We start from the raw sequence: 121,076 nt of genomic DNA, 5'->3' as shown, positions 1-121,076 counted from the left end.
ATGAAATTAAAAACCTACCGCAATGGTGAAAAGTGAGATACATTCCCTCTGTGTCAGGAGCAAGAAAAGGATTCCTGCTATCATCATTCCCACATTGTGTTAGAGACCTAACCAAAGCAATAAGGCAAGATAAAGAAATAAGTATCAGAAAGGGTGAAATAATAGCAAGATCAATATATAAAAATTTACTAGGTTCTATGAATAAAAAAAAATGCTGGGTTCCTATACTCCAGAAGCAATTAGAAAATGTAAGTAAAAATTGGGAGATTTGGGGGGCACCTGGGTGGCTCAGTCAGTTAAGCTTCCCACTCTTGATTTCAGCTCAGGTCTTGATCTCACGGTCATGAGTTCAAGCCCTATGGTGGGCTCCATGCTGGGCATGGAGCCTACGTAAGAAAAAAAAATCAAGTTCAAAATAAAAAATTGGGAAATTTCGGGATCCGTGCTGGCTCAGTTGGTGGAGCATGCAACTCTTGATCTTGGGGTTGTAAGTTTGAGCCCAACGTTGGGTGTAGAGATAACTTAAAAATAGAATCTTTTAAAAAATGGGAGATTTCATATAAAAATCTGGGTTCTGACTTACGTTGAAAATAAGGATGTTGGGCATAGGGAGATAGCAGCCAGGTGGAGCTGAGCTAGCCAGCCCCTTTCAATGGGCACATGCATTCCAGATGCCATGGTTCCTGTTCTTTAAGATCTCCCTGACATTGAAGCTGAATGCCAGTTTCTACTTACTATACTTGCGTTGATTAGTCTTAGCGAAATATTTCTAATTTCCCATGTCTTTCAAGAGTAGGAAAACCAGATGGCCAGAGAGGGTCACATGATTTTTTATGTTCCTCGCCTACTCAACCATCTTTCTGTCTGGACCTGAGGTATATGACTTGAGGAACTCTGTAAATAGTGCTTTCTTTTCTCCCTCCCACTGCCAGTCCTCTGTTTGCCTCTGAACTAGCTGGCCTCAGTTTCTCTATCAGTAAATGTGGGGAGTTGAGTCGTAGCTAACTTTACTGTCTATTAAGTGCCAAACCCTGTGTTCTGTGTCTTATTTACGTGTCACTGAGTCCTCAAAACACCCTTGGAAGCAAGCTGTCTTATCACACCCAGTTTGTAAATGGGGAAACCAAGGCTCAGACAGGTGTAGCAACCTGCCCAAAGACTCTCAGCCAGAATGCGGAGCTGGGCTTCAAACCCAGGACTGACCCCAAAGTTCCTTTCTTGTCTTAGGATCACTAAAGCTCTCACCAGCTCTGTTGGCCAAGGTTTTGGGTTTTTGTTGTTGTTGTTGTTGTTGTTTTAAGCACTTCTCCAGGGCTCCAACCACTTTTCATCTCCTCAGCCATCACTGCCCTGTCCAGGCTGCCAGCCTCTCTTGCATGGATGATTGCATCAGCCTTCTCTTTGGTTTCCTTGCTTTCTCTCTCTCTCCACCATGATCCATTCTCTTGACAGCATCCCAAGGGATCTTTCTAGAGCCTCAATCAGATTATGCCACTTTCCTGTTTAAAAGCCTCTAGTGGATTCCAATCTCTCCCAGAATGAAATCTAAAGTTTTCCTGGTAGATTTCAAGGTTCTACATGATATGGCCCTCTTCTTTTATTCTCTCATTCTACTCCAGCCATACCTGCCCTCTTGCTGCTCCTCCATTATGTAAGCTGGTTCCTGCCTCAGGGCCTTTGCATTTGCTGTTCCCTCTGTCTAGAATGTCTAGAATGCTCTTCCCCCAGATTTTCATATGTCTGGCTCCCTCCCTCTATTTACCTTTGTCCAAAAGTTATTTCCTTGGGAATTCCCTGGCCAATTTGTCTAAAATAGCCCCACCTCACCCTCATCACACTCTAGTCCCTTACTCTTCATTTTTATTCATCATCCTTGTGACATTATATTAGACATTTCTTTATTGTCCATACCCCTCATTAAAAACAAACAGTCCACAAGGACAAAGATTTTCTCTGTTTTGTTCTCTGATATATCTACAGTGCCTAGAACTGCTCAGGAATTGCTCGATCAATATTTGTTGAATGAACCAACAGCAGCACTTTGAGAGAACAAGACCCACTCTACCCATCCCCTTTTCCCATTAAATGGAGGCCAAGGGTAAGTTTCCCTTAGGAAGAATCTGTCATGTAGGCTGAGAAATGACTAACCCAGGGCCCTGTAAAGCTCTGTTTTCCTTGTTTTAAGAAGCTGAGAATATCTGGGACAAATGACAGAAGCCATGGCTTGGAAATCTCAGTTGACACAGCAGGTATTGGTGCGGCCCAGGAGAACCGGTTGGACCAGTTTTGTCTCCCTTGGGGAGGCTGGAGTGGAGGTGGCAGCTGCAAGTGCTCCCAACCCCCAAGGCAGCCAGCAAATGATACCATGGATTCTCAGGTCCTGTAGGTTGGTGGAACAGACTCCACCTCAGGGTTGGGGGTGAACCCCTGCTCACCAAGGGTGGCTTGTGTATGGTCAGGCATGGAATCCCGAGGCCAGGGTCTGAAGCCCAACTTCAGGGCCTTGGGCCCTTTGTAGAATCACAGGGAATAAAACGAGGTCCAGAGAGGGAAAGGGTCTTGTCCAAGTTCCATCATAATATGACTAAATCCAAACCCAGTTATCCTGCCCCCCAAGTCGATGCTACAGCAGCCCATTCGTTTATCCATTTGACAAATATTTATCAAGTGCCTACTATATGCTGGGCATAGTTCTAGGCATTGATGATACATTGTGAACTAGACAATAATGATCTGTGGAAACCCTCTGTGGAAGAAGCAGAAGATAAACAACAAATAAGCAAGTTATATAGTATGTTAGAAGGTGATGAGTACTGTAGAAACAAAAAATGGAGGAGAGTAGTGTGAGTGTGTGGGGGGTGCAGGTTGCAACATGATATGGGGTGGCCTGAAAAGCCTTACATTTGACCCTTCAGGGCACAGTGCCTGTTGCATCGCCTACGCGTGCTCAGATGAATAGGTATGGAATAGGCAGGCGCTATAACCCACCATAGGCTCAAGTGCAGGGACCTCTCCAGCACACAGTCTCCCCCCACTCCCCACTTGCCTCTCGCAGCTTCTGCTGGGTCTCTCCTACCCCTACTACTAACTTTGCCCTGTTCCCCAGGGAGGTCATACCTGCTCCCAGGCTCATCACACTTCATTTATTTGTGTTTATTTGTGCATATCTCTCTATCCATACATTCATTTGGATAAAGGCCATGTAGCATAGAGGTTAAGAAGTTTGTCTTTAGGGGCGCCTGGGTGGCACAGGGGTTAGGCGTCTGCCTTCGGCTCAAGGGCGTGATCCCGGGGTTCTGGGATCGAGCCCCACATCAGGCTCCTCCGATATGAGCCTGCTTCTTCCTCTCCCACTCCCCCTGCTTGTGTTCCCTCTCTCGCTGGCTGTCTCTATCTCTGTCGAATAAATAAATAAAATCTTAAAAAAAAAAAAAGAAGTTTGTTTTTATAGTAAGAATCTCAACTTTGCCCCTACAAGCCGTGTGACCTTGGGCAAGCTGTTCAACTTCTCTGTTTCTCTAGTACCTAATAAATAAAAGGGCGACAGGGACGCCTGGGCGGCTCAGGCAGTTAAGAGTCAGCCTTTGGCTCAGGTCATGATCCAGGGGTCCTGGGATTGAGCCCGGCATCCAGCTCCCTGCTCAGCAGGGAGTCTGCTTCTTCCTCTCCCTCTGCTCCTCCCCCTACTCATGCATGCTTGTGCAGGCTCTCTCTCTCAAATAAATAAAATCTTAAAAAAAAACCTCTTGCTTAATCAAAGGTCATGAAGATTTATACCTACATTTCCTCCTAAGAGTTTTATAGTTTTAGCTCTTACATTTAATTTTTTTTTAATTTTATTTATTTATTTATTTGAGAGAGAGAGAGCAGAAGCAGGGGGAGCAGCAGAGGGAGAGGGAGAAGCAGACTCCCCGCTGAGCAGGGAGCCAAATGCGGGGCTTGATCCCAGGACCCTGGGACCGTGACCCAAGCTGAAGGTAAATGCTCAACCGACTAAGTCACCCAGCACCCCTAGCTCTTACATTTAGATCTTTGATCCACTTTGAGTCAATTTTTGTATATGATGTAAGGGAGGGGTAGATATCCATTCTTTTGCATTTAAATAATCAGTTATCCAAGCACCATTTGTTGAAAAGGCTATTCTTTCCCCACTGACTGGTCTTGGCATCCTCATCAAAAATCAACTCACCATAGATATACGGTTTATTCCTGGACTTTCAATTCTATTCCATTGATCTATATGTCTGTTCTTACGCCAGTGCCACACTGTTTTGATTACTGTTGCTTTATAGTAAGTTTTGAAATTGGAAAGTGTGAGTCCTCCAATTTTGTTTTGGCTATCCAGGACCCTTTGCAGTTCCATGTGAATTTTAGAATCAGCTCGTCCATTTTCTGCAAAAAAGCAGCTCAGATTTTGATAGGGATTATATTGAATCTAGATCAATTTGGAGAGTGTTGCCACCTTGATGATAGTAAGTCTTCTAATCCATGAACATGGGATGTGTTTCCATTTATTTAGGTATTCTTTCATTTCTTTCAACAAAGTATTGTACTTTTCGGTGTACAAGACTTGCATTTCCTTGGTTAAATTTATTTCTAGTATTTTATTCTTCTTGATGTTATTGTAAATGGAATTGGTTTTTTAAATCTCATTTTCAGATTATTCTCTGCTAATGTATAGAAATACAACAGATTTTTTAAAAAGATTTATTTATTTATTTGAGAGAGAGCATGGGGGGAGGCAGAGAGAGAGGGAGAGAGAAACTTTTGCAGACTTCTGGAGCCCGATGCAGGGCTCAATCCCAGCACCCTGAGATCAGGACCTCAGCCAAAACCAAGACTCCTATGCTTAACTGAGTGCACCATCCAGGTGCCCCCCCTTTCTTTGAGAGAGAGAGAGAGAGAGAGAGAGAACACGCAGGCACGAGTGCTCGTGGGAGGAGGGGGAGGAGCAGAGAGAGAGGGAGAGAGAGAATCCTAAGAGGGAGCAAGAGAATCCACACTAAGTGTGGAGCCTGACCAAGCCCAACGTGGGGCTTGATTTCACAACCCTGAGATCATGACCTGAGCTGGAATCAAGAGTTGGATGCCTAACCAACTGAGTCACCTGGTGCCCCAAATATACAATTGATTTTTGTGTGTTGATCTTGTGTCCCACAACTTTGCCACATTAGTTTTTAACTCTATCTATAGTTTTCGGTGGATTCTTTTAAGTTTTCTATATAGAAGAGCATGTCATCTGCAAATAGAAATAGTTTTACTTCTTTTTTGATCTAGATGCCTTTTATTTCCTTTTCCACTTAATTGCCCTGGCTAGAATCTCCAGTACAATGTCAAATAGTAGTGAGAGCAACCGTCCTTGTTTGTTCCTGATTTTAGAGGGAAAGCTCAGTCCTTCACCATTAAGTGTGACGTTAGCTATGGTTTTTTCATAGATGTTCTGTATCAGATTGAGCAGTTCTTTTCTATTCCGAGTTTGTTGAGTGTTTTTATCAGGAAGGGGTATTGGATGTACTTTGCCTGTTTTTTACAGTTAAAAATTGGCAAATCCTCTGTTTGATTTGGTATAATTACATGAGACCAAGTTTCATAAGAATTTTTATTATTCATAATTTGAAACCTTTATAAGTTTTATTAACTCAGCTTTTCTTGACTTGACATTTTTTTTTAAGACTTTATTTATTTATTTGACAGAGAGAGAGACAGCCAGTGAGAGAGGGAACACAAGCAGGGGGAGTGGGAGAGGAAGAAGCAGGCTCATAGCAGAGGAGCCTGATGTGGGGCTTGATCCCATAACATCGGGATCATGCCCTGAGCTGAAGGCAGATGCTTAACCGCTGTGCCACCCAGGCGCCCCTTGACTTGACATTTTTAAGGAAGCTAACAAATACGTGGCTGAGTGTCTTTAACCACGTGACCGTGGGCAATTTCTATTCACTGGGCCTCAGTTTCTTCAACAGTAAGATAAGATGGTATAGTAATGCTTATTTCTTAGGGCTTTGGTAGTTGGAGATAAGATGAGATTTTGTATGAGAAAGTACTTTGCAAACAAATAAAAACTGTATGCTTCTGTTGCTGTTTTTACCAGAGAAGTTTTAAAAATTGCAATATAACATGTATTTAGTAAAGTCCATAAAGTATATAAAGGGCAGTGATCTTAATTATGAGGACAGGTAAATTTGTATACACCCTCATGAATACCACTAGATCTTGATATAGAACCTGTCTGGCATCCCATAAAGATCATTCTGCTTGGTCTATACCACCCCTGAAGATAACCACTATTTTTTTTAATGTTTATTTATTTAAGTACTCTCTACACCCAAGGTGGGGCTTGAACTCACAACCCCAAGACCAAGAGTCACATGTTCTTCTGACTGAGCCAGCCAGGCGCCCTGGTAACCACTATTCTAACACCTATCACCATAGATTATTTTTCCTGTTTTCGAACTCTGTATAAATGGAATTATACAGGCTTGTGTCTGATTTCTTTCACTCAGCATGATATCTGCAAATCTTCCAAGTTGTTGCATGTAATGATAGGTCATTCTTTTCACATAATTTTTAATGCTAGTCAGTCATGGCCTGAAAAGGCTGTGCATTTGCCCAAGAGACCAAAAAATGAAGTCCAGGGAAACCCAGGGCTCTCCTGTGTTGAATCAGCCCACCATATGAATTTTTACCAAGGCAGTTGAATTCTCAGCCCAGATCACAGGTATCTTGACCTTAGATCTCCACTTCCTATCCCACACTCCAGACAGACATCACAAATAGATCTCAGCACATTTTTCAGGGAGTCCTGAGGCAGCCTCAAAATTCTTCTCAATCCAGTAATCTGAGTAGCCTACACCAATTAATTGGGGTGGGTACTCAATATTAAATCTAAATGTTCTGTTATCAGATCCCTAAGATGTTTTTTCTGGGCTCCCAGTGTTATGACATGAGGGGTTCTGCTATCATCCTCAGTTTATCCCACAGCAATACAAGACTGGTGGTGGTAAAGGCCTATAGTGTCTCCAGTTCATATATTCTTTGGGTCAGGGCTCAAACCCAGCAAATCTTTTGCTTCCTGTGAGTCTGATTACAGCATGACTTAAGTAAGAGGGGAATGGGTGGATTGCTTAGATGTGGAGGAGTTGCTGTACCCACGAGGTGGCTTGATTGAAGCCTCCTTATTTATATTTTTTATTTTGATAAAAACATTGCAATACCTCAATTACAAAACAAGCACAAGTGTGACTTATGTTTCACAATTTATGCTGTTGTGAATCTTGACAGTTCTGCATGTCTCTCACATTTGAAAAATTTCTTCCAACCTGGAAATCTGGGTGAAATAAACTCTCCCATCCTCTGGGAATGGTTCCCTGTATATGCAGGCTGGGATTGTCATTGATTACAATAAGAACAACAACATCTAAGGCATGTTTTAATCTACCTGTAGATCATAGTCTGAGAAGGAGATAAGACTTGTATGTGATATAATTTTAAAAAGTCAGTGAAGCTCTCATTTATTTGAAACTGTTCCCAAGCAACTTCACATATTTGGAAGGTCCAGGAAGGAATAAAAAAGAATTTCGAGAAGCTATGTTTTTCTTCATCGAAGAGCACTTCAGACCGTCACTCAGAACTGGTTTACTTTTTGCTTTCATACAAATCTAAGTGACAACAAGGCTTCCAAATAAAATATTGGAAGCAGCAAATTAGAATGGTGGGCTTGGGCCAAGTATTGGTTACTAGACGCCGCCTCACTGTTAATGGATGGAGAAGTGATTCTTGACAGCAAAGGACAAGGGAAAACAATAAAATGTGGCCACACAACTACAACGGTCTGTAAAATGCAGGGGCAAAAAACTCTTTAATGCTTCTACTACTTTGTAAGTTTTGGGTCTCCTCCTAGTTTAATTATTATTGTGTATAATGAGGACCAAGAATAAGGAATAAATTTTTGAGCACCTACAGTGCTAGGCCATGCTCAGTAAGTACTTTACATTACCTGTCTCACATAAGCCTGGAGGTGGTCTTGTTATTATCATCTCCAGGGAGGCACACAGAGTAGGGGAAGCAACTTGGCCAAGTAAATCATCAAGGTGCGTTTTGAACCCTTGCAGTCTAACTCCAGTGCCAAGGCTGTTAGCTTCTACTAGGTTTCGAAGAACCTGTTAGGCGAATAAAGAGTCGAAAGGCATTCTAGGTAGAGGGTACAAAATATGCAAAGACAGGGCTAGTCAATTAGTCACTCAGTTTCTCTGTGTCTTGGTTACTCACCTACAAAATAGGAACAGTATTATAGGTTTATAGGTTCATAGGCTTGTGAGAATTAAATGGGATAATGCGTGTAAAGCACTTTGTACAGTACCTGGATCATAGAATGTGCATAACGCTAATTAATGTTTTAAAAAATACTGTTCTTTCTCCGCCTGTCCTTCTACCCCTACGGAACGGGTTCCAAGGAGACTACATTTCCCAGCATACCACCTCGCCCTTTGACTCTAACTAGACCAAAAAGACGCGCCGACGAGCGCCTCAAGCCGGAAGACTATAGTCTCCCGGCGTGCAGTGCGCCTCCTTCCATTAGATTTGAGGCACGGCCGGCGCGTTGCCCACCGGGAGTTGTAGTTAGCTGCGTATCGCTCTGACGCCGGCCGGGCCGGGCGTGGGGGCCTGTGGGAGGTGGCGCGGCCGGGCCCAGCTGCGGGGCGGAGGCGGCGGAGAGGCCTGTGGCGGCTGAGAGCGGCAGGGTCGGGAGCGGGCGCTGGAGCCGAGCCGAGCCGGAGCGGGCGGCGCAGGCCGGCGCGGCGAACAGCCACCATGTCGGTGTTCGGGAAACTGTTCGGGGCAGGAGGGGGTAAGGCCGGCAAGGGCGGCCCGACCCCTCAGGATGCCATCCAGCGGCTTCGGGACACGGAGGAGATGCTAAGTAAGAAGCAGGAATTCCTGGAGACTAAGATCGAGCAGGAGCTGACCGCCGCCAAGAAGCACGGCACCAAAAACAAGCGCGGTGAGTCGGCCGGGTCCCCTCAGACTCTCCTCAGGCTCCCCTCGGGCTCTCCGGGCCCGGACTCCACCTTCATCAGACACGCCCCAGGGTCTGCCCCAACCCTAGAACTCTCCCCGGTCTAGAACTCTAGGCCTTTCCGGACACCTCTCCGTCTGGCTCCCTTGAGTGTCTCTTGGGGCCTTGGACTCCTCCACCATCAGACTCTCATTCCTGCCTTTTCCTCTCAGGCTCTCCCCTCTCCGCCAGGCCCCTTCAGACCCTGGTTTCACTGCACTTCCCTCGGTCTGCCCTGTAGTCCGTTCTCTTCCGCCTTCTTTCTCGGGCCTGCCCTCACCCACCTTCGGGAAACTGCCGTCGTTTTCTTATTGGCTCATTTCTGCCCCCCATCCTAACTCTTGTGTCCTTCCTTGTCCTACCCCTGCCTTCCTCTGACCCCTTCTCCCTGACTGTGGAGTCCGTGAGCTGCCCCTGCCCTCTCCCCATCCCCGTGACTCAGAATGCTCCTTGAGAAGCCTCCTTAATGGAGAGGAAAGGGGACTGGGGGAGAGGAGACCCCTGGTTCCGTCTCTGTTTACTTGCTGAGCGAACTTGAACAAGTTGCTTTCCCTCTGAGGCCTCCTTTTCCCTGTCCATCAGCGAGTGCCTTCCAGATCCGTGATTCACTGCTTGTTGCCTCATAGCCAGGTCTTATCAGAGTTTCTGGTAGCATAAGCCTTCATGGGTGACTCAGGGCTTCCCCATCCCTCTGAACCAGAAATAGGGATTCCATTCCGCCATTGGCAGTGACTCCTTCCCAGTCCCCACTCCTGGGGGTTAGGGTGGGGATAGTGAACCTTGAGGCAGGCTTAATATACTTCCTGTTGCTGTAGGGCTTTCTGGGCAAGTGCTTTGTATTCTTCTTAAGGTGAATGTGACAATGCTTTAATAACTGTAAAGCAGTTTAGAAATATTTGATCTTTTTGGTGTTATGGCAATTTGAGAGTGAACCGTAGAGTGACAGGGCCTCCCCCCACAGAGGGAGGCAAAGGTGAGAGGGGTTGAGGAGCTGCACAAACAAGTATTTAATTTAGAAGTCTGCTAGTCATTAGCCACGTGACCTTGAGCTGGTTATTTTACCTCTTTAAAAGGAAGATCATGCATTTACAGTGCCCAGCACCAAGTAGAGGCTAAGTAGATGTCTTCTTCATTCTAACAGAAGAACAGAATAGCCCATCCTGAGGATACTTCTTTGCTGATAGTCAACAAATACTCTGGGATTTTTTTTATTTTTTTTATTTTTTTAGTGCTTGCTGCATATTGACAGGGTGAACAAAGCATAGCTTCCACTTTTATGAGAGAGAAGATAGAAACAGGAAAATAAATGGAGAAAATATTGTCTAGTGATGGTGGGTGCTTAAAAAAAGATGATCTGGTGGGGAGTGATGGAGTGGGCAAAGGGGTGACACTTTAGATAGAGTGGTCAGGAAATGCCTCTTTTAAAAAGTCAAGTTTGAACTGATCCTTGAGAAGGAACCAGCTCTGTAAAAAGCTAGAGGAGGAGCCTTCCATGCAAGGGAAAACAGTATAGGAAAAGGCCGGGAGGTTGGCCTGTTTTAAGAAGCAGAAGACCTCTGTATCTGGAATGTAGCAATTGAAGGGGAAAATGGTATGAAATAGGAGGGTAGGGAGTGGACCTTGGACTTCCCGGTAGAGTTTGGATTTTATTTCAGGTGGGTAGAAAGATGTTGGAGGGTGTTATCCAGGAGTGTGTCCTTATCATTGATGGAGTTTTAAAAACACCATCTGGCTCCTCTTTGGAAGGTAGACAGGTGTGGGATGAGAGTGGCAGCAAGGCGACGTGAAGTAGTTGGTGTCATCCATTTGTGGCCTGGACTCCAGTTATAGATAGCCCTGGAGATAGAGAGTGGGGTTAGATTTTGCTGCCTCTATCTTTTCTTCTCTGATGACTCTCCCTCTGTCAGGATCCTCTATTGTTCAATAGAGTCATTTTTTTTACCAGTCTGCATTTTGGAATGCTTTGCCCATTGCAGGGTGGTGGGGGAGGGAGGTGTCACTTTACCTCATCTCCCATCTGAGAGGGCAATTCTTCTGAGGTCATTTGGTCTGGAGCTGGTTTAGTTTTTGCAGTTTTAGAGGTGATTGGATTTGCTTTCAGGAGGCTTGGAGAGAGGGGGTACCAGCAGACTGTGGAGGAACAATCTTAGTTGTAATGATTTTGCTGAAAGCAGTCCGTCTTCTTGAGTTGCCTGAGAGGACAGGAGCTACTATAAGCTTGTCCTTTTTAGCATCTTTAGGTCTTATCTGCTTATTGGGATAGAGCTGTGAGGTATTAACACAACCACATACCATTCATTTAGTCACTTATTGACTTGCTACTGTGGCGGGATCTGGAGAATCGGATGAAAATACACTGTGCCTGCCTTCCAGGAACTCAGGATTGGTAGTGGGTGTGTTTTTGTTGTAGTTTTTGTGTGTATGTGTGTGAAAGAGAGAGTGAGAGAGAGAAGAAGGAAAAGGAGTAGGAGGAGGAAGGGGGGAGGGGAACATACCAGTCAGTGCTGAAATGTGTGTACATGTCTGAGGAGGTTCCTGTCTGGAAGGGAAAGAGTCAGGGAGGCTTTTCAGAGGAGGGCGGTATGAGATGGGTCAGCAGAGAGTTTCGGGAGCAGTGAGAGCTTTTGTGGGGCGAGACAGCGGAGAAATAATACCGCAGTGTCCTGTAGCCTCAGGCCTCAACCTGGAGATGCTGAGGAGCCACTGGTTGTCTTAAAGCAGAAGAGACGGACCAACTTGGATTTCCAAAGAGCACACCAGAAACAGCATAAAAATAAGGAGTGTAGATCAATCTGAAAGGGGCTGGAGGCAGGAATCCATTAAGACATAAGGATAGAATCTCATAGACATGATTTGAGCCATAGATTTATCACTTACTAGCTGGTGTCTTGGGCTGGTTACTGCGCCTCATATTCCTCCTCCACGAATAGGGGTACTAGTATTTACCTGATTGGGTTAAATTGTGTTATGTATGCAGAGCTCTTAGCATAGTGCCTGCCATATGGTAAGTGATCAATAAATGCTTGCCGTTATCATTATTATAAGGAGACTTGTAATTATTCAGGTGGGAACAAAGGGCCTAGAGTAGAAGCATGGAAAACTAGATGAGAAGTAATACATGTCAGACTTTTCTGAAGGAGAATCAAAAGAAGCTTGGTGATTTATGGGAATTGTGGGTAGGATGAAAGAGGGAGGAGTTGAGGACAGTTCCCAAGTTGGACAACTGGGTGGATGGTGATGTCATTAACCAAGTTAAGAAACATAGAGGAGGAGCAGTGCTTCATAACTGTGTACTCCTTTGAGGTTTGTAAAACTTTTTTTATGAATCTCACAGCATCCACTGAAACTGTGAACTCCTCCAGGCAGGATGTGATGGTTATGTTCATCACTGTGTCCTCTAACATAGTGCCTGGCATATGGTTAAGGTTCAGTAAGTATTTATTAAATGAATGGGAACCATCTTTTGGCTATATTTTGTTATTCCCATTGTACAGAGAAAAAAATGAGGCTCAAGAGAGGATGTAACTTGACTCAGAGACCAGTTTTTCTGGTGGCTGTGGGCATCTTGTGTTCTATGTACTCCCGTGACGGCTGAAGTCATCATCATTACCTTTGTCATCACCCAGCTCATTAAACACCCACTTGTGCAAGGTGTGGTGCTGAATGGGTGGGGGGATAAGTGAGATAGGACCACGCCCTGCCCTTTTGCCCTGCCACGCCATGTCGTTGTGGTGTATACATCTAAATTGTCCTTTAAAACCAATCTCTGAAGCTCAAAGTAGATTATTTGCTGTGTGCAAGTGTGTTCCAGGAAGTGGTTTTAGTTAGGGTCCTGGAGCAAAATTTGAATTGCATATTTTTTCCAAATTCCTTTTCCTTTCCTTTAGTCATGTGTTCATTCTTAAGCATGTAGCAGGCTCTTGAACTGTCCCAGGCCCCATGCTCAGTGCTGGAAATATATAGAAACCAAACATGGTCAATCAAGGGACTTAAATACCATCACTTTCCTTTTCTATAAAGTAGAAGTAATATTTATCTCACATTACTGTGGTGAGGATTAGTTAAGAGAATATATGAAAGAGTGTGACACATTGTGGATATGAAAGTATATTGTTCTTTCCTTTTCTTTCTTTTTTTTTTTTTTAAAGATTTTATTTATTTATTTGACAGATATAGAGACAGCCAGCGAGAGAGGGAACACAAGCAGGGGGAGTGGGAGAGGAAGAAGCAGGCTCATAGCGGAGGAGCCTGATGTGGGGCTCGATCCCATAACGCCGGGATCACGCCCTGAGCCGAAGGCAGACGCTTAACCACTGTGCCACCCAGGCGCCCCTGTTCTTTCCTTTTCTGATAAAGTTATTGCTGCTCAGAATTCTTTGGTTTGATTGTCAAAATGGAAAAGTTCTTTCACTGAGAACTGGATGGAAACCAGTCTAGGTGAATTGACAAAAATCACTCAAACTTAGGTCTTTTTTGGTACCTTTCTACAGTGCCCTGTTAGTTTTCTCCCTAAGACAAATGGTCAAATATCAAAGATTTTTTTCTTCTTGAGGTGTTGTAATGAGTTATGAAATATCTACCCTAAATGGTTCAGATTTCCCTTTTTTCCTGTTTTAATAAAGATGAAAACAATTTGTGGAAAGGGTCATATTTTAGTTTAACAAGAGAACTGTATGAGATTAGAAAATGGGTATGAGACACCTCATCTCAAACATCCTATACCGATACACTTCTATTGGATATGAATGCAAATCAGTTCATTTACAGGTTCATTTAGGTTCAGCAGAAAATGTCTGATGGATGCAGAGAGGCTATGCGCTCACAGGAAATACATCTTCGTTAAATCCTATTCGTTGCTGGAGCCAGGGTGGCTCTCTCATGTTTAATAAAATTGCTTCGAAATGTTATAATGGGGGAAGACATCTTAATAAGTTACATTTATAGTGAGTGTGGCCTTGAGTCTAGAGAACTCAAGGTATCAGGTGAAAAGTACAGCATCTTGGGGCACCTGGGTGGCTCAGTTGGTTAAGCGTTTGCCTTTGAGCTCAGGTCCTGATCCCGGGATCCTGGGATGGAACCCTCACTGCATCAGGCTCCCTGCTCAGCGGGGAGTCTGCTCCTCTCTCTGCTCATGCTCGCTCTCTCAAATAAATAAATAAAATCTTGAAAGAAAAGAAAAAAAAAAGTACATTTTAATGGTGCATGTGTCAGCAGAATCTCCTCTTCCAGAAGCCCTGGGATGGAAAACCCAAAACCCACCCAGGGAACTGAGCAGTGGGAATTTCCCTTGGTGATGCTTAAGTTTCTTGTTTGAAGAAATGGTTGGCCAGATTCGTTTGGTTTAAGACAGATGGAGTGTCAGAGAGGTCTCATGTGTTGGCTGTCCAAACACGCTGGTGCCTTTGATTCAAATGACAGAATCTTTTTTGCCCCATTTGGCAGGGAGATTAAATATTTTTAAGTGCCTGCCAGTAGGTTTATAATGTGGTTTGAAATTCAAGATAGATTTTGTTTGGAAGTTGAGCTAAATGTGAGGACCTCTGAGCCTGGACTATTTTGCTCAGGGAAATTTCGTGTTGTCCCTGATTGGGTTTGTGTGCAAAGAGCACGAGCTTGAAAAACAGCCTGTGAAGATGTGTGAGAGCCCTATATCCCTGAGGCAGAAAGCCAGGACCTGATTTGTTTTCAGTGGTCCAGAGCCCTGAGGTGGAGCCAGGGCCGGCTGGGAGAAAGGAAGCTCTTGGGGTCTTGAGGAATTCCTTTGGGTAGGAAGGGTTTATGAAAACTTGGTTCTCTTGCCCAGAATTGTTTTGTGCTGTGCCGTTGTCTTTAAAAGAGTGAGAGAGAGGATATTCAAAAACAACAAAAACTTTAGATTGGTCATTTTGAGGATAGATGGTTATATTTAGAAGCAAAATTTGAACTTAGCAACAGGAAATAAGAACAGACCTAGTTGGATATAATACTGGCCTGTTTTTAAGGTGTTTGGCTCCAGCCAGCAGATGGTTTTTGAGTTCATTCTAGGAGGAAAGCAGCGTGATGGTTTAGGCAAAAGATTTCTCAGTTTGAATGCTGACTTCACCACTCACCAGCAGTACCTTGGCAGTTACATATCCTCTCTGAGTCTCAGTGTGCCCATCTATAAAAAGGGGAAAATAATACTTCTTAGGGTTCTTGTGAGGTGTGGAATAAGTTGATGTATGTAAAGTGCCTAGCAGAGTGCCTGGAACATAGGAGAGATGTAAATATGTCCTTCGTTTTCCAGGTATGGTCTTAGGCACAATAAGGGATATAAAGGTGGATGAGACAGTACTTTCTTCCTACAAGGGCTCACAATTCAGTGAGGAAGACTCATACATGTACAAGTAACTGATAGAAGGCAAACCATGGTAAATGTACAAATGAAGTATTAGAGGAAAATACAGCAGGAATAGATTAATTCATCTCTGAGGGTTGGCAGCTTCATTTCACCCAGCCACCCATCCAATGCCCAAATTCCCTTTGCAGTATTCCTGCCAAGCGATTAACCTCTGATTGAACCTCTTTGCTGACAGGATTTGTATTAGGTCTTCTATCCTCCCATACTACAGCATCGTCTGTCTTTGGATAGCTCTGACTATAAAATCACCTTTTTTCTTTGGAAATGGAGATCTTTCTTCTTGTGCCTACTTCCAGCAGGTTGAGGTGGTAGCTCCAGGGAAGCAGTTTGGGCTAGTGGAAGGAGTATGTAATCTGGAGTTAGAAGGCTTGGGGGCAGATCCTGGCTCTGACAGTAGAGGATTTTGAACAGTGTTTCTTCCATCAGAAAACCTGACTGCCAATGCTGTCTTTTGGGGCCAGAGAGAACAGGTCTACTCCTCCTCCAACAAGACATATCAGGGAAGATGGTGCTTTATGTTTCAAGCCTGCACTTCTCCAGGACAGATCTCTGTTCCATTGACTGTTGCAGGCATTTCTTTTCTTTCCTTGTAACCCTCCTCTGAATGTGCTCCTTTTTTTTATCAGTGTTGCCTTTAAGTTGTGGAGTGGACAAAGCTGAATCTCTGAATATTCCAGCCAAGGTCTGAGCAGCATAGCCCAGAATATGCAGGGCTAGCCATTTGTCTAGCAATTAATTTGATTCTATGTACTGAACGGCCCTGATAATTCCCATATCACTGAAACTGTTTGTGGTTTTTTTGTTTTGTTTTGTTTTTTTAAGCAGATTTTGCTTTCCAGTGGCCTTTCGTTAATAAAGGAATGAGCATTTAGTAACTAGTAAAGTTTGGCCCTTAAGGAGCCTTGGCTGGAGGATTGAATGATTTAAGTTCTTAACAAAAGCATCTGGCTGGCTTGATTCTCCCATAGCTCATATTTCCAGTTCTTCCTCCTCCCTCTTCCATACAGGGCAAAGCTGGCTGGAGGGCTTATTTGAGGAATGCAGGAAAACTATACATCTTTGTGGTCATAGCTGTGTAGGTCAAAAGGTTAATTGTATGGTATATTGGAAAAGGTGATGGGCTTAGGATCAGAAGACCTGCACTCATATTCCACCTCTGCTACTTGCTAGCTTTGTGATCTGCAGCAAGTCTCCTCGTATCTCTGAGCATCAGCTGCTTCAGCTGCAAAAACAGTACATAGTATTTACTTTACAACTTTGCTACTCTGAGTGCATTCTATGGAAACATTTGGGAAAGTGTTAGAAATACAGATTATCAGGCCCTACCAGCCCCACAGAAGTAGAACCTGCATATTTATGAGATCCTTAGGCAGTTTGTATGTACATGAAAGTTTGAGAGACACCTCTCTGTAGTTATTGTGGAGATTAAATGAGAATAGTGGGCATTTTCATATGCCCATGCCAATCAATATTCATTCCTCACAAGGAGACACTCAGGGATGCTGTGTCCTTGGTCAGTTTGCTCACTTCTTTGGCTGCTCAGAGATTGAACTCTTATCCTGCCCAGTCTGTTTTCAGGTACCTTCAGCTACCTCCAGACCCAGTGAGGTTACAGAATGCGATGGCTCAGTAGAATCTGCCCCACCCCTTTGAAAAACTTGAAGCACTTGTCCTAGCTGATGGGGTAATGGCCTTCCTCATGAAAGAAGTCAGTCATCTGGGCCAGTTCCCATCCTTAGTAAGCACTACTGCCTGGTTGGGGGACCAGTTGGTAAAGAAGGGATTTCTACCCAGTGAGGCTTGTGTAGAGTGCCATAAGAAACCCAGATGAAGAGGGATTAACTCCAGCTGGGGGCTGAGGGGTGGCTAGGAAATGAATTTTTTGAAGTCTTTTTTTTTCCCTAAATAATTGTTCAGTGAGTTCTGTTTTCTTGGTTTAGTGGCTTTGTGGTTGTTTTCTGTTCTGTTTATATGGCACTGGTATTGTTCTAATCCACCAGTTTTTTGCATCAGGAGGGACAGATGTTCTCTGAGAGCCTGTTCTGTGTTAAGAGCCATCTGAGATACTATGTGGATTTCCAGGCAGTGAAAAAGACACCTGGCCCAGTGGATCCTATAGTTAAACAGATCTGAGGCTCTTTCAGAGAAAAAGTTATCACAACTACATAGCCCATACATTTTTTTCATTAGAGTCTTACAACCATCCTAAGTGTTCCTTTTAGGAACTTATGGATAAAGTAAAAAAGTTCAAGGAGCTTCTCAGCTAGGAGAAGGGGAGTTATATGGGATGATGAAGTATAGATGATGGCAGAGGATCAGTGCAGGGAATTCCATCATCAACTTGCCCTGTTTGATTCCATAAAATGACATTTTTCTGGATTTGGGGTGATAGTGAATCAAGCACCACGTTTCTCGGGGTGGTAGACCTGGGACTTGGCACAACCTGCTGAGTAAAGTTTCCTCCCATTGAACAATCACAGCAGTTGAGTTTGCTCAGAGCTGAAGACTCTACAAGTCCCAAAGTAGAAGTTCAGACATTCACCCAATCAGTGTTTCCTGCCCAAGTGTGGGGCCTGTCAAATGATCCTGCTCTCAGAAGGCCCATACTCTTGGTAGGGGGGTAAACCTAGGACAAGAATAATTAAAGTGCAGAATTGGCTGTACGTACCACCCACAGGAGCACCCTAAATGGAGCATGGTGGAGAAGAAGGGAGCAGTTTAGAGTTGAGATGACAGTGTGATCTTCTGTGTTAGTCCTTAAAGGAGTAGGCAGCTACAGAATGGAGTGGGGTGGGTAGAGTGGAGTGGGTGTTGGACATAGACACTTGTGTTTGATATATCACACCACCTCAGATCTAGAGTTACAACTGGAAGCTGCAGAAGAACCTCTCTTTCATCTAGCTGTGTTGAGTATAGATTAGTATATTTGAGAAAAGGACACTAAGGCTTTTGAAATGGATTTGGATATTGTACTGTTTAGGGACCTTGATGTTGAGATCCCAAACCTTTTTGGTTGTAGTGCTGCATAGGTAAACATTTGCATTTCACTTTAGATGGTCCATTTTATCTTCTTCTTCTAATTTTTTTAGAGAGAGAGGAGGGGGGGCTGGAGTACTGGCAGAAGGAGAGGAGAGAGAGAATCCCAAGCAGGCTCTATGCCCAGATGGTCCATTTTAAAAGAAGGTAGCTACTGGGGGGATGGGGTAGCTGGGTGATGGACATTGGGACATGGGGCAGTGTGTATTGTGTAAGAAACTGATGAATCACAGACATGTACCCCTGAAAGAAATAATACATTATATGTTAATAACACAAATAAATAACTAAATAAAGAAGGTAACTAGAAGTAATCCAAATTGGAAAGGAAGAGGTACAACTATCACTATTTGCAGATGACATGATACTATATATAGAAAACATTAAAGACTCCCAAAAAACTCTCAGAGCTAATAAATGAATTCAGTAAAGTTATGGGATACAAAATGAGCATACAAAAATCTGTTGCATTTCTGTTCGTTAATAAGGAACAATCAGAAAGAGAAAACAAGAAAGCAGTCCCACTTACAGTTGCATCAAAAAGAATAAAATAGCCCCAGTCATTGAGCCACCACTGAGGACTCAGCAGCCTCCCCCTTGAGCTGGCCTGCCCCCTCCTGCCCCCCGGCTTTTCCCACTCCTTCTCCTGCAGGACTTTTCCACCGAAGAAAAGGAATCATATCAAATTTCCACTATTTCAGAACCTCCACTCTTGTGACTCCTTTGCTGATGCAAGTAAGAGTGATGTTCTGCTTCCTGCTGGCACTGAGGATTATATATATAAGAATTCAACAGAGAGGGGCGCCTGGGTGGCTCAGTCGGTTAAGCATCTGCCTTCAGCTCAGGTCGTGATCTCAGGTCCTGGGATTGAGCCCTGCATCAGGCTCCTGCTCAGCAGAAAGTCTCCTTTTCCCTCTCCCTCTGCCCCTCCCCACTGCTCCTGCGTGCGCACGCTCTCTCTCTCTCAAATAAATAAATAAAATCTTAAAAAAAAAAAAAAGAATTCAACAGAGAAATGGCAGGAAGACCCTTACTCCTGTCCAAGGGATTGTTGATGGTTAAAATAAAAACTAGTGAAGGTGTTTAAGAAGAGAATTGCCTGCAATGGTGCTGTAGTTGAACATCCAGAATATGAAAAAGTAATTCACCTACAAGGTGATTAGTGCAAGAATATATACCAGTTCCTTCCTTGTAGAGATTGTACTGGCTAAACTGACCAGCTGAAGGTTCATGAGCTTTAAGTGCTTTTGGCTCACTGAAACTTAAGTGAGGATTTCTGTGCAATGAGTAGAATTTCTTTTCGGTCCCTTATCACAAGTTTAAAAACCTTATAGCTTGTATAAAAAGTAACTATTTGGGGTCTGCTTTTAACGTGGACTAATGAACTCTTTTGTGCAATAAACTGAAAAGAGCCAGGGGCACCTGGGTGGCTCAGTTGGTTGTGTCTGACTCTTGGTTTCATCTCAGGTTATAATCTTGGGGTCCTGAAATCAAGCCCCACGTTGGGTTCTGCACTCAGTGCTCAGTGAGGAGTCTGCTTGAGATTTTCTCCCTCTCCCTCTGCCCTCTCCTGCTTGTGCTCCCCCTCCCTTTAAAATAAGTAAATAAATCTTAAAAAGAAGAAGAAAATACCTCGGAATAAATTTAACTAAGAACGTGAAAGACCTGTACACTGAAAACTAGAAGACATTGATGAAAGATGTTGAAGAAGATAACAAATAAATAGGAAGGTACTCCTGCACATGGAATGAAAGAATTAATATTTTGTAAATGTCCGTACACACAAAACAATCTATACATTCTGTGAAATGGGATTTTTCACAGAACTAAAACAAATATAGAATTATTTGGAACCACAGAAGACTTGAATAACCAGAGCAATCTTGAGAAAGAACAAAGCCAGAGGCATCACGCTTCCTGATTTCAAACTACGCTACAAAGCTATCGTGATGAAAACAGTGTGGTATTGGCATAAAAACAGACACATAGATCAGTGGAATAGAACAGAGAGCCCAGAAAAAACCCACACATATATGGTCAATTAATTTATGACAAAAGAGGCAAGAATATACAATGGAGAAGGGACAGTGTCTTCACTAAATAGTGTTGGGAAAACTGGACAACTACATGCAGAAGAAAGAAATTGCACCATTATTTACACCATATAAAAAATTAACTCAAGGAATTAAGGACTTGAATGTGAGAGCTGAAACCATAAAACTCCTGGAAGAGAACATAGGTGGTAAGCTCCTTGAGATAGTCTTAGTGATGTTTTTTTGGATCTGACTCCAAAGGCAAGGACGACAAAAGCAAAAATAAACAAATGAGACTACATCAAACTAAAACACTTTTTTTTTTTTTAAGATTTTATTTATTTATTTGACAGAGATAGAGACAGTCAGCGAGAGAGGGAACACAAGCAGGGGGAGTGGGAGAGGAAGAAGCAGGCTCATAGTGGAGGAGCCTGATGTGGGGCTCGATCCCATAACGCCGGGATCACGCCCTGAGCCGAAGGCAGACGCTTAACCGCTATGCCACCCAGGCGCCCCTAAACTAAAACACTTCTTTACAGTGAAGGAGGCCATCAACAAAACAAAAAAACAACCTACTGAATGGGAGAAGATATTTGCAAATCATGTATCTGTTAAGGAGCTAATATTCAAAATATGTAAAGAATGCACACAACTCATTAACAATTAAAAAACCTGTCTGATTAAACGATGGGCAGAGGATCTGAATAGACATTTTTTCCAAAGAAAATATCTAGGCAGCAATAGGTACATGAAAAGATGCTCAGCATCATTGATAATCAGGGAAATGCAAGTCAAAACCACAGTGTGATATTACCTCACACCTGTCATAATGGCTGTTATCAAAAAGGCAAGAAATAACAATTGTTGGTAAGGATGTGAAGAAAAGGGAGCCCTCATGCACTATTGGTGGGAATGTGAGTTGGTAAAAAACACTTTTGGAAAACTGTGGAAATTCCTCAAAAAATTAAATATAGAGGGGGCATCTGGGTGGCTCAGTTGGTTAAGCATCTGCCATTGGCTCAGGTCATAATCCCAGGGTTCTGGGATCAAGCCCCACATTGGGCTCCCTGCTCAGTGGGGAACCTACTTCTCCCTCTCCCTCTGCCTGCCACCCCCCCTGCTTGTTCTCTCTCTGTAAAATAAGTAATTAAAATCTTTTTTTAAAATTAAATATAGAACTGCCACATCCAGGGCGCCTGGGTGGCTCAGTCGTTAAAACGTCTGCCTTCGGCTCAGGGCGTGATCCCGGCATTATGGGATCAAGCCCCGCATCAAGCTCCTCCCCCATCAAGCTCCTCCCCTGGGAGCCTGCTTCTTCCTCTCCCACTCCCCCTGCTTGTGTTCCCTCTCTCGCTGGCTGTCTCTCTCTCTGTCAAATAAATAAATAAAATCTTAAAAAAAAAAAAAAAAAAAAAGAACTGCCACATCCAGCAATACCACTTCTGGGTATCTATCTGATGAAAACAAAAACACTAATTTGGAAAGATATATGCCACCCCCATGTTAATGCAGTATTATTTACAATAGCCAAGATGTGGAAACAACCGAACTATCCATCGATAGATGAATGGATTAAAGACAATGTGGGTGTGTATTTGTGTGTGTGTGTGTGTGTGTGCGTGCGTGCATACACGCGCATGTGCAGAATACTACTCAGCCATAAAAAAGAATGAAATCTTGCCATTCATAACAACATGGATGAGCATTGAGGGTATTGTGCTAAGTGAAATAAGTCAAACAGAGAAAGACATACTTCATGATTTTACTTATAAGTGGAATGCAAACCCCCGTCCCCAAAATAGAGACTCAGAGATACAGAGAACAGAATGGTGATTGCCAGAGGAAGGGGCAGTGGAATGGGTTAGGGGATCAAGAGGTACAAACTTTCAGTTGTAAAATAAGTCATGGGGATATAATGTACAGCGTAGGGAATACAGTCAGTAATACTGCATTAACTTATGACACATAGAAGCTAGACTTATTATGGTGATCAGTTTCCAATGTATGTAAATGTCACAGTGTATACAAATGTTAAATCACTATGGTGTACACATGAAACTAATATTGTTTGGTTATACTTTAAAAGATGAAAGTAGCTAGAAACTTTTGCTTCATTTACAAACCCATTTGATAAGTATATATTAACTTGAGCTGTGTGCCAGATACTGTCCCAGTTTATTGGGTAAATGCAGATGAAGACAGGTCATTGCCTCTGAATGCTTATAATCTAGCTAGAGTGACAAACAAGTAATCAAATATAATCAGGGTACAGTGTGATCTGTTCTGGAAGCATATTCAGAGTACAAGATATGCAGTGGAGGGAACTGAAACAGTCTCTGTGTGTGTGTTGATTGAATCTATATTTTATTAAATAGTTATTTTGGAGAATAATAGATTGTTAGGAAGGGACGCAAAATGTAAAAGTGCTTGAAACTTTGAATTAATAGAAAAAGTTTTTGAGAAAGAAAACCCAGGAACATGGAAATATATGCAATGCTTTTGAAAAGCACTTTGTTTGGATTGGGATCCCTTGTGGGGACATAAGAATGGATACATGTTTAAGTTAGTTTAGTCATAAAAGAATTAGTTTTAGAATACTTAATTTAAAGTACAGCTTATTCTGATAATTATTACAAATTTGTTTTACAGTTGTCTTACTTCCTATAAAAGGAAATAGGAATAAACTTGAGGAATGATTCACTGTTTGCATAATCGAGAACTATAAGTTTCTTGTTTGTAATCTTTAAAAGACCTGATAGTTGTAAAAGCAAAAATTATACTTGTACATGTGTGTAGCCTGGCTGCTGTTCTCTGCAGAGGTTTGAAGAGGAGTTGGTACTCAATGAGGCCATCTGAAAGACTCCCCATTAGGGTGAGGAGTTTGATCAGCTCCGTGCCCCCAGAGTTCATTAGACTTTGAAACGTTGACTGACAAGGGTGACATTTAAAACTAAAATAATTACTAGTTTCTTAATTCTCCATCAAATGGATCAGTTGCTTTCACCTCTCCAGAGCATTTTTTTCCTTTAGAATCTTGTGCAAGGTCAGTGAATGGTTGCAGATTGCTTAGCAAGTCTGGAGTTAGAAGATTTGGGTGTTGAGTTGTAATGGGCTCTGATAGCCTTCTGTGGCCATGTCCAAGGAGGGAGCTAGTATCAGCCTGGCATTCAGCTTGTTGCTTTTAGCAGACAGCAGTAGGACTGGTGGCTGCAGACAGCCCTTCTCATGTTTAGATTTTAGAGGTAATTTTGGAGGTGTAAAGGTCAGAGCAGTATAGAAATACCTTTTCTTAAATTATTTTCGTCATCCTAAAAAAATTGTATTTCAAAGTAATATATTTTTTTTTCAGGAGAAAAATCCTCAGAAAATGAAAATATTCCCCCTATCTTTGGGAAATGCCATACACTTTATAAATGGATTTTTTTTTTCAACAGCCCTTGCATTAAGTGGTATTATACCCCACACCTCCATTAAAGATGAGAAAGCTGACATTCAGATTACGTGAGTCACTGGTCCAATCCAGAAGTCTTGGGGGATCCCAAGGTGGACTGCATCACAGTGGGTTTGGATATTTTTGGTGTTCCATGGGGCCAGGACTCCATAGTCGTCAGTGCTCGTAACTTATCAGTGGACAAAATCCTGTTATTGGAAATAATTTTTTTGTTGTTTTTTTTTACTGTTCTTTACACTGTATAAGTACAGTGCAAGTTATTCTGCAGGGAAATATTTCGCATTTGTGTAGGATTTTTGGCTTCCAAAGTACTTTCACACACGCAATCTTGTTTTGAAAGTCAGAGAAGCTTTATAAGATAGGTAGAGCAGGTTGTGATTTTAACCCCATTTTGCAGAGGAGAAATCTAGGGCTCAGAGCAATTAGGTGGTTTCCCTAGGGACTGAGTCAAGGCTAGAACCCAAGTCTAGTGCTTTTCTGCTACACCATGCACTGTTCTGGCTCCGTGATATTAATGTTCAATTTCAGATTCCCTTGCCAGTGTCAACAATGGGTGTGGGTCAAGTTGAGGAGGAGGACCAGGTTGGGGGTCCTCAGAGTGACTGGATTATGTTATGGCACAGTGGGACTAGTGCCAGCGAGAAAACTAAGAGGAGACTGTTGATATGTGTCTGGAATGGTTTGAGAGCCTTTGTTCACTGTATTCATTTATTCACAGTCTGCTACAGCATTACCATTGTGCGTTTCCCAGTCTGGTTTCCATTTCTTTTACCACAATAAACTCAGTTTCTCAGTGGTCTTTAAAGCAGTGTTTCTCAACCTTGGGGCTATTGACATTTTGGACCAGAGAATTCTTTGTTTGAGGGGGGCTGTCCTGTGCACTGCAGGATACTTAATAGCATCTTTGACTTCTACTTGCTAGATGTCCACAGCATTCCCCCTCCAGTTGTGACAACCAAAAATGTCTCCAAACACCGCTAAATGTCCTCTGGGGGACAGAAGCTCCTAGGGTTGATAACTACTGCTCTAGGGCTGGTCACGCTGCACAGGTACAGCTCTAGCGCTCCAGAGACTGGCCTGAGGGTCAGTTGTTTTAAAGAATAGAGCTGAGAGGACCCATTAGAGTACTTTTAATCCTACCCTTATGTTGTTCTGCTTAGGACACCAAGGTCTAGAGATAGCTCAGGGCCTTCTGGCTCTGCGTTCTGGGAGTGTGGCTTGGACTGGGACCTAGATCTGAATCCCTCCTACTCAGGACTCTTTCACCAACGTAGAGTTTTTCAATCTTCAGGTTGGAGGATGGTTTTCTGGACTCATTCACCAACCCAGAGGTTTTCACTCTTCAGGCAGGAGGATGCTTTTCTAATTCCAGAAAAAAATCAGAAATGGTCATGTGATAATACATAGTTGTACTTTAGTACCCATTAATTAAGAAGATACATAATTATCTTCAATCGGTATTTATTGAATACCCACTGTGCCTCCATCCTAGGATTATCTCACATGAATGGTAGTAGGTAGTCACGTGGCAGTTGCTTTTGGGATTGTGTGATATAGTCACCATTTAGTGCACAGGCAGTGCTGGGTGGGCACATTCCACAGAGCAGTGTAGTGGTAACCATGAACCCCTATGAGCTCACAACCCATAGGTTGGAAACCAGTTGATGCATTATACCCTGGGATTTGGGAGAACAGCAGGCCTGAAACTCGGGGCTTTTCTTGAAACCATGAACTCTCTTTACACTCAAGATAGAAATCTCCACAGTCTGTGGAAATAAAAAGCCAATAGGCTACCCAGAGTCCTCAGTACAGCTCTCTCAACAGCTATACACTAGGGTATTTGTGATAAAAGAAGCGGCATTTGGCTGGAAACAAGCTTTAAGTTCTTAGCATTAGTTGGTAAATGGTGCATGGGTCTAAGGGGATTTGTCTCCTAAGCAGCTTTGGAAAAATCACACAACTTTAGAGTTCTTCTTGCCCGTACAGAGGGAAATCCCAGGCCCAGAAAGGTTAAGTGACCTGTTAAAAGTGACACAGCTCATGAAGACAAATCTGGGACTAGCACCCATGGCTCTTTTCTCTTCATTCCATTAAGTTCTGCTTCACTGCTTCTCAACAGACTCTGGGGTGGTATGTTCCCAGAATGGTTTTGAAAATAAAATTAAAGTCGCCATGCAGAAAATAAAATTAAAGTTGCCATGCAGAAAGCCAGCTGACAGAAGAGATGGAGCAAACAGTTGTTATTTTAGAGCGTTGTTTTCTTTTGAGTTATAACTGGCAGATGGTTTGGCAGGATGGCACAGCCTGGATGGAGGATCGTAAACCTCAGGGTCCTGTTGTTGCTACCTTCCCGACTCTGTGTAACCAGGCTGTCTTTCCCTGCCTTCCAGGGGGGATGTCTCCTATGCAAGGGATCAGAATAATTCCTACTTTTAACCCCTTTTATAGGACCCTGGAAGGATTAGGAAGTCTATAAAGAGACTTAAGAAAAAGTTGGCAATTTTTGGTGCTGCTTAATTTTTTTTTATTGAGGTGTATTTTATTTATAGTAAAGCTGACAAGTCTTAAGTGTACAGCTCAGTGTTTCTTTTACAAATGTATATACCCATGTAATCATCACCCTGATCAAGACATAGAATATTTCTAGCGCTGATTTTTATAGTGGCTAAAGACTTGAGAAGAAAACAGTATTTGTTTACTCTGGCCCCCTTAAGAATCTCAGAGGCATTATATTATCCTTCTGTTACTCATTCAACATGTGTTTCCCAAACACCTAGTAAAATAGGGTGCTATGCTAGGTATTGCTGGGAGTTCAGAAATGAGTAATTGTTGACCCCTGTCTTGGGCTAACCACCCATAAGGGATTACAGTTAGGACCCCAGGGAGAAAGTGAGAAGGGCTGTAAGAAGCAGCTTGGAGGAAGGAGGCGGCCTCTGGCTGGGAGAGGCAAGTATGTGTATTTACAGCCACAGAGTTTTCCCCAGTCCTATCATTATTCATAAATGCAGGAAGGGAACCAGGTTATGGACTTTTAGTCCTTTCACAGCTAGTTCTTTGCATTTTTAGACCATGTTGGGTACTTTGGAGAGGTACAGGCCCAGCTGAAAGTCTGCGTCTCTGGTGTTTGCTCTGCCTTGCTTTTTCTGCTAGAGAGAACTTAGACAATATGGAAGAGAGCAAAAACAAGGCTCTCCCCCTCTTTGGCTACCAGGCTCTAAGGAGCTGACTTCCCTTCTCTCTTGGGTCTTAAGACTTTTATAAGACCACACATCTTTTTGAGTTAATTTTGGCCTGAATTTCTCTGCCCTCTTTGGTCAAATAGTCTAAACATAAAATTTTCTGTCTCTTAAGTGAAAACAGACTCAAGAATGACTTTTCTGATCTGTTTTCATGTGTGAAAAACAGGTTTTTGTTTTAATTGCTAATAAAGGTATATGGCTCTGTGATTGGTAGGAGGGAAGAAGGCCATGTCTAAGTAGATGCAAGGTAATCCCTTTCTTTAAAGAAAGGTTCTCCCAAGGTAGTGAAGACCAGTGCCTAAGACAGGGTTAGCATGAAGAGATACTAGATTGGGACATCTGAACATGGCAGAGCTTTACCTTGGTATATGTGTAGATAGGAAAGAAAGAAGGGCAAATGGCTTAGCTTGGCTGAACCTTGTTCAGGTTCTGATGAATTACTGTGTCTTGGAATCGTAAGAGAATTTAGATCATTTGGGTCCATTCCCCATCTCCATTTCACAGATGAGGAAACCAAGACTTTGATTTGATAAGGGCTGGAACCAGAACCAGGTCTTATGTCTAGTGGAGTACGAAGATGTTCTGTTAGAGTGCTCAGCAGAATTTCGAAGGAGGCATGGCTGGGAGAGGGTGGTGGTAGGTGTGGAGGGTGAACAGAGTGACAGGAGCACTGGGTGGTTCCCCCTAACAGTGAAACTGGGAAAACCAAAATGCTGGAGGTGGGAGGAGTAAGAGTGTGGAGGCCGGGAAGACTCTGAGGCTGTCGATCATCTGATGGGGGTGCCCTGGGACCCCCATAGCAAGGGGATATGTAGGCTACTGTGGCCAGGATTAAGGACTTTAACTGGCTAGAGAATCTGTGGCACTTAACCTTCTTATATTTTTGTTTTCTATTTGACTACTTGGGGACCCTTGAGGTATTGCTTTCCTTGGTAGGAAACCTACCTCCTTCTTCCCTTATTATTATTATTTTTTAAGATTTATTTATTTATTTGAGAGAAAGAGAGAGAGAGCATGTGAGCGAGCAGGAGCAGGCAGAGGGAGAAGAGAAATAATCCTCAAACTGGAGCCACTGTGGGGCTGGATGCAGGGCTCGATTCCAGGACCCGATCCCAGGGCCCTGAGATTGTGACCTGAGCCGAAATCAAGAGCCAGTTGCTTAACCAACTGAGTCATCTGGGTGGCCCAGGAAGTCTGCCTTCTGACATTCCTTTCTTTACATTCTTTTCTAAATGTGTGTGTGTGTGTGTGTGTGTGTGTGTGTGTGTGTATAACATAAAATTTACCATTTTAACCTTTTTTTTAAAATGTAGGCTCCATGCCAGGCGTGGAACACAGGGCTTGAACTCAGAACCCTGAGATCAAGACCTGAGCTGAGATCAAGAGTCAGATACTTAACCGACTGAGCCACCCAGGCACCACATTTTAACCATTTTTAAATGTATAGTTTTGTGGCATTAAGTACATTCACATTGTTGTGCCCAATCTGTTCTTACTCTTTGGGGATTTTTGGCCAAGATTTTTTTTTTAAGATTTTATTTATTTATTTGACAGAGAGAGCACAAGTAGGGGGAGCAGGAGAGGGAGAAGCAGGCTCCCCACTCAGCAGGAAACCTGATGCGGGGCTCGATCCCAGGACCCCAGGATTGTGACCTGAGCCGGAGGCAGATGCTTAACGGACTAAGCCACCCAGGCGCCCCTGGCCGAGATTAATCATGAGCAGAACGGTGCTTAAATTTGACGTCTGCCATCAAGATTAACTATTTGGTCTCATCTGTAAAACAGGCGTAATAATCATAATAAGACCTGGAGTCAAACAAACTGGATTTGCATTCAGCCTCTATCACTTACTAACTGCAATTTGGGGAAGTTTACTTAGCTTTCTAAGTTTCCATTTACATTCTTTTGCTATTGAAGGAGAAGAGAATGAAGATTTATTGAGCATCTATGATCAGGTATTGTACTATGCAAGTTGCCTTGCATGTGCTGCCTTGTTTCCTCACAGTGTCCAGTGAGATACAGATATTATTATCTTTATTTTATATATTTGGACACTGAATCTCAGAATGGTTAAGTGACTTGCCCATGATCACCAATTAATAAATCTAGGGAAGAGCCTTTTGGGAATGACTATTACTGTTTATTCTGAAATGGGATTTTTTTTTTCATATGGATTCTGGTTCAGTTAATGTTTGCTGAACCTTTTTTGGGGTGATAGGCATTATAGTTCATACCAGAATTATTTTATTGTCTTATCACCATATTATAAATGAGGAAATTAAAGCTCAAGGCTCACCTAAGATTGCCTAGATTGTAGATGATAGAGACAGGATATAGACCCAGGTCTGCTTGACTCCTACCTCATGGTACCTCAGGATTACCTGACTGTGGCCCAGTTGTTTCTAGCAGTTGTTGATAAAAATGAATTTCATTCCAGCATTAGAATTTGGCTAGCCCCAGGAAATTAATTACAATGAGATTTGACCTGAATCACAAAATAATGAAAGATGTTAAGGTAGAGTGATAAGGAAGGGGTCTTCCCAGCCATTATTAGCATGTCTGCTCAAAAGTTTTGCAAAGAGGGGCACCTGGGTGGCTCAGTCATTAAGCATCTATCTTCGGCTCAGGGCGTGATCCCAGGGTCCTGGGATCAAGCCCCGTGTCGGGCTCCCTGCCCTGCTGGGAGCCTGCTTCTTCCTCTCCCACTCCCCCTACTTGTGTTCCCTCTCTCGCTGGCTGTCTCTCTCTCTCTCTCTCTCTCTCTGTCAAATAAATAAATAAAGTCTTTAAAAAAAAGTTTTGCAAAGAACAGAAACAGAGAACTGCCGTCACTATTATATTCCCAGGAGGTTAGAGCCAGGAACAGATTCATTATTTGTTCTCTCATTGACCCTGGGAGGTAGACCAGTGGGTGTTTTGTGATTTCATAAACAGTGAGGACTGGCAAGGGTAAAAGTCTTGTTAGAACTCTCCCAAAGTTATGAGGATCTCAGGCTGTTGTTGGAGTTTCTAGTCCATCGAGACAGTTTAAGAACTTTTTTAGTAGTCAGACTTGGTTCAAATAAACGCTTATGTGGAGAAGCAATGATGGCAGGTCCTTTTTAAGTGACTTACTAGACCATAGACATTGCTTTTTTTCTCATTCATTCAAATGACACATGGGTTTGAACACCTCATCTATGCCAGACACTGTCCTCAGAAGGTTCATTGCACTGTCTAAGGGGATGTCAGTTACACTATAGTGTTAGTGCTTTGAGGCAGCCTTCAGCAGGGAGAGGTTCAAGAGCATGCAGGAGAAGTGTCCTCGCCTGGCCTGGGGAGAGTGGGGTGATTGAGAAGCTGCTGTCTGGATAGTCCTGGAAGACCAGTGGGAGCTAGCCAGATGAAGGGTGAGAAGAGCATTTGAAGAGAACTGGAAGGCTGAGGAGGCTACAGAGAATGAAAGCAAGTACAGAGTTTTTTAGGCAGGGGAGTGGAATGTTAAAGTCTGTGTTTAGAAAGACCACTGGTGACAAGTAGAGAGGGGACAACTCCCACCCCCATCCACACATATACTCTTCCCACTCCCTTCCTCAGCTCACAGAGTTCAACCTTATGAGCAAGTATGCAACATAATCCCTTTGCCTCCAAGAAACACACTCAACATAGGGCCCTACTCTGGACATAGTCTTCTTGCTCTTGGGTCCTGGTTGCTCTGGTTGTAGGGAGGGCCTTTCCCTTGGTGTGCTTAAGGGTTAGGGCTTAGGCTGAAGATATGTGGGCACGGAGGCTTTTTGAGCCTCTAAGGAAGAAGAGGCTAAAGCTGCTTTTCATGTTTCAGCCTTGATCCAGGTCCGCCAGAATTGGGAGGGGTGGTAAATGCTGTAGGAGGGGAGGTAGAATTGTTAATTATCTAGCTCCTCAGTCAGGGAGGTTGAGTGTAGACGTAAGAGGTAAGTTCCCCCAGAGGTGAGGAAGTGCGTGTATGTGTTTAAACATGACTTTAGCCAAACTCCCACCTAATCCTCCGACCCAGGTGGACTGGCAGGGTGCATGTAGAGGAAGAAATGGCCCTGTCCTCGTGAGATACCCTTGTGCTCCTCTTTTTTTTGCCCTGAGATCCACAGAACCTCTGCTATGTGTATCTCTCCACCAAGGGGCAGGATCTGTGACTGGGAAGAAAAAGGAAGAGGGAGGTTCTTATCTAATTCCTGGGGGTAGGGTGACTGTATATAGATCATCCAAACCAGGACACTTATGAGAGTGAAAGGGATGCCATTAATAACTTCTCTGGTCAGCAGGTATCAACTGGGACTATCTCAGGAAAACCAGGATGTATGCTTATCCTATTGAGAACTTGAGGTAAACAACCCAGCACAAAAGTTGCGGAGAGTAGAGAGTAACAAGAAGAAATTTTAGTTCTATTATTTCCTAGAGGCAGGAATATCTGTGCAGAGGCTGTTGCACCAGTAAAGGCAGGCATGAAGAAAGTGGGGGCAGCAGAGCTAGGAGATGGGAATAGTAAGGAAGTAGATGTCTAAATTTGGTCGACCAATCGAGAACTCCTGATGGAACCTCATCAGGAGACACTGCTTTGGGAATGTCAGTCTCCTTTTTCTCAAGCTCCCTCATTTTTAGTTCTTTGGGGGATCACAGACCCTTTTCAAAATCCAATAAGTACAGTGATCTCCCGAAACTACACGTACAATGTATGTGAAGTTTTGCAGGTCGTGGTAGGGATCCTGGACCGCAAGTTGAGAATCCTGCTCCAGCTTCTCTGCTTTTTTCTCTACTGCTTCGTTTCTTGAATTGGTCAGTTTGGTTTTAGTTGCAGGTGACAAAATGCCAACTCACACTGGCTTACTCTGCGGAAGGAGGACTTACTGACACATGACTATGGGAAAGGGCAGGGTGGAGCTGGTCTCCGTTTGGGCATGTTGACTCATTCTTACTTCCTCATGAGTCTGGGCCAGGGCTGCAGGCTGCTTTGGCTTATAACTTTGGATCCCGGCAGGCAAAGTATCACTACTTCCCTCCACTCTCCTCTGGAATCTCCTAGCAAATTCCAGAGGAGGAATCTGATTGGCTGCTTGGGTCGGTACTCGTGACTAGACCAATCACAGCATTGGGTGGGAGGGGGAGCTGTTCTGTGGCGCAGCTTCTATCACAAGCCTACTCCACCCCAAGGCCAGGAGGCAAGGTTTGTTTGTAGAGGCTTAGGGTTTGAGGAGATTGTTCCTCAGGAAACACTTGCACCTGCGCTTTTCTCCTCCTCCCTGGTAGAGCTCACTGCTCCTGTTCATCCATTCTTCTCCAGCCCTAGCAGGGTTTGTAGGGAAGAACTTAAGACCTGGGTTCTGGTCCTCAGACCATCCTCTACCAGGGGTTTACTGAATGTATACTCTGCTTGTGCCTCCCTGGGTCTTAGTTTCCTCCTCTGTACAAACAAAGTTGGATTTACTCTCTGGAAGTGTGTTTGTCCAGCCAGCCATCCCTCACCAAACACCTCAGTACTATGTACCGAGAATCCTGAGATGGAAAGACAAATCCCTTCCTCCCAGAGTTCACATTCTTACAGTGTGAAAATAGAGATATGCATTAGGGTTCCAGGATGCTGAGGTTCTGTGCCTCCGTTTTTTGTGGACCAGGGAAGACTCTTCTTTCCCAGAAAGGCACCAGCTTACTGTGGCTCCTCTTGCCCTCCATTCCTTAGAAGCTGCCATTCAGGCAAGGAGGGTGATTTGTCTCTACCCACCTCATCATGTCTGTCTGATTCTAAAAATAGAAAACACTGGTTCATTTTTCCCTCTTGCTTTGGAAAAACATTTCCTAATGTTTTTCTGCTGGCATTCCCCTCTCCCCACTTCCCCACAAATGACTTCAGCCCCCAGACCTCTGTTGTCATCTCAGTTGCCAGGGTGCTTTCGTGCTTGTTCAGGCAGAGGGGGCTTTTGTTGGCACGAATTCAGCTGGAAGCAGGGGAAGAAAAGCCAGTTGGAAAAGAAACATTTCATCCTAGCCTGGGAACGGAAACCAAGAGCAGGCTCTGCTTTTTCTCTGTCCCAGCCAAGAACCTGATCACCCCAAGTAAGCCGGGCTAAGAGCATACAGGGGATCTGGTGGGTGGGTGAAGGAGTGCAATCAGTGCCTTTACTCCGCTGGTGGGACCAGACCACATTTCCAGTGCTGGGCATAGTTAAGTTGTTCTTAATAAATGTTTCCTCTTTTTCTTTTTTAAAATATTTTATTTATTTATTTGACAGAAAGAGAGAGTGTTGGGGGTGGGGGAGAGGGAGAAGCAAAAGCAGACTCCCCGCTGAGCATGGATCCTAAAGCAGGGCTGATCCCAGGACCCTGGGATCATGACCTGGGCTGAAGACAGACGCTTAACCAACTGAGCCACCCAGGCGCCCCAAATGTTTACTCTTTAAAATATAATTGCCTTTTCATGTCTGGGGATGGGGCAGAAATTGGCTGTTTTATTTAAGTTACTTTTTTGTTTGTTCTGATTAGATCGACTTGTAAATGGTACATAATTTTTAGAAGTGCGTTCTCTGCCCCAGGCACTCTTTGCCCCTCCCAGAGGCAACCAATTACAAGGCTCACAGTCTCTGCAAATTGCAAGCATATACCTATATCTCCTTCTGACACACGCATGCATAAATGGTAGCAATTAAGTTACCTTTGAATCCTTTACTCTTTACAAGAGCATGTAAGAAATTATTTAGATTTGACCCAGTCAGAAGTCACTAAACTTCCCTATCTTCATTATAGGGATTTAGAGAATGTTCATTTAAATTTCAGTACTAATTTGAGTTTTGAAGTACACAGCCCCACAGAAAGACCTTGTGAGAATGGTTTCACCCTACCTGTCCCATCTTCTCTCCCCTGAGTCACTAGACTCTGAGAAATAGCATCTCAACCACCTGGTTGCCCCAGCCGGAACTTGGGGGTTGTTCCTGACCCTGCATTTCCTTCCCCTACACATTCAAACAGGTGATACAGGCCCACGGAGTCTTCCTTCTTGATATCTCTCAAGTTCATCCTCATCCCTCTTCCGTGGCCTTGGTTCAGGCCCTTGAAATCCAAACTCTGGATTATTGCAGTGGTCACCAGTCCTTTCTGCCCACAGCAGCCAGAGAGATCTTTCTGAAATGCAAATCTGATCACATGCCTGCCCTACTTAGAATCCTTCAGTGGCTTCCCTCTAACCCTGGGATAAAGTCTAGCAGCTCCTTAATAGGACTTGCAAACTTGTTCTTAAGTTTCTCTCTTGGGCTTTTATCTTTCCTTGCTGCCTCCCCTATTCTCTCATGCCTTTCTGTTCCTCCTGCCTGGGATGTGTCTCTCTTGCCTATCTCTTAATCATCCTTTGAAGTGTGTGATAACTCCAAAGGTTAGGTTAGGTTAGGTTAAGTTCCCCTCCTAGTGCCCTGTGCTTACCTCTGTCATTATATCACATTGCCCATCTCTTTGCTGGTTTGTGAACTCCTTTCACCTTGGTAATTGATAATTTTCTTTTCCTGATCATTCTGGCTAGAAGTTCTGTTTTATTGATCAAAGAGCCAGGTTTTTATTTCTTTTTTTTTTTTTTTTTTATTATTTATTTGACAGAGATAGAGACAGCCAGTGAGAGAGGGAACACAAGCAGGGGGAGTGGGAGAGGGAGAAGCAGGCTCATAGCGGAGGAGCCTGATGTGGGGCTCGATCCCATAACGCCGGGATCACGCCCTGAGCCGAAGGCAGACGCTTAACCGCTGTGCCACCCAGGCGCCCCCAGGTTTTTATTTCATTGATTTCTATTTCTGTTTTCTCTTTAATTTATTTTTTATTTTTATTGAGATATAATTGACATATTAGTTTCAAGTATACAATGTATAGATTTGATAATAGATATATTGTAAAATGATCACCACAATAAGTCTTGTTAACATCCATCTATATTCTATTTTATTGATTTTTTTAAAAGATTTTATTTATTTATTTGACAGAGAGAGACAATGAGAGAGGGGACACAAGCAAGGGGAGTGGGAGAGGGGGAAGCAGGCTTCCCACCAAGCAGGGAGCCCTGTGTGGGGCTCGATCCCAGGACCCTGGGATCATGACCTGAGCCGAAGGCAGACGCTTAACGGCTGAGCCACCCAGGCGCCCCTGTTTTATTGATCTTCACTTTGATCCTCATTTCCTTTCTTCTGCTTACTTTGGGTTTTACTCTTTTTCTAGTTTCTTTACTTTTTTTTTTTTTTTTAAGAGAGAGAGAGCACGTGTGCTCAGGGGGAGGGGGGACAGAGGGAGAAGGGAGAGACAATCCTAAGCACGCTCCATGCTCAGTGTGGACCTGTACGTAGGGCTCGATCTCATGACCCTGATCATGACCTGAGCCGAAACCAAGAGTCAGATGCCTATGGGCATCTGGGTGGCTCAGTTGGTTAAGCATCTGCTTATGGCTCAGGTCATGATCCCAGGGTCCTAGAATCAAGCCCTGCATTGGGGAGCCTGCTTCTCTCCCTGCTCGCTTGCTCTCTCTCTCTCTCAAATAAATAAAAATAAAATCTTAAAAAAAAAAAAGTCAGATGCTTAGCCAGCTAGTCATTCAGGCACCCCTCTTTTTCTGGTTCCTTAAGGTGGAAGCTGAGGTCACTGATTGGAGGTCTTTCTTCTTTTCTAATATAAACATTTAGTGTTGTAAAATTTCCCCTAAGTACTGCTTTAGTGGTGTCCCACAAATCTTGATATGTTTTCATTTTCATTCAGTTAAAAATACTTTCTAATTGGGGTGCCTGGATGGCTCAGTTGGTTAAGGATCTGACTCTTGGTTTCAGCTCCAGTCACAGTCTCAAGGTTGTGAGATCCCGCCGCGGGGCAGGCTCTGTGCTGAGCGTGGGGCCTGCTTAAGATCCTCTCCCTCTCCCTTTGCCATCCCCCAGCTCACACGCTTGCTCACTCTCTCTCTCTCTCAAAAAAAACCAAACTACTAATTTCTCATTTTATTTCTTTTTGACCCTATGGGTTACTTAGCAGTATGTTAGTTTCCAGATATTTGGGTAGTTTTCCAGAGATCTTCTGTTCATGATTTCTAATTTTATCGTGGTTAGAGAGCATATTTTGTATGACTTGAGTCCTTTTAAATTTATCGAGGTTTGTATTATGGCCTAGAGTGTGGTCTATGTTGGTAACTGTTCTATGTACACATGAACAGAATGAGTATTCTGCTGGTGGTAGTGAAGTCTTCTACAGGTAACAGGTCAAGTTTATTAATTTTGAGCTATTCAAGACTTCCGTATCCTTTTTTTTATTTTTAATTTTTATTTTATTATTATATTTTTTATTTAAATTCAAGTTAGTTAACATATAGTATAGTATTGGTTTCAGGAGTAGAATTTAGTGATTCATCATTTACGTAGAACAGCCAGTGGTCATCCCAACAAGTGCCCTCCTTAATGCCCATCACCCATTTAGCGCATCCCGTATCCTCCCCCGCCTCCAGCCACCCTCAGTTTGTTCTCTGTAGTTAAGAGTCTCTTATGGGGGGGCACTTGGGTGGCTCAGTCAGTTAAGTGTCTGCCTTCAGCTTGGGTCATGGTCCCAGGGTCCTGGGATCGAGTCCCACGTTGGGCTCTCTGCTCAGTGGGGAGTCTACTTCTCTCTCTCCCTCTCCCTCTGTGTTCTCTCACATAAATAAATAAAATCTTTTTTAAAAAAAGAGTCTCTTATGGTTTGTCTCCCTTTCTGTTTTTATCTTATTTTTCCTTCCCTTCCTCTATGTTCATCTGTTTTGTTTCTTAAATTCCACATGTGCATGAAATCATATGATGTTTGTCTTTCTCTGACTGACTTACTTCACTTAGCATACATAATACACTCTAATTCCATCCATGTTGTTTCAAATGGCAAGATTTTATTCTTTTTGATGGCTGAGTAATATTCCATTGTGTATATATGCACCACGTCTTCTTTATCCATTCAGCAGTCAATGCACAAGAAGACTTCTGTATCCTTACTGATTTTCTGTATCCTCTCTCAGTTGTCAAAGAAGGGTATTGAAATCTGACTATGATTGTGGATTTACCTGTTTCTCCTTGCAATTCTATCCATTTTTGCTTTGTGTATTTTAAAATTCTATTATTAGGCCTATACATGTTTCTAATTGTTATATCCTCCTGATATATTGAACTTGTTATGATTATGAGATGATCTTTGTCTCTGGTAATTCTTTGCTCTGAAATCTATTTTGTTATATTAATTAATATAGCCATTCCAGCTTTCTTTTGAGTAATGTAACCTTGGTATATCTTTTTCCCATCCTTTTACTTTTAACCTATATGTCTTTATGTTTGAAGTATGTTTTTTGTAGGCAGCATATAGTTGGATTTTTAGTCCAATCAGTTAACTTCTGTCTTTTATTATTTTTAGTTTTTTAGAAGATTGATGGATTGATTGATTTGGGAGAGAGAGAGGGAGAGAACATGAGCAGGGGGAGGGGCAGAGGGAGAGGGAGAAAGAATCCTTAAGCAGAATCCCTGCTGAGCATGGAACCCTTGTGGGGCTCAATCCCAGGACCCTGAGATCATGACCTGAGCCAAAATCAAGAGTCAGACGCTTAACGGACTGAGCCACCTAGGTGCCCCAATAACTTCTGCCTTCTTTTTTTTTTTTTAAGATTTTATTTATTTATTTGTCAGAGAGGGAGAGAGAGAGAGAGCACAAGCAGGGGGAGCAGTAGGCAGAGGGAGAAGCAGGCTCCCGCTGAGCAAGGAGCCCGATGCAGGACTTGATCCCAGGACTCAGGGATCATGACCTGAGTTGAAGGCAGATGCTTAACCGACTGAGCTGCCCAGGTGTCCCCTCTGCCTTTTAATTGAGGCATTGAGAAAGTTAGATTTTATGTGATTATTGATAAGGCTAAATATAAATCTGTCATCTTGCTTTTTAAAAATTTTTGTCTCATCTGTTCTTTGCTCCCATTTTTTCTCTTTTTCTGCCTTATTTTGGATTGAATGTGTTTATGATTCTGTTTATCTCTTTTGTTGGGTTATTAGCTGTAATTCTTTGTTATTTTTAGTACTTTAGAGTTTATAATATATATCTTTAACTTACTGTATTATACTTTCAAGTGATATTGTCACCTCACATAAAGTATCTGAACCTTACAGTAGCACATTCTCACTTCTCCCCTGGCTTATGGCTGTTGTCATGTTTTACTTTTGCATATGTTATAAACCCCACATACATTATTATTTTTTTGTTTAAAGAGATTTAAATCATTAAAAGGCCTTACATGTATATCCATGTATTTATCCTTTTTGGTGCTTCTCATACCTCTGTACAGAGCTATATTTTCATCTGGTATTATTTTTCTTCTGCCTGATTTGATCATTGTTATATGGAAATTTTACCTTATTGGGTATTAGATGTTTCTCTATTTCTATATATTTTTTTAAAAATTTTATTTATTTATTTGACAGAGAGAGACAGCCAGCGAGAAAGGGAACACAAGCAGGGGGAGTGGGAGAGGAAGAAGCAGGCTCCCAGCGGAGGAGCCTGATGTGGAGCTTGATCCCAGAACACTTGCATCACTGCCCTGAGCCGAAGGCAGACGCCTAACAACTGCGCCACCCAGGCGCCCCTGTATTCCTATACTCTTTTTTTTTTTTTTTAAAGATTTTATTTATTTATTCGACAGAGATAGAGACAGCCAGCGAGAGAGGGAATACAAGCAGGGGGAGTGGGAGAGGAAGAAGCAGGCTCATAGCGGAGGAGCCTGATGTGGGGCTCGATCCCATAACGCCAGGATCACGCCCTGAGCCGAAGGCAGACGCCCAACCGCTATGCCACCCAGGCGCCCCCCCCTTTTTTAAAAGATTTTATTTATTTATTTATTTGACAGAGATAGAGACAGCCAGCGAGAGAGGGAACACAAGCAGGGGGAGTGGGAGAGGAAGAAGCAGGCTCACAGCGGAGGAGCCTGATGTGGGGCTCGATCCCATAACGCCGGGATCACTCCCTGAGCCGAAGGCAGACGCCCAACCGCTGTGCCACCCAGGCGCCCCTGTATTCCTATACTCTTAAGCTTTGTTTGGGCATAGTTAATTTTGTTGGTAACAATTTGTGTTTTTGGGTCCTGCTTTTAAAATTTGTTAGGTGGTCAGGATGCCTGGGTAGCTCAGTTGGTTAAGCAACTGCCTTTGGCTCAGGTCATGATCTCTCTCCTGCTCCCCTTGCTTGTGCTCTGTCAAATGAATGAATAAAATCTTTAATAAAATAAAATAAAATTTGTTAGGTGGGCCCAAAGCAGGGCTATTTATTCCATATTATCGAGACAAGACCCTTCTGAATACTCTACCCAAAGCCCCATGAATTAATGAGATTTTTCAGTATGGCTAAGGAGCAGGTACTATAACCAGCCCCATATGAGCATCTGGTACTATTCTCTCTAATCCTTTTGAGTGGTCTTTCCTTGGCCTCAGGTAGTTTCTTCACGCTTGTACTAATCAGTATTTTGCTGGATACTTGAGGGGACTGCAGATCTCCAAGAGTTTGTGTTATGTGTTCTCTTTCTCTATCCCTCCCCACTGCCTTCTCCAGCTTTGTCCTCTCTGGTCCTCTGTCTCCTGTGAACGCTAACCACTTTGGTCTCTCTAGACTGTCAGCTATATCTTGTCAACTAGGGAAGCCTGCCAGGCTCTGCCTGGGTTTCTCTCCCTGCACTGAGGCCTAGGAAACTCTGAAAGCAATGAACTAGGGCAGTTGTCACCTAGTTTATTTCCCATTTCTCAGGGGTCACTGACCTTTTTTTACCTAATGTCTAGTGTCTTGCAAATCAGTTTCATTTTTCTTAGGTAGGAGGGTAAGTTCAGTTCCTACCATTTTATCTTGACTAGAAGTAGGAGGAATATGGATTTGGATCCTGACTCTGCCTGTTATTCACAAGCTTTGAGAGGTTAGCAAGTTACATAATCTCTCCAGCCTCAAATCTCCTCATCTATAAATGGACTAATAAGACTAATTCCTTATTGTAAGGATTAAATGAAGGAATAAAATACAAGACTTTGAACAGGTGTGTTAGCTCAGGTTAGTATGTGTGAAAAGAACTCAGGATCAAAGTTTGAGCTCCATCCAACCACTTGGAATTGAGAAGATCTAGAAAAACCCCAGAAGAAATGATTATGGGAGCCAGGGAGCCAGATTTTAGGGTATCTTCTAAGACTAACAGGAGAGAGGTATTTCAGAGAGAGGAGGTCAGCAGTGCCAGAACTTACAGGGAAATGGAGAGTGGGGCATCTGTGTTTACATTCTAATTGTAATTACCTCTTCTCCCTGAATGACATATATGAATGACATCTGTGGCTAGTATTGGGCGCGAGTGCTAACTTCCTCTGCCCAGCTGGAGCAGCTGAGTGCAGAGGCTAGAAGGAGTCTGTGATTTCTCTAACAGTTTGTGAAACCAGTTAAAAGAGATACTGCTAATTTTATTGGACAGGAAAAACTTGATTATGTGAAATACTCAGGAAATGGAGTATATTGATGTTAATTACATTTTCAAGATCACATAGGGTCAATCAGAAAAAGCCTTTTGTGTTTGTTTTAATCAGTTACCAGAAATTTCAGAACTCTACAGGTTCATATATTATTAGACCTGGAGGAACACCTTAGGGGGAGCATCTAATCCACCCTTCCTATGTCCTTGATGAGCCCTTCTAAGAGGGACTTGCTCAATGTCATAATTTGATCATGATAGATTTAGATCAAGAAGCTAGATCCAGGATCATAGGACCCACGTTTCAGGTTCTGTCTAGACACAAGTCTCCCCAAGAGTAGTGGAAAGAGCACTGTCCCAAGGGACAGGGCACCTGGCTTGGATTCTTCCTTGACCATTACCTCTAACTTTGTGACCTTGAGCAAGTTGTTGAACTTTTGGTTGCTTGTCTTTGTTTTTTTTTTTTTTAAAGATTTTATTTATTTATTTGACAGAGATAGAGACAGCCAGTGAGAGAGGGAACACAAGCAGGGGGAGCGGGAGAGGAAGAAGCAGGCTCATAGCTAAAGAGCCTGATGTGGGGCTCGATCCCAGAACGCCGGGATCACGCCCTGAGCCAAAGGCAGGCGCTTAACCGCTGTGCCACCCAGGCGCCCCGGTTGCTTGTCTTTGAATTGGGAATAACCTTAACTGCGTGAAAGCAGGGGATTGTCCCAGATAATTCATAACAGTTTCCTCCAGATCTAAGATTAATGTTTAGTGTTGTGGAGTGGTCAGGACATGTAAATGAGTAACATGGCTGTGTATATGAGAGTGGGCAGTGATGGGCACTGAGGTGAACTAGACAGTATGTACCCTTTCTAAAAGGATGGCTGCTACTTAGTTCCATTGGATTGTTGCCAGAAAATTTGTGTTATCGAAAGGAAGCCAAAAATCTGGATTTTTTTTTGTGGGAAATATGTGACATTCAAATTTATGAATTAAGACATGGAACAACTAAGACATATCTTTGGGTTTCATGGGTGCTCAGTTTTAGTTTCTGATAGCTATTTAAATGAAATTCTTTTTTTTTTTTTTTTTTTTTTAAGATTTTATTTATTTGACAGAGAGACAGCCAGCGAGAGAGGGAACACAGCAGGGGGAGTGGGAGAGGAAGAAGCAGGCTCCCAGCAGAGGAGCCTGACGGGGGCTCGATCCCAGAACGCCGGGATCACGCCCTGAGCCGAAGGCAGACACTTAACGACTGAGCCACCCAGGCGCCCCTAAATGAAATTCTTCTGAACCTTGACCTTGGATCCCAAAGCACAGGCTGTCTGACTGTGGCCCTCAATAACTAAAGCCAGATCACCTTCCTTCCTGGGATCCTAGTTGCCCCATCTGGCCCTGAGTTATCCTTGTCACAAGAGCTCCTCCCTGGCTGCCTGCTCTATCTGGGAAATGAAACACCTCTTCTTCCTGCCCAAACTGAAGCCAGCTGCAGCAGAGTCCTGAAAAGCCATCAGCTGCCCTTTTAGGAACAAGAGGAGGCAGCCACACAGGCCTTTGCACTACACCCCTGGCTGGGCCTGACTTCCCTCGGCCATTTTCTGTTCTTTATGGCCTGGGCCCCTCCCACTAGCCCAGTCGGAACAATTTGCTGCTTACTCTGGGTCTCTGCTACTTCCTCTCAGACGTAGTCACAAGGGGAAGTCCTAGGCTCACTAGCACTTAAACAAGCCCCTGGACTCTGGTTTTAAAGTTCTAGGCATCATGGGGCACCTGGCTAGCTCAGTCGATAAAGCATGTGACTCTTGCTCTTGGGTTGTGAGCCCCATGTTGGGTGTAGAGATTACTTTAAAAAAAAAAAAAAAAGAGTTCTAGGCATCCCGACTGGAGTTAATACAGAAAAAAAAAAAAAGGTAGGCAAGTGACAGAAGTTTAAGAAACTTTACCAAGTTCTTGTAGCTGTAGTCCCTGGGTCTTCTAGAATACAGAGGGGAGGTTATTTTAGGTCTTGGGAAAAGATCTAGAGGGCATTATAGGGTGAGAGGACAGAGGGCAGAGCCCACTGGCCTCAGAAGAAATGACAGGGCAAAGTTGGGCATTATGGAATACACCCTCTCTTTTCATTGTGTCAGTGCTATTAGGGGCACAGAGATGTAGGTTCCATTCTTGAGGAGCTTATGACCTAGGGAAGATACAGGGCAGGCATGAGGGAAGAAGATAGTCTTTAAAATAGGAAACAGGGGTGCCTGGGTGGCACAGCGGTTAAGCGTCTGCCTTCGGCTCAGGGTGTTATCCCGGCGTTCTGGGATCGAGCCCCACATCAGGCTCCTCCGCTGGGAGCCTGCTTCTTCCTCTCCCACTCCCCCTGCTTGTGTTCCCTCTCTCGCTGGCTGTCTCTGTCAAATAAATAAATAAAATCTTAAAAAAAAATAAAATAAAATAAAATAGGAAACAACTCATTACAGTCTCCCCAGCTTTGTAGAATTGTCAACCTAAATGCAGAGGAGCTGTTGTTGGATTTTATCACATATACTTTTAACTAATTAAAATCCACTGGAAAAAAAAATTTGTTTTTTCAGCCAAAGGCTTTTACTACCTACCCTCATGGATTAACAATTAGTCAAGTGTTTCTGGGCAGGCTGAGCTGCCTCTGGATGCCCTTGGTGCCAGACTGCTAGCTTGTGGAATCTTTTGGGTGGGAAAGGCATGGGAGGCTCTCAGATCCCCAGGCTCAGGCAAAAGCAGGCCAGCTGTCTGCTCAGTGCAGGGTAGATGTTCCTCTATGGAGCAAGAATACACCCTTTGCAGATAGGCAGCTCGGCATCGATCCCAGGCTTCCTACTGTCTAACCATATGACTTGGGCAAGCGATAAACTCTTTGAGCCTCAATTTTCCTATCTGTCAACGGGGGCAATAACAGTACCTACTTTGCAGGGTTATTGGGAGGATCCAGTGAACATGTAAAGCACCACATGGTGCCTGCTACCCAAGAAACTCCTTTTTTTTTTTTTTTTTAAAGATTTTATTTATTTGACAGAGATAGAGACAGCCAGCGAGAGAGGGAACACAAGCAGGGGGAGTGGGAGAGGAAGAAGCAGGCTCATAGCAGAGGAGCCCGATGTGGGGCTCGATCCCATAATGCCGGGATCACGCCCTGAGCCGAAGGCAGACGCCCAACCGCTGTGCCACCCAGGCGCCCCCAAGAAACTCCTTATAAGTGTTAGCTGCTGTCCTATAATACATTTTTCTCCACTGTGCCACGGCTATATACTGTTTCTTGGAGAGACACATTGGGCTAGGGGGAGGAACAGCACAGGGAAAAGAAGATATAGAGATCCCCAGAGAGAATATTAGACACAGGCAAGGAGAGAGAGGCAGAAGGTTAAAGAAGTGGGCAAGATGGAGAGAAAACTCAGCTTTATTGAGTATTTTCAGGGAGATTATCTTTCTCATTCGTCTTTGAGGTAGCGCTATCACTCCCATTTTTCCATTCGATGAAGAGGTGAAATGACTTACCCCAGGCCAGTGTCAGAGCCAGGATTCTGACACCAAGCTCCATGTTTTCTCTGTGTTCCAGTGCTGGTATGCATCAGCCAGGACAAAGGATGATGAAGCTTATGTTGGCTAACTAATCAAGGTGATTTTAAATTGTTTTGTGGGCGAGGGCATGGTGGTGGTAATGGTAGTGGTTCTCTTTCTGTTAAAACAGGTTCTGAGGGGCACCTGGGTGGCTCAGTCGTTAGCGTCTGCCTTCGGCTCAGGGCGTGATCCTGGCATTATGGGATCGAGCCCCGAATCAGGCTCCTCCACTGGGAGCCTGCCTCTTCCTCTCCCACTCCCCCTGCTTGTGTTCCCTCTCTCTCTGGCTGTCCCTCTCTCTGTCAAATAAATAAATAAAATCTTAAAAAAAAAAACAAAACAGGCTCTGAGAAGTCCTGCAGTTAATAATAAGAGCAGTGACCAACATTTACTGAGCACTTGGCCTTTCTGGCCCTGTGCCAGCTGCTTCACATATATTTCATTTTAATCCTCAAAACAACTCTATGAGATGAGTATTATTATCTGAGAATTAGTGAGGTTCGGTAATTTCTCAGGGTTTACTTTGATAGTGGAAATGAAGCTCAGAGTTGAATGCCTGGACTCCCTAAATGACCATGTTAACTTGGCATGACCCAGCATTTCCTAAGCTTGTTTGAAGGTGTCTTATCATGCCTTTATCTGACCTTTGCAGAACATACTTTCTGTGTGTTGTTTAAATGGTTTGGAGTAATTTGATATAGTGTTAGATTGTTAATTGGGGGGCTTATTTCTTTCATATTTGTCCCCATTAAACAGATAAGGGGCTTCTTTCTTTCTCTCTAGAATTTTTCCTTGCAGTGAGTGCTGTACTCCCTGTGTGTTTGCTGATGAAGTCAGCAGTGTTTCAGACTCTACTTGCCTGGTCATACACAAGTACTCATTTTACCATCTCTAAATGGAGCACATTAGCCCCAGGCCACGGTGAGCAAATTAGGGGAACAGGGAGATACATCACAGAGAAGGAGGCTGCTCTGAAAAATGCTGGTTGTACCTCTCTTCAGCTGTGTGGGCATCAACACAGCATTCCAAGGCTTTTGCAGGCTGAGGCCCTCTTTTCTGCAGGTGAGCCTCGAGATACTGAGTGAAGATGGACATAAAACAGCCTCTGTCTGGGCTTGAAGGCACATTTGAGTTTCTGAGACCTTTCTGAGTCCCTGTAGATCCATGCTACTCCTGCCACTTTTTTTTTTCTTTTAAGATTTATTTATCTATTTTAGAGAGAGAGAGAGAGAGAGAGAGCATGAGTGTGAGGAGCAGAGGGAGCAGGAGAGAGAATCTCAAGCAGACTCCACACAGTGCAGAGCCTGACTCAGGGCTCAGTCCCACCACCCTGAGATCATGACCTGAGCTGAAACCAAGAGCCACCCAGGTGCCCCGTCCCACTTCTGTACAGGGTAGCAGAATGAGAGCCCAGCCCTGCCCCTATCTTCTGAAACTGTGGATAAGATCAACAGTACCCATTTAGGGAAACTATTCTGGAACCAGGTGGATATTGGACCTTTTTTCCATTCTTTTTTCTTTTTCTTCTGACTGGGGACTTTGGAGAGAATATTGGTAGCTTTCTGGTTCTTTCATGTGTCAGCCTGAGCTTTTAAATGGGGTTTGCAAAGGGCAGAGTTTGGAAATTGGATGAAAGAGCATTAGTAGACTGTTTTCCTTCTGGTGGCGGAACTGCTGATTTATTGGAGCAACTTAATTTGGAGATAAGAGAGTTGAGGTGGTGGAAAGAGCCCTGGCTGTAGACCTGGGTTCTAGTTCTGATTCTTTCTCTAACTCCCTGTGTGATCCTGGCAAGCTGTGTCACCTTTTCTGGGCATCGTTTTTCCTCAGTCACCTAATGAGACAGGTCGGACTTCAGGATCTCTGAGAATACTTGAAATGTGCACCCCTCCCCCTTTTGACACCAAAATTATAACTCATTTAGTCAGGGTCTGGCAGGACATCTGATGCCTTGTGGCACAGGGATGCTTACTAATAACCGTCCCTGGAGGAGAATGGCTTCCTTTGACATTGGTGATTAACTTGGTTGTTTTGACTTTGGGTCTTTTCTTGCACACATACACCGGGCAGATGACAGGTGACCCCAGCACAGTGACTAGTGGATCGAAGGCCAGATGTGGTTCTCCTGGCTGAGGGTGCCCTGAACATCTGAAGTTTATTCATGGGCATGATGAACAGGGAACATCTGAATGATTGCTAGATGCAGGCAAAGCAGGGCTCCCTCAGCTTCACTCAGCTGCCTGCCTGCCAGTAGTCCTGCCATGACCAGGCTGCTGAGTGTTCTTCAGAATCCCCACTTAGTGTTGCATTTGTGTATAAGTGTCCTCTGGAGGGGCGCCTGGGTGGCACAGTGGTTAAGCGTCTGCCTTCGGCTCAGGGCGTGATCCCGGCGTTATGGGATCGAGCCCCACATCAGGCTCCTCCGCTATGAGCCTGCTTCTTCCTCTCCCACTCCCCCTGCTTGTGTTCCCTCTCTCGCTGGCTGTCTCTATCTCTGTCAAATAAATAAATAAAATCTTAAAAAAAAAAAAAAGTGTCCTCTGGAGTGTGTTGGTGTTTGCTGTGTGCTGAGAGTGGGAAAGGAATGGCACTCTCCTCCTTCTCTCTTAGTCCTTGTATCTTCTGCTCGGTGAACCCAGATGTAGAATCTTGGGTCTTTGAAAGGACACCATCATTCATTCATTCAATGAGAGGATATTACTGGGCCCTCCTTCCCACCAATGCTGAAATCTCTCTGTACTAGTCATGAGTGTACAGTTATGACTTTTTAAGCATCTGTTGAGATGCCTTGGGCTTGTGTCTCCTATACTGAATGCCCCCAGACCAGGGCAGGCAAACTTGCCCTCCTCAGCAATTCTTCAAGGAGAAGTCAAGTCTGCCTTTGCTTAAGAGAAAGGAGTATCCTATCTAGTGTGTTGAACTGATGTGTTCTCTGAAAATGGTTTCCGTACAGTCAATAACAGGTGCCTTGCAGAAGGAGTTTCCAGTCTTGGGTGAATGTCTTTTCAACTGGTCTGTTTCATAGGGTATCTCTTTTGTATTTTTCCTCCAAATAGCTGTTTAGAGTGTCTAATGAAGCAACTGTCTGGAGACCAATGTTTATTTCAACATGGTTGGAGTTGTTTTTGCTTCAGCTTTCAGAGCCAATAAAGCTGGTTATTAGATTCCATAATTGCTGCTGTAATTACTCTCTTGGAACCGGCAAAGGCATAATTAAATATGGAGATTCCAAGGACTATTTTTTTCCATCTAAAAGCAACCTCTTTAACTTCTGTTGGCCTGAGTTAGATTTCAACTGTTAAAGCCACTGTGTTTATGAATGACAGTGGCGTTCTTTGACAGGAAAGGGATTTCTTTGGACACCTCTTTGAATATTTGGTTTAGATGAACTCCTTGTTAACCCTGTACTTGTTTTTATTTTTTCATTTCCCCCCCAGTTTTATTGAGGTATAATTGACATAACATTGTATTAGTTTTAGCTATACAACATAATTATTTGATATATGTATGTATTATGAAATGATTACCATAAGTTTAGTTAACATCTATCACCTCACACAGTTACATTTTTTTCTTGTAATAAGAACCCAGTACTTGTTTTTTTAAACCCAACCATCCAGAATTTGGAGACATAAAGGACAAGACACTAAGAGCCAGCATATATTTATGTAAAACATTGGGCTCAGCCCTTTAAATCTTGGCTACATATAGAAGTAAATTCCTGTGGTCAGAAATAAGGTTGGGATGGATGATATTTTATTTTAAGTGTAGCAGTATGCAGGAAGAGTGTCATTTTACTCCTTTCGTTTGCCCTAAGTTATATTTTACCCCTCTGCCACACGTTTCTAAAATATGGAGTGTTTCAAGTGCTATGAATCTTTATGTTTACACATACTCTTGTAGCCCAAATGGTGACCTCATGTCTAATTTCTTTTTCTTTTTTTTTTTTTTTTTTAGCATTTTATTTATTTCTAGAGAGAGAGTGTGCAAGCAGGAGGAGGGACAGAGGCAGAGGGAGAGATAGAATCCCAAGCAGGCTCCACGCTCAGCACAGAGCCTGACACAGGGCTCAATTCCACAACCCTAGGATCATGACCTGAGCTGAAAACAAGAGTCAGAAGCTTAACCACTGAGCTGCCCAGGCGCCCCTAATTTCAAGATTATGTTAGGGGCGCCTGGGTGGCACAGTTAAGTGCTGACTCTTGGTTTCAGCTCAGGTGCTGATCTCAGGGTCGTGAAATCGAGCCCTGCGTTGGGCCCCAGGCTCCGTGAGGAGTCTGCTTGAGACTTTCTCTCCCTCATCCTCTGCCCCTCCCCCGCTAAAATAAATAAATAAATAAATCTTCTTTGAAAAAAAAAAAAGACTACTCATGAGCCACATGTGAAGGGAGAAAATGAATAGTGTACCCTTTCTCTTCAGAGTTCTTAACTAGTTGAGAGGTACACACAGGAGTTAAATTGGGGTAAATAAATCAACTGTCCCTGCCAGGTACCATCCTAGAGAGTTCACTGCATGGAGAGGAAGACTGTGTGAACTCTGCAGGCAGGAGGGAAAAGTCATAGAGGGCCAGGCTGTTTGCTCAGGCCTTTTTCTTCCTCTCCAAGAGCACACCTTATGGTGAGGATAGAGGGAAGGGCACATGCTTACAAAAATTCCTGTTTTATGGGCCAGGAGGAATGTAGGGAAAGAATTCTATCAAATGATTGTTTTAGCTAGTGTTTCAATGAGACATTATCATTTCTCCTTTGAGTCAGAGGTACTTAGGAGATAAAATATGGGTGTACCCCACATGAGGAATCCTGGATAAAATACATGAAAAACTTGAAATACAGATGAAATTAGAGATTCAGTTTAATATATATGAAGCACTTATTGTGTACCAGCCATTGTGCTGGATATTGGTCTGTAAACATGAATAATATAAACGTTTCATTCATGGAGGGACTCTTGTTTATCTCTCTGATATATTTGGGTATTTGCTTCCAGGTTATTTATTGGTTGGGGAATTTTAGAAGTAATGTGGAGATCAGAGAAATAGAAGATTGGCATACAAGGAGTCACTGCCAATTGAAAATGTATTACAGGGCACCTGGGTGGCTCAATTGGTTAAGTGTCTGTCTTCGGCTCAGGTCATGATTCCAGGGTCCTGGGATCAAGTGCCACATTGGGCTCCCTGCTCAGCAGGGAGTGTGGTTCTCCCTCGGCACCCCCACTTGTGTGCTCAAGCACATGCGCTCTTTCCCAAAAATAAATAAATAAAATCTTAAAGGAAAAAAAGGATGTGTTTCCTTAAAAAAAAAAAGAAAGAAAGAAAGAAAATGTATTAGAGAAAAAAATTAAAGCAGTTCTTAATCTAATATGTTAATAGGGAAAGAATAAATTTGGTTTTAAAAATCAGAATGTATGGGGAACCTCGCGCTAAACCATTCATGGAAACCCTGCTTCTGGGTTGGGGTTTCATACAAAGCAGAACAGCTCCCTCTCTGCGATTTATTGAAAGTCAGTCCTCTACACAAGGGTTTGGGGAAACAAAGAACAAACAAGAACAAAACTTGAAAAAAAAGAAAAAGAAGAAAAAAAACAAAAATCAGAATGTAGCTGACTGAATAAAATCAAGGGTCCTGCTGCACTCAGGGCATGAAAAGCAAGGCAGTGTGTCATCTCCATCTTTATTCTTGAGAACTGTTCCAGTGTCACTTGCCATCATTCTGAGGGTTTACACAGACCAGCGGTTGAGCCCTCCCTTCTCCACATAACAGCAGGATGACTTGGATGGGCCACTCACCTTTCTGATCCCCAGTCTCTTTGCTAGTGATAGATCTGGGGTCTCTGCCTCATGACTGGCTGCAGGAAGATTAAATGAGAAGGTGGATGGGACTGCCACAGCCATCTTGCTTGCTCACCACACAGCAGGCAGTCAGACACCTTGTTAGCTTTACTCATGAACCTGGCAGACAAGTTTTTATAGGCTGGGCTATGCCATGGGTGGTGGGGATGGCTGAGGCGGACCTGGGAAAGAGGCATCTGTAGGACATTGGCCTGAGAAAACTTGAGAATCATTTGTTGATTAGGATATGTCTGAGTTCGTTTCTGTGGAAAGGTAACACAGCACCAAGGAAGGCACAAGGAAGCAACCCCGGGCCCTGAGCACTTATATACCAGGATATCTTCCCTCTGCCATGATAGTCAATGGCAAAGGTCTCCCAAAACCCAGCCTGTGGTGACAGTCCCAGTCCCTTGCAGAATCTTACAGGCCATATTAAACCATGTGGAGACTTGGTCATGGGGGTACAGGGAGCTGTTGAGTGTTTTTAAGCAAAGGAATGACATAGTTGGATTCGCACTCCCTCTTCTGTGTTCCCACAGTCTCCTTGACACTCCCCGCTGGATTGGATGACCTCTCCAGGGCAGGATCCTGTCTTTTACATTAAGTGGAAGGCATAACAGTTAGCGTGGCAGAGCATGGACTTTGGGGTTCCACCCTTGGCTTAATCCCCTCTGCCACTTACCACCTGGTGACCTGAATTATGTAACCTCTCTGAACCTGTTTCCTCATCTACTAAAAGGGGTGGTCATTTCTACCTTAAAGGGTTTCTGTTTTGTGAGGTACTTACATAGCATGTATGACTTGGTATTAGCAGGTAAAGGTGTCCAGTAAGGAGTCTTGGGGACCCTGGGTGTGACACAGGTTGGATTTGTTGAGGTCATAGGCCATTCACACAGGAAGCAAGGGAGATAGCAGGTTGAATGTCTTGTCAGCTTTTAAGGAAGCACATTTCATTGTTCTTCAGATTTTTTGCAATTTCTCATTAGTGTGCTTTATCCTTTGGCTGGAAGAATTTTCCTAGTGGCTTTATTTACTCATTTTAGAGGAAGTATGGGCTGCTTACCTGCAGTTCCTTGGCAGATGGTTCTCAGGATGCAATCCTAGTCTGACAGGAAGCATGAGTAGAAGGAGCATGGGACCTGTTCATGTGATATATGGAGAAACCACAGCCCTGTAAGGGAGATGATTGCATGTTCCTGAGAGCCTGCCAGAGATGGCTCTGGGCTGGAGCTCAGGGACATGGTGGAGCGTGTGTGGGTGCATATGAGTGTTCATATGTGTCTAAGACTAGTGCTATCCAGGCCAAGGTAGGGACCCATTCGTTCTGGCTTTGATGCCCATCTAAGATGTGTACTGAAGATACCTTTAGGTACAAAGAGGGAAATTGAGATGGTAAGGGGAAGGAACCTTGGGTTGTGAGTAGGGAGATGTGCTTTTGGCTCCTGCTCTACCACAGATTCACCTTGGTCAAATTGCCTGCCCTGACTGGATCTAAGAACAAGATGATCTCTACAGCCTTAACAGGCCAGGAAGCATAGAGAGATATAGACAGATGATGACATTGACTTGACCAAATGGGTCAGACTCTAGATTTGTCCCTGGCAGGGAATTCTGTCTTTATTTTAGTTGTGTTGTGTTTTCTATGATAGAAAATGCTACAGTAACCATCTTTGGGCATGAGGATTTTTGCTTTTGTTGAACACATTTCCAGAAGGAAGTTACTGGGTCATAGGGCAGGAACAACATTATGGCTGTTGCTATGTGTTGCCATGTTGCTTCTCAGAATCAGTATATCAGCTTACAGCTGTCAGCTATGTGTGAGAGAGCATTTTAACCCTCACTTATCCAGTATTTAGTATAGTTATTATTTATTGTTTTTATAATTCAGTTGGCATAAAATGATACTTTAAAGCTGCTTTATAATAATTAGAGGTGCTGTTTTTTGGCATCCACTATGTTTAAGTTGTGCTAAGTGTCCATACATATTATCTCACTTACTCTTCACAAGGAACCTATCAGGGAAGCTAAGTAGCTCACCTAAGTCTGTGAGCTGGGATTTGAACCTAAAGCAGTATGTCCTCAAAACATTCTCTGTCTCGGTACCTCTCGATGCTGTGATTTGTGGGGTTGTGGCTATACAGTATAAACTTGAGCTTGTGTGCTTTGCTGCACTTTGAAGTATGTGAAGTATCATAGAAAATTGAATGTGTTCTTTGTGTAGAAGAGATTATTAACCCTGTGTTATAGTGGAAGCAACAAATGAGGTGCATTTATTACAATTAGGGCAAAGACTCAAGGGAACTCTAGGCTATTCAGTGTCAGGCTCTCTCAAACCCTGTTTTCTTCCCCATGCAGCGGCCCTCCAGGCACTGAAGCGCAAGAAGAGGTATGAAAAGCAGCTGGCGCAGATCGATGGCACACTATCAACCATCGAGTTTCAGCGGGAGGCCCTGGAGAATGCCAATACCAACACCGAGGTGCTCAAGAACATGGGCTATGCTGCTAAGGCCATGAAGGCTGCCCACGACAACATGTACGTGGCTACCCACTGGTGGAGGGGGGGCATCCATGTGGCAGGACCTCAATCCCAGGACATGGCCTTGGGCGACCCATTGATTTATCCATTCAAACACCTGAGTTTGTTTTAATTTGCATTCTTTTTTAGAACTCCTTTTAAAATGGATTTTGTACCCTGTTGCCTAAAGAAGCAGATCTCGGGGTGCCTGGGTGGCTCGGTTAAGCGTCCAACTCTTTTTTTTTTTTTTTTTTAAGATTTTATTTATTTATTCAACAGAGATAGAGACAGCCAGCGAGAGAGGGAACACAAGCAGGGGGAGTGGGAGAGGAAGAAGCAGGCTCATAGCAGAGGAGCCTGATGTGGGGCTCGAACCCAGAACGCTGGGATCACGCCCTGAGCCGAAGGCAGATGCTTAACCGCTGTGCCACCCAGGCGCCCCAGGCGTCCAACGCTTGATCTCAGCACCAGTCTTGATCTCAGGGTTGTGAGTTCAAGCCCTGTGTTGGGGCTTGAACCCAGCATGGACCCACTTAAAAAAAAGAAGATTTCATAGAATGAAACAGTATTTCTGAGTGATTCAGAGTTATTGTGATGGGCAGAGTTTCTAGCTAGAAAAGTCCTTAGAAAGTCCTCTCACCTAGGCCTCTGATTATCAAGGTGGGGAAGCTGTGTCCCAGAGAGGGGAGGTGACTTGCCCTGGGTTATGGATGAGCTTGGATAGAACTGGGATTAGAATCCGTGTTCGTGTCTTTTTCCTGATGCTGTCAGCAGTCCTGAAAAGCGTGGTACATCCAAGGGCTTCAGATCTCTCTGTTCCTATATTTGCTTTTGATGGAATTCTCTGGCTCCTCTCTTGCTCTCAGTCTTTGGCTGTCATATTAACAGTGTTTTTGGGGTGCCTGGGTCAGTCAGTAGAGCATGTGACTCTTGATCTTGGGGTTGTGAGTTTGAGCCCCAAGTTGGGTATAGAGATTACTTAAAAAAAATCTTTAAAAACAATGTTCCTGACCTTAGCAATTCTTCCTGTATGTGACTACTTCTCATGTACAGTGGCCTAAGAAACTAGATAACCAACCTTGTTACAGTTGTAATTAAAGGCCAGGGTAACACTAGGTTCCAAATGAGGTCCTCTCCCATGAACAAATTCTGCATTTGTTGTAGTGCTTGGACTTGGCAGCATATATTTGGGGAGTGTTTGAAGCCCTTTTCACTTCCTTGGCAGTACTCAGCCATATTCTTGAACAGGGATTGGCAGAATGTAGCCTTTGGGCCTGCCACCTATTTTAGTAAATAAAGTTTCATGGATACATAGTCATGCCCATTAATTTACATATTGTCTGTGGCTGCTTTTGTGCTACATAGCAGGGTTGACTGTTCATGACAGTTTGTATGGCCCACAAATTCTAAGATATTTCCTGTTTGGTCCTTTACAGGAAAAGTTTGCTGATCTCTGCTCTAGAAATGTGGGGTTGCAGAAAAAGTAGCCTTTAAATAAGTGAGGTATTATCTGAGGGTAGATGTTCATTGAACTGAGCTTCCTAAGTTAGGCCCACGTCTGCTCCATTTCTGTGTTCTCCAAGATGCCTAGCACAGAGCACATCTTAGTAACCCACTGTGCATGCTTTGAAGTACTGATTAATTGTATGTTTATAAGATCAGCAGTGCACAGAAAGTAATTCTGCATGTTTCCCTTTCTTTTGGGGCCTACTAGAGGAGCCATAAGTGGATTTGAGTAGATGGGAAGGACCTATCAAGTGGCACAGCTATATTTTGTAATTTGGGATTTTATCTTTCACTGTACAGAGTTACAGAGTTGCCCTTGAGCTTGAATAAGAGCTATTGGCTCAGGAGTTAAAGTCGTCTAGTCTCATCTGACATATTTATTACTAGCTTACATGAGAGATCATGAATGTGGCATCTAACTTCGCTAAGCCTTATTTCCTTAGGGTGTTGGACTAGATGATGTCTAAGAACACTTTGATCCTCTTGCTTCTGTGATTCTCTTTTAAAAGGGGAGAAAGATAATAAAGACAAACAAGTAATTCCTCACAGGGAATAATTATAGGGGGTAGGGGTAGGGACCAGATTGTGTGCAGTGGGGTTTCTGTTCCTGCCTCAAAGACCCTCTTTACAAAGACCAATCGTCCAATATGACATCTGTCCATTTCATTTAAAGGGACATTGATAAAGTTGATGAGTTAATGCAGGACATTGCTGACCAGCAAGAACTTGCAGAGGAGATTTCAACAGCTATTTCAAAACCTGTAGGATTTGGAGAAGAGTTTGATGAGGTGAGTGGTTTCATGCAGTTTACATAAGCTTCACAAATGACACCCGGGCCGCCCTTTGATGTGCTGTTGAAGGCTCTCCGGCAGGGTATATGTGGTTTGGAAATCACCAGTTCTCATTCCTCCGGAGTCTTAGACATCAATAGGGCGTGGTATTAACTCTCCCTAATTCTGGATTTTAAGAAATGGCTTTCACTCTTTGGGATAGAAGTTTAGGTTGAGTAAAGGGACCTTCACTGGGACCCCTCAGCAGGCTTCAGGTCAATAATTGGTTTCAATAAATAATTAACTTACACATTTCATGGGGGACCTGGGCTCAGAGCAGGGGCAGCTGAGGTGACCATTCCTTGCAGAAGGTTACAGGATTTGCCCTTGTGCAACTCTGATTTGAGGTAAAGATGAGGCCAAGGAAGGAGCATTTATATCTGACCCCTGAGGGATCCATCTGGAACTTGGCCACCTACAAGTTTCTGCTGTAGCAACTGGGATTTTGAATCTCTTGGGTTTTTAAAATACAGTAACAGGCCCTGTTGAAGATATTTCATTCTGTGTTAGAGTTGAGTCTTCTGAAAGTCAGGTCCTCTCCATTGAACCTAATTCTTTGTGCTGTCTGATTCCCACTGTATAGCTGAGAAAACAGCCTGTGGCTCTTAGACGTGGCTCCCAGCACCAGGGTCTTCATGTTTTCAGACCGAAATTTGATGGACTTGGTCAAGTTAATTTTGATTCAGCAAATATTCCTGAACATTCACTGAGTATACCCAGTTCTGAGATAAAGAAAGAGGAATGAAAAGATGCAGTCCCTTCTCTCAAAATGCTGACAGCTAGTGGAGGACACTGAATATAGACTCTGTAACTGCCTGACAGTGTATTATGTTCACCAGTAGAACCATGTTTAGGGTTTGAGTCACAGAGTATGGACCTGGAGTTCATCTTCCTTCCGACCTTCCTAGAAGGGTTGTGTGTCCTCTGAGACATCAGGAAAGAGGGACTGCTGCAGGAGGTAGGATTCCCAGGGACATATCTCTCACTCTTGTGTTTCCTTTACCAGGATGAGCTCATGGCAGAATTAGAAGAACTAGAACAGGAGGAACTAGACAAGAATTTGCTGGAAATCAGTGGACCCGAAACAGTCCCTCTACCAAATGTTCCCTCTATAACCTTACCATCAAAACCCAGTGAGTACTTCTTACCCAGTCATGACATACGCCTAGTGTCATGTAGTGGGTAATCTTGAGGTTGGTTGGCCTCAGTTTGGGTCCTGAGTTTGCCCAGGATTGAGAATCACAGAAGATCTGTTATGACAGCCACGAAGACATCATCACCTGTCTTTTCCTCATTTCTCTATAGAACAGGGTTTCTTAACCTCGGCACTATTGACACAGTCAGGTAATTGTTTGTATTAGGGGAGAGGGGTTATTTTATGTACTACACATGTTTACACAGCACCCCTGGGCTCTGTCTTCCCCAAGTTGTGACAACCAAAAATGTCTCCAGATACTATCACATGTCCCCTGCAGGGTGTGGGGCATCACCCCCCCCCTCGTTGAGAACCACTATTCCAGAATGATTTTTCCTATGTCACCAAATAAGAGAAAGTTCCAGGCCCTGAGAGAAGGTGTGAGAGTTTAATTCCAGGAAAGATCTTGGTTCCTGTCTAATATCCTGTGCTGTGCACACCTGCAAAAACTTGGGGCCTCAGAGGTAGCCACTGTGGGAAGGAAACATCTTTGGCTTTTTTAGAGACCTGGTTCTATAGAACCTTCATTTCTTTCTGCCTGCTCCTTCTTTCCCCTCCCTCTTCTATAATTTCACCCTTGGATAGAAGTATTCCACACCAAACTTCTAGAAAAGGTACAGAAGTTTGACTTGGTGTGGAGAGAGAGCCTGGGGAGCAGGGTAACAAGGCTATAGTCCTCTTACCCTCCCCCTCAAGAAGAAATGGCCCCTCAAGTTGAGTCAGCAGCCTGTGGTGGGTTCAGGCAAAGGGGGTCCAAACACTGTTTAAGGGGCACCTGTGGGGGGCACCTGGGTGGCTCAGATGGTTAAGCATCTGCCTTTGGCTCGGGTCATGATCCCAGGGTCCTGGGGTCAAGCCTTGTAGCATCAGGCTCTGTGCTTGGTGGGGAGCTCTCTTCTCCCACTCCCTCTGCTGTTCCCCCTGCTTGTGCTCTCTCACTCTCTCTTTTGAATAAATAATAAAATCTTTTAAAAGGGGGAGGGCACCCGTGGGTGTGGAGAGGTGGTTCAAGCCACTTGTAGTGGAGGGGGAGTGCTGCCAAGGATTAGATCTCCTCTGGGGTTCTTCCTGATTTCCCCCTCCTTGAATGCTCTGGGACGAATTCTGATGGACTCTTCTTGTTTTGCCTGGCCCTGATGCTGGTGGAGGGGAGGTGCCTGGAATGTGTGCCCGTTATCTGGAGTTTTATGTTGCAGCTTTCAGGCACAGAAAAACAGTCTGCCGATAGCCTGGCAATGAGGCTGGGTGCAAGGGCAGGGCTGTTTTATAGACACGATGCAGCACAGCTCTGGCACTTAGCCAGAATGTGTTGAGAGCACTGTAACTAGCCCTCCTAAATAGCCTTTTCTCTCTTCACACAGCCAAGAAGAAGGAAGAGGAAGAGGATGACATGAAGGAATTGGAGAACTGGGCTGGATCCATGTAACTGGTCCAGTGCGGGCTGGGCCCAGACAGACTCTGGTGGCCTGTGCAGCGGGCAGGCATGTGCGTGTGCGGGGCAGGCAGGACATGGTGCAGGCAGGTTCCATCGCTCCTGAGTCTCCCTCCAAAGCAGTAGGGCCGCATCACTGCTCACTCTGCATAGCATGGTCTGCACCCAGCGGGATGGGGAGGGGGGTGGGGGGCGGGCGGGTGGGGTGGGAGGTGCCTGCTGTTTATAATGTTGAATTTCTGTAAAATAAACTGTATTTGCAAATCCAACATTGAGCTTCTGGACTACGCTAACTCCACTGCTGAACCTCAATGGAAAGGGTCGACCGTTTGCAGTTGAAATGATCTGAAAATGTAGCCTCTGTCCTTTTAAGTCAGTTGACTTGTCGCACATCTCTTTGTAAGACTTGTATGGTACTGCCAGAAAAGTTTTTTAAAAGCCATAGGCTTTTCCTTGTCCTTAGCTGTAATAATGCATCTGACTTTGGTTTCCTTGAGAACTGTATTTCTGTCCATCACCTGTGTACTGGCCCCTGTGTTTACCACTCTGCCTACCCCTTACTCCTGCTTCCTTGGTCTTTTGGAGTTTGTGACACTGATTTGAAATGGATGGTATTCTCTTGAGAGCAAGTGAGATTGTAGAGTTAAATCCCAGCTATACATTTTTCTAACATAGCTCTAAGGTCCTTGTTGCTGTTTGTGATAACTGATAGATAACTCATTGGAAACATGTGCATACATTTATATTCAGATGAAATTATGGTTTGCACTGTCTATTAAATATCTCAATTAATTTTCATACTTTGCTGTTGTGTTCAATCTGTCATTTGCTTCGGGAGCTGACTCTTTCGAGGTTAGTGTGGTGTCCAGTGGAGTCTGTGGAAACCTACACAAAACTTGAGCATGACCTGCATCAACAATCTGAACCAAAGAACAGAGTGCATCTTACTAGAAATGTTTTTAAGTTCTAGAGGGCATGGATCCATGGCCTTCATCTTACTTGGGGACCCTCTGGGTACAGTTCAGGAGTGAGTGGTTCTTGTGCAGTTCCATGGTCCTCCCTAGTTCTTCTCTGTCAGTGTCCGTGGGCAGTGCCCTCAGGACAGCAGAGCCTGCCCCTGTTGGAAACCATGGTCTTCCTACTGACTAGGCCCACCTGGTGCATTGGCTTATTGAACCAACTGGTACATTGGTGCACTGAAGAAAATGGCCTTTCCCATGGAGAGAAAGCGTAGGGCAGTGACTAAGAATCTAGGACAAGAGTGGTAGTCTCAGGTCTACTGTGACTCACCATGTGACCTTAGCCCAGGCTCTTCCACTCTCACTACTCTTCTTTAGTCTTATACCCCCTGGAGAATCTGATGAACACTATGGACCTTCTTCAAAAAAGTGGATCTATGAACATTTGTTCTTAATTCTGCATGCCAATTGGCAGAATTTGAGAGGATCCCTTCTCTAATGCCCATCCCTAAACCTCTTAAGATTAAAATCACCTTGGGGCTCCTGGCTCAGTCAATTAAGCTTTCAGCGCTGGGTGTGGAACCTGCTTGGGATTCTCTCTCTCCTTCTCCCTTTGCCCCCCCCCCAAAAAAGATTACAATCACCCTGAGTTCACAAAACACCGCCTTCCCTCACTGGGTACCCCGGGGCAAGTTGCCCACTTTCCTTGGATCTCATTTTCCCATCTGTGAAACAAGGGGGTAGGACCAGATCATCGGAGGTCCTGTCTATGAAGTTCCTAATGCCCTGTGCCTCCTCGTTTCTCATCTACCCTGGCTGCCACACTTAGGATTAGACTTGACCACCGTGGCCTGAAAATTCATGACTTTTGGTGACGTTGGGTCTGGCTATTCTCAGAAGTTCGTTCTTTCCACCTCAAGAAGAATCTAGTGGCAACACTTCCTGCCCTCTCAGGGCAGTTGGTGTAGCCCCTGAGCATCATTTGATGTGGGGGATGCAGAGTGAACATTCTTAAGCTCTTCTCATCGGTTGCCTCAGGGGCTTCTCACCGCAGGTCTGGATGAGGGGAACTCACAGGCCCAACTATCCAGCTCTGGTAGGCCTGAAACCAGGTTCGGGGCAGTGTCTGGGGCTCCTCTGAGAAATAACTGTTTATTCCTCTAAATGTGGTCCTTGTGCCAGGCTGTGGGTTGCAATGTTCAGTAATGCTCAGTCTCTTTCCTGCTTTCAGGAGGTTCTCAGCCTGGAGAGAAAAGTTACTGTGTCAGGATTCCCTGACTACAAGCTACAGATGACTCAATTGACTGGTATAAAGAGAAAAGTCATCTACTTATCCATTCGGAGCTTACTCAACAAATATTTACTGAGCACCTACTGTGTACCAGGCATTGTTCAAGGCACTGCGAGTGCATGCAGCGAAGTCCCTGCCCTCAAGGTGTTTACATTCTAATAGTCCCAGGACTAGACGTCTTGGGCTGGTGGAGGGTTGAATGGGAGAGGCGAGGGCATGGGGGGGAGTCTGGGTTTGAGGCAGTGGCTCAACCGTGTCCTCAAGAACTAGGACTTTTGCATCCTTCTGTTCTGCCACCCTCCATACATTAGCTTTTCCCTAGTGGGCTTGGTCCCTCTTGGTTATTAAATGGCCTTTCATCACACACCCAGGATCTAGAAGCAGGAGGATCAGCATAGCCAGAGTTTCACCTCTGCCCATGTTAACAGGAGGCAAACTTTTCCCAGAAGGCTCCACACAAACTATCCCTATATCTCATGGACCACAACTGTTGCATGGCCATTTCTTGCTGTAAAGAAGTCTGGGAAAGTGGGGACTGTACAAAAGGGTCCAATCAGGATTCTCCCCTTGGGCTAGGGATGGAGCCTCCCTTCTCTGAGCCCATTACTTTCTGTTAGGAAGGGAGAAGAGGGGATGGTTGCTGAGTTAGGTGGCACCAAGAGTCTACCACAGAGGCAGACACTGAAACAGACAGATGACATTAGTTCTGTCCATTTCTTTTAAAAAGCAGATCAGCCCATGATGAATTCTTTTCAAATCCTTCAAACTGCCTCTACCCTTTCTTTTTCTGTGGTTGGAAAACTAAGGTGTGTTGGAATTACCCAGGGAGCTTGTTAAAAGTTTGGTGTCCTGGGCCCCAACCCTTGAGCTGGGCGGGGGGGGGGGGGGGGATCCAAGAATTTGCATTTTAACAAACTCCTTGGGTAATTGTGATGTAGGGGAGCTGAGGCTACACTTTGGAACACTAAGGTGGAGGGATCAAAACCTCAGAATGGTTTACATGAACCTTCCGTGAGCTGGAAACTCTCCCCTCGTCTCCCCCATGTTTCCCCCATACTGTTATGCAGAATTTCCTGTCTCCTACAACATGTGCTCTCTGCCTCCTAGCCTTTATCTGGGCTTCAGTCCCCTGGCCTTCCTCTCATGGGCACAGCCTGCCTTGTTCCTGCAGGGATTTGCGGCTTCCTCCTCTGCTTCCTGCTTCCCACACTCTTGTTAGGATTTCCCACTCTCTTACCAGACAGTGAGGTCACTGCATTTCCTCGCCCCCTAGATCTGCTTGGCACAGATCAGGTACTCAAGGACGTTCGTGTGAAAGTATGTGTATGGTCAGAGGGGATGTGCTGTTGATTAGTTATGCCAGAAGGAGGTGGAATTTGAGCCTAGGCTTGAAGGAGTGGATTTTTTTTTTTTTTTTAAGATTTCGTTTATTTCTTTGAGAGAGAGAGAGCAAGAGAGAGCACAAGCCAGGGGGAGAGGGAGAGAGAGAAGCAGACTCCCTGCTGAGTAGGGAGCCTGATGCAGGGCTCGATCTCAGTACCCTGGGATCATAGCCTGAGTCGAAGGCAGACGCTTAACCGACTGAGCCATCCAGGTGCTCCTAGGAATGGATTTTTTATGTGTGCCTGCGATGGATGGGGCATTCTAGGCCAAGGGAAGCTTGCGAGAGGAGACAAGAAAGCAGGGAGGTGAGGGCTGTCTCAGGAAGATTAGACTGGGAGAAGGGCTTGCTTGAGAAGAGGTGTGAGGTAGAACTGGAGAGGTAGGTTGGGGCTAGACTGGGATCTTGAGTGTGAGACTGAGGGGTCTACACAGTCATTAAGAATCAGGCAGGGAAGGGAGGGAGGACGGAGGGGAGACAGGGAGAGTAGGGGAAAGAAGGAAAGAAAATCAATTGCTTAGGCAATAGTTTTGGGGCCAGAGGAGGGGTAGAGATGAAGCTTTTTAGGCTGCCTCCTATTTCTCTCAGTGAAGTGAGAGGTGGCAGTTTTAGAAGCAGCAGTACCATGGGGTAAAATCCTGCATCTTCCAAGTGGAGACTGGACAGTGGGCTGGTGTGTGGGCAGCAGCAGGCCAGGATGTAGAGGCCAAGAGCACAAAGCTCTGGAGTCTGGCATCCAAGGTTCAGCTCCTGCCTCTCTGGCACAGGGACTGTGTGAGCCTCAGGAGGTGATTTCATTGCCTAAGCCTGTTTTCTCATCTGTAATGTGCAGGTAATAACACACCTGTCTTTTTTCGTTTTCTAGTGCCGCCATAACAAATGACCACAAACCAGGTGCCTTAAAACAATAGAAATCTATTCTCTCACAGCTTAAGAGGTCTGAAGTCCAAAATCAGCAGGCCCACGCTGCCCTCAGAGGCCCTAGGGAGGATCCTTCCCCGCCTTTTCCAGTTTCAGGTAGCTCCTAGCATTCTTTGGCTTGTAGCTCTATCACTCTGGTCTGTGCCTCGTCTTCTCATGGCTTTCCTCTCTATGTGTCTGTGTGTCCTTTCCTGTCTCTTATAAGGACACTTGTCATTGTTACGGCCCACCCTAATTCAATATGATCTCATCTTCAATTTATCTCATCTCTACTTTAATTATATCTGCATAGACCCTATTTCCAAATAAGGTCACATTGTGAGGTTCCAGGTGGACATGAATTTGGGGGGACACTATTCAATTCACTGTACTGCCTCATAGAGCTGTGAGGTCATGGCCTGTAAAGCACAAGCAGGCTTAGAGAGTTCTGTTGAGGTAGAGGTGGGAAGCCCAGCTATTATGAGCCCCACTTGCTAGATGTGAAAACTGAGGCTTCAGGGAAACTTTGGGTCCCACTGCTAGTGACAGGAGAAGCAGATGAATTGATTATTCCATGAAGGCCATTCAGCAACTGTATTTTGGACATCTTTGTACCAGCTCATGGTGTGGTGGAGAAGATTAGTTCATCATCCTCTTCATCATCATTGCCATGACAGGCTGGGTAGTCAGTGTAGTGAAACCTTTTGAGAAGAGGGTACCTGCCCCAGGAGGGCTTGTGAGAGGAAATACTGTCTTAGCCAAGATTGAGGGGTGTTAAGGACTCAGCAAGGGGAACAGTGAAAGACAGGAGCTAAGATAGTTTTCAGTGGCATGTGCAAATGTCTGGAGGCCACCCTGGGCTTCCTGTGGGCCTGGGCTGGTCAATGACACAGAGTCAGTAGTCCTTCAGTTACATATTTATGAAATGAGGGGCGCGTGGGTGGCTCAGTCAGGTAAGCGTCTGACTCTTGGTTTCGGCTCAGGTCATGATCTCAGGGTTGTGGGAACCTGGTGTTGGACTCCACACTCAACGCAGTCTGCTCGAGATTCTCTCCCTCTCCCTCTGACTCTTCCCCTGCTCACACTCACTCTCTCTCTCTCAACAAATAAATAAAATATTTTAAAAAAGTATTTATGAAATGAATTACAGATGGGGAAACGAAGGCACCAAGGTACTTCAGGTCCCATAGCAAATACTGGTAGAACTAAGACGTGAACTGAACTCCCCTGTCTCTCTATCCAGGTCTCTTCCTGTCTGCCCTGGGTACCGGGTCCTGCAGAAACAGCTTCCTTCCTTCCTGCTAAGCTGCATCCTGGCCTTGCTCAGACAACAGAGGAGTCAGGTGGAGCTGGGATAGAAGCACAGAACTTTGGGTTCCACAGCCAAGACTGCATCGATCCCAAGCTAGATTTCCATGAGGCTCTGGCTAAATTGGGCCCAAATTCCCACAGGGCAACTCTGGGCTGAAGCGGAGGGGAAAGGTCCCCCCTTTTAGAGCAGACATCTGTTCTCTTGCTCAGTAATGTTACTTGCCTGGACTTGTTGTTTTTCAATAAGAACAACAACCTAAAAGAATGGCAAGTATTAAGGAGGTATTTACTAAGAACAAGCACTTAATCTCCTTCATCTTATTTTATCCACCCAAGAACTATTTCAGGGTAGGACCACACATTGCCCTATTTTATAGCTAAGAAAACCCAGGCTCACAGAGCTGGGGAGCAGTAGAGCCACAAGAATCCAAACCCCCCCTCCCCCCAGCCCTTCCTTGCCACAGTCGTGGGGGAGGGGCAGGCTCACAGAGTCTCTTCCCTGTCTCCCTCAGAAGGTACCAACTCTGAATGGGACCAAATGCTTGGGTCCAAAGATGAGGCCAACTCTCTTGGGAATCTTCCTGCGAGAGCAAAAAGGCCACAGGCAACAGGATCTAGAATCATCCAATGTGACCTGGAATGGAACGGTGGTGTCAGAACCATGCAGCAGAGTCAGGCTCCGTCCATAAGGGGCTTTTGAAGGTGGGACCCCTCTGGGGCTGGTTTGCCCTCCCCACCCTGAGACCCTGCCTATTTCCCCCCCAAGCCATCTCACTACCTCTGTTTCCTTCTCTCCCTCCTCAGCGTAGGCGGCTATGAAGGGGACATTTTGTTTCCTCACAGAAAGTGTGGACAAAGATACCATGGTACGTAACAATGGCAGTTCTGCTTATCTGTTGTTACACAATAAACCACCCTGAAATTTAGTTGTGAAAAGCAACTATTTCGTTATGCTCACAGATTCTGTGGTCAGAAGTTTGGAAAGGGCCCAGTGGGAGCCACTTGTCTCTGTTCTCTGATAACTGGAGCCTCACCTGCAAAGACCTGAAGGTTGGTGATTACTTCAAATGCTGGAATCATCCGAAGGCCTCTTCAGTCCTTTGGTATTTGTCGTGGTTAATGCTGATTATTGGCTGGGACCTCCGCTGGGACTGGCAGCAGGAGCACGTGCCCTCTCCATGTGGCTTTGGTTTCCTCAGCACCAGAGCCTCAATGTAGTCCAAGCTCAGGGATCTAAAAGGGATTGTCCCAGCCAGGGTGAGGAAGGTGCATTACTTTTATGACCTTGCTTTAGAAGTCATGCAGAGCCACTTCAGTGCATTTTGCTGGTTATGAGTGAGTTGTAGATCCTCCCAGGTTCAAGGGGAGGGGAATTAGACTCCATCTCTCTCTCTCTCTTTTTATTTTAAGTTATTTATTTAAGTAATCTCTACACCCCACATGGGGCTCGAACTCACAACCTGGAGATCAAGAGTCACAGGCTCTTCCGACTGAGCCAGCCAGCTGCCCCTAGACTCCACTTCTTGATGAGGGCATGGCTAGTTCTAAAAGACCATGGAGGACAGAAGGTATCATTGGGCCTATCTCTGGAAGATACAATCTGCCGAGATCGCTGACAGAGTGTTTACTATGTGCCAGGAATTGAATTAACTCATCTTGTCTCCAAACCCCACCCCATCCAGAGAATTCTTTTGGGTATATGTTATATCTATCTATATCTACCTATCTATATATTTCCTTCTCTATATATATTATATATAATACAAATATATATGTACATTTATATATATATATATATATATATATATATATATATATATATATATATACCACTCTACTAATAATAAATTGTATACATAATACATATACAATCCCATGAGGTTTTAAAAGTCTGGGATAGGGGCGCCTGGGTGGCACAGTGGTTAAGCGTTTGCCTTCAGCTCAGGGCGTGATCCCGGCATTACGGGATCGAGCCCCACATCAGGCTCCTCCACTATGAGCCTGCTTCTTCCTCTCCCACTCCCCCTGCTTGTGTTCCCTCTCTCGCTGGCTGTCTCTATCTCTGTAGAATAAATAAATAAAATCTTTAAAAAATAAAAATAAAAGTCTGGGATAAGAAATATAGATAATCAGAAATTTCAATGTTGTCTTCCTGTATTTCAAAGGAGTTAAAGGATTTACCTTTGAAATCTGTCCCCCCTCCGTCCCATCCATGGCTACCACCTGGTCCAGGACACCATTAAATCTCAACTGAGCAACTTGAGCAGTAACCTTCATGGTCTCTCTGCCACCCTTCTTGCCTCTCCAGGGCCCCAGTCCTTCATAGTAGCCAGAGCTAGAGTTATCTTTCTAAAGAGCTGTCTCTCCCGTTTAAAAGCTCAGTGGCTTTGGGGCGCCTGGGTGGCTCAGTCGGTTAAACATCTACCTTCAGTTCAGGTCATGATCCCAGAGTCTTGGGGTCCAGCTCCGCATCAGTCTCCCCACTCAGCAGAGAGTCTGCTTCTCTCTCTCCTTTGGCTCCTCCCCACCCCGCTCATACTCTCTCCCTCTCTAGAAAGAAATAAATAAATAATCTTTTTAAAAAATAAATTAAAAAAATATTTTTAAAATTTATTTCGAGGGAGCGAGAGAGTAAGAGAGCACAAGCAGGGAGGAAGCAGTAGGTGGAGAGGGAGAAGCAGGCTCTTTGCTGAGCAGGGAGCCTGATGCGGGGCTAAATCCCAGGACCCTGGGATCATGACCTGAACCGAAGGCAGACACTTATCTTTTCACTGAGCCATCCAGGCGCCCCAGATAAAACATCTTAAAAAATAATAATAAAATAAAAAATAAAAACTCGGTGGCTTCTATTGCCCTCTAGACAGAATCACAGCTTCCACCCTCCCAGCAGGATCCGGCAGACCCCTGCCTGCTTTTCCAGCCTCCTTGAAGGCCTGGTCTCATCCTGCATTTGGCAGAACATCCGCATCAGAATTTCGTGGGGACTGATTCAACATGCAGATTCCTGCATAGATCGGAATTGCTTGGGGGATGGGGCCCTGGAACTTGCATTTTAAACATGCTTCCACGGGATTCTCTTTCTCATTAAAGTCTGCGAATTCCACCTAGCTTTTGAGATAATCTCTTCTAGTGCAACATCCTCTAGTGCAACCTCCATTCTGCAGATGAGGAAACTGAGGTCTAGAAAGAATAACTTTCTCATGGCCTTAATGTTCATTGAGGAAACTGAAGAGTCAAGTCAGACATCAGGGGCAAATGTGCACGGAAAATCTTCAAGGGACATTTTCCAAACTTCTTGACCAGGGTGTGGGTTCTGCGGAACATTTTGGGGAACGCTGCCACGGCTCCTCATAGGTACGGGGACAATGGGAGGCAATGTGATGCTGCGGTCCAGTGATGGAGCACGCTCCAGGTCCCTAAAGAGTATGGGATCCTCTCTGCCCTCTCCTCCCGGATTTGAGGGGCCGACGCCGCAACTCTCCATGGGGCCTGTAGGTGGCGCCATTTCCCAGGGAGTGAGACCCCGCGCTGTGGGGAACCTTCCGGGGAGGATGGGCTCTTCCCGGGTGGTCTGCACCCCTGAAGCGAGAGGCGAAAGGAAGCGGGAGCCCGGGCGGGGACGGGGTGTGTATGTGCTTAGAATCCCTTCCCCGCCCTGCCTTGCGGGGTCCTCTGATGAGAGGCTGCGGGGGACCATCTGATTATATGGGAGAGGGATGGGTGGTGTGTCTCAGCTCCTTCCAGGGCCTGGGGGTTGAAAGGAGAGGTGTAGGAGAAATGGACAAGCCAGCCTTGAGGTGGGGCCATTAGGACAACAACAATGGTAGTAATGTCCTTATTTCCTGAGCACCTTATTTGCTGGGGGCTGTGGGAGGGAGAGGTGCTGGGGGTGTGCGCTCCTCCCTCATCCTCTGGGTAGGTCTCTCTATTGGAGGTTCCTGCCCTTCCCCCAAACTCTTACAAAGGAGGGCAGCATTGTGGGTGATATCTCCCCCTCTGGTTTGGGCCCCACATGGAAAGGTAAGGGTGAGGCCCAGTCTGGGGACTTCAGTTGTTGACCTGGAGCTGGGCCCCCAAGGGTACAGACCCCCAAAGGCTGTCCTTCTGCTCTCTTGTTGACTGGACACCCCCACACCTCTGCCAATTTCCTCTTCCAATCCCCCCAAACCGGTTTTTCCTTTTGTGAAACTTGTGGGCCCATTGTGTAGGGCCTTGCTGCCCTGGCTCTCCAGCTTTAGGGGGCCCCCAGAATCACTCAGCAGGTGACCCAGCAAGTCTGGGGAGGGGTGCCTAGAAACTATATTTTTAACTGCCAAAGTGGGCAGTGGACCCACTCTGGGAAACACTGACGAAGAACCACGTTCAGAGAAAAAAGGCCCCGACTTGAAAGGTGTGCTGATTTCCATGGTGTAAATACTCACAGCATGGCCAATTTCAAGATACCAACAAGACAACATAATTCCTTAAAATTGAACAATTGGCTCTTGGGAACTGGTACAAGCTGGCTCCAGCATACCAGTGGGAAAAGATCTGTTTATGACTTGGAGTGTTTTAAGAAATCTTGTCTCTGTTGTGGTCAGGTCCTGCTATATAATTTGTGCGGGCCAGTGCAAAATGAAAATGCAGGGCCCCTTGTTAAAAAATTAAGAATTTTAAGACAGTGACAACAGGGTATTAAACCAAGTGGGGCTCTTCTGAGTGAGGGCCCTGTGCAGTTGCACAGGTCACACACTCATGAAGCTTGCCCTATTGTTGATCCAGGCCATCAGCATCTCTCACTTGTCACGACTTCATCAGCCTCCCTGTTGTCTCCTTGACTCCCTACAAACCATTCTCTACTCAGCAGACAGGGGGACCTTTTACTATCTAGGCTAGACATTCTCACTCCGCTGCCTGCCTATTGTCTTTAAGAGCAAGCGCAAGACCCTTCTGCCTGGCTTGCTTCCCCCCACCCTTGGCTCCTCAGTGATACATCCTCATTGCTCCCCTGCCTCACTCTTATCACTGGATAGACTACATTTACTAATGCAACGTCTGTCTGTCTCTCCCTCCATACCCTAAGTTCCAGGAGAGCAGCGGCTGTTGTGTTCCTGTGCTTAGCACCACTGTGTGTCTGCACGTGGTAGGCTCAACACTTGTTAGTTGAATAAATGAATTTATTGATGAAAAGGAAAGTTGGACCAGGATAGGGGTTTTCAATTTTTTTTGGTAACAGAATCATTTAGTCAAATGAGATGGAGATCTCATAGGGAAACTCATTACATATTTCAAAAAATATAGTTTTGGGGGCACCTGTGTGACTCAGTTGTTTAAGCATCTGCTTGGGCTCAGGTCATGATCTCAGAGTCCTGGGATCAAGCCCCGCATTGGGCTTCCTGCTCAGTGGGGAGTCTGCTTCTCCCCCTGCCTCTGCCCCCCACCCCACACGTGCTCTTCCTCTCTCTCTCTCTCTCTCAAATAAATAAATAAAATCTTAAAAAAAAAAAAGTTTAGGGGCACCTGGGTGGCTCAGTCAGTGCAGTGTGTGACTCTTGATCTTGGGGTTGTAAGTTCAAGCACACTGGGTGTAGAGAGTACTTAAAAAAAAAAAAGAGTAGATGTTTGGTCTGCATGGGAACCCCACATGATCATTGATTGTCTGCAGAACAGGGCGACTTCAATGGACCTGGTTTGGTGGCAATATTGCCATTTTCCTTTTCTTCCTACATTGAACCTTAGCCAACCCCTCTTAGCTAATGTTAATGATCTAGTTTCTGTTCCCATTAGCCAGACTGAACCCTCAGCTGTCACATTGGTTATCAGTCCAGACGATGTTTCCGTGAAGAGGGGAGAGGATGTCACTGAGGCTGCCTATTCTGAGCACCTATTCTGAGCACTGCATACCTCCAGGAAAGGTGAGCTGGGTGTTGGTTGGGGGAGCCCTCTCCACCAGCATTCCCTTCTCTGCTTTCTCCCCTTCCCTGACTGTGTACATCTCTCTTGGGCACCACTCAACTCTCAGAAGGGCAGTTGGGCTGAGTCACAAGCAGAGGGTATGTGTCCTTTGGGGAGGAATGCTAGTGGTGAGCACAGAGGCAGAGCCATAGCCTGACATCCTGGCCTCACTTTGGTCATAAAATGACTTTCCATGGCCAGAGGCTATATGCTTTCTCTCACTGGCCTCTAAAGCTGACTTTAATGCCAACCGGCATTTATTAAGCACTTACTTATGCTCAACATGTTACTGAGGGCTTTTTCGTTTTTCTTTCTGTCAGTCCTCACAAAAACCCATAGGAGTGGCTGTTATTATGTACCCCATTTTACAGATGAGAAAAAGGGAGGCTCAGAGGGGGGAGTGACTTGGCCAAGGTCACACAGTGGGTGACCTGAGCACACCGGGGCCACGGAGCCGTACACCAGCTCATTATGGGTGAGAGAGGAAAGAGGACTCAGGCCTCACTCTGCTCCTGGTGGCGTGGCTGCTCCCCAGCCCCTAGAAGGTGCCCTGGCTCTCTCACCTGTGAAGTGACACGGCCAAGTGGCATTTGAAGCAGACAGACCTGAATTCAAATCTCAGCCCTGCTGGTGACCAGCCATGTGACCCAGTGTGTGGCTTTGTCTCTCTGGCCTTACTCTTCCACCTGAGCAAGGTGGGGAACAGATGTCATCACCCATCTCCCCAGGCAAGGGTGGGCGCGTGGAAGGAGAGGTTGCCAAGACACTTGGCATATCCTGAGCGCTCAGCGGAAAGTGGCTATGAGGGATTGTCATGATTTACTCGTCCTGGGCTCATCTTAGAGCAGAGGAAAATGGGACCCCTAAGGGGCTCTCTTTCCTGTCCTTCCTCAGTGGGTCCCAGAATGGCATCCTGAGAGAAAACCTCCCCTCAGGGCTGTCCTTTGCTGTACATCCACCCACTCTGCTCCTGATAAGGAAATGGCTGGGGGTGCGGCATGAGGAGGGGCAGCATGCTGGGTTCTGGTCCTTGCTTTGTCACCATGTGACACCTGTCCTTTCTGGGCCTCAGTTTCCCCATCTCTAGTGTGAGTCTCCTTTGGAAACTGTGAACTGTCAGAGTAAAGACCAAATGAAAATTTGAGTCCCAGCTCTGGGTCGTCATATCCCACCTAGAAGAGGGGGAATATTAATTTCCTGGGGCTGCTGCAGCAAATTACCACAAATTGAGTGACTTCAAACAATAGGAATTTATTCTCTCACAGTCCAGACCAGAAGTCCAAACTCAAGATATCAGCAGGGCTTCTTGGCGAGAAGCTTCTTTACCTAATTTGCCAGCAAGCCTTGGCATTCGGGGTACGTAGCTTCCAGTTTCTGCTCTGCCTTCCTATTAACTTCTCCTCTGTGTGTCTTCTCCTGTTTTTTATAAGGGTACTTGTCATTGGATTTAGAGCCCACCTGGGTAATCCAGAATGATAGCATTTTAAGATTCTTAATCTAATTACATCTGCAAAGATCTTTTTTTTTTTCTAAATAAGGTCACATTCAAAGGTTTCAGGGATTTGGATGTGGACAGATCTTTTGGGGGGGCTGCCATTCAACCCACTAGGGGGATTATCATAGTTATCACACCTCACCTCTGCTGCCCAAGAAAGGGAAGTGTGAAGCGGGATTCCTCCAAGGACCTCAGATAGCACGGCATGCCGTAAGCTCAAGAAATGTGTACCCAGAGGAAAAAACTGAGGCACAGAGAGGAAAAAGCCATGGAGAGAGCCTCCCTGGCAGTCCTGAGACCCTTCCCCTTTGGGTCTTGTCTCTGTGGATGGACCTGTGTGGTGCCAGCAGCGCTAAGTCCTGTGTCTGTGCTGAGCCCGGGGCGAGTGGGCATCTCAGTGTCCCCTCCTGGCAAAGCACTACCCAGAAACATATTTTACCCGTAAACGGGTCAATTAAGAAGGCAAATGTTTTCAAACAGGAGGATTTATTGGCATAGGATGTGCCATCCCTCCGAGCAGGAGTGGGTGTGCGTGCAGAGCCATCTGGAGGGGAAGTGTTTATCATATTTATTTAGTTACGAGTTGCTGGTTTGGAACTGGCAGGGCTTCATTAGGTGTGAGCACGGATCCCTGGGAGGGTGCAGATTCCGGAGGCTCTGTGAACATACAGGGGCCTGCATGCCTGTGTTTGTGCAGACACGCGTCTTTATTCCTGAGTGCATGTGTCCATGTGCCTGCATGTGTGTACGCACACACGTGTCTATGTGCGTTCTTTGTGTGTGGATGCACGTGTGGCCTTGCGTGTTTGTGCATGTCACAAATGAATCGGGCCTTACCTGACTCAACTCCAGCTTAAACGATAAGGATCACTCTCTCCTTAAAAGTCTCTCCCCTGGCACATCCTGTGTCACCTTCCATGTCTGATCCCTCTCTCTTTTTCTCTGTCTGGTCTGTCTCTGCAGATCAGGGACTGCCAGCGGGTCTTGTGAATGAGAGAAGAGGGCTGACCTGGGCTTTTGACACAGACTTGTTTTGCATATTAAGTGCAAAGGAATCGTGTCGGCATCTACAGAGATATACATTTTCCTCTTTTGCTTGAAAAACAGCAGCCCTGGGGCGACTGGGTGGCTCCATAGATTAAGCCTCCCGCTGAGCAGGAGATCATGACCTGAGTCGAAGGTGGAAGTTTCACTGACTGAGCCACCCAGGCGCCCTAAGTGAGTATAATTTTTAAACATTGGCTCCAAATCTTTTTAAAATACCGCGCAGGCCATACTGAACTTGTTTGTGGGACAGATGAAGCCAGTGGCTGCTCATTTGCAGCCCCCACCCACACTTTCCTAGGTGAGCCCTTGTGCTCTGTGGCTTTAAGATAACTGGCAACAGACAGCTGTGCCTCTAAATTGGCCCCAGACCGCTTCTGAGGCAGACCCTCTCATCCTGGGCTCACGCCTTGTAAGCACCATGACCCAAACGTGCACGGTGCAATGCAGCATCTTTCCGCTGACCTGTGCCTCCTGTGGGTCCCCGAGTCACAGGCAGCCCCACCATCAGCCCTGGAGACTGGAATCCGGGTGCCATCCTTGGGTCCTCTCCTCCCCTCAGCCTTCCTGGACATCCAATCAGTCACCCATTCCTGCTGACTTTGTCTCCATGACACATCCCTCCAGACTTCATCTCCTGGCTGGCGTCTCCCAGTCCTTTCCCCACTTGGCAAAGTCCACTGAACTGTGTGTGACTTCACTCCCACTCACTCCTCCAGCCTCATCCTTCCTCTCTTCCTGCTTCAGCAATACCAAACTGCTTTTATTCTATTTATTGCCTCCTGCCTGTGCACGTGCTGTTCCCTCTTCATGTATTCCTTTCTAGGACTGCCCTCTTCCCCCAGCTAACTCCTCTTCATCCTTTGAGATCCCACAGGAAGCCCCTTCTGCAAAAGGGTGATAATAAATAACCCCTCATGAAGCCGGTTCTCCGGATTCCATGAGATTGTGCCTAGCCTAGTGCCTGGCACACAGAGGGTGCTCTATTGCTCTGCCTCCCTCTGGCTGCCTCCCCTGTGGCAGGAGGACTGGGGAGCCTACATGAGCCCTGAGCGATTGGACAGTCTGCCTCCTTGGGCAGGGGAGCTCCCAGCCTTTTCCAGCCCCAGGCCCTGTATGATGTCCGCCACAGAACTTCACCAGCATGTGGGTCTTTCCAGTCAGCCCTTCTCCCGTTAGAGAGAACTTTTTATATTTTCATCGGACATACATTAGTCACGGAGAATTTCTACAGCCCATGTTTTAGAGCGTGGCGTTCTGGGCTGTAAAGATATAATCGGCTCTCATAAGAGATGGTTTCTCTGGCGCTAAAGGGGGGCTGGCATGGTGGCGGCGTGATTGGAACTCTAAGTGTCTGAAATGACTGTTGCAAGTCCCCAGAGCCACAATTCAATCAACCGCTCCAAACAGGAGACTCAACAGTGAGTGTTAAAAAGACGGGGGATGATGAAAATGAAAAAAGAAAAACATTCAAGAGGGAATTAAATTTTGGAGTCATTTGACAGAAGTTTTAAAAATGAACAGTAACAGCTCCCCAAAAGTGCATCTTCTCCACCTGGCTGAAGGAGAGAGGGTTTGCTTTCTGGGATCTGGAAGACTCTTTCAAAGTTACTTCTTTCTTTTTTTTTTCTTCCTCCCTTCTTCCTCTCCTCCCTTTTTCCCTTTCTTTTCCCCCCACAAATGTTTCCTGAGCACCTACTATGTCAGGCACCACAGTAGTCACTGGGGATATAACAATGAATAAGGCAGATGCTGTCCCTGCTCTTCCAGAGTTTATACATTTCGCACACATACTAGAGGAGGCATGGAACAGTTTCCTGTTGCCCCAGCAGCCATGACCAAGGCCAAAGCTATAGGCAAAAGCATCGAGTACCCCACAGCCTTTTTTTTTTTTTTTAATAAGCTCTACACCCAATGTGGGGCTTGAACTCACAGCCCTGAGATCAAGAGTCGCATGCTCCACTGACTGAACTAGCCAGGCGCCCCATGTATCCCACATTCTAAAGAGCTCAGGCAAAACTGGGGCCAGACACACCCTTCAGGGCTTATAAAAGACAGCTCAGCAATTTCTGCTATTCCAATTGTAACCCCCAGCGCCCCCAACCCCCCCCCCCCCCAGCCCCTATCCCCTTGTCCTGAAGCAGAAAACCATGAGAGACAGAGGAGAGAAGTACTGGACTCCCCCATGCGGGAGGACAGGGAACCTCCAAGGGGAGCATTTGCAAGATGAGGACCAGCAGTAGGGCAGGCGGGCATCTCTGCCACGTGGGGAACTCCACTTATGCAGTCACCTGGCCTCTCTGCCCTGGACCAGATGTGGGTGGGCAGAGAGGGGCTGCATGGATGAGTCTGTGCTCAAGGGGACCCCAGAGGAGGAGGCTGACCAGAGCTGTCTGCAAGGACAAGGACTCAGAGGCAGCAGAAGGTCTGAAGTGGGCTGCCAGGGGTGGGAGCTGAGGGATGGAAGGGGCAGAGCCACAGAGGTTGTCCCATGTTGGGACCCCTGAGGACTGCAGACTTGTACCCACCCAGGGGTGCAAGGCATGGCTGGGGAGCATCTTTACACATTTTCCTCTTCCTGGCCCTCTTCCCCTGGAAGCCGTCTCTGCCTATCCCCTTTCACTGCCCCCCACACCAACCAGGCTAGGTCAGGGCCTTCCTCTGGGCTCCCCTGGCCCCCAGGGTTCCTACCACCTCAGCACCAGCACCTCTGGCCTGTCCCTGCCTAGGGTGCCTCTGTCTCTGGCTGACAGCAAGGCTTTTGCATCTTTGCAGCGGTATCCCAGCATCCAGCACAAAACTGGTAAACAGTAGGCACTCACTGTGTGCTTGTGGGAGGCACCTTTGTTGAAGGAGCATTGAGTTGGGGGCAGCTGCTGGCTCAGGGACCCCAGAGCCGGAGAAGGCCGTCCTCTCCCTGCCTCTTTGTAATCCTTTCTGTCCTATTTCTGCCCTACTCCAGCCTGGCTTTCACTTTACCACCAAATAAATAAATCTTCGTCCACATGGAGAGCTTTCCTTTGGGCAGTGCTCTGAAGAACTGGAAATGCTCCCAGCCTAGGAGCCACTGGGAGGAGACTTCTTGAGGCTAGGCTAGGCCCCTGTTGGAAGGGGCACCCCGCCGCCTTTGCGAATGCTGTGTTCTCTGTCCTGCTGAATCGTCCTTCGCTGCTGGCTGGGTACCTTCTCCCCTCTAGGCTTGTCTCCCCAGGAAGCCTTCCTTGGCCTCTCTGGCTATGGTAGGGTTTCTTCTGGAACGCAAGCCAGTAAGTGTCCTTCATCCCCACATCATCAAAACAGTATTTCATCATCTGTATCTTTGTCTTTTTCACCAGATCGGGCACTGAGGGCAGTATCACAGTCTGACTCAGTGCTGTGTTCCCAGCACACATGTTCTTGAACAGAGTTCTTGATTAGTTGGACCAGGCTGGAAGGTGTTATGTACAAAGGATCTGGAGATGTAGTAGGTGTGGGTGTTGGGGATGGGGACACAAGGTAGAGAAATGGAGAGAGGGAAGGCCATGCCAGGGAGAGAGCACAGCATGGGCAAAGGCATGGTGGCAGGAACCAGCTGGGACACGCAGGGCCCTTGTGTAGCTCTAGGCTCCAAGTAGTGAGTGATGAGTGATGCGATTGGAAAGGTCCTGGAAGGTGTTGATGCCAGGTGAGAAGTGTGGATGTTGTCCTGAAGCCCTTGGAGCCACTGAAGGCTTGGAGCAGCGGAAGGGACCGGATTGCCCATTGTGTTTAGAAGGCGCACTTCAGTTGTGCAAAGACCAGAGAGGAGATGAGTGATGGTGGGCCCTCTACTGGGGTAGGGGCAGCATAAGTGGAGAACTGGGGACAGACCTGAAGGAGGTTCCAGAGGTAGGGTCAGGGGTGTTGATGTTGGAATCGGAGGAGAGGCCAGGATGGCACCCAGACTGGGATTTGGGGGTGGGGAGAAGCTGTGGCCAATGTTGAGTTTCCTGAGTGGGAGGTGGGTCATGGGGGGAGATATTTAGGAGGACACAAATTTGGATTGAAACATTTCAAATAAAAAACAAGGATGGACTTTATATAGCAGTCAATTATGGGCTCTTTTCCCCAAATATATTTAAATATATTTAAATTACATATTTAAAAAAAAAAACCCACCTCCCTGTACTCCCCCTGCCACCTCCATCCCACTCCCCAGACAGTGACTGGTGCTTCCTCCAAAGAGGTTTTTCAGTTGTTTGCTGTAGAATGAGTGATGTAATCCTGGTCCTCCTCACCCCCGTGGAGGGTTAGCTCACTGCTGTGTATTAGAATGAACTCTTGTGGAAACAAGAAGAGCTTGGGCCTGGGTCCCTACAGCCGGGGAAGATGGGACAAGTTGGGAGGGGTGCTCTATTGTTTCCATTTTACAGAGGTGGAGACTAGGGATATGAGAGGTCACTTTGCTAAGGCCATGAAGCTAGTAAGTAACTGATGTCCCCCATCTGCCCCTTCAAGCCCCGCATAACCCACTTGGTTTTCTGTGAGCCTACAATTCCTGCTCAGAGCAGGTGGCCAAGCCAGTATCTCTGCTGCAATTGAGGGAGTGAGCTCTTCAATGAAGATTGTGTCCTTCATCTTGTCCCCTATATTTTATGCCACCATGTAAAATTTTCCATTAATTCCTCAGAATAAAATGTAGTGGCTGTTAATTTTTGACGCCTGGGAAGTAGCCAGCTGAATGCTTTCTTTTTTTTTTTTAATGCCTGAAACTATTTTCCACCATTAGAAAAGTATAATAAAAAGTTTCCTTTCTTTCTTTGATTTTATTTTTTAATTAGACCAAAGGGTTTTGGTGGCTCACTCAGAGCTATGGCCAGCAGCTGGGAGCCCAGGAAGTAGCAAAGAAAGGACACAAACATTGTCACTCCTCACATGCCATCTCCATGACCAGGTCTTGCCTCTCTGAAAACCAGGAGGGTCAAGGTCCAGCTCTAATCAGAGTAAAACCCAAAGGCTCATTGCTTTTCCAGAAAGGCCATTTATGAGAGGTAACATGGGGCTGTGAGAAGCTTCTTTCTTCTTTGCTTCTTAATTTTTCTTCTTTAGAGCTTCCTTTCAGATTGATCAAGTTTTCTTTCTTTCTTTTTTTTTCTTTTTAAAAGATTTTATTTATTTATTTGACAGAGAGACAGCCAGCGAGAGAGGGAACACAAGCAGGGGGAGTGGGAGAGGAAGAAGCAGGCTTCCAGTGGAGGAGCCTGATGTGGGGCTAGATCCCAGGACCCTGGGATCATGCCCTCAGCCGAAGGTAGATGCTTAACAACTGAGCCACCCAGGCACCCCAAGTTTTCTTTCTTTTTAAGTTGTCTATTTTTTTTTTTTTTTTTTAGGAATCTCTACACCCCAAGTGGGGCTCGAACTCACAACCATGAGATCAACTGAGCTAGCCAGACACTACTGGACTGATCAGGTTTTCTTTAGCTAATTTCATTTATTTGTTTGGAAGGTATAAATATTATTTTTATTCTGTTTCAGGTATCTTTTGTAGCATGACAAAACATTCCACCAGAATGGCTTAAAACAAAATTAAAAAAAAAATCAATTCTGCTTCATGTGACTGGGGCATTGAGAGAGCTAAAGGGGCTAAAAAAAGCCACCTTAACACAACTGGCAATTTGTGCTGGCCGCTAGCTGGGAGCTTAGTTGGGGCTGTTGGTTGGGGACCTTGGTTCTCCTCTTTAGCCTTTCCCCATGGCTGCTTGAACTTTTGCACAGCATGGTGGCTGGATTTCAAAAAGTCATAAGCTGTAGGTATCTTAAGGCCCAGCCTTCGATATTACATAGCATCACTTCTTTCTTTCAGACAAAACAAATCATAAGGACAAAACAGATCCAAGGGGTGTGATGGGACGAGTGACAAAGGATTTGTGGCCATCTTTAATTTTGATCAATCTAAACATCATAGAAGCTACATTTGAAGTTCCTACTGGTATTTAACTGCATGGATGCTAACATGATCTGAAGTTGTTAAAAAGAAAATCTCAGAATGCATTGCCTTCCTTCTGAAGCCCTCTTCCCAGCAACTTTATAATTGTGGTTTAGGATTTTAGTTCCATGTTATTTATAAAACTGGACTTTTTTAGTATTTTTTTAAGTAATCTCTACACCCAACATGGGGCTTGATCTCAAGACCCCAAGATCAGGAGTTGGATGCTCTTCTGACTGAGCCAGCCAGATGCCTACTTAGTATTATTTTTTTACCATAAAAACTTTTAAAGATTTTTCCATCATGTTTTGCCAAAAGCTTTGATGACCACTGTACCTTGCATTCCATTTCTCCCTCGTGAGTTTATTTTCCTTCTTGTTGATGTGCACTCTTTAATACTTCTTTCAGTGACAGCCTATGAGTGGTAAACTCTATGAATCTTTTTTTATAAGTTTATTTATTTTTCTAGTGATCTCTACATGCAACGTGGTGCTCATACCCATGACCCCGAGATCAAGAGTCATACATTCTTCCAACTGAGCCAGCCAGGCACCCCTGAGCCCTATTAATCTTGATGTCTGGAAGGATCTTTACTTTGGTCTCACTCTGTCATGACAGTTTAGTTAAGTAAACAATTCCAGGCTGACAAGTATTTTTTCACTGTGTTTAGAGATACTATTCCACCTTTTTCTGGCTCCTATTATTGCCAATCAGAAGTCTGCTTGTTTAATTGTCTAATTGTTTTTTTGAAGGGAACTCCCCCCACCCCCAGCAGCTTTAAAGACTTTGTTTTTATTCTTATTGTTGTTCACTGCAAAAGTGTGGATTTGTTTTTATTTATCCCACTCTGAACTCTATGAGGACTCAGATCTTTCTTCAATTCTGGAAAATTCTTTGATTTTCATACATTGCTTTTCCCATGCTTCCTTTATTGTCTTTTACTGGAATTCCTATTAGATGTATGATGGATCGTCTCATTTCATCCTCCATCTTAACGTCTGTTTTATAATTCACATCTTTGTCTCTGTGCATGTAATATTCCAGGCGACAGACTCGGAATATCTAGATCTTCTAGGCAACAGCTATGTCCAGACCTCTGTCAAACGCATCTATTGGGTTTACTTTAATTTCAGTTTATCTTGGATGACTTCTTTCCTTCCATGGCCCAGAATAGGAAACTCACTTCTACACTGCCATCCAGGATTATTGGGCAGTTTTTATCCAGTTCCCATTCAAAGAAGAAATAGCTCATTTCCAACTTCTGCTTTATGTAGGCATCCTGGCTCTAGCTCCCAGCCTCTCACAGAGTCTAGAACCTCATCTTCTGTGCTCACAGAAGCATTAAAACCCCAGATCTTTCCAACCAGAAGTCTGGATATGGCAGCCGCAAGCTGGTGTGGTGGCTCCATGAAGCTGCCGGAGGCTCAGGCACCTTTGATGTTCCCACTCCATCACCCTCAGAGTATGGTGTTCACCCTCCTTGTTGTACTTGCAGGCATCTCATCTTTGAAATACCCTCATAGCTTCTGTCACATGGCAGCCACAGGCTGCAAAGAGAAGCTGGCAGAGTGGGTTTTTTGATGGTCCCTTTCCTTCCCACCATGCAATAATTGTGGTTCTCTTAGTAAGGTAGTAGAGCAAGTCGGTCTGGAGCTAGTAACTTGTAACATCTGCCACACAGAATGTTATCCTCATTTAGGGGGAGAAGTCGTAGCTCAGAGAGCTGTGGTGATTTACAGATTTGACTGCACTGAACCCATGATCTTCCTGCTGAGCCCCATCACCCTCTCCCTGCTCTGACTCAGGGACCCTGGCCCGGATCTCAGCTGCTGGACTTTCCCTCCATCTCAGTGTCTCAGTGCACTGACCTTGCATGATGAATGACTGGGTGGCCTCATTAAACACCGAGTTTTTTTGGTTCCCAAAGCTTTCAGGAGCAGCAGGGCTGGGGAACTGGGTGCAGGGAAGCCGAATAGAACCCCATCCGTCCTCCCCCAGCTCTTGTTCAGACAGGCATTTGTCAGCCATAGCAAGAGGGCAGCCTCAGTCACTTCTTTCAGCAATTAGGGTGGCCCCTGAAGAGGGAGTGGGGTTTATCAGGGGCCAGCATGGCTTGGGTGGAGCTCAGAGTTTGACATCCACACACCCACATCTCTTCTGAAGGGAAAGGAGCTGGCTCCCTGCCCCACAGTGGAGGCCTCCTTAGCTCTGCTTTCTGGTTTTCCTACCGCTCTTCCTCTTCAACATATCCCTCTCTGACTGCCCCTCCACCCCACCAACTCTCCCCACCCACCCTAGATCTCAGCCCTGGCTCAGTGGCCGTGTACTTTGCCTGGATGATCACACCTGCCTCCTTGATGCTGCTCTCCTAGCTCTGGCCTTGCCCCCTGTAAACCACCCTCCATGCTGGCCTCTTACATGTCTGGTCATGCCACACATGTCTCTATCCCCTGCTTTTATATGGCTCCTTCTATGGCTCCCTATTAACCGCAAAATAAATAGCATACTCAGCCTTGCCGACTTTAGCTCCCATTCCTCACCCTCTGTACTCTTGCTGTGTTCGCTATTTAATTTTTTGGTTTTTTTTTCTTATTCTTTCTCTTTTTTTATTAAAAGATTTTATTTATTTATTTGAAAGAGAGAGACAGAGATAGAGCACCAGCAGGGAGGAGAGGGAGACACAGGCTCCCTGCTGAGCAGGGAGCTCCACATGGGGCTCCATCCCAGGTCCCAGGATCATGACCTGATCCGAAGGCAGATGCTTAACTGGCTGAGCCACCCAGGCACCCCTGCTAGTTAATTTTTTAGAATTGATTATTGTGATATTATGACTTATAATAAGAAATATATATTTGGTCCTCATCCCATTGCTGGCACAGAGCTCCTAAAACTCTTGGAATTTCTGAAATGATAAGAGTGATAAAGGTTTCTTCTATTATTCAAAACCCTTTCAGCCACACCTTATTATATTTATTAGGTCACTTTTTAGAAAGTTCTGCAGGATGGAGCTGGTCACCAGAAAGACCAAGTGATTAGAGGGTTAGAACTTTCAGCTCCACCCATCGACCTCTGGGAAGGGATTGGGGCTGGAAGTTAAGCTCTATGAAAATTCTTGAACCACTTGATTTGATGAACTTCCAAGCTGGTGACTGTATCCATCAGAAAGGGGACACATCCCACTTCTGTGGGGACAGAAGCTCTGCACTCAGGACCCTTCTGGACCTCGCTCCTTGTATTTCTTCACCTGGTTCTTCATCTCTATCCTTCATAATATCCTTCACAATAAACTGGTAAATGTGAGCAAATGTTTCTCTGAGCTGCTCTGGCAAATTCATTGAACCCAGGGAGGGAGTTGTGAGAACTTCCTATTATAGCTAAAGTGGGGGCAGTCTTGTGGGACTGAGCCCTTAACCCGTGGGATTTGATGCTATCTCCAGGCAGGTGGTGACGGAGTTGAGCTAAATTGTCAGACACCCAGTCAGTGTCCACTAAGATTGGAGAATTGCTAGGTGGTGCTGGGAAAAACACTCCAGAGTCACATGATCACTGGTCTCAAAAATCAAACTAGTCACACTGAAAAAGTCTCACTTCCACATTTCTCTCAACTGTCCACGTCTCATCACCCACCAGATTTCTTAGTTCCTTGTGTCTCCTTACAGAGTTTCTTTATGTAAATGTAAGCATCTTCTAGGTACATCCTCTAGGGCCAGAAACCTCCCACAACCTTGTTGCTCAGATGCTGGGGTGCAGGTTTCTCCACGTGTCTCCTCTCTCTGCTTGGTCACCCCTCCCCAGTCCTTCCCCACTAAGAGAGTCACCAGGAATGGGTGAGCCTAAGCAGACATCTAATAAGAATGAGGTGCTGGTCTCTCCTTCTAAATGACACCCCCCAACTTCTGAGATTTCTCTTGGAGTCCCCTTCATTTGGCTTGACCTGGGGGAATGGGCGTCCCCTCCCTCTCCAGGGGAGGGAAGGCCGTAATACCATCTGCCCCCTCCTCCTTAGACAGAACACCCAACTCCAAAGAGCACTTCCTCATTACCTGTATATTCAGAGAAGGACACTTGGGGAGCAAAAGAGCCTGTCTGGCTGCCCCTTAGTAGGTCCCAAGGTGTCCCCTTCTCTATCTTGGTGACTATCTTGAGAAAGGAGTTTGGTACCTATTTGTCTTCTGTCCTGGGTCCCATTGCTAATTCTGAAGCAACAGGGAAAAGTCACATTTAACAACCTGTGACATCTGTCCTTCTGTCCATCCTCAATAACCTGAAGACCCCAAACCAGATGAAGAGCTAAGAATGTGGGACAAACTTCTGAGAAATCCACATTCCTTGACATCTCCTCTGTGCTATTTCTGTGCCAGGTGCTTGTCACCACAGACCCATTGTCCACCTGTGAGCTCCATGAGTGTCCTATACCCACAGCACTGGCCTGGAATCCAGCACGTGGTAGATATGGAATAAATACCTGCTGGTAGGGTAACCGCGGTGGCTTTAGTGGCTGTTTGGGGGCTTACCTTATGCATCTTTAATTTGTCAGTCTACCCTCTATTAATATTATACTTATTTACATGTGTCAGGGCCTGAGAGCGATGTGCTCTGAACTCTTCCCTGCCATCCTTTGTGGTATTCTATCATGCATTTTATTTTTACAAGTACTACAAACACACAATGTATTTCTACTGTTTTGCTTTAGACAGTCAAATATCTTTGAGTAATTACAAATTTGAAACAAATTTTATTTATTGTCTTATTTCTATTTTTAATTGAAGTACAGTTGACATATTCGTTTCAGCTGTACAATATGGTGATTCAACAAATTACGTCTATTACAAAATGCTCGTCGCAGTAAGTGTAGTTACCATCTGTCACCATTCAAACTTAGTACAGTCTTATTGACTATATTCCCCATGCTGTACTTAAAACAATCAATTTTATATTTGCCCTCATTTATGCCATTTCCAGCACTTCTCATTTCTTTGCATAGACACACGTTTCTTTCTGGTATCATATTTCTTCTTCCTGAAGAACTTCCTTTAACACATCTTATCGTGAAGGTCTGCTGGTAATTAATTCTCTGATGTTGGTTAACTGAAGAGGTCTTATCTTTATTTCTTACTTTTGAAAGAAATTTCCTCTGGGCGTAGAACTTTGGATTGACAGGGATGTTTTGTGGGTTTGTTTGTTTGCTTTTGGCACTTTAAAGATGTCACTCCATTCCAAACTTTAAAGGTGGAAGCCTCTTTCAGCACTTTATTTATTTATTTTTAAAGATTTTATTTATTTAGGAGACGGAGAAAGAGCACGTGCAAGAGAGCAGGTGGAGGAAGAGGGAGAGGACAAGCAGAGTCTGCCCTGAGTGCGGAGCCCCATGCAGGGCTTGATCCCAGGATCCTGAATCATGACCTGAGCCGAAACCAAGAGTCAGATGCTTAACAGACTGAGCCACCCAGGTGCCACCTCTTTCAGCACTTTAAAGGTATCTTCTGCTTTGCATAGTCTTTTTTTTTTTTTTTTTTTTAAGATTTTATTTAGAGAGAGAGAGCTAGTGGATGAGCATGTGAGCAAGGAAGGGGCAGAGGGAGAGGGATGGAGAGAATCTCAAGAGGGCTCTGTGCTGAGCACCGGGCCTGACATGGGGCCCACGTGGGGCTCCGTACTGGGCTTGATCTCACGACCCTGACGTCATGACCCCAGCCAAAATCAAGAGCCAGATGCAGGCCCCTGCTTTGCATAGTTTCTGATGAGAAGTCCACTATAATTTGTCTCTTGATACTATGTTATTTTCTCTTGCTTCTTGTGTGTCTTCTAATTTTTGTTGCAAGCTGGATGTCTTGTGTAGGACAGTAGAGATTGAAGTAAATTGTATTTATGCCTGTAATGGTCATGCCTTTTCCTTTGCCAGGTCTTGAGCATGGGGTTGGATCAATATGGACAGGAGTTGAGCTGGGTTTGGGTTTTGTTGTTCCAAGGATTCCCTTCAGTGCATTACACTCTTTAAATTCCTCTAGCACAGCTTTGTGTTCAGGGTGGGAGCTGGGTTGCTGGGGGTGCTTTTTCCCCAACGATCCTGTTTCATCCCCAGCTTTAGAGTTTGCCTATGACCCTCCTGTGTGCTTCTGCCCTCCTCCAGCAGTAAACAGCTGTTACCTATTACTGGGTATTTGCTAGTCTGGGGGTAGAAGGTGTGGAGCTGCTCTCTGTTGTTAAGGTTCTGTTTTCATCTTAGGCAGACACTCTGAGACCGGGGGACTTAGTGATCGAGCCCTCTCTCACTGGTATAGGGATTTTTCTGTGCTTTTCCCCCAGTTGCAATGGGCACGGAGGGCCATGGGGCTTGCTGTCCCTTCCCGTGTCTGTGGCCTTTCTTCCAGCAGTGACCTCTGTTCCCTCCGCTAGGCATGCACCCCAAGGTGGGCTTTCTCTCTCATCCCCAGTCTCCCTCACAGCGCCCAATGCAGTCTGCAAAGAGCCTGTTGGAGGTACAAATCTCCTGTTAGTCGGCTGCTCTCAGCAGATCCACACCCCCATACCAGCCCACACTCAGCCTTGCAGCTTTTGAAAAATTTGAATTCTAACCAGTTTATTGGTATCGGCCCTGAGTAAACAAGGGCTCATGTCCCATCTTCCTTGGAGAAGCCTGTGTCCCTTTGGATTTTTATTTATTTATTGCTTTGAGAGAGAGAGAGAGAGAGAACAAGAGCAAGGGGGAGGAGCGGAGGGCGAAGGAGAAAGAATCTCAAACAGACTCCATGCCGAGCACAGAGCCCCAGCTAGGGCTGGATCTCACAACCCTGAGATCATGACCACAACTGAAACCAGGAGTTGGACGCTTAACCATCCAGGGGCCCCAAGGCCTGTGTCTCTTTAGATTTCGGGCCAGTTGGTTGCCCTGTGTGATCTCAGCTCTCTGATAGGTACAAGAAAAGTCATAAAATCTCAGTTACCTGGGTTTTTCTTGTGGCACAAGTGGAAGTGATACTCTTTCCAGTTTTCTACATCCTAAGTGGAAGCTGGAAGAAAACGGAACAGTTTTAAGACGTATTCTTACCTTCCCCGAAGGCAATGGGAACAACTCTGGACGGCCTCTGAGGCTGTGCCTTAAGAGGCAACACAGCATCTTCCACCTTGTCCCCCAGAGTGCTTGCATTGGCATCCTGAATGGCAGCTCATTACCCCAAGACCACTGGGCCGCAAGGAAGCCCAGGCCATGGGGACAGGCCACTTGAAAGTGGTCCAGTTGAAGGTTTCAGCTAAAGGTTCATCCAGTAACTAACCTAACCTCCAGAGGTGTGTCTGGTGACCCCTCCAGTTCTCAGCCTCCCATCTTGCCGGCAGGGGCCACAGACATCACGGGGTGAAGAAAAGCCGTGGCCTCCATGCCCTGTCTGAATTCCTGACCCGCAGAATCTGTGAGCCCAAGAAAGGGTTGTGTGCCAATAAGTTTTGGGGTAATTTGTTGCACAGCAATAGTAACCAGGACAGTGACTCATTGTCACAGGCTTGATTCATCCATTGGGTGCCTGCTTTGGGCCTGGTACTGAGGAGGCAGAGACACAGGACACAGGGTGTCCCGGGCTAATGGGGAGGCAGATGATTGCTGGGTGGAGCCATGAGGGATGGTGGGGACCAGAGCCAGGGCCCTTGACAGCTGGGGGAAGGGGAGGAGGGCGAGAGAAAGCTTCCCGGAGGAAATGACTCCTATGCTGAGACCTGAAGGTGAAAAATAAAGAAAAGAGAGTTCAGCCATGAGAATACGTTGGGCTGGAAGGCCTTTGGCAAGAGATGTGGGTGGCACTTTGGAGGGACCTACAAGAGGCTTGCTAAGGCTGAATTGAGAGGGTGAAGGTTTGAAAGCAAAAGACGAGGGGGGTTTTCTGCCATCGCAATCCAAAGGGATGTCAATGTAATATATTCATTTTACAGATGAGGGAGCTGAGGCTCAGAGCAATGACTTGCCCAAGGCCGCACTGTATGTTGTAGAGCTAGGACTTGAACCCAAGTTGGTTTGACTCCAAAGCCAGCATGAATCACCTCTTCACACTTCTGAGAGAGGTTGAGGGGCTGGAGGCTTAGATACAGAGCTGTGGAACGTGTAAGCCTTGCCAGTATCTTCCATTTGTTACATATAAACTCCCATCTGAGTTAGGGGGTCAGCAGAAAGGGATGGAGGAGGCTGACAGGTGGAAGGGGCACCTGAAGGGTGCCGGCGGTCTTGCTCTCCCTCTGAATGTGCTGGATCAACTCTAACCAAGTTGGTGGCTGCACGATTCTCAGCTGCTGTATTGACACATCTTGCCTTGCAGGCCAAATCAACCCGTAATCAAATTGGATTCCTTATTTCTGGCCATAGGGAGACCTGGGGAGATCAATAATAATAACAAAGACATTCGGAGAAGTATGCCGCCTCTTAAGAAAAATGAACAGAGTGCCTTCCAGCTCTGCCAGGGCCGAGCCAAGGATGGGTGTGTGAGCAAACGGACATGATTTGTTTGTTTGTTTGTTTAACTGTCTTGACACCTCGAGCAGACATTCAAATTCCCCAGTGCCAATCGTAGTTAGGAACAGAGCAAAATAAAAATATTCAGACGGTTTGGTGGGCCCAGCTGCCATCATGAAGGATGGCAGCCATCTAATGTGTTAAGTGATCATTAACTAGCTATCGACAGAGGACATCTGATGGGTACCAGCTATTTCTGTGGGCTGGGAGGAAGACTTTGGGGACTTGGTAAAATCCTGGAATCCTTGTCACAAATCATTTGGCTATTGGTCTGCGAGGTCCTTTATAAAGTTGTGGTTATTTTGGTGGATTCCAAGGAGGATGGACCTCAAAGATCCCTCCCTGTGTTCTATTGATCTGGGGTCTAAAGTTTAGATTAATGGTTTTATATCATGTGATAAGTCTGACCCAGGGGTAGTGGTGATCTAGATAGAGTGCTGTGTTGAGAAGGATTCTGAGGTTCCATGCTTGCATTATTTCTACTTCCTTCTGGAATCTGCACCCCCATTCTTCCAGGAATTCCCTTTCCTCTCTCGTCTAGCCTTGTGGATCTAAAAGGAGCCCCATGTTTTTATTTAGTCTGTTCACTTGGCCGAGGCTGAGAGGCCTGGTTCCTGGTGGGCTCTGATCCAAATTGGGCCAGAGTCCTTTAATCTGTAACGGAGTGAGTCAGCTCCTCTCTCCTGTGTGAGAAGAGAAGGAATGTTGGCAACCATGGTGGCACTTGATGTAAGAGAGAAGGAATCTAGCATATTGAGAAGCAGAGACAGGGTGGGATTCAGGGCATCCTGGTGGCCTCCAGTCCCAGGTACCAGGAATTGGGTGGTTCAGGTCTATCCCTCCGCAGCCTGAGGCTGGGTTGTTAACTTCATTTGTGCATTGCAGGAGCCAATCGGTCTCTCTTCCTCTTAAGCTGGTGTATTAGTCAGGATTCTCCAGAGAAGCAGATCCAGTAGGATATATAGAGATAAATATAAGAAGAGCCTGGGTGGTTCAGTTGATTAAGTGTCTGCCTTTGGCTCAGGTCGTGATCCCAGGGTCCTGGGATCTAGCCCCATATTGGGCTCCTTACACAGCAGGGAGCCTGCTCTCTGTCTCCCTCTGCTTCTCCCCCTGCTTGTGCTCTCTTGCTCTGTCAAGTAAATACATAAAATCTTAAAACAAAACAAAAAAAAAGAGATTTATTATATGATCTGGTACGTGTGGTTATGAAAGCCAGGAAGTCCCATGAACCAGGAAAGCTGGTGTATAATTCAGTCTGAATCCAAAGGCCTGAGAACTTGGGGGGGGGGTGCTGATGTAAGTCCCAATGTGAGTCTAAAAGCCTGAGGACCAGGAGGGCCAATGTCGGAAGGCAGAAGATGGATATTTCAGCTCATGCAGAAAGACGGGGTATTCACCCTTCCTCCTTCTTTTTGTTCTATTCAGGCCCTAAACAGATTGGGTGATGCCCACCACATTAGGGAGGGCTTTCTGCTTTACTCAGTTCATCAATTCACATGCTGATCTCTTCTGGAAACACCCTTGCAGACACACCCAGAAATAGTGTTTTACTAGCTATCTGGGCACCCCTAGCCCAGTCCAGCTGACACATGCAATGAACCATTATAACCAGTGTGGACTGGGTTTCTGTTGCTTCTTCTGGATGATACACTCACCAGCATGGCTGGGGAGAACGTGAGGTCCCAGGAAAGGAGTGATGGGAAAGTGCTGGCTACATGGTAGTGTGCTCTGCCTCTTTGCTGGGACCTTCTCCACTCTGGCGCTCGGAGCCCAGAGATGTAGCCATACTTACGCTGTCCTCGAGGCCCTGGCTGCAGATGAACAGACCCTCTGCACAGTGGGAAGTTCAGGCAGGCAGGGTAATGCTCAAAATACCTGCCGCTTACACCTGCCCAGCCAGGCAGCCTCTAATGTGGATATTTTGGAATGATAGAGTGTAGGAAGAGATAAAAAATAAATTCCATCAGCTTCTTTCCCAAATCCTGTGGATATCCAGGATATGCCTAATGTGTAAAACAGAGTATCATTTCCAGGGAACGTCCTAAAACCTCACCAGGGACCAAGGATTCTAAGGTCATGCATTTGGACAAGTATCTATTTCTTACATTTGATAAAACTCACCCAGTGGCATTGGAAAAAATAAGATGAAGAAATACACCAGGATGGACCATGACAGGAATATCGACAACTCAGCCTCAAAGCCAGGTAAGCAGTGAGTGAGTTGGATGTCTGATCATTGCTAGACCTCGAGAAGATCTCTCAGAAGCAGGAGCAGTGGTGGACAAGGTCTTGATTTTAGAGCAGGGCGAGTCTTGAAGAGCTCGTTTTGTCATCGGGCACTTGGTAACTGGCAATGCCAGAAACTGGGCCCCGGAGGAAGTAGGAGAGGTTGAGAACATTTTGCAGGTGGCCTATTATTCAAGGCCACCTCGTCTGTTGGCTCATATCTCTCTGAGTTTCCCAGTGTACATTCCCTGCCAAGGTCAGGCTGATGTCTAGCCCCGTGCTCCTTGCTTGTTCCCACCCTAGTACTTTGGCTCGGGGTATATCCCCAGCTTTCTGAGAAGGTCCCAACCCCCCCATCTCAGCTGGGCTCAGTGGAACAAGTATAGGACCACTAATTACAGCTGGATAAGCACTGCGCAATCCTGGGGGGCACCATTCACAGTCCAGTGTTCAAGCTGTCCAGTAACACTCAGCAGATTATCCTGCAGGGGTTCAGAAGATTCAGGCTTTGGGGTTAGATGGGCCCAGGTTGAATCGTGGCCCTGCTCATTATTAGCTACGTAACTTTGGACAAAGCATTAACTCTTGCTGCCTGGTGTTCTCATCTGCAAAATGGGGATGTGCCATATTTTATTGATTCTAAGATGCACGGTTTTTCACATTTTACATCTCTGGAATTGGGCTGTATCTCACAATTGATGGTACGCTGTATTTTTAAGAAGTAGCATTTTTTCTTTCTTGGTGGTAACAAAATAATGATGTGTGTTTTGATTGATACCGTTGTAGACTTGTTGAAATACGGAATACAGAAATAGTATCTATCTCACAGGAGGACGGACGAGATTTAATGTGTGAACCACAGCGTCTCATTTGGATCAGTGTCTTGCCCATATTCCCTGAGCCCACCCTGGGGGTCACCAGAAGCTTCGGTGAGCAGTCCCCGTACTTTTTTGTTTTCATTTAGAATTTTTATGCATTTTTACACATATGAGTAACCTTTCTGTCCAAATTGTCGATGACAATAAGCAAAAGTAACATACAGTGCAGCCAAACAGTTCATTTATAACTTAGTTTTTGCTTTGCGTTGTGGTTGTTATGGTGGTGGTTTTTCCAAAGATCAATCCCTGAAAATGGATTTCAAACAGTCGACTTCTTTATCCTTCTAACTGCTGAACGGGTCATGGTAGAGATAACACCTTCTGGCTCCTGCTTGCCCTCTCTTTGTAACTTACATTCCTCAGCTCTGGGTGGGATCAGGCCAAGGCTGAAGTTGCACTCTTGTCTGCCCTTTTCTCCTGCCTGTCTTCCACACCCACATCCAGCTTCTCGTAGGAGCACTTACTTAACAAATCACTGGTACAGGAATCCTTCTTTGGGTCTGCTTCTAAGGCTATCCCACCCCATGAAGGGGATCAATGGCTCTAGGCAAAGTTGGGTGTGATTGTGTGACATTTTCCCCAGCTCATGCTTGGGAGGGCCTAGACCCCCACTTTTGGATGTTCTTAAATCAATATGGCTCAACTTTTCAGATAGTCTTTCTTTCTTTCTTTCTTTCTTTCTTTCTTTCTTTCTTTCTTTCTTTCTTTCTTTCTTTCTCTCTTTCTTTCTTTCTTTCTTCTTTTCTTCCTTCCTTCCTTCTTTCCTTCCTTCCTTCTCTCTCTCTCTCCCTCCCTCTTTCTTTCTTTCTTTCTTTCTTTCTTTCTTTCTTTCTTTCTTTCTTTCTCTTTCTTTCTTTCTTTCTTTCTTTCTTTCTTTCTTTCTTTCGTCTTTATGTTTTAGTAGGAAAATACAACCTAATTTTTTTACATTTAAAAATTATTTTATTTTAAAAAATATTTTATTTATTTATTTAACACAGAGCACAAGCAGGGGGGCATCAGGCAGAGGGAGAGGGAGGCAGAGGGAGAGGAAGAAGTGGGCTCCGCTGAACTCGATCCCAGGACGCCGAGATCATGACCTGAGCTGAAGGCAGATGCTTAACCAACTGAGCCACCCAGGAGACCCTAAAAATTATTTTAAAATTTATGTACAGTTAGAGTCACTCTTTTTGGTGTATAGTTCTAAGGGTTTTGAAAACGCAGAGTCGGAAACCACCGTCACCATCCACAGTGAAGATCCTGAACAGTTTGATTTCCCCCCCGAATTCCCTCATGCTGCCCCTTTGTAGTCAAACCCTCCCCTCTCCCTGAACCACTGGCAACCACCCATCTGTTGTTCATCACCATAGCTTTGCCTTTTTCAGAATGTCTTATAAATGGGACCACACGATAAGTGACCTTTTGTGTCCGGCTTTCTTCACTTAGCACTTGAGATTATCCAAGTCGTTGCAGGTATGACTCGATTGTGCTTCTTACTATTGCGTGGCAGTCTGTGATACAGCTGTATGACAGTGTGTTCATTCATTCCGCAACCGAGGGGTGTTTGGATTGTTTCCAGTTTCTCGTGATTATAAATAAAACTGATATAAATATTTGCATGTGGGTTTTTCATTTCACTTGGTAAATACCAAGAGGTGGGATTTCTGGGTCATTTGGTAACTGTATGTTTAACGTTGTAATAAACTGTCCAGGTGTTCTCCAGAGTGGTTGTACCATTTTACATCACCACCAACAATATGTGAGAGTTTCCGTGGCTCAACATCCTCCCCATCTTGGTATTGTCAGGTTTGGGTGTTTTCTTTTCCCCATTCTGATAGATCTAAGGCCTCAATTTTAAAAAATCAGGTTGGTGTGCCTGGGTGGCTTAGTTGGTTAAGCGATTGACTCTTGGTTTTGGCTCAGGTCATGATCTCAGGGTCATGGGATAGAGCCCTGTGTTGGGCTCTGGGCTCAGCAGGGAGTCTGCTTGAGGATTCTCTTTCCTCCTTCTTCTCTGCCCCTTCCCCCACGCTCTCTCTCTCTCTTTCAAAAAAAAAAAAAAACAAAAAACAACTTCAAAAACAAATAAATAAATAATCAGGTCCGTTGAAACCCTCCAATTTAAACCCTCCAGTGGCTCATATCACCCCTAGAATAAAATTCAAGCTCTTACACGGCCTACAGGGCTCTTCTTGCCCAGCTGCTGACAGCCCCTCTGGCCCCTTCCTCTGTTCTCCCTCTCCCTACTCTGGTCTCCATGTTCTTCCTGAGACCTGCCAAGATGCCCCCCCTAAGGGCCTTTGCCCTTGTTGGTTCTCTGGAATGCTCTTTCCGTGGATTTTCACATGGGCAGCTTCCTTCCTGACATTCCAGTATCAGATGGAAGCCACCATACTGAAGGGCCTTTTCGGGCCTCTCTACCTAATATTGCCCATCTTCCACCCCCACCTTCATATAACCCTCCGTGTTACCTAGTTTTATTTTCTTCATGTCTCTCATCATGATGTGAAATTATTTCAACTCTTCATTCCTTAAGAATGTTCTCTCTTTTAGAAGTTTAATTGAGGTATAATATGCCTGGGTCAAGTACCTATGTCTTATGCGCACAGGCCAATGAATTTGTACATATGTATATGCATAACCACTTTTTGTATCAGGACGTGGAATGCTTCCAACGCTCCTCTGCCTCTTCCTCCAAAGGTAATCACTATCCTGACTTCTGATTTGTCATATTCATTTTGCCTGCTTTTGAACTTCGTATAAATGGAATCATATGGTTTGCACACCTTTTGTTCAAATTCTTTCATCCATCATTGTTTGTGAGGTTCAGCTGTGTTTTTGTGTGTGGTTACATGCAGTAAGCTCTTTTTTATTGCTATGCAGTATTCTACTATGTAAACATACCCCAATTTATTTATCCATTCCTCTGATGATGGACCTGATGGCTGTTCCTGATTCGGAGCTATCAGATAACGCTGCTATGAACATTTTTATTCATATCTTTCAACAGATGCACACTCATTTCTCTTGGGTGTATGCCTGAGAATGGAATTGCTAGATCATAGGGAGGGATTATGCTTATCACTTATTTATTCCTTTGTGTGTTTGTTCTTTTTCCCATTAGACTCTAAGTTCTGTGAAGGTAGGAAACAAAACTGTCTTGTGCACACCGTATCCTCAGCATGTAACACAGTGCCTGCCACATTGTAGGTGCTCATTAAATATATGTTGAATAAATAAAAGATCAGCTCAAAGGAAGTTATGGTGGAGCCTGGACTAGAGCAAACTCCTCCTGACTTCCACCCTCTGCAAGCTGAGATTCGGGAGCCCAGCGGACTGAGAAGTAGACAAAGCTGCAGGTGCTGGCTTGGTTTCAGCAACCCGTTATTCTTTGAAGGAAAAGCGCTCCCTCTCCCTCTCTTGGCCTGCATTGTCACAGCTTGAAATATTCTTTTGATTATGAGAACATTTCCCATTAAGTGTACGTCTCCAGCTTTCCCCCCAGGATTTATGAGCCCATAACTCCAGGATCTGTCACAATCAGTGTTACAAAAGTGTATCTGAACGTAACGAAATAATTCGATGAGAAACGTGGCAAGGAGACAGTCGGAATTTTCTCTTGCCTTATAAACCATCCCCAGGGGATGGGTGTATATAAATCAGCACCTCCCTTAATTAAGTAAAACATTTTAAGGAAAAAACAAATTAATTACCACTTCATGGCACCACCCCAGCCGATTACCCAAACGGTTCACGTTCCATAAACCTCGCCTGAATTTAGAACTAATTATCACTCTTTTGGTTTGTTTGTACTTCCCAATACAGCAAAGATCTGTATTAAAAGTGGGTGGTGTGGGTTTTTTTTTTTTTTCACTTTCAAGATGATGTAAGTTGTCATAGACTCAAGAAGTAAGTTTCTTTTCTTTCTTTTTTTTTTAAGCTGAAAACATGTGGTATATAGGTTGTAGAGCATCCGAAGGGGGAAATAGAAATGATCTTGGGGTCTTGGGGTATTGCTGGAGTGGTGGGAAGAAACCCATAGCGTATAGAATGTGTGGGGTCTTGACCTGGATCGGTGGCTGACTTGCTGTGTAACCTTGAGCAGGAACTGGGTATCTCTGGTTTCCATCTGGGCTGGTTGAACATCTTTCATCCAGCCTCCTGTCCCCACTGTAAGCCCAGGCCTCCTGGCATGTGGTCCCACTGGGAGGTGAGAATCCTATTAACAGGAGTCAGACACCTCACCAATTCAGCCACCTAGGTGCCGCCTGATGTCCTTTTCTAATGCTCCTTCCTGCTGACTCTGGCCTCACCCTTGCCCCATGGGCCAGCTCCATTCTTGTCTTTGATCCAGACAGATCCCTGTGGCCAGGGCACCTGTTAACTAACGCTTCATCTATTCCCATCCCAAAGTGACCCTGCCCATGCTGGCCTCTTGCGTCTGGCTGCCTTCTGACTGAGCCAGTTGCCTGATGGAGTGGACTGTCCAGGCCTGGCCTTGGCTCTTTCGGGGCATGTGTGTGTGGGAACTGGGATCTCAGTGGCATCGAACCTGATTGGCCCTGGGTAGTCCCCTCCAGCTGTGATCCTTGTTCTAAGTCCAGAACCACGTGCCAGCTGCTTGTGGGTAGAAAGCCAGAACCTGACCTACCTTTGCTTCTGCCACTTGCCTTCCCTGAGTGGCTGTGTATGCTGTAGATAGTCAGTCAGTGTTGAGTCACCATCCAGATTTTAGTGAAAGGCACGGATAACCAGAAAGACATAATAAGCCAACTCTTCAAAACATGTTTATTAAGGTATGAGTTGTACACGTAAAGTACATACATTATAAATTTATCACCCAATGAATTTTTACTTGGGGTACACCCACGTAATCCCCTCATAGATCAAGATGCAGGATAGTTCCAGTCCCCCGAATGTTCCTTTGCAGTCACTAGCTTGAAGAGAACCATTATCCTGACTTCTGTCACCAGAGATTGGTTTTGTCTGTTCTTGAATTTCATATAAATGCAATCACCTAGTATCCGGTTTTGTGTGTGTGTGTGTCTGGCTGCTTTTGCTCATCTGCAGCGTCTGGGAGATTCATCTTCAATGCATAGAGCAGTGTTTTTGAACTTTTTTTTAGATTAAAATTTTAAAAGTGATTATGCTTGTGATTGCTGGTTATTGGTATCTAGTTTGACAGTATGTTGTCCTTTCTAAATGCCAAGATATTTGCGGATCTAATGTGGTCATGATAGTATGTACCCCCCCCAAAAAGGGGAATAATTTATATTTTGAGAGTACTCAAGTGCATTCAAGTTCCAAGTGGAAAAGGGGTGAGTGTGATTAGGAAAGTGTCTGACCACATTCCTTCCCTCTTGAGAACCTTCCAGGGAATCTTCTTATAGCTTTAATTTTGATTTCCTCGGTTACTAGAGAGGTTGGGTGTCTTTTCTTGGGCTCATTTGTCATTTATATTCCCTCACATCTTCACATTCCCGCACAACCTTCTCTGGAGGACTGGGGGAGTTGGGAGGTTGAAGGCTACTTCCTCTGGGGGCTGGGGGAAGGGATGGGAATGACCTGGACACCCCTTTGGGGTTCCCCCTAAAGGGTCACTCACCCCTGGATCCAAGGAAAATCAGTGCTCAGGGAAGGTGGGGGGAGTCAGGCTCTACTCTCTCTCAGACTCAGGCTTTGTCCCCACAGAACCCTCAGTTTCAAGGCTCACCTTTAGCCTGGAGAGTGTCTTAGAGGTTGATGCCTGGGGCCATACTAGAGGCTCTGCTGTGCAGATCCAGGGTGGATCCAGAAATCTGGTATTTTATTATTTATTATTATTATTTATTAAAGATTTTATTTATTTGACAAAGAGAGAGCATGCACAAATAGGGTGAACAGCAGGCAGAGGGAGAGGGAGAAGCAGGCTCCCCGCTGAGCAGGGAGCCCAATGCAGGACTTGATCCCCTCAATCCCAGGACATGGACCGAAGGCAGATGCCTAACCGACTGAGCCACCCAGGCACCCTATTTATTATTTTTTAAATTTTATTTTGGGGGTGCCTGGGTGGCTCAGTCGGTTAAGCATCTGCCTTTCAGCTCAGGTCGTGATCCCAGGGTCCTGGGATTGAGCCCCCCATCGGGCTCCCTGCTCGGCGAGGAGCCGCTTCTCCCTCTCCCGCTCCCCCTGCTTGTGCTTTCTCTCTCTCTGACAAATAAGTAAAATCTTTTAAAACAAAAAAGATCTTATTTTTAAGCAATCTCTACACCCAATGTGGGGCTCAAATTTACAACCCAGAGATCAAGAGTCTCATGCTTTACCGACTGAGGCAGCCAGGCGCCCCACTCGGATATTTTAAAGCTCTCCCAGGGATTCCCTGGAATGATCTGGAGCCAGACTGCTTGGATTTGAATTCCGGCTTGCCTGTTAATCACTGTGACCTCAGGCAAGTGATATGCTGTAATTTCCTCATCTGTACAATGGGGATAATGGTAGTATTGATAGAATTAGTTGCATTAGTGCACTAATGCTAATAAAGGACGTTCCTTTTTTAAAATATTTATTTATTTCAGAGAGAGCAGGGGCGGGGGGGGGGGGAGAGGGAGAGTGGGGGAAGGTGGGAGAGGGGAGCAGAGAGAGAGGGACAAGCAGACTCCATGCTGAGCACCGAGCCTGAGAGCCTGACATGGGGCTTGACATAGGGCTCGATCCCACATCCCTGAGATCATGACCTGAGCCGAAATCAAGAGTCAGAGGCTTAACTGACTGAGCCACGCAGGCGCCCCTAAGCTAGAGGACATTCTGCTAAGTGAGATAAGCCAGTGACAAAAGGACAAAGACTGTATGCTTCCTCTTACATGAGGTATCTACAGTAGTCAACACTCACAGAAACAGAGTAGAATGGTGGTTCCCCGGAGTTCAGGGAAGCGCAAAATGGGGGAGTTGTTGTTTGATGGATACAGAGTTTCTGTTTTGCAAAATGAAAAAGTTTTAGAGATCTTTTGTACAACAATATGAATATAGTTAATACCACTGAACTGTACAGTTAGAAATGGTTATGGTGGGGCTGCCTGGCTGACTCAGTGGGTAGAACATGCAATTCTTGATCTCGAGGTCATGAGTTTGAGCCCCATGTTGGGTATAGAGATTACTTAAAAAAATAAAATCTTTTTAGAAAAAGTGGTTAAGACAGTAACTTTTTAAAAAAGATTTTATTTTTAGGGGCGCCTGGGTGGCTCAGTCAGTTAAGCAGATGCGTTCGGCTCAGGTCATGATCCCAGGGTCCTGGGATCGAGCCCCACGTTGGGCTTCCCTGTTGTCATCGGCTTCCCTGCTCAGTGGGCGCCTGTTTCTCCCTCTCCCCCCTGCTTATGCTCCTTCTTGCTATCTCTATCACTATCTGTCTCTCTCTCAAATAAATATATAAAATCTTTAAAAAATATATTTTATTTGTAAGTAATCTCTATAACCAACGTGGGGGTTCAAACTTCTGACCCCAAGGTCAAGAGTTCCATGCTCTACTGACTGACCCAGCCAGGAGCCCCTAAGATGGTAAATTTCATGTTACATGTTTTTGTTTTTTGCCTCAATTAAAAAACAAAAACAAAAACAGAAAAACACCTGCAAGGCTCCCCATAACCTTTAAGGCAAACCTGGACCCCTTCTCCTGTGAGGCCCTCTGCATCATTTTGGACCCTCCTTTGCAGCTACCTCCCCTCAGTCCCCTCCAGCTACTCTATTCTCCAGCCCCAACAAGCTCTTCTGCTTTTCCCCAAACGCACTTACCTGGTGGTTTTCTCTGTCTGGAGTAACCTTCCCAACAGATGGTCAACCTTTTGAAATTCTAATCATCCTTCAAGAACCAGCTGTCCTCCTCTTTGAAAGCTTCTCCTAACCCCTCCCCTCCAGAAAGAATCAACGCCCAGAGTATGTGCCTAATAACACTACCCACAGCCTTAGCTAGCATTTAACGGAGAAGGGCTCACTATGCGCTGAGCACCATGCCAAGCAAGCTATATGCCCCATTATTGCAGTTAATCTTCATGATAACCCATATCATCCCCATTTTACAGATGAGGAAACTGAGGCTCAGACAGGAAAGATATCATGCCCAAGATCACACAGCTGGTAAGTTGTGGCCCTGAGACTTAAATCTTCCTAATTCCAGAGAAAAGCTTTTTAACGGCTCAACTCTACTTCCCATATACACCCAAATTATTGCGCTGTTCATACATTGTATATTTTTTTGTCTGCCCAATTAGGGGAGGGTCCTGTCTTTGTCATCCTGCTTCTTACGCACTACCTCTGGCCCAGGGCCCGGCCCAGAGGGGGTGCTCATTTTGTGGGAGTTTTGTTGCCCACCCTTGAATAAGTCGGTGTCAGTGCTAGCTCCCCTAATTCCACCACTTCTACTTCCCCTCCAGGAATTGGCAGATTGGCAATTGCAAAAGAAACATCCTCCGCTGATCAATAAATAATAATGTTGGAGAATTTAAAATAAGAATCTGGATTATTAAAGTTACAAATCTTTGGTCTTTATACCTTTAATAAAACATGCATCTATTAATAATGGATACTGGTTCTGGCCTGCTTATGCTGAAAAGGGGAAAAAAATGACCAGTTGAAAGATGCTAATATTTTTTCTCCTTAGCGGGCTTGGCTGCCAACTGCTTCGCTGACAAATTGCTCATCATTTAAAAAGGTTTAAAAATTTTAACAGCACGAAAGGGAAATTAAAGATGAGATGTTTAGCCTTGTGGGCCCTCAGTAAGAGATTGTTCCTTCTGGAGACATCTCTCTCCTGGGCTTTGGTGGACCCATCTCTGCTGGCTCCTCTCCTAGTCCTCTAGCTGCCCCTTCTCTGCTCACTTTTTTTCCAACCTCTTCCCTGTGCCCTCTCCTCTCCCCTCCCCTCCCTCTTCTCTTCTTTGCCCTTCCCCTCCCCTCCCCTCCCAGTTCATCCCCTCCCCTGCCCTCCATTCCCCTTCCCTTATCTTTTCTTCTCTTCTGGCTTAACTCCCCTGCCCTGAGTGACCTCACCCATTCCCATGACCACTAGTCATCATCTTTGCATGAAGCCAAGTCACCCAATAGGAGACAAAGTCAAAGAGGTAACAAGAAGACGGACCACGTGGGGCCTTGCAGGCCACATATGTACTTTGGCTTTTACTTCCAAGCATGATGGTGCCGCTGCAGGAGCAGAGGAAGGTACAACCTGACTTACGGCTTAATAGGAATCTCTTTGGAGACTAGGAGTAAAATAGACTGGAGGGTGATAGGGGCAGAAGCAGGAAAAGTATTTAGGAGAATATTATCATGATCCAGGCAAGAGATCATGGGGATTTGGAATAAAGTGGAAGCAGTGAGGAGGTGAGAAGTGGTTGGGTACAAGATATATTTTATATTTTAAAGGTAGAGGCCATAGGATTTGCTGATGGCTTGGAGGAGGGGATACGAAACAAAAAGATAAAGGAGTCAGGGATGTCCCCAAGGGTTTTGGCCTGGGTAGCCAAAAGGGGGGGAGTTTTCATTTTCTGAGATGGGAAAGGCCATGAGTGGAATAGGTTTGGGGAGAAGGAACTCAGTCTTGGATGTGTTTAGTTTGAGGTGCCTGTTGGATATAGTGTTATAGACTGAATAGATGTTCCCTTAAAATCTGTATGTTTTTGCTTTTGTTTTTAAGTAAGCTCTACACCCAACATGGGGCTTGAACTCATGACCCTGAGATCAAGAGTCCCATGCTCTACTGATTGAGCCAGCCAGGTGCCCTTAAAATCCATATATTGAAGCTCTAACCCTCATTGGGACTGTATTGGAGATAGGGACTTCAAGGAAGTAATTAAGGTTAAATGAGGTCGAAAGAATGGAGCCTCAATCCAATAGACTGGTGTCCTTATAAGAAGAGGAAGAGACATCCAGTGAATCTATCGTCATGCACACAGAGGAAATACTGTATGAGGACACAGTGAGAAGGTGACTATCTACAAGCCAGGAAGAGAGGTCACATCAGAAACCAACCCTCCTGGCACCTTGATCTTAGACTTCAGCCTCCAGGACTATAAGAAAATAAATGTCTACTGTTTAAGCCACCAGTCTGTGGTATCTAGTAATGGCAGCCCAAGTTGACTAATACAGATGTCTAAGAAGATTTATAAAATTGGCAGTTGGACGTATAGGTTCAGAATTCAGGAGGAAGGGCCAGGCTATTGATAGAAATTTGGGCATCATAATCAGGGAAATGGTCTTTAAAGTCCCAAGGCTAGATGAGATTGCCAATGAAGGTAGTATCACAAAGATAAGAACATGATGAGGTACCAGACCCTCTGACCTTCCTATGTTAAGAGGTTGGGGAGAAGAGGAAGAATCAATGAAAAGACTGAGAAGTTGCCAATGAGATAGGAGGGAAACCAAGAGCTTAAATGGTGCTGAAAGCCAAATAGAGAGAGAGAGAGAGAGAGAGAGAGAGGTCATCTGTGTTCAGTGCTGCTGATGGGATAAGTAAGCTGAGAAATGAGAACTGACCATTGGATTTAGCAACATGGAGGTCACTGGTGACCTCAACAAGAACATTGATTTAGTTTTGGGTCCCCTGGGTAAAATCAAAAAAGGAAACCCAATGGATTCCACAACTATCATTCTCTTCTAGAAATGAACCTACCAATTATTCGAGACAACTTTTTCTGGGAATTTATCTTGTGTGTTCTTACAAAGGGGGCATTGGTGATATAATGAAATCTTGTCAACAACCACTGAAGGTTTTTCCCTCTCTCCCTTCTGACAGTTTGACTCAGGTGCAAGTGAAAGTCCTATGTATCCATCCCAGTCCAGTTGTGGAGGGTCCCCAAGTTAAAGGTATGTGGAGAAACTTCACCTAGCAACCCACCACAAGGACATGGAGGAGGGAGTGACTGCCTGCCTCAGGAACTGAGAAAGAGGAGATGCCACTAAGATGGGCTTTGAGAAGATAAATAGGAATTCTCAAAGAGAAAAAGAGGACAAATGATATTTTACACATAGGAAACAGGTGCAAATTCTAGCATGTACTTTCACTAAAAAAATTTTTTTCCTCTGTTTCTCTCTCTCTCTCTCTCTCTCTCTCTCTCACACACACACACACACACACACCTATATTCACAAACACACCAGATAACTGTTAGAACTCTTGTCTGCAGCTGATAGAAAATGCACCTCAAAATGGCTTAAAACAAATAAAGGGAACTTTTCGGTTCATGTAATCAAAAAGTCCAACAGTAAATTTAAGACATGGCTAAACTTGGGGACCCAAACAATGGTACTATAATTTGGTCTCTTTCCATCATATGGCTCAGCCTTGCTCCATGCTGGATTGGTGTTCACACTTCACATGTGCAGGAATGGCTGCCAACAATCTTAGGCCTGAATCATCCCAGTGGAACTGAACAGAGCGCCTCTCTGTTGTGCCTCATTGGCTCTGACTCGGTCAGTTGGCCATCCCTGAACAAATCCCTGTGGTCAGGAGATTGAGATGCTCTGATTGCTGAAGCTGAGACAAAGACCCACACTGCAAGGCCAAGGGTAGAATCAACCCTGTCTAAAACACAGGGACCAAGATCTGGGATGGAGAGATTTCACAAAGGAAAATCTTGTTGCCAAAGAAGGTGGAATGGACCTTTGGCCACAAAAGGTTTGTATGTCCACTTCCAGGGACTGACTGTTGAGGATCTCCCTGAGATACTAGAACCCTACCTATTGTGTGGACACTTAGGCCTGGATGCTTTAATTGCCCTCACAGCAGTAGAGCCTGCAGGCCTGTGCTGTGAGGTACAAGAAAGGGAAGGGCCAAGAAATGTAGCTGGTGTGGGACTTAGCAGTCATCCAGCCTGCTCGTTAGAGAAGCGTATGACACCAGAGAGGGTGAGGAACTCGTCTGAGGCCATAGAAAGTTGAAGCAGAGTTGGGATTCGAATTTAGCAGATAAGAAGGCCAGAACGACGCTCTGTCTGTGTGTCTGGCAGCTGTCACATTCATTAGCTCCCTGACATCTATCTCCTTGTTTCCTTGTATATTTTTACGAGGCTGTTAATTACCAGCCATAAAGCTCAGCAAACATTTTGATAGGCCTTAAAAGCTCATGAAAACAACATTATATTTTAAGGCATGGTTTCCTAATTAATCTAATTAACTGTCAGCTTCACATCCTGCTGTTTTCAAGACAAGGCGAGCTGTGCCTCTCAACGTCTGATTCAGCCCCAGTGGACAGGGGGCCTTTCGAGATCACAGTCTTCCAGCCCAGAAACTAGCCAACACGTGGCCTGAGCTGTGGGTTCTCTGAAGCAGCGTCTCGATGTTGAGCATTGCTCTGGCTTATTTCCCTGGATGATCTATTTCTAGGATAAGGACACAGTGGCTGGAGATGCCCAAGAGTAAAGCAAGCACATGGATGACTAGCCACCTCAGCTTAGGACCATCGCAGAAGGCCAAGGTGCGGACATATTTGGGGTGCCTTCCCCAACGATGCTTCCTTTCCAGAGATCAGTCCTCACTCACAGTGCGGGCCATGTGGCCCTGTTTCCCCCCAACAGCTGATTGAACTGAAACGGACACCTCACCCAAAGATGGCTCAGTCACTTCTGACTGGTGGCCTGGCTTGAAAAGATGAGCTGGTCCAACCAGAGGCAACTCTGCAGATGAAGAAACAGAAACAGGGAAGGGGGAGTTAGTTTGCATGGGCTACCATAACAAAGTGCCACAGGCTGAGTGCTTAAACAACAGAAATGTGTTTCTCAGGGCGCCTGGGTGGCTCAGTCAGTTAAGGGTCTGACTCTTTTTTTTTTTTTTTTTAAGATTTTATTTATTTATTTGACAGAGAGAGATAGCAAGAGAGGAAACACAAGCAGGGGGAGCTGGAGAGGGAGAAGCAGGCTCCCCGCTGAGCAGGGAGCCCCATGTGGGGCTCCATCCCAGGATGCTGGGATCATGACCTAGGCTGAAGGCAGACGCTTAATGACTGAGCCACCCAGGTGCCCCAAATGTCTGACTTTTGATTTTGGCTCAGGTCACGATCTCGGGATTGTGAGATTGAGCTCTGTGTCAGGCTGTGCTGGGTGTGGAGCCTACCTAAGATTCTCTTTCTCTCTCCCTCTCTAAGAAAGAAAGAGAGAGAGAGAGAGAAAGAAAGAAAGAAAGAAAGAAAGAAAGAAAGAAAGAAAGAAAGAAAGAAAGAAAGAGAAAGAAAGAAAAAGAAAAGAGGGAAGGAAGGAAGGAAGGAAGGAAGGAAGGAAGGAAGGAAGGAAGGAAGGAAGGAAGGGTGGGAGGGAACTTCTCACGGTTCTGGAGGCTAGAAGTCAAAGATCAAGGTGCTGGAGGGTTGGTTTCTCCTGAGGCCTCCCTCTCCCTGGCTTGCAGGTAGCCACCTTCTCTCTGTGTCCTCATGTGGTCTTTTCTCTGTGTGTGCGCATCCCTGAGGTGTGTCCAAATTTCCTCTTACAAGGACACCAGTTAGGTCAGAGCTCACGCAAATAGTCTCAATTTAACTTAATCCCCTCTTCAAAGACCCTTTCTCCAAATACAGTCACTTTCTAAAGAATGGGGGGCTAGGGCTTCAACATATGAAGTTTAGGAGGACATAATTCAGCCCATGACAAAGGGCAAGCACTAGTGATGAAAATTTACAGAGCATTTCGCCGGGGCAAGGAAGAAGCCATGACTGATGCAGCATCCATGTGAGATCCCCTGCTCAACACCCTGAACACCATTTACTGCAAACACCTGGGACCTGCCACCTTCCGCCTGAGGGCTTTAATCTGGCTGCTTTCCATTGAAAGTGCAGTCACAGGCATACAGGGAAAGCCAGAGTACCACAGGGTTAATGCCCGGGGGCGGTGCTCCACCAAGGACTGATTGCTGTTGGGGGGTGAACACTGCAGAGGGGGGTGAATAACCCTCACCCCTTGGGTGGGTTAACTCTGACCCATGTTCTGCACCATGTCCAGAGCTCTCTGGTAGGTTCGAGATCCTGTTGCACAGTGGTAACTGGCCAATCATGCATCCTTCCCTTACTTTCCCTGTCTCACTTTCCATTCCCTGACCAGCATTTGCTGGTGTGCCTCTCGAGTAAATGACTTGCACGTGGATCCTTGTTTTAGGGTTTACTGCTGGGGAAACACAAACAAACTTAGGTGGCATGTGGACATTATGTGGAAATAGGAGCAGGGAAGCTGGCCAAAGGGAACGGGCGAGAGAAAGACTGGACCTGAAGAGGGGGAAAATGTTCCTGTGTTACCAGGTTCAAGTTCTGGTCTCCATGAGCACTGCCCTGGATTTATCCCTCTTGGCTTTCCAAGTAGTCATAAAGTGGGATGTTAGGTGTTCTGGACTGTAAAATAATTTAGCCACTTCCCTATCCAAGTGCAGCAGATTCTCCTGGACTCTTCTAGACCCTTCTCTCTGAAATTGCGAGTTACAAGGATGTTGGTACTTCACGTTCTGGGGAATTGTGCCACAAAGGACATTCTGTGCCTTCATAATTATGCCCCTCAAAGTTAACCCTTGGTTTGCAGAGCTGAAGCTGGGGATGACCTGGGAGAATTTGCATATGGGCCAGGAGCTACCTGGGAGGTCCCAAACCAAGACCCTGTGCCGTTTTCTTTTGAGATAAAACATGATCATAACCTTTCTGGTTGATTGGGATGAGCCCACCTGAGGGCCCTGAAAGAAAGGACATAAAGACCCACAGGGAAAACGACCATAAATGCAAAGGGAGTCTGTAACTGGTGACCAGTGTTCAACACCAACTCTTAGGCTGTGGGGGTTTAATTCCAGCAGTTTTTGGAGCAGATGGAGGGAAGAAGGGCCAACTAAGAGAGCATGGGTCCTTTTAGTGAAGGAATCCAATCTTGTTACTTTGAACTTTCCCTATTTCCTTTCCCTTTTACCCATGACCTTGGGCAGAGCTGAGTGTCAAGCTGAAGGGTCAAGATCAGACCCTACCTATAAGGTGAGATCTGGGAGTGTGAAGTCTTGCAGGAAAAGGAGAAAGTACATTTCTCAAATCTAAACACTCTTTAACACTTCCTATGGAAATTCCTTAGGCTTTTCAACCCCAAAACAGCATTTGGTGAACGTGGGTATATGGGTCCTTTTAAGAATCAAAGGGAGGAATCAAGCCAGCAGGGGCAAGGGTCTGTAATCAAAGAGGAGTGGGTGGCGCAGTTGACTTCTGAACTAGAGGGGTTCTCAATACAGGGTGCCACAGTCACCAGTGGTGTGTGCCCAAGTGACGGGAGTCTGAAAAGCAGGATGTAGCCATTGGGTCAGGGATAGCATGATATTTATAATGATAATGATGGTGAACTCATGATAATCCTCATAAAATCCCCTGTTTATTTTTTGTTTTTTAAAGATTTTATTCATTTATTTGTCAGAGAGAGAGAAAGAGCACAAGCAGGGGGAGCAGCAGGCTGAGGGAGAAGCAGGCTCCCTGCTGAGCAAGGAGCCCAACGTGGGGCTCAATCCCGGGACCCTGGGATCATGACCTGAGCTGAAAGACAGACGCTTAACCTACTGAGCCACCCAGGCGCCCCATAAAATTCCGTTTAAAGATATGAAAAGTTCACCACCCTCAGCAGGGCTGAATGTCAGTTCCAAGAAGTAAGATGAGACCCTAAAAAATATGATTTAATTGTCAGAAAGTAGGAAGATGGGGAATAGATTGGGAAATGGGAGTCCTATTTGGGTCAGGATGAGCTGTTCGAGGCCAAGCCTCGAACACTGCAGGGGTATCAGAAGTCAGCTTGGGGGTGGAGTTGGCTCTGGGAAAGGGCTAGTTTTGGTGGCCTTAGGCCCAACAGCATTGTCCTTCCAGTGCGTTCTATCCATCATCTAGCGATTCCTGGCCCCCACCCCGCTTGACACTCCCCTAATGGATTTAAATTGATACCCTCAAAATTGTAAAACCAGGGCTGGTTCTCCCTCCCTTTTGTCCCCTCACCTTCAAGAATCTAATGAACTTGTCTAGGGTAAAATGTTTTATTCAAGCCCAATGCTGGTGGTATCACTGAGGAAGTAAATCCTAAACTAATAGAAGTTGAGGGTAATGTAAAATAGCAATTGATCTCTGTCACAGAAAGTAAGAAAAATTAAGAAACTGTTGTTCAAATATTTCTTAGCAGGAGAAACTGGATACCCTTATTCTTTGACTGGAGGTAACTGAAACTCAAGGAATTGTCTTGTCCTAAATGGAGAGTTGGCTCAGAAATAGTTACAGGGGGTCAGAGGACCAGAGCCATCCCTGCGGGTTGGGGAGGGGTGAGACCTGTGGTCTCCGAGGCAGGTCAGAAAGGGGGACAATGTCTCCAGATGCTTCTCTCCTCCCCTCTCCCCACTGAAATCAGATTATGGATTTCATCCTGACATGACTGTCACCAGCTCACCTCTGTGATACATGTAGGGGGATTCTGGCCCCTCCCCCATCCAAGAGCTGAGTCCTGAACCTCAGCCTTGACCTTCCTACCATTCTCCTGCCTCGAACAGCATCTACTCCCTCTCTGACAGCCTTGGCAGTCAGTGACGATTCTGGATTTTTCCTACAAATGCTAAGCCTCTCCCATAGACATCACCAACCACCTGTCCTCCTCCATCAGTCCCTCACCTAAGACCTACATAAGGGGACCATAAAGGCTGGTACCTGGAAGAAAAACTCCAGTTTTCTGGAGTTTCTGGGAGATTGCCTCCAAAGACTGCCACTGTGAAAATTAATAAAGGGAAATCTTGTGAGGCACCTGGATGGTGCAGTCGGTTGGGCGTCTGACTCTTGGTTTGGGCTCCGGTCGTGGTCTAGGGGTTGTGGGATGGGGATGCTTGGGGTTCTCTCTCCTTCTCCCTCTGCCTCTCCCACTTGTGCTCTCTTTCTCTCTCTCTAAAGATAAATAAGTTAATTTAAGAAAAAAAAAATCTTGTTTAAAATGGAATCAGGAGACTGGGGCGGGGAGCTCTCCTGCCCTATCACTTGTGGTCCGTTGTAAACTGAACCGGAAGAGATGGCCTGCACCTGGATACAGCTTCACTGCCTGCTCTCTGGCTTTCCTCTTTCTTTAGCAACAGCCCAGCCAATGAGAGACAGTCACAGCTCAGCCAATGAAAAGACGCTATAATTGGGACTCCCAGTTTACTCCAATGGACTTTGTGTTTATAGCAGCCCGCCCCCCCCCAACTCCTTTCCTCTATAAAAAGAGCATTTTTCTCCTTTGTTTTGTGGACTTGCCTATGGTTTTGTCATAGTTTGCTTTTCTCGGGGTGCAGTTTTCTGCCATTCTAGAGAAAACAAGAAAAAAGCACTTTTTTTTTAACGGTAAAATAATTGGCAGCTTTATTTTTAAGGTTAACACCATCTTCCCATCCCTCCCAGAGAAAGCGTGCTGTTCTTCCCGTCAAGAGGTGGTGTTACTGAGAAAGAAGTCCAACTCACTTGCAGGAGAGTAAGGCCCAGCCAGCCCCCAGTCATTCCAGGCACCGCCTTGAATGTTGCAGACCCAGGGGCGCCCCCAGCTGAATTTGTGAGTGACTCAGCAAGCATCCTGTGTAAGAAGTGCGCAGCCGCGTCTGGCCATCCCTTGGAATGGTAAGAAATAATAAATCGTTGTGGTTTTTTTCTAAGATTTTATTTACTTATTTGTCAGAGATATATATACAGAGAGAGAAAGAGCGCACAAGCCAGGGGAAAAGGTAGAGGGAAAAGCAGGCTCCCCGCTGAGCAAAGAGCCTGATGCAGGACTCGATTCCAGAATGCCGGGATCCTGACCTGAGCCCAGGGCAGATGCTTAACTGAGTGAGCCGCCCAGGAATCCCAGTAAATGGTTGTTTTAAGCCATTAGAATTTGCAGTGTGAGGGCACCTAGCGGGCTCAGTCAGTAGAGCATGCGACTCTTGATCTGAGGGTTGTGAGTTCAAGCCCCACATTGGTTGTAGAGTTTACATTTTAAAAAAAGAAAAAGAAGAAAAGAAAAGAAAAGAAAAAAAAGAAAGCTTTTCAGTGGTCTGTGAAGTAGCAGTAGATACTTGAAATACCAAACCTTGTAGGACTGGAGTCTGACTTTCCCAGCTTTATATTATACTTTGCCGACTTCAGAGCCCCTGATTGACACATGTGTTGGATTTCTGGACTACCTGCCAGGTCTGCTCTGTTCTCCTGCCCGTCAAACTCCAAGCCCAAGTGCATCGTTTTTTTCAGCAGACACTGATTTGTATCTGTTACTTGAATCACACCCGTTTTGGTCATAGGGATTCAGAGACACACTCCCAGACTCCAAGAAGTTCACAGGCCAAGGAGGACACAGGCAGGAAGATAACATGCTAAAATTCAGTGTGCAAAGTGCTGAAATAGCGGGACATAGTACTGGCAGGTGGGAAGGAGCAGTCATGCCCAGGTAGTCTTCATGGGGAGTATGTGTGTGGTCAGTGCGGAATTCTCCAGGCATGTCACTCCCAGGGTGTTGTGATTCTGTGCTGTGCCTTGTGGCCCTTCTCAGTGCTGCTGCCTGTCCCACCACCCCCTGGGCCTCCCGTATCTCACCCCTGCAGGCTCTGCCTTCACCAGGACTGGGCTCTACCGCTGGGGGAGAATTTTAAGTAGAAGAAGGGCATGATAGCTGATGTTAGGGCTACACGGGGAGGAACCAGGGACCTGGCCAGAGACAGGAGCTCAGTGAGGAGGCAGGTGAAGTGGTTAAGGTGAGAGAATCACCACAGGCAAGGGGCAGAGCCTGTGCCTCGGATGGAGAGCCTAGGATTCAGAGGTTTAAGCCACCAGCCCAAGGTCCACTGACTCCCAATCCAGGGCTCATTCCACTACTGACCAAATGAAGATTAAAGGTGAAAAATATACAGGAGAGGGGCGCCTGGTTGGCTCAGTTGGTGGAGCATGTGACTCTTGATTTCAGGGTTGTGAGTTCAAGCCCCACGTTGGGGCTTGTTTTTTTGTTTTTTTTTTTTCTTTTCTTTTCTTTTAAATACACAGGAGTATGTGGAAGTAGGTACAAGAATGCTCCAGGCAGGGGTGCCTGAGTGGCGCAGTCATTAAGCGTCTGCCTTCGGCCCAGGGCCTGATCCCAGGGTGCTGGGTTCGAGCCCCGCATCGGGCTCCCTGCTCCGCTGGGAGCCTGCTGCTTCCTCTCCCACTCCCCCTGGTTCTGTTCCCTCTCTCGCTGGCTGTGTCTCTCTCTGTCAGATAAATAAATAAAATCTTAAAAAAAAAAAAAAAAAAAAAAAGAATGTTCCAGGCAGCTTTGTTTGTGATGTTAAGAATTTAGAAATAATTTAGGGGCACCTGGGTGGCTCACTTGGTTAAGTGTCTGACTCTTCGTTTCGGCTCAGGTCATGATCTCAGGGTCCTGGGATGGAGCCCTATGAAGGGCTCTGCACTCAGCAGGGAGTCTGCTCGGGAGTCTGCTCAGGATTCTCTCTCCCTCTGCCCCTCCTCCTGTTTACATGCATGCACAGTTCTCTCTCTCCCTCTCTCTCAAATAAATAAATAAATCTGTAAGAATTTAGAAATAATTTAAATGTCTTATCATTTGAAAAATAGTTACATAAATGTGGTCCATCCTTACAGTGGAATATTAGAGAGGAACTAAAAGGAATGTATATATACATTTAGCTACATGTAACAATGTGGGTAAGTCTTGTAAACATGTTGTTGCATTTAAAAAGTTCCATAATGATATACATAGTAAAAAACAAACAAACAAACAAACAAAAAACTATCCACTAAAAACACATAAAACAGTGTTACATATTTTCTGTCGCTTTTTATAAAATGGGTAAATGTATTTTTAAAAGTTCTGGAAGGCACTTGCCAAATTCAGTATTGAGAAAGGGACCAGGCACCAGGATTGTGTGAGGTGAGCAAAGAAGACTTGTGCTTTATTTATAATGCTCTATTTAAAAAAAAAAAAAAAAAAAGGCAGAGAAGGATGCCTGGGTGGCTCAGTCAGTTAAGGTTCTGCCTTCAACTCAGGTCATGATGGGATTGAGTCCTGCGTTGGGCTCCTTGCTTAGAGGGGAGCCCGCTTCTCCCTCTCCTTCTGCCTGCCACTGCCCCTGTTTGTGCTCACTCTCTCTCTCTGAGAAATAAATAAATAAAATCCTAGAAAAAAAAAAGACAAATATCTTATTATTTCACTCGTATGTGGAAATTGAGAAACAAAACAAATGAACAAAGAAAAAGACAAACCAAAAAACAAACTCTTAACTATAGAAAACAAACTGATGGTTACCAGAGGTGGGGGTGGGGGTCGGTGAAATAGGTAAATGGGATTAAGAGCACACTTACCATAATGAGCCCTGAGTAATGTATAGAACTGTTGAATTATATTGTACACGTGAAACTAATATAAAACACTGTATGTTAACTTCTGGAATTAAAAAAGCAACGGCTCAATTAGAACTGATATAATTACCTTTCTCTTTAAGTTTTATTTATTTTTTTTAGTCGTCTCTACTTCCTACATGGGGCTCAAACTCACAACCCCGAGATCAAGAGTTGCATGCTCTACTGACTGAGCCAGCCAGGTGCTCCAGAACTGATATAATTAAATATTAATTAAAAAATGGAAAACAATCAATGGAGGGGAGCCTGTCTGGCTCAGTCAGTAGAGTGTGCTTCTCTTGATCTCAGGACTGTAAGTTTGAGCCCCGTGTTGGGTGTAGAGATTACATGAAAATAAGGTCTTAAAAAAAAAAAAAAGAGAAGAATGGATTAAAGATTTGATTCATAGCCATTGTTATGCCTCCAAATAATAAGCTCAAGCCTCTCTCTCAGAGAGCTGAGAGTGGGAGCTGAGGTTTTGCTACTGGGTGCCCCTTTATTCTGTGTCAAGCTCTGGGTGGCAGGAATGTCACTGAAGAAAGGAGGGGACAGGGACAGGCTATACCGAACTTGCATTGTCTGGCGTGCTCCGTGGGCGTGTAGCCAGTCCGGTGTCATGGTACCATCACAACACCTCTAGAGGGGGGTATTATTGTTCCTAGGTACAGATGAGGCAGGAGGGGCTCAGAAGGATCAAATAGGATCACACAGCATACAAGTGGAAGGGTTGGAACCTAGGTCTGTCTTATTCAGAGCTGTACTTTCTCTGTACCAAGGAGCAAGAAGATAGACAGGTAGGAAATTACGTGAGAGCTTTTGAAGTGAGCAAGTGCCAGGACCCCACCTTTAGAGATTCTAATGGAATTGGTCTGGGGTGAGGCCTGGACTTCTTTTAATTTTTATTTTTTTAAAGAGGTGGTTTGGGGGCGCCTGGGTAGCTCAGTTAAGCGTCTGCCTTCCACACAGGTCATGACATGACCCAGGTTCCTGGGATTGAGCCCCACATCAGGCTCCCTGCTTAGCGGGGAGTCTTCTTCTCCCTCTGCCCTTCCCCCTGCTCCTTCTCTCTCTCTCTCAAATAAATAAATAAAATTTATTTTATTTGTTTTGAAGATTTTATTCCTTTATTCATCAGAGAGAGAGAGTGGGAATGGCAGGCAGAGGGAGAAGCAGTCTTCTGGGTGAGCAAGGAGCCCAATGCAGGACTTGATCCCAGGCCCCTGGGATCATGACCTGAGCTGAAGGCAGGTGCTTAACTGACTGAGCCACCCAGGCATCCCATCAAACAAATTAATTAAATTTAAAAAAAAAATAAAAAGGTGATTTTATTCTCTGCCAGGCTTGAAGACACTGCCTTAATCAGAGGCAGGTTCATATCCCCCTGGATCAGCCATCATGGGGTGACCTTTCACCTCTGCCCTGCACTACCGATGTTCTATCCTTTTCAACAATGACTTCGTGAGAAGTAAATGTTTCTTAAACTCTGGGATGCATTTTTGAGGGGTGACTTGCAAAGCCATTGTCAAGTTTGGGTTCCCAGTTTCTCATTGTCTTTAATAGGGATGTGAGACTGTTCTTCAATAAAAAAGATTACCCTAGGAAATGACCACCAGTAATAATTAATGAATTTTAAAGTCGGCATTTCCCAGCTTCAAGCATTTGGGAATCACCTTCATATTTGCTATATGTAGAGGCTGCTTTTAGGCAACAAGCTTGAGGAATGGACACTTGAGCAACACAAAAGGGCCCGTGGTGACCACTGACCTGAATGAAACAGGCTCATTAAATGACCCACCTCAGAATGACCATAGGCCCTCACTGACCAATTACAACCAGGTACAGTTCCTAAGATTACCAAAAAAGGGAAAATTCCATAGTGTCCATTTTCCCTCACTCATGCTGTGGCTTCTCACCACTGCCCCATCGCAGTCTCTCCTTTGCTGCCCTGTCTGCTGCTCCCTTGATGTGTATTCAGTAAACTATTTCCTTTGTTCTGCCTCAGGTGAATCCTTTCTCTCGTTCTCTCTCTCTCTCTCTCTCTCTCTCTCACACACACACACACACACACCCCTCACCACTGGCCCCCATCCAGTTGGGACCCCCACACTATATGTGCTTATCACCCCTGCTAATTTACTTAGTATTGTACTTTAAACCAGTTCCCACTTTGTAAACTTAAAAACTTTTATTTTAAAAGATAACTGTAGGAGTGTCTGGGTGACACAGTTGGTTAATCTTCTGATTCTTGGTTTCAACTCAGGTTGTGATCTCAGGGTTGAGAGATGAAGTCCCTCATGAGCATGGGCTCCATGCTCAGCTCAAAGTCTGCTTTAAGACTCTCTTCCCTTCTCCCTCTGTCCTTCCTTCTCCCTCTGTCCCTTCCTCTCTCGTTCTCATAAATACACAAATCTAGAAAGAAAAAGAGAAAGAAAGAAAGAAAGAAAGAAAGAAAGAAAGAAAGAAAGAAAAGAAAGAGAAAGAAAGAAAGAAAGAAAGAAAAGGAGAGGGAAGGGGGGAAGGGGAGGGGAAGGAAAGGAAAAAGAAAAGAAAGAGGGAGGAAAGGAAGGAAGGAAGGAAAGAAGAGAAAGAAAAGGAAGGAAAGAAAACTGTAGGGGTGCCTGGGTGGCCCAGTTGGTTAAGTGTTAGACTCTTGGTTTTTGCTCAGGTCATAATCTCAGGGTTGTAGCGTGGAGCCCTCCATTGGGTTGCTTGAGATTCTCTCCCTCTCCCTCCTTCTCTGCCCCTCCTGCTCTCGTGTGCACTCTCTCTCTCACTCTCTCTCTAAAATAACTAAATAAGGGGCACCTGGGTGGCTCAGTTGGTTGGTTGTCTGCCTTCAGCTCGGGTCATGAGCCCAGGGTTCTGCCCCATGTCAGGCTCCCTGCTCAGCCGACAGTCTATTTGTTCCTCTCCCCCTGCTCCTTCCCCTGGCTCATTTTCTCTCTCTCACTCTCTCAAATAAATAAAGTCTTAAAAAAAAAATAAAAAGATAAAATAAATAAAATCTTTAAAAAGATAGCTGTATATCACCACTAAAAATGAATACCAAAAATACTTGTAATAAACACATAACTGTTAAAAAATAATAGGCAGTATAGACTACTGTAAGATCCCTCCTGGCTCATTCCTCACTTCCCTCAAGTTGACTCAAGTGCTACCTTTCCATGGAGTCTTCCCTTCCCTGATCACCCTTTTAAACTTTGCACCCCCCCTCTTTGATTCTTCTCCAGAGCACTCATCACCTTCTCATCTACTGTCCATTTACTTTAAAAAGAAAATTGTCTCATGTCCTTCCACTCTAGTTGACACTCCGTTGAGGGTAGAAATTATTAAAAAAAAAAATTGAACTAAGTAAATTAATTAATTAGAGAGAGTACAAGGAGGGGGAGCGGCAGGGAGAGGAAGAAGCAGGCTCCCCTCTGAGCAGAGAACCTGACGTGGGACTTGATCACGACCCTGGAATCATGACCTGAGCTGAAGGCAGATGCTTAACCGACTGAGTCACCCAGGCGCCCCATCAACTGAGTAAGTTTAAATACCAAATTGGCTTTATCCAACGACTCACGGATCAGGCAGCATCCCATCTAGCAAACAGAAAGGAGTTCTGAAGAGCTGAACAAAGTGGGGGACTTTTTATAGCGTTAGGGAGCAAGAATTCCTGTCCCCTCAAAGGTCCTTCTAGCTGGACTAAGAATCAAATTGACATGAGACAGATTAACAGGACAAATAATCAAATTTAAAGCATATGTACAGGGAATCCACATAGACACGGAAATGCCAAAGACAGGCAACATAAGGTATATACATCATTCTGAATTAAAGAGAAGGGTGTCTGTGATTTCAGAGTAAAGGAATGCATTTCACAGTGCTATGAGAAGAGCAGATGTTTGGTAATTAGATGTTTGCCCTACCATACGGATGAGTCACTCATAAAATTTATCTCTGCTAATAATCCTTATTCTGGGAAAGACCCCCCCCCCCCCAATTTAAATTCTTCTACATAGGAAGGGACAAAAGTTTCTCTTGAGCCCGGAGGGTGTCAAGTGCCTTCAGCTTAAAACAGTCCCCATGTCAGAGTGGTACATTGGTGTGAGACTATCCTGAACCCCTTCACCAGGCAGAAGACCATGAACAAGGAAAAAGCAGAGTACCTCATCTTTGGGGGCAGAAAGCAATCTATCAGCAGATTGCCTCACCAGTCCTGACCAGGAAATTCCAGATTTAGCTGATTTAAGATTACATTCTTGGGAGGGGCCCCTGGGCGATGCACTCGGTTAAGCGTCCAGCTCTTGGTTTCAGCTCAGGTCGTTATCTCAGGATCCTGGGATCAAGCCCCGTGCTGGGCTCTGAGTTCAGTGCAGTCTGTTTCAGATACTTTCTCCCTCTGCCCCCCCCCAATAAATAAATCTTAAAAAAAAAAAAAATTAAGAGGACATTCCTGGGAGAGGTTGAAGCAGCAATTAGGTTAGATAGTAAGTCTTGGTTTGCTGATGTGGGGCTTAACACAAGTGACTGCATTTTGAGCCTATTGTCTCTTTTTCTTTATTAAAATGTTTGCTTTTTTTTGTTCACTGCTGTGGCCCCAGTGCCTACAGCCGTGCTTCACACATAGTGGGTGCTCAGTAAATATTTATTAAGTAACTTGAGCAAAGGGCAGACCTGGATGTAGCCTTTAGAAGTCATCAAGTTCACTGGTCTTTAAACTTATTTCACGTGAAATCTGACATGGAAGACCTATATTAAAACAGATAAAAAGGAGCAACACCCCCAAGTACCGTCTGCAGATGTCCTGGGGTTCCCCTCCCTGTGTTGGTCTTGTGTGCTTTTCCAACATTACTAAGCTGTTCTCCAATTCTCAGTGGATACTGATTGGTGACCTACAGATTTAACTCAGTTCTGACATGACCTGGCGATAGTGTCAGAAACCACAGGCCAAGTGCTCAGTCCCACACGTCTGCCCCCCGCCCCCCCCATTCAGATGCCAGTCTAAATTCCAGGTTGTCACCTGTGCTTTCAACCAACCAACCGGCAATAAATAGGTTCTCATGACCCCCCTCCTCAGACTGAATTAATTTGCTAGAGCAGCTCACAGAACCCAGAAAACCAGTTGACTTACTAGATAACCGGTTTATTACAAAGAATATTAAAGGATACAAATGAACAGGTGGATGAAAGATTCATAGGACAAGGTAGGTGGGGAAGGGGCGCAGAGCTAACACGCTCTCTCTGAACAACCATCCTTCCCATACCTTCACGTGTTCACCAGCTCAGAAAGCTCATTAAACCCCATCCTGGGTTTTTATGGAGGCTTCATTACTTAGGGGCGGGTGACTAAATCATGGGCCATTGGTGATGGAGCCGGATCTCCAGCCCCCCTCCTCTCGTAGGAGGTCAGGGGGTGGGGCTGAAAGTTCTAATCCTCTCATTGTTGGTTCCCTGGAAACCAGCTCCCATCCTTAAGGGCTATTCAAAAGTCACCATTAACATAAATTCAGGTGTGGTTGATGGGGGCTTGCTATGAATAACAAAAGATGCTGCTTTCACCTTATAGCACTTAACCACTGGGGAAGTTCCAAGGGTTTTGGAGGCTCTGTGCCCGGCAGAGGACCAAATACGTATTTCTTGCTATAAATCACGATACCACACTTAGTGACAGAAACACTGAGCCCAGAGAGGGGATGTCTCTCCTCCCACATAACTCTACACTCAAAAATAACAGACATAAATAAGCTGGAGTTGCTTTTCTGTTTGGGACTATTGCTTGAAGGCCTAAAGAGAAAAAGGAGCACACCCTAAATGGAATGTTCCCTGTACTGAGAACTCTCCTAGTCTCTGCAAAATCCCTTCCTGAACCAGGAGCCAGGGAAGTCAAGTTCTCAGTTCACAGTGTCCTGGTTTACAGGTGCTGGGAGAAAACCCATTATTTCAGAAGCAGTTTGTGCTTATTGCGCTCTATAGGCAGATGTTAGACTTCTTCCTTAAGAGAGTATTGATCTTTTTGGGGGGAAAATATTTCAAGAGACCTGTTGATTTGTAAAGGGATACCTGCTGAGGGGCCAACCTTGCTGTTCTGTTCTGGATTAAGCGACAGGGATTTTCAGTTTTACCTAAGTACTCTTTTCACACTTCCCTCATATATCTCTCCCTGACTTCCAACCTTTATTTAGCACTATTTTTTGAAGATTTTACTTATTTGAGAGAGAGACAGAAGCGAGTGAGAGCACAAGCAGGGAGGAGAGGGAAAAGCAGGCTCCCCGCTGAGCAGGACCTCCAGTATGGGGTTCAATACCAGGAGTGGGGGGGTGGTCCCTGAGCTGAAGGCAGACGCTTAACTAACTGAGCCACCCAGGTGCCCAGGACTTATTTTAACAGATTTTTTGTACACAGTGTATAGAGGGAAGATGGGGAAAGAACTTGGGAAGAGGCCAAGGCAAAAGGAGTCAGGTATCCGGTAAGACGTTCCCAGGTGGGGAACATTGGCCACAGTGATGTCTAATGCTCAGTTTAAAGATATAGTTCATTCTGTGATGACACTGCCCCAGATCTTCAGGATCATTGTTATCCCAATGGGTTGAATTGTGGCTCCCCTAAAAAGATAACATTCAAACTCTAATCTACCTATAAATGTGACCTAATTTGGAAAAGGGGGTTTTGCGGATATAATTAAGATAAGGATTTTGAGATGAGATCATCCTGGATCATCTGGATGAGGCCTAAATCTAATGAATAGTAAGGTCCTTATAAGAAACGGAAGAGGGGTGCCTGATGGAGCATCCAACTCTTGGTTTCTGTTCAGGTCATGATTTTGGGGTCATGAGTTCGAACCCTGTGTTGGGCTCTGAGCTCAGTATGGAGTCTGCTTAAGACTCTCTCCCTCTCTCTCTGCCTCCTTCTCCTCCTGCCCCTCCTGCTCATGCTCTCTTTCTAAAATAAATAAATAAATCTTAAAAAAAATAAAAGGAAGAAATAGAAGAGAGGCACGTGGCTGTCTCAGTTGGCAGAGCATGTGGCTCTTGATTTTGGGGTTGTGAGTTTGAGCCCCATGTTAGATGTAGGGATTACTTAAAAATAAAATCTTTTTTTTTTTTTTTAAGAGAGAGCACAAGCAGGGGGAGCAGCAGGCAAAGGGAGAGGGAGAAGCAGGCTCCCCACTGAGCAGGGAGCCCGACATGTGGCTCGATCCCAGGACTCTGGGATTATGACCTGAGCCGAAGGCAGCCACCCAACCGATGGAGCCATCCAGGCAGCCCTAAAAATAAAATCTTAAAAACAAAAAAGGAAACAGAAGAGGAAAACATAGAGGAGAAAGCAAAAAGCCAGAGACAGAGATGGAGCCAGAGGTTGGAGTGACATGGCCCCAAGCCAAGGGATGCCTGGGGCCACCAGAGTCCGACAGAAGCAAGAAAGTATCCTCCCCTAGAGCTTTCAGAGGGAGCCAGGCCCTCATGTCCCCTTGATCTCAGATTTCTGGCCTCCAGAACTGTGAAAAAATAAATTTCTGTTGTTTTATAGCACCAAGTTTGTGGTTATTGGCTATGACAGCCCGAGGAAACGGATACACCCCCCACGGGCCTTGTGTTGGTGGAGCTTTGAGAATGCAGGAGCGGGCACAGTGAAGGCTGCCACAGGACATCAATGGGAAAAGATCTTTTACTGAAGATTACTCGGGAGACAGAGCAGGGGGTTTGCCTCTCACATCACACATCAGGCGCGAATTGGGCTTCCCCATCTGTACCCTCCCACACTACTCACTTCTCCTGTGTCTCGTCTCCTCTTCTCCCTCAACAGCTCTCTGTTTTCCATGCTGCTCAGCCCCACCGGAAGCTTGCTTCCTGTTCTCAGCTGAACAAGAGTGCCATAGTTATCTGACTGGTGATTTTCTCTGCCTCCTCCTGTGAACCCTTGGGAGTCTCCGTTTTTGAGGAGTTTTCGCCTGATAACCAGCAGAGTCTTTACTAAGGCATAAGGTATGAAAGGAACCCCAGTGGAAGGAAAGAGGATTGTTTTCATTGACAAACCCCAGCCCTGGGCTGGGCTTCATCATGATGTACCTCTCTGGGCTTCTCACTGTCTCCCCACTCCCCACCCTCCACCCAATAGCTCCCTCTAAAAAGTAATGAGGTCTAAACAAATGCCCGGAACACATGGAATAAACCTCAGTATTTCCTGTTATTTAATATTTATTGGATTGGAATGAAATAGTGGATACAGTGAGGTGTGAACAGGTCCCTGGATCCCAAGGCACTGTGGAATCTGTTGCACAGGAGGGAAGCGATGCCATGCAACCAGTGCATCATTGCTGCAGCGACACTGCAATGTGCAAGGCACTGTGGCTTCGCACATTTCCAGTCTGCCCCCACCCTGGGCCTGGCACTTAGCAGGTGCTCAGGAAATGTGTCAAGCTGAACTGTGAATCTGACTTGCACGTGTGGTTAGCTCCCACTCAGTACTGCTCTGAGATCCAGTGTGGGGGGGTATCCCTTGCTCTAGGCTCATGCCTCAGGAGCCTCGTGCTTTGGAGTGCGTTCCTCGAAGGATGTCCTCTTCTGGTGTCTGGAATCAGGTGGGGCTGGCAGTAGTATTCAGGCCTGGTACTCTTCGCCTGTACCTTGTCCTGTGTTAAGTTCTGGTTGCCAGAAGCACCTACCTCAAAATTTTCTTTCTTTCCTTTTCTTTCTTTCTTTTTTTTTTTTTTTAAGATACATTTTATTTTTAGAGTGAGCGTGCACAAGTCAGGGAGGGGCAGAGGGAGAGGGAAGAGAATCTCCAGCAGACTCTCCACTGAGCATAGAGCTTGACCCAGGACTTGATCCCCTGACCCCGAGATCATGACCTGAGCTGAAACCAAGAGTCAGATGCTCAACAAACAGAGCTACCAGGTGCCCCTACCTCAAAATTTCCTAAGAACCACTCTGACTGGCTAGGGCTGGCAGTGTCATTTAGATGGGGCTCCCTGACCCTGAGCTGGGGTTCACATGGATTCTCGTTCCTCTTTCTCCCTCTCGTTCAAAGTGGTCTCTAACCCTCTACGACTACTTAGGGACTTGACCAGATGACCTGAGAAGATCATGCCTGTGGGGTGTTCCTAGTGTCTTGTGGCTAGGACCTGCTTCAGAAGGATGATGTAGGAGCAGATCAGTACCTCTGGCTTGTGTGGTTTTTTCTTTTGTGGTATCACATGAAATCGCGTCTGCAGAATGATGCCGACACACAGATTTTAGGTGACTCTCACATCAGACACAGGAGGGGTTCAGAGCTCTGAGCTATGAATGATCTACCACTGACCCTTGGGTTTTACCACATATATGGGCCTGCGCTTTGGCTCTTGCCCATCTGTGTTCAGACGGTAGTGCCACCCCTGGTCTGCAGCACTCACAGTAATTTTAGGGTAGCAGCAAGTGTCCTTACTCTGTGTACTTTTTTCTGTTGGACCCAAACCACTCTGCAGGCTTTGGGTCATGTGTCAGTCTTCTGAGTGTAGCTGTGCCTACTCATTGGTCTGCAAGGCCCCTGAGCCCTTCCTATTGATGAGGGAGCAAAGGCAAGCTGAGGACAAAGCACAAGCAGACACCCCGCAACTGCCCCCCCCCCCCAACCTCCACCACTCCTGGGTGAGATGTGTGTGACAGTCCTCCTGGAAACTCCTAACTATCTTAATGTTAATGCTAGAGGGAAAAACAACTTTAGCTTGACAACAACAAGGCCTCTGGGATCCCAGAGTCGTCTTTAGCATATGAAAGCCCTTTTGGACACCTCCCTTTTCCTTACCTTCTCTAACTCCCAAGTATGTCATCAGCCACCCCTCACAACCCCCCTGCAGCAGCTCTTTCTGCCCGTGTGTCCTGTCCCTGTGCTTTAATAAGATCATCTTTTTTGCACCAAAGACAACTGTCTCAAGAATTCTTTCTTGGCCTTCGGCTTCAGACCTCACCAACATTCCAAAAGTACATCGTTATCAATGTCCTTTCTTGCCTCTGATTGATAAGGCAAGTCTGTTCTGGGTTAGCCATAAGCTCTACTGCGTGAGCACAAACATTGTTTGCCCTGTTCTTGTTCCGCCCGTGGTCCCCCTATCTGTGCTTCCTGCTGGCATCCTGTGTAGCAGGCAGGAGTGAGGTCAACATTGAAATAGATCACATTTTAGGAATGCCATGATGCAGCTCAAAGAGTTAAAGAGAGGTCGTGCGTGGACACTATGAAACTCCAAATGATAAATTTAACATGACCAAAAATGAATTATCATTCACAGATTCCCCATACCCTGGGTAAGACTTCTCTCAGTGGCCATCCTCAATGAGGCACTGCCTTTGAGAGAGTCCCTGGAAGCCGTTGTTCACTGGCAGCATGACGGATGGTGCCGCCCCATGAGTAACGGTGTAACGCGCATTAGATAAATGTTATTAAGGAAATGCAGAGGCAAGATCTATATTGTTTCAGTATAAACAGGGTCCAGAGAGTATGGCATTGTAAGCACTAAGTTGCTTCCCAGTGTAACATCCCAGAACAGCACATTTGGCAGTAAAGAACAGGAAGAGATGGCTACCGCAAAGAATCCCTGTGTGTACTGACTGAACAATAAACATCAAAGTACCACTTCATACCCATTATCCCCAGTCTTCTCAGTAAATCCCTACCCCTCATATGGGCCCAGGAATTTTTTATTTCTAATCAAATTGTTTACATATGCAGGGCTCCCCAAAACATATTTGTCAAGGGCCCCATGTACCCTTCTAAATACTTCTAGATATGGTCTCTTTCTGGAGCTCACATGTGAACCTCACACTTTCTAGTATTCACACCCCAATTTTCCTCTGAGAAAACACTCTCTGCCCTGTCATCACTCCACATGGAATCAGATGAAACTGAATTCACCCTCTATTCTGGGGGTGAAACTCCTGACTGCACATCTTATCCCTCTGGCCCCAACAATTGGTTCATGGATGGGCACAGGACCCAGCCAAAGCAAATGAGATACAGTGAGACTTACCTGGGATTCCGGAAAGGAGACTGTTTCCTACAGTATGTACAACCTAAGAGTACACAAGAGCTGGATCCGCCACTGCCTTCTTGCTCTCACGTAAGGCCTGGAACTCAAGGCAGCAACTGAAGAAGAATAGAATCGGGGTAGAGGGAACTAGGATCTGGTGAGCTCTTCTGATCTCCTGATCAAACTGTACCTGAAGCCTGACACAGTTGGACTGTGAGCCATTACTGTCCCCTTTTACATAAGCAGTTTTAGTTCGATTTCCTGTTACTTGCAAGCAGACTAAACCCAACTGATCATCACATCTGAGAGCAGTTGCCTTTATTGCGCATATGCCAGTGCCTTTTCAATTCCAGTTTTTTGGCTTCCTGACAAAATGGTATCATGAAATACCCATTATCCTCTGCC

At 45.4% G+C, this 121,076-nt stretch overlaps 1 protein-coding gene and 1 long non-coding RNA gene across 2 annotated transcripts; both read left to right on the top strand.

Annotated features, from left to right (window-relative positions):
- Nucleotides 1-8,660: 8,660 nt before the first annotated feature.
- CHMP4B (charged multivesicular body protein 4B) lies at nt 8,661-57,700 on the top strand. The gene is made up of 5 exons (XM_045806683.2): nt 8,661-8,998; nt 52,394-52,571; nt 54,733-54,847; nt 55,896-56,022; nt 57,446-57,700. The coding sequence occupies exons 1-5, from the start codon at nt 8,809-8,811 to the stop codon at nt 57,508-57,510; spliced, it is 675 nt and encodes a 224-aa protein (XP_045662639.1). The 5' UTR covers nt 8,661-8,808; the 3' UTR covers nt 57,511-57,700.
- A 2,957-nt stretch (nt 57,701-60,657) lies between these two features.
- LOC123798272 (uncharacterized) lies at nt 60,658-100,443 on the top strand. The gene is made up of 11 exons (XR_015720923.1): nt 60,658-64,060; nt 64,163-64,224; nt 64,319-64,408; nt 69,125-69,252; nt 70,558-70,648; nt 71,751-72,005; nt 77,183-83,254; nt 88,312-88,483; nt 89,334-89,433; nt 97,416-97,470; nt 100,124-100,443. It is a non-coding gene; the product is annotated as an uncharacterized LOC123798272 (long non-coding RNA).
- Nucleotides 100,444-121,076: the final 20,633 nt, after the last annotated feature.

The sequence above is a fragment of the Ursus americanus genome, chromosome 22, assembly GCF_024610735.1.
Source record: "Ursus americanus isolate L20-20 chromosome 22, mUrsAme1.1.p, whole genome shotgun sequence".
Lineage (NCBI taxonomy): Eukaryota > Metazoa > Chordata > Mammalia > Carnivora > Ursidae > Ursus > Ursus americanus.
This window is presented reverse-complemented; position numbering and strand designations above follow the sequence as displayed.

Excerpts from the sequence above, each read along its gene's own strand:
- CHMP4B (XM_045806683.2), top strand. The coding sequence starts at position 8,809 with ATGTCGGTGTTCGGGAAACTGTTCGGGGCAGGAGGGGGTAAGGCCGGC. Across the intron at positions 52,572-54,732 it reads AAGGCTGCCCACGACAACAT|GGACATTGATAAAGTTGATG; the intron begins GTACGTGGCTAC and ends TTTCATTTAAAG. Across the intron at positions 54,848-55,895 it reads TTGGAGAAGAGTTTGATGAG|GATGAGCTCATGGCAGAATT; the intron begins GTGAGTGGTTTC and ends TTCCTTTACCAG.